The sequence below is a fragment of the Amblyomma maculatum genome, chromosome 5 (assembly GCF_055883805.1).
Source record: "Amblyomma maculatum isolate TAMU_Amacu chromosome 5, ASM5588380v1, whole genome shotgun sequence".
NCBI classification, from domain to species: domain Eukaryota; kingdom Metazoa; phylum Arthropoda; class Arachnida; order Ixodida; family Ixodidae; genus Amblyomma; species Amblyomma maculatum.
Genome location: NC_139348.1, coordinates 116,989,785 through 117,133,963, shown reverse-complemented (window position 1 = coordinate 117,133,963; position 144,179 = coordinate 116,989,785). Strand labels below are relative to the sequence as shown.

At 44.6% G+C, this 144,179-nt stretch overlaps 1 protein-coding gene across 1 annotated transcript; it reads right to left on the bottom strand.

Moving 5' to 3' along the window:
• Positions 1-37,634: 37,634 nt before the first annotated feature.
• LOC146189305 (fatty acid synthase-like) lies at positions 37,635-89,080 on the bottom strand. Its single transcript, XM_084605231.1, has 14 exons — positions 89,000-89,080; positions 88,149-88,334; positions 68,717-68,855; positions 67,468-67,752; positions 66,929-67,129; positions 57,660-57,893; positions 56,009-56,310; positions 51,211-51,597; positions 47,528-47,717; positions 45,628-45,857; positions 44,523-44,726; positions 42,783-43,055; positions 41,544-41,646; positions 37,635-37,888 (listed from the first exon to the last, which is right to left on the bottom strand). Exons 1-14 carry the CDS (start codon positions 89,078-89,080, stop codon positions 37,635-37,637), a joined length of 3,069 nt encoding a protein of 1,022 aa, XP_084461357.1.
• Between the last annotated feature and the right edge of the window lie 55,099 nt (positions 89,081-144,179).

Genomic DNA, 144,179 nt, shown 5'->3' with positions numbered 1-144,179 from the left:
TATTGACGGGGCTGGAAAGCTAGACCACAACTAATATCGTGGAATCTCGCGGAATATGGCCGATCTTGCCGACAACTCTCGCGCATGGTATTTCTTTCTTTGAGCATAGAGAGGTTTTTCACTTAAAATTAACAGCGGTCTTGCTGCGGTAGCGCAGAGGTTAAAATTCCCAACTGCTAAGCTGTTGTTTTGCGACTGTAGGAGAGATTCCACTTTTAGCCTCCTCGAGCGCGGACACACATTTTATACGCTCAGATCCTTTTCTCATGGTGACTTTTTTCTCACAGCCCACCATCCAAATTTGTTTGTCCTAGCCGCCCTGAAGGATCTAGCCACCGTCTGAAACAATCTCGTCAATGAGGCTCCGAAGGCTCTCTGCTCGCATATGCGATGCTGTAGTGGCTTTCGCATGCCAAATGACGTTGTCAGTCGTGGTGGCGCATCTGGGCGTCCATCGTCTTCTCGATGGTGAGCACTTATGTTTCGAATACCGTCATGCTTTGTGGTGGATTTCGGATAAGTCCGGCCAAAATCGACTCATTATTGCCTCTCATCAAGAAATTCATTTAATCTGCTTCGGTCATGTTACTGCCGGCGCGGCGAAAAAGGAGCATAATTTCTTCAACGTAAGTAGCGACCGGCTGATTAGAATGTTGCATCCTTTATTGGAGCACTCGCTGCACATTTTCTTTTCTAAAGACAACAGTGAATGTCTTCAAAAGCTCTAGCCTTAATGTGTCCAATTCCTTCAAGTGCTCAGATGATTTTCAACCCGATTTTTGCAGAACGAAGAAGTGCAAATTGGACTTGCTTAAAATTCGCAGCGTCGTACCAAGCATTGAGTCTCGACACGCGGTCATAGAACTGAAGTCATACTTCGGCGTCTTCAATGAGAAGCTCTTGGAAGGGACCGGGGGGGGGGGGGGGGCGGTGCTGCATCAAAATTATCAAGGTGGATTTTCGGGCGAGTTGGTTCATCTTCAAAGAAACGCAGCGCATTTCGGACAAGGGAAAACAAGAATGTACAGCCCCGGCCGCTCGATGGAAGCGCACTGGGTACAGCACTTGCGCTTTCAACTCAGTTTTATTCAATGCAATACAGGATTTTGTACACTCTAGGAGCAAAGACAAAACATAATACCCGCATGCTTTCCATGACGCACGTCACCACAAAACGCACAACCCAACATGTTTCTATCGCCTTCCTCAAGAGTGATGCCGATGGATCGCTTACACCCTCTTTCATATCTTTCATTTTTCTTTGTATGATCTCGTGTTTCAGTTGTTCTTTATTTCGGCTTATGATTTTGCAGTCTTTAAAAATGAGATGTCGTCCAGATAGCTAGCATTTCAAACAGGACTCGACAATATTGACGAAATCATTCATTTAGGCACCTCCCGGTCTGTCCTACATACACCTTGCCAGAGGACAACGGTGAGGAATTCACAACACAATAAACAAAATGAGACCAATCCTTCTTGATCACGCTCCTGAAACAAGGCACCAGTGTATATGCGACATGAAGGGCAGCGCACAAACTTCGCATTATCGGATTTGTTTGGTTTAGGTTTCCCGAGCAGTGAGGTTATTATAGCCACCAATATTCCTTCTGAGAAGCCACACCACTTGCCCGTCATATACCAGGTGTTTCGTCTGCAGTTGTTAGTTTGTTAAAGCCAATGCGTATCTAAGTAAGCAGCTCGAGAGATGAATGTTGTACACCTATAGCTGGCGCAATCGCATCTGCCAGTTGCGCTGTTAAATCGGGTTCAGGCACTATACCTAAATTGGTAAGCTCGTAATTAGGCGCACTGAATATGAAAACGAAAACGGCTTCCAGTTCGCGACATAACAGAGTGCGGCAAAAAATTATTTCATTTACTGTAAGCACAGGACAGCAAGCCGCCAATCGCGACGTTTCTACTCGGCACGATTCATCATTTTATGTATAAATTATAAGGTACATTAGACGCAGCATGCTTTACCGATGGTGCCAGTTGAGCCCTGACACGATACAGTGAGTGCTTCTATTTTTCACAGAAAGGCTGCACATATTTTTTTGTCCCTGATTTGCTCATTGATTATAGACACCGAGAAATAGCTACGAGATGTGTTTCTTCAAAACTAATGCATCTCTGGATATTGCATAAGATATCCAACGCAAATTGTAAGGCAAGGTACCCCAATGGTCAAGATAGCATTTATTTCAGCTTTCACGAGGTACTTTAGCTATTTTATTTTGATGCGAGTGATTACATAGGAAGCCTTCGTACGATGCATCGTACGTAATTCGCATAAATAATTTAAAAAACACCCTTGGTGGGATAACGTCTCACGATCAATGTGATTATTCCCTTTTATCTGCGTATTCTTAATGGCAGAAAAGGTAACGCCCCCTCTACACCGCTCGGCGTGTTGCACCACATCAGATGCGCAATTCATATTCCTCGGGCCATTGAGCAGAGCTAGGGATCATCAACATATGCGCCGCGGGCCTCACGATTTCATATCAGAAAAGCGGAGTGTAGCTCTAATGTCCCCTGCTAACACGGAAGGTTCCTCGGTAGAACTGCTGCCATTATTTTCTGGGATACATCCTGCGCAAAATAATAATCTCTTCTTTGCGAGAAAGTGATCGCATATACTTTGAGACCACCATACGGCTTATGAAAAGCAAGAAGCAATATCATTTCCAGCTCGCATCCTCTTGCACTGTGTTACGACTCCGCAAAATCTAATGAGGAAGAAACTAATTTGTGTTAAATTGGTGTCCTTGTTTGCGCAATATTTCCGTACCCGAGCTGATACCAATGAAATGCTGTTAAATGTCATCGCAGCTTGAAACACAGGATTGTTTGATCCAATTGTAATTTATGCTTCATTTCACACGAAACAGCTTTATGCCCAAATCAACAAATTCCAGATTTCTGTAAAATTTCTCAACCTAAAGAAGCCAGGAATAGAGTGCGAGTTCCTCTTGTGATATGGACACAAATGTAATGAATATGACTTCTGAAAGGCTGCATTTCTAGCTGACGGAAATTATTGATTCTACCTTACTTATCATATTGAACAGAAATTATAGGAAAGGAAGCGAAAAATTCGGCTTATTACCGAAATACCAATTTTCTGAGTCGATACACGAGAAACTCCTGCGTTCTTTCAGGTCAGAGCTTTGACAGGTCGCAGTTGTCAACTCTACAGTAAGCAATGCTCCGGCCGATCGATTTCAAAATTGTGGAAAGAGAAAGCCTATTTCCGCTGCTTCGCTTTTCGAACATGTTCGAGTCTCTGGGGAAATATTCAGACTTGGAATGGGAGCAGTAAGAGGTAAGGGTGGATGGAGATTACCTCAGTAATCTGCGATTCCCTGGTAATGTTGCCTTGCCAAGTAACATAAGGAATGAATTTCAAAGAATGATTGATGACCTTGAAATTAAAAACACAAATGTAGGCCTAAATGAATATGCAGAAGATTAAGATGGCTTTCAACAGCCTGGATAGGAAAAGAAGTTTGCTATAGGGAGAGCAGCACTCAAAGCCGTAGGTAAATATATCTACTTAGGGCAGGCAGTAACCGCAGATATGGACCATGAAGGGAAATGAAAAGGAGGATAAGATTGGGATGGAGTGCCTTTGGGAAATAGTCGCAGAATATTACTAGCAGCTCACCGCTATTGCTCAACACAAAAGTATATAACAGTTACATCTTGCCTGTACTCACCTTTGGGGCTGAAGTGTGGAGGCTAACGAAAAGAGTCCTACTTACGTTGAGGGCAACGAAGAGGGCTATGGAGCGCAAAATGCTAGGTGTGACGTTAACAAATAGGAAGCGCGCAGAGTAGGTCAGAGAATTAAATAACTCTAGGTAATATATTATATTGGAAATCAAGAAGAAATAGGCATGGACTGGGCATGTAGTGTGAAGAGAGGGCAAGCGATGGTCGCTGTGAGTAAAAAATTGGATTCCTAGAGAACGAAAGGATCGCAGGGGGCGACAGAACGTTATGTGGGCGCATGAGGGAAAGAAGTTAGCAGGGGTCGAGTGGATGCAACTAGCAAAGGCAAATTGGAAACCTACGGGTAAGGCCTTCGCCCTGCAGTGTATATCTTACGACTAATGATAGCGATAACTATGATAAAGTTGATGAGTGGATGTGACTCTAGTAGGAGTGCCTTTGAAATGCACGCGCGTTTGTGCGGACTGGGTAGAAAGCCTTGCTTCTTGCTTTAAAAACAAGCGAAGTTTTGAAAGCACGTTTTCTTGGGCAAAACCGACTGGATGTGTCGAGGAAGAACGCCGCATGACGTCTGCAAGCACTGCTAGCTGGTCCAGACATCAATCAGCCGTGAAGCTGATTGAGAACAGCAATTATGCGAGCATTCTCAAAGCAAAACTTGAGGAACTACTCACGATGACCGCCTCACCATTGCGTGGTGTGTAAGGTCATTGTGTGTAAGCCTTGCCCCCCATACTATTTGGCGAAAACTCTTCTCCCTAGAACTTCTATGCTATGTTAGGTTATTATAAAAAATTCGTAATTTTTTTATTTCAGTGGTCTAGATGGGACAGCAGGGCATTCAATAGTGTCACCTGTCTTTCATAAACTAGGTCCAAAAACATCACGTCGTCGCTCTGGCTCTCCAAACCGACAAACAACAATCTAAATTGCACAGATCTATAGTTTAAGAGTCAGGAAAAAGATATAAAAAACTGAACATGTCCATCCTTCGCACCGTTACCAGGCTTCCAAAGCACATGAGAAACGAAAAGCTGCAGCACTGCCCTGAGATATTTGTGGACAAACACATTCTTCCAGTGACAGGGACTTTATCAGATTGAAGTCAAAGATAATACTTCTTGCCCCCAGGGCAGGAGAGGGCGTTCCTGCGGAGCGAGCGGACGCGTTTCACCTGGGCTCCGTGTTTTTTGCATTGAACTGCCAGATTTTTTGAGTCGCACCTTAATGAAAGTGTGTCGACCGGATGCATGAAGTTGTGTGGACCACCGGGAACTCGAATTCCGAGGTAGGGGACCGCTTTTGCCAAATTTAAAGGACTTTTGTGTGCCGAGAGGAGCGCCCGCAGCTGGGCCTAACGTCGACTCCGGCCTTGGCCGGAGGAGCGGTAGGCCCAGCCCGAGCCTCGGTGAGGCCGCCAGCGGAACATCGAATCATCGGTGATTACGCAAGTGAGCATTGACCTAAGATAACTACAGCTATGCGAGTAGAGGTGGACGGCGTCGAAATTCCGCCGGACCAGTGCACAAGATCGCAAGGCTGGAAAACTGCCGGCGAGAGGGTCAGGCACAAAGGCATGGGCAAGTTAGGCCTAAATGCCGTACTTCAAACGAACCAAGATGGCGCCAAGGCCATGGCTGCCACTGGCAGCGATACACGTCACTCAAGGGCGAAACGTATAAACAAGGGCAAATTGTTGAAGGGCGCGCGCATGCCAGACTTGTCGCGCGGCGACATAAAGATCGTATTACGACCACGAGGCGGGCTCCACGTGAGCGACGTGACCCGCGTTGAACTAAGTCGTGCAATTGTGGCGGCGGCACAGATCCCCGGCAATGAAGCAAGTGAAGATGTCGTGTGCCCCAACCTCCAGCAGAATATCGTTGTGGTGAGCACCTCCAAGAGAGAGAACGCTGACCTATACACTGCAGTCGGAAGTATCGACATACGCGGCACGGCACACGAAGTAAGTACCTACGAAACGGCCCCCCACGGCACGGTGAAGGGCGTCATAAGGGGCATCCCGCTCGAGGATACGGCCCAGGATATTCAGGACAATGTTGTGCACAAGCATAACCCAACGGCGCTACAGGCAAACCGGATCGGTAAGACCCGATCAGTCGTCATTGCTTTCGAAGGGCATAAAGTACCCAAATACGTGAGATACGGCAACCTGCTCATGGAGTGCACGTTACATAGAAAACAAATCGACGTATGCTATGCGTGCGGAAGAGTGGGCCACAGAATGGACGTGTGCCCGGATGTTTCGAACAAGATCTGCCGAGGGTGCGGAATCTCCAACCCCGCCGAAGATCACGAATGTGTCCCGAACTGTGGCCTGTACGGAGGCAAACACCTGACAGCGGACAAGGCCTGCAAAGCCCGCTTCAAGACACCCTACGTCTTCCGCCGGCGGCGCTGGGAACGGCGCCGAGCAGAGGAAGAAGACATCGGGAGAAGGAACCAAGACAAGAGAGGTCCTGCAGGCGGACCCCACCGCAGCGCCTCCAAACAACGGGGCCGGTCACACACGCCGGGCCGCAACAGCAACAACAGTGGCTGTCAACAACAGTCGCCAGAGTCAACCGGACACCGAGGGATCGCCGAGAAAAAGGTGGGCCGGACCAACAGGTCTCCCGTCGCTCTAACCAGCGACACCGAATTCCCACCCCTCACCCCCTCCCAACCCCTTAACTCACAAGCGAATCCGCAAAAGGACAGTAGCGAAGTGATAGAGCTTAAGAGGATCATAGAGCGCCAAAACGCTCAGATCCAGGAACAGAACGCCCAAATACAGGCGCTTATGAATAAGATCGAAACGCTAGCGAGTAACGGCAGCTTGGCAAATTCAGGACCCCAAGACAACACGGCGACAAGCAACGCCGCAGGCTTGCGCAAGGTGCCGCGGAGGGCCCCCCCCCCTCGCCCCGCCAAGGGCGGACAGCTGGAGAGGCTGAGGCCATGCAACGTGCAGCAAATAACCTAGAGGCGATGGACGCCGAAGAGAGCCCCGCGAGCGGAGAGGAAACTGCGAACGCAGAGACCGCGACCACGGTAACGACACAGATCCCGCGAGAAGGAGAGCTTATGGCCATTTTGGCCGCAATTTCCCAAATTAACGAAAGGCTCAGCAAAATAGACGACCGACTTAAAGCTGTCGAGAGTCAGCCTCAGACGCCATCGGCGAAGCACAAACGTCAAGCGCTAAAAGTAGCCTCAACATCGGTGAGGAACCACTTCGCGTCCCTGAAAAAGGAGCGGGCCGAAAAAATAAAAAACGCGATCGCGAAAAGGCGCAATCGACTCGAGACAGCCGGAAAGGATGATGCAGAAGCCAAGTAAGAAGCACAAGAAGACCGGGGGGGAAACCACCGTGATTTACCAATGGAACTGCCGTGGGATTCGCAACAAAGAAGCGGAACTAATGTTATACATTGACGGGCAAGACAACAAGCCTGATGTAATTGCTCTACAGGAGACGAACGGGAAACCAAGACTTCCGGGGTACGTCACTTACACGGACCCCACGGAGAACGGAACGGCGGTTCTCGTTCGCAGCAACGTGGCGGCAACTCAACATGTTACGGCGCAGGGCGGGTGCGAGCACACGCTGGTCGAAATTCATGCAAGAGAAATTGGCAGCGCGGGCAATTTATTTGTAATGAGCGCGTACTGTCGGCCGTCACAACGGCAGTACGAATTTGACCGCATCGTGAGTCAGGCGAAAGGGTTGGCGGGGACCAGGCTGCTCCTGATCCTCGGCGACTTTAACGCCCCTCACACAACATGGGGCTATAAGTTCCAGTCAAAAAGAGGAAAAGCATTGGCCAAAGCAATGGAGGATCACGAGATTGCCCTCCTGAACGAGCCTGACGTAACTACCAGAAGAGGCAACAGTGCCGCGAGGGACACTACGCCAGACCTTTCGTGGTTATCGGGAACGCTAGACGTCTCCTGGAGAAGCGAAGAAGTGGACCTGGGTTCTGACCACAGCGTGATCGGCATCACGATCCGAGGTTCCCGATATCGGGCTGTGTTGGGGACAGCGCGGATCACGGATTGGGACAAGATGAGAAAGTTCACCCAGGAACAAGAAGAGGCGTCTGAGGAAGAATCGGGACGAGCTGAAACACAACAGACCTACACCGAATGGTCGAGGGACCAGAAGAAGACCCTCCAAAAATTTACCCAAGAAATCGCAACGACTTCGCAGACACCGTACGTGGACGCCAGACTGACCCACATGTGGGCGGCCCGGCACTCGTTAACGCGGCGATGGAAACGTCAGCGGCACAACAGAAAGCTGGCCAAGCGCATAGCAGCCTTGAACAAGCAGATCGCCGAGCACGCGGCCAAACTATGCAGGGAGAATTGGCTGAAGACCTGCGACGGCCTGCAGGGCAAGCTCTCGACGTGGAAGACGTGGTGCCTCTTGAGGCATCTGATCGACCCGCTGAGTAGCAAAACTGCGACCAATCGCAACCTTACCAAAGTATTGAACATGTACAAGGGAGACGGCCGCAGGCTCCTGGAAGACCTGAAGGCGAAGTACCTAAAGACAGAGAAGGGACAGTACCCGGAGCCAGAGAGGTACGAAGGACCCGACAACGAAGACCTGGACCGGCCGTTTTCCATGATGGAATTGTGGACAGCGATAGATCAAAGTAACAAGAAAAGTGCACCCGGCAGGGATGCCATAACATACAAACTACTCAGTAACATGAGCAGTAAAGCGGCCCGCGGCCTCCTAGGGCACATCAACGAAGCCTGGGAGAGCTCGCGGTTGCCGAAGGAATGGAAGGACGCCGAGGTCTGCTTCATTCCAAAGCCCGGCAAGGCCCTCACGATAGACAACATGCGGCCCATCTCCCTCACGTCCTGCGCGGGGAAGGTGATGGAGCGTATGGTCCTTCGCCGGCTGCAGAAGCACCTCGAAGAAACAGATCAGATGCCGGAGACGATGTACGGCTTCAGGCAACATCTCAGCACCCAAGACGTGATGATCCAACTTCACGAACTGGTCGTCAAGCCGGCAACGAGGCACACGCCGCGCGGGATACTCGCCCTCGACCTGAAGGGAGCGTTTGATAACGTGTCCCACGCGAGCGTGTTGCGGAATCTGAATATGACCAGGTGTGGCCGAAAGACATTCGACTACATCAAAGAATTTCTGTCAAACCGAACAGCGACCATCAGAATAGGGGAGGAGAAGTCAGACCCTGTCGAGCTGGGTGATAGGGGCACCCCACAGGGATCGGTCTTGTCGCCCCTGCTCTTCAATCTGGCCCTCCTGCCCCTGCCCGGTCTACTCAAGCAAATCGAAGGCGTGGACCATGCGTTCTACGCCGACGATATTACGGTGTGGACAGCTCGAGCCGGTTGTGATGCCTGGATGGAGGAAGCCTTGCAGAAGGCGGCAACAACCGTGCACGAGTACGCAAAGTCATGCGGACTGAGCTGCGCTCCCCAGAAATCAGAGTTGCTTATTATCCAACCGGGAAAATCCAAGAAAGAGCTGCCGCCGAACGTGATCGTCACCATCGACGGAACGGCTATCAAGCCAACACAGCAGATTAGGATCCTCGGCCTACTACTTCAGGCCGACGGGAAGGCACACGCCGCCGTCACAAAGATCAAAACTACAGCCGAACAGATACTCAGTATGATCAGAAGGGTATCTAATAGAAACCGAGGCCTCAAAGAGGACAATGTCATGCGCCTGATACGCGCATTCGTCGTGTCACGGGTTACCTACTCCGCCCCCTATCTCCAGCTGACGAAGGCGAATAGGGACACCCTAAACACGATGCTTCGTAAGGCAACGAAGCAAGCACTGGGCATTCCCATATACTCGTCCACACAAAGACTGCTGGACATGGGCGCCCACAACACGGTGGAGGAGCTCATTGAAGCCCACCTCTCTAATCAGAGAATCCGGCTCAGTCATACGAAACACGGACGAGCCGTCTTACGCAAGATAGGATGGCAGATTGAGCCAGTACCCCTCAAGGAAGCCCTTCCTGAAGACTGGAAGACGGCCATTCAGACCAAACCCCTTCCCCGGAATATGACGCCGGGCAAGGACGACGAGAGGCGCACCGCGCGGGCCAAAGCCATAGCCCGGAAGCTGGAAGAGAACCCCAGGGTCCTCTACGCGGACGCCTCGCTCCGAAAACACAGTGACCGTGCAGCAGTGGTGGTTACGTCAAAAGACAGGCTGATCGTCAGCGCGTCCATAAAGACAGCAGACGCCGCAGTTGCAGAAGAAGCGGCCATGGCCCTCGCACTCGCACAGCCGAGCGTGGACACCGTGGTCACTGACTCAAAGACAGCCTACAGAAGCTTCCGCAGAGGGGTAATATCCTCCGCGGCCCGAGCCATTCTATCCAAGTGCAAGCCTCCGGGAAGAGCTATAGAGCTCGTGTGGGTCCCAGCTCACTCGCAGGTAGCAGGCAACATCATCGCAGACTACCATGCCCGAGAAATGTCAATCCGGGGCGAGAACGAGCCGGAAGAGCTACCGCATCCGGTTACCAGCTTTCAGGAAATTACAAGTATGTACCGAGAGGAAAGGTGCAGACTGCCAGAACCGCACCCCAAGCTCACCAGGCAAAAACTGACGATCCTGCGCCGAGCGCAGGCGGGATCGCTTGCGCATCCCGTATTGATGAGCCGCATGTACCCTGCGGAACACGACATGCTCTGTCCTTTTTGTAAAAAAGAAAAGGGCACCCTGCCGCACGTTTTGGCAGAATGCAAACAACTCAAAACCCCCCTCCTCCCCTTCCCGCCAACACCCCCAATCCCCAACCCCTTGAGCGATGGGAGACCTTGTTGTCCAGCCCCGCCCTATCGATCCAGCTCGCACTGACAGACAGGGGCCAGGAGCTGCTGGAAACATATGGGTCCCGCAACTAGGGAACCACCCCGTCTGGTGCAAGCATGCACCACCGAATTATTTCGGGCTTAATAAATGTTGATTCCTCCTCCTTCCAGTGACAGGCACCAATAACCGCTTTATGGCGTCAGCCACCTATCAGTAGGCGAAATCCGGTGGCTTTGTAGGTTTTGAAAGAGAGAGAAGAGCTCTCCCAAGACCGTCCAACACAGGACATCTCCACTGACGTTATAATTGGAAATGAGACGATGAGACTTTCAATGTAGCAATGACCAGTGTACAGGGTTCCAAAGCAATGAAAAGCGCACATGCCACCTACCTGAACGATCACATCTACACGCCGTGTTGTTTGCAACATGGGCAGCCACTAACACCTTTACGACTGCTACAGCCACAAGTAATGTAAACAATTAACAACTAAGCGATAAACAACGACTGCAGAGCTCATAAATGACGCTAACGAGAGAAGATGCTCTGGCCAGCAAGATCAAAAAGAGATTTAGGCAAACGCAGATATTTCAAAGAAAATTTTTAATTATTCAGGTACCACGCATACTGGAACGGAAGGGCTAATCGAATCCTTGAACGCAGCAACCTCTTAAGCGGGTCAGGTGGGCATCCTTCCAGGTACATTATACCCTTGCGTGTAAAGGGAAATGTTCCTTTACGTGCAGGCTTATACAGCTCATTCGGAAAAAATCGCCCTGACCCAGAGCTCTGAAAAGAGTGTGGAAAAAATGCCCATGTAATTTTCTAGAAACATTTCTGACCCAGCCGTTCACTGTTCCATGTTTAGGGTATCATTTGCCTTCCCACTTTTCCACCTGGCCATTCATTGTAAGTGATCGTGTGTACCGAGAAGAGGGGCCTATGCTGACCTTCCGTTTTCCCAAAAACCAATCAAATAAGAAATATATTTAGCAGTTTTCCAAGGTCTATTTTAATCTGTCAACATGAACAATTTGCTGTGTTAAAGGTGCGACCATGTCCACTCATTAAAAATACTTAGGCGTCCTCTTATTTTTTTATTATCAAAAGGCGCTGAAGAGTATCCCAGTGAAAGATGTCTCCAGTAAGCGATAACTGCCCTTTCCACCAGTCAGGGTTTCTCGCAAACTAAGCATTTATTGGTACATTGTTCGGATATTCGTTTCTTTTTAAACCAGGTCTTTAGCGAAACTGTGTTAGAACCCACCTGGATGAAAACGCTACTTCTCGTTGCTTCTACACCGTATTCGGTGTTGAGCCATATACACATTTAGATTCAGCGCTTTTAATTTCTTTCCCGTTCATTCCATTAAATCTTTCCGATTCACCACTAGCTTCCGATACACAACCTAAGCTGGGGAAATCGTGCAATTCAAAAATTTCAAACATTTCTGTCAAAAATGTTTCAGCGATGCTGCTAGGCATGGATAACTGTGAGTTGTGTAACTCTTCTATTCCCAGAACGCATTTATGCTGCTAGATAAAGCCCCTCCATTATGATGCAGTGCTTAGAGCTCTAAACTTCTTTGCCCATCGAAGCGGGATAGAATGCCAGCCGTGCCGGTCGTTTTCCCATGGAGGCGACGAGCAAGACGCCTGTGTGCTGTGTCATTTCAGTGTACGTTAAAAAAACCCAAGGAATCGACACTTCCAGTGCCCACCACTACGGCGTCTTTCATAACCGAAATCTCACTGTGAAGTTAAACCTCAATAAACTATACCAAACAAAACCTTATCGATCAGGGCGTAGAAAAAAGACAGTTTATTTGACATGTAGTGCTACGGTCAAGGTTCACGTTATCAGTGCACGTAAAGCATGTTGGTACGATCTGCGGTATTCATATGCGAGGTTATCACTACTACTAAGAATCCTTCACAGAGAATGCACTGCTTGGCAGTTTGTATACTAAGCATTTGCCCTGCAGCACTTATTTTGCTAATGCATAGGCACATGGAGTAGGTCGAGAGAGGAAAAGAAGTACATTTATACCTCGTGCAGTTGCCTCTGCTAATCGCACTGTAAAGTTGGTCTCAGATATAGGAATAAATTGATAAGCTCATAACCAGACTTCCTGAGCCTAAAAAACAATCTGTTTGCAGTTATGAAACTAAACACAGTGCGGCCAATATTCTTTTCATTTTGGTGAGATCAGAAACGTAAGCAGCCAATCACGACGTTTCTCTTTAGCACGATGCAAGCTTTTATGTGATTAAGGCACATCGAACGCATCATGTTTTGCCGATCCCGCCAGCGGAGCCCTGGCACGACACTCTGAGTGCTTCCAACTCCACAGAAAGAGAGCGACTTGCTTTTCGCACGTCATTTGTGTATTGATTTGAGATACCTGTAAACAGCTACGAGATGTGTTCCTTCAAAATTTATGCATCGCTAAATGCCGCGTAAAGAATACAACATAAACTAGGAGCTAGGTCACATTTTTTTCTGCTTTCAAGAGAGCTTCAGCTTTTTTATTATATTGCTAATGATTACTAAAGGCGTCCGTCAACTGTACATTGTGTTCAAAGCGCATACATTAATTTGAGAAACACCCTTGATAAGGTCATTTCTCGTGATCAATATGCTTAGCATTCATTTTGCTCTAAAATATGTTGTCCTGAATGCAGGATAGCTGGCGCCCTTTCTACTCCATTAGGCGCTTGGCACCAACAAGATTCGCAATTCATATTCCTCCGGCGGTTCAGCAGAAGTAGACGTAATCAATATACCTATATGCTGTGCTCCTCACAACTCTATATTAGATAAACAGATTTTAGCTGTAATAACACTCTTTTTGATTATGGAAGGTTCAACGCTAGGAATGTTACCAATGTTTCGTGGGTTAATTGCGTAAAAATATTCTTATTTCTGTCAGGCAAGTTATTACATTTACGTTGTGGTGAATGAGCGCTCTTTAAACCTCAATAAATGATTTTACTTAAAAGAATAATCCCAGTATTACTTGCAGCATTCATACGTCCGCCATTTTTGTTATAGCCCCACAAATCGTAATTACGAAGAGTCTAATTTATGTTGAACTGGAGCTAGTGTTTGCTCTATAGTTCCCTACCTTGGCTAATACCAACGAAATGCTGCTGAATGTCATGGCTTCCTCAAGCACACGGTCGTTTCATCGAACTGTGATTTACTCTGCATTTGGCAAGGAGCAGCGTTTTGACGAAATAAAGGAATTCAAGATTTTAGTAAACTTTCTCCAACTAAACAAGCCTGGAATAGTGTGCGAGTTCCTATTGCGGCATGAACACAAATGCGATGGGTATCAATTCCAAAAGGCTCCTTTTCGAGCCAGTCAAAAATTATTATTGGTACCTTATTTCTGAAGCAAAGCATATGGAAAACGTAACCAAAAATTAGCATTATTGCCAAAATACCAATTTATCATTTTTTTCTGAGTCACGGCACAAAGACATCCTTCGTTTTTGTAGGTCATCGCTTTATCAGCTTGTAGTTTTTAGCTCCATAAGCATCAATCCTCCGGCCGATCGTATTCAAAATTGCAGAAAGCGGCGGACAATTTCCGCTTCGAGGCTTTTCAGCCCCTACCGAATGGAATAATGTAGCTTAGAACGTATAAAAAATACCCCGAATCATTAGCACTGCTTGACACATGCAGAGCCTCATTAAATACCTGTTGAGAGTTATGAAAAGGAATACTAGCTACGTTATAGTTGCGGCGAAGACAATAGATACGGTCGTTATGCCTATTCACAGTAGCCGTCCAAAATGCGGCTAATTTTCGATTACGCCAAGTTCTTGCCTTCACGCTCGCGTTTCTTCACAAGACAACGAACAACCGTTCAAGTATATTTTATTGACTCCTGGCTGTCCCTCGTACTTTTACTGCTCTGTTTAATGGCTTGTGGAAGTGCGGCGGCCCTTTTCTTAAACGTTCGCTGCCACATCAACTTGCGCCACGAAGTCAGGCGCGGCTGTCCTTGATTCTATAGCTGATGTCCACGATTCTTGGAAAAAGCCCTTTCATATGCTCGAGGAAAACGCCTGCCTACTGTAGCTTCTCCACAGCTTATCGGCGACTGGCAATAATGTTCCTTGAGTACTAAGTCCAGACAAGCATCACTGCTATTCGATCAATGCCAAGCATATCACGGCACCTTAAATGTTTGGGGGACCTTGAACCTTACTTGAATTAGTGTGTCCTAACCTCTGCACCCACCTGGAGAGGTCATTTCGTTTGCTGTTTAGTGAAGCGGATGAAGATGTATTAGGTTACTTTCGCTCTATTAAAAAATCTACAGGAGGCTGGGCAGCAACTTCCGATTTGGTCGAACCACAATTTAAGTGCTTCGAAAAAGCGCGAAAACAAATCCATGTGGCTTTTTCAGCAGCATGCACTGAAGAAGAGGTAGCCTTATCCCTCCCCAATCCCCCGAAGGCGCTGTCTGTCCATCGGCTGTGTAGCAATTTCGATTCGAAAAAAAAAAAAAAACTAGTTGGTTGGTTTGTGGGGTTTAACGTCCCAAAGCGATTCAGGCTATAAGAGACGCCGTAGTAGAGGACTCCGGAAATTTCGACCACCTGGGGTTCTTTAACGTGCACTGATATCGCACAGCACACGGGCGCCTTGCTTGTCGCCTCCATCGAAAAGCGGCCGCCGAGGCCTGGATTCGATCCCGCGTCCTAGGGAGCAGTAGTCGAGCGCCGTAACCACTGCGCCACCCCAGCGGGGTAAAAAAGTAACTAGTGGCGCTACATTGAGGTCCGTTGTGGGTAACTATGACCATATATCAGGCCAAACAAGAAGGCAGGTCGTCTCCCTTCTGCATTGGTATCTGCTATACATTTTTCTACCTACCCTTATGGTGGCTAGACAAAGGCTGTATAAAAGCTCTGTTAAATTGAAAAGATTGACTGGTAAATTTTATCGAAAAGTAGGAAAGGTTATATTCTGTCCAATTACAGAGAAAGCACAAACAGAAAATATTGGCAAAACTACTTAGAACTTAAAAACAGAAAGCAAATGAGAACACAACGGTTGTGTCACTAAAAGTTTCCAGGCAATTGTTGTTTTTTTCCAAAACCATTTTAAAGTGTAGTGTTATCCCTTGGCGTTGTTTCCAGCTGCGGCTAGCCAATGTGTATGCAGCTGTGATTAACCTGTTTTAGTTTGGATGGTTTCTAGTATGGCTGCCACACCAAAATGTTATTCAACACGTTTACTACTTGCTGTATACGCAAGCGTTGCTGGTGTACTGTATGCAGGCATCTCATCATGTAAACTAATCAATTGTAGCGCCATATTTGCCATAACTGGTTTCCTTGGGAAAAAGTTTCATTTTGTGCTGCCAGGAGTGCAACTTATTGTTCGTTGTCATCCTGCATAAATGTGCTTTATTCCAGGTCATAAAACGCATCTGGCAAGACTGTCAGCAGTGCCTTTTAGCCTGTCCAGTCCAGTGTTACAGCAGAGGGCGAATTTTGATGTACACAAGCGGATGGTACTACAGCAGTCGTGCTATCAGGCAATCATTGCGGCAGCACAGCTAACGTCTTCTGCACTGCTGACAGCGTTGTTCGATCCCGTCGCCCATTTCTTGCTTAAAGCATTTGTGGGTCCATCGGATACTTATAAAAAGTCATTCTGTGATGCAGTGAATTGCACTGCCAGCTTCTGTTTACGCCTCCCTGATTCTGTAAAGCAATTGAGGTTTACTTCATTTGGGCGAAGTGATTGAACATGCATCTAACTGTACCCTCTGCAGCATTGAACTAGACTATCCTTGCAATGTATAGGGCTTGCTATGATCCCGTTACAACAAACACTCTCGGGAGCAGATCTCGTCCCTGTAAGGAAATGAGAAAGCTTCATATCCTTCACATGTGACCTGGCATCGATAGCGTGTGTTTCGCGTCCACCCATTCTCTCCGAGGAATCAATTAGGTCCATGTACAGATTCTATAGTGCGACACTTCCTCTAAAACAATCACAGCGCAACCTTTGGGTAGCACTTTGGGTTTTGATGAAGCGAAGAGAAACGAGCCAACACACAAAGCTCTGCGAAGCCTTATTTATTTCGGCTCTGCCCGTTGGGTTAAGGCTGAGTTTGCACTCACCGATTGGTTCTTTCCAGGAATCGGTTAGGTCAACGTGCTTTGCTTTCGTCAGGTGCGGTGGCGTTCGTCGACGCTGATGCGGGAGCAGTGCTTGACGCGATTACTTCGTTTCCCTGGGGCGTAACGCGATAGTCGACGTAGCGGGTCGGGGATTCCGGCTACTCGGACGTATTGGCTGACGGTCAGTTTACAAAGGCTCTGGGACTGTCCAGCATCGCTGACTTGACCAGTGCTATCGTGCGTCTTTCTTCGTCGCCCGTCTCTTCTAAACTCACCTTTACGTCTTCTCCCGCCCTTCGGAGGCGGCCGCGTCGTCCCTCTCCCCAAAATTCGTCTCCACCCCCCGCTGCGGAGCTGTGGTATCGTGTTCCCAGGGCTCATCTCTGGTCAACCCGTCGTGCGCGCCGCCGTCCTCTTTAGCGTCTTGCGCACAGTGTTGTTTTCTTGCAAACAGAATAGGCACAACGACTGCTCCATTTTCCTGACGGCCAGTCCGCTCCAGCGGCACCGTCGAAGACGTAACCGAGACCTAGCTCTCAAAACCCGGCGGGCCTCGTCGCCACACGTCGGCAGAAGAAGACGTTCTTGGAAACCGAATGGGAACAACGGTGTACTGAAGTGCGTTCAGGCAGGGGAGATAGGTTTCAGGCCTAGACTATTATTAACCAGCATACACAGTCATGATACCGTTTATTTGAAAAGGTACCCAAGACTTGAAGCCGTTATAGACTAAAGTGTCTGCGGGACGTGTGGTAACTTGCCTTACTCTAGGTTCACATGTGTTTGTTCAACTTTCATTCCACTCTCAAATCTCAAACGAAATATTCAGTACAGAAGCTTCTGTAAGCTCGGTCGTGCCAAGGCACCTGTCAAGAATCACGTGCCAGGAGCATACCCCAAAAAAAAATTTTGAGGCGGGACTTTTAATGTGAACGAGTCACCGCATACTTGCGTATCAGACACAACAACGCGTTAAAGTACGAGTTAAAATTGTGAAGCTTTAAAGTTGTTAACTGAGAATGAAGAGAGCGAGGCTTTGCACACATAATACACTTGATGAAATGACTTCATCCAATGCACAGCGTTTGACAGTGTTGAAGGTTTAGCCAAGATAAAATGAAAAATGTGCTGGCGAAGAGGATTCGTACTCGCTCCCACAAGGGATTCCAGCATTGAAATCCATTGTTCTCCGATGGCTTTTTCCCCTGGATGCCGATCTTGCACGCAAGAAATTTCTGTTGCTATGGGAACCAATCTGGCCAATAGGATCGATGACAACTTCTTACGGTAGGCAGGATAGCTGAATGAGTGGAGTAATACATTGGTAGCAACAGCAGTATACCCTTTGAGGGCTCTTTCGAACGGACCAAAATAGTTGTTCGCAAGGCCTCATGTCTCCCTACATTTATGGCAGATTTTTCACGTTGGATTATTACTAACTTTTTCCACGTGAAAGCGTCATTGCTACACTGACCTAGTGAGATGACAATTGTCACACTGTGGCACTGTGGCATCTCGTTGAAACTGTTCGTGTTCGAACAAAGGACTTTGGCCTTATGTGAAGAGCGAAAACTATTTGTACCAAAACGTAACCGCTAGAAGCAACGACTAAATATCGAAACTCCGAAATATGTGCGGGTGGTGTTTGCAAACGGCAAGAATAATGGCGGTGACGGCATTTGCGGCTAAAATAAAGCGAATAGTAAAAATAATGCGAACTAGTGTGACCTTATATTTTATAATGAAAATGCTAAGCGACCTTTACAAGTAGGCGGTAGTTATCAATATTAAACTAACCTCCTTGAGTGTCAAGATCAACATGAAATGAATTCAGTGAAGCATTATCTGGCAAAGTTTAAACTTTTTTGACAACGCACTCCTCTGCAAGCAGCACTGATTATGTTAGGGCTGCTCAGTTAGTTGCATATTGCTTCTCCCTCGCATTGTAGCTATTTCTGTTCTAACATGCAAATACGGCAAATGTTGGCGACATGTTAAGCGTCCTAACCGGCCTTGCTATGATAGTGCTGATTTCTTGGGTACAATTCGTACTGTGTTCTGCTTGTATTTTGGCTTTCTTCTTGTCTAATTAGTGGGCCCTGAAAGCACTAAGCAGTGTAAGGAAAGTTGACCGAATGGCACCACCTTATAGGTGCGCGTACGAGATAAGTGGAGGTGTGCTGCCCAGTTTGCAGAATACAAGTTTCTGAAATGGGAGCGGGTGAGCTCCCAATTAACAAGGCGGCCACCATTCAAGGCGTGTCACAGATTGCGCAACCCTTCGGAGAAATCCGTTTAATTGGCCCTCGCAATTCCGACAAAATGTTTTACTCCGAACACCTTTAAGCGTGTACATATGTTTACATTCGCCATGGAATGAAAAATTACTGAGATAGATTTTTTCACTTTTTATTGCAGATGCGCAGCCGACGTCATTAGGCTGAAATTAGGTCAATAATATTTACGTTTGCCCTTTTAAAGGAGATGGAAGCATTACAAACTATTCTATCTATAAATATTGCCCACCTTTATCAAATTAGATTAAATGATCCCAATTTAAGAGGGCGCTGAAAATTCCGTGGACTGCGCTCGGTAGCACACAAATTAGGTCAGAGCCACCTAAGATTTTCGCTAGATCATTCAAAAATTTACTAACATAAATGCACAGAGTGAACTATGGTTTTGTAGGAGTCAGCGGGGTAACCACTTCAAAATTGTTTGATTTTTAATAATATAAATTTCATGCCCAGCTTATTACATATTATTTCACATTCAAAATTGTGGCCATATGATAATACATCGGTACAATGAAGATGTTGCATTTATATTTCTTGCAATTATTTTAACAAAACGTCCAATCCCTCGTGCGAGTACCAGTCCTACTTCATGGTAACTTCTGTGCCGCGCCTTCAATAACCCCTTCTTGAGAAATTATAAGGTGTTGCTCAAGACTGAGAATTTGCTTATGCGTTATCTGCAGTCATAGTCATTCATAAATGAGGATTCACTTTGGCGTATTAAAAATCCCTACTGAACGAAGAGCACTTTCAGAATAATATTCACACGCTGAGCGTGCACTAGTTTCGGCATGACAAAGAACCTCTCATGTCGTCCAGAACTGTAAAGACATATGTACCTAAATGGTAAGCTTGTAATTAGGCTTACCAGGATATTTTGTTGGGCGAGTGGTAAACATGCATTGTTAATTTAAACAGCGCGAACATGAAGACACAGGACAAGATTTTTATCTGGGCCTTGGACTAAAGGTTTAGGCTGAGTTGTGAGTCAGCGCTTATACTGTGGCTTCTTTTTATCTTGTCCTGTGTCTTCCTGTTCGCGCTGTTCGCGCTGTTTAAATTAACAATGTAATTAGGCTTACTGAGTATGAAAAACAAAACGGCTTGCTGTTCTTGACATAACAGAGCGCGGCAGAAATTGATTTCGCTTTTGGCGAGCACAGGACAAGAAGCCGCCAATCGCTACGTGTCTCCTACGCACGACGCGTCATTTTATGTAGGTATTATTATATGGCACATCAAAAGCACCATGCTTTACCGATTGTGCCAGCTCAGCCCTGGCACGAACACCGTGAGTGCTGCTATTTTTCACAGAAAGGCTGCGTATTGTTTGTTGTCCCTCATTTGCTTATTAGATTATAGATACCGCGAAACAGCTAAGAGATGTGGTTCTTCGGAACTAATGCATCTCTGAATATTGCATAGGAAATCCAAGACAAATTTTAGGGCAGGGCACCGCAGCGGTCAACATAACATTTATTTCAGTTTTCAGGATGTACATCAGTTATTTTATTTTGATGCGAGTGATTACAAAGGGAGCCATTGTTCGATGGATCGCAGGCAAAGCGCATAAACTATTTGAAAACATCCTTGGTGGACAACCTCTCGCGATCGATGTGTTTTCAAAACATTGCGTCTTATCGGCCTAGGCCTAACGGCAGAAAAGGTGCCGCCCCCTCTACACCGCTCGGCGCGTTGCACCAACTCAGATGCGAAATTCATATTCCTCAGACCGTTGAGCAGCGCTAGGGATCATCAACATGTGCGCCGCGGGCCTCGCGATTTCCGATCAGAAAAGCGGAATATAGCTCTAATAATGTCCCCTGTTAACACGGAAGGTTCCTCAGTAGAACTGCTACCATTGTTTTGTGATATACTTGCTGCGTAAAATGATTTTCTAATTTCTGCCAGAAAGTGATCATATATACTTTGAAGTCACCAGCCAGTTTTTTAAAAGCAAGAAGCATTATCATCTGCAGCTCGAATCCTTCTGCACTTTGTTATGACTCCACAAAAATTATTGGGGAAGACATTAATTCGTTTTAAATTGGTGCTCATGTTTGCTATACTTCCGCACCCTAGCTGATACCAATGAGATGCTATTGGATGTCATGGCTGCATCAACCAGAGGATTGTTTGATCCAATTGTAATATATACTTCATTTCCCGAGCAATGGCATTTTGGCCAAATAAACAAGTTCCCGATTTCTGTAAAATTTCTCAACCTAAAGAAGCCAGGAATAGAGTGCCAGTTCCTCTTGTGGTATGGACGCAAATGCAATGGATATGACTTCCGAAAGGCTCCATTTCTAGCGGATAAGAAATTATTGATTATACCTTATTTCTCTAGTATGAACATTAAATATAGGAAGCAAATCGAGAAATTAGGCCTTTTACCGAAATATCAATTGATCATTTTTTCTGACTTGAGGCATGATACAATCTTGCGTTCTTTCAGGTCAGCGATTTGTCAGGTCGTAGTTGTCAACTCTACAGTAATCAATGCTCCAGCCGATAGGTTTAGGATTTGTCGAGAGTAGAAGGCGATTTCTGCCGCTTCGCTCTTCGATCATGGTCAGATCAATGAGGGTTTTTGGTCTCGTGGACATACGTATCGCGCATCTGTCAGCCCCTACCCAACGAAGGATTTTAGTTTAGAAAATCTGAACAAATACCCCGAATCGTTAGCGCTGATTGACGCCTACAGAGCTTTGAATAACACTGTTGAGTTTCATGAAAGGGAACACTACGTAGGAGTTATCCTGAAGAGAGTAGATATGCTCCTTATGCCTATTCACAGCAGCCAACTAAAGAGCGGAGAACTCTTCGAATACGCGTACTTTTCGTCTTCGCACTTGTGTTTCTTCACTAGGCGACGAAGATCCGTTGATATCAATTATACCGACTCCTCCCTAGTGAAGAAAGCCATATGAGTCACAATAACCTCATACAAAGTTCCCATACTAAACTCATACAAATGTCATACAATCTCATATATTTGTCATGCTTTGAATGAGATTTGTATGATATGATATGAGATTTGTATGAGCTTAGTATGAGAATTTATATGAGGTTATTGTGAATCATATAGATTTTTTCACTAGGGCTGGCAGTCACTTGCGTTGTTCTTTCTCTGTCTAACGGTGTCTGGAATTATTGTGGTGCTGTACTTGCATGTTCGCAGTCTCGTTAAATTTCCGCAACGGAGTCGTTCAACGCCGTCTGTGACTCTATTTTTAATTTCCGCATTTCTTGGGAGAAGCCCTTTCATATGCTCGAGGGATGCTTCGGCGTACCGCAGCCTGTCAACAGCTTTTTGGGGCCTGGGTCTAATATTCCTTGGGTATTACGTCCAGACAAGCATCTCCGCTATTAGATGTAATCCAAGCACCTTACGCCACGCTAAAAGTTTCGAGGAACTTGAACATTATTTCAGAACATGTGCCCTTGTCCCCTGCATCCATAAGGATTACTCATTTCTTTTGCTTTTTAGTGAAGCGGATGGAGATGTTTTAAAATACCTACACTTTATTGCAAACTCTACAGTACGCTGCTCAACAGATTCCGATTTGGCACAGCAGCAATTTCAGTGCTACGCAAAAGCACAAAAAGGTACCCACGTGGCGCTTTCAGAGGCCTGTACTGACGAAGAGGTGGCATCAGCCTCAGAGTTGGATCTCGTTGCCAGCGATAGCATCTCCGGCATTGCCCAAGTAGCTGCATTCCATAGTTCACACCCACTAAGGTGAGCATACCTATTGCCATTTCTGTAGAAGAAGCTTCTGGGCACGTTGGATCTAGCCTTGTGATCTTTTAGTATTTTCTTTCTTAATAGTTCACGTTTTGGTACTCCTGGGAGCACATTTCTCAATTGTGATCGGTGCCCTATATTCAATTGATATTACTTAAATTTACTCTTCGTCGCCCTCAACCTGCTTTCTTTTGCCAGCGATAACCTTTGTTTCGGTGCGGGCTTTCTGTCACATATAAATATTCTATCTTGCTTAGATATTAAGTGTTTCACAATAAGTTGCCAGTAGGATTGAGCTCTGCTGTGCTGTCCAAGAAGCCCTGAGTTTTGCGTTTGCCTGAGCTTAATCTGAGTTTTCACGATGGGAGTCACTGAAAGCAAAACGTGCGGAAAGCGCTAAAGCAGCAAACAATAATTTGCCAAGATAAAGCCACACGTTTGAAACAAGGCAGATTGAGCGATACAACAGCGCCAGCGCCGCTTACTACTATCAGCTTTGCAACCAATTTTACTATATCATGACATACCGGCTTATCTGTCTAAACGCTCGCTGTAAGCAGCTTCTAATGAGAATTTCTTGCTAAATGAGGTCGTGTCCCCTCTTTCGGTAGTCATCTCTCTATCGACTGTCGGATGCAAAAACGCACAAGAGGTGCAGCGAATATTTTATTTAGATAGTCGTGTGGTTTCAGCTGGCAATACACTTAAGCTTTGCAGAAAAGTAAAGCTTGAAGCGAAGGCAAAGGAATGTGGCACATTTTGCTATGAGGAGCCCCAGCTCGTTCTCATTAATTGATCAAAGGCATGAAGTTGCCTGTAACGAACTTTTCTCATTAGACCGTCACTGCATTTCGATCTGTTCTCACAATCTTGTCCGTTTCGAAATGTTTATATATATATATATATATATATATATATATATATATATATATATATATATATATATATATATATATATATATATATATATATATATATATAGGTGTTTCAGAGAAAGTGATTAGTAATGTATAAAAATCGGGGTGTTGAGATAACGAAAAGCGTTTTGCGAAATAAAAATGTCAGCGTTGGCGAACGTCAAAAAACAGGCGAATCATGTTTACTAGCAAAGCTTTTAGCTAACTTCTGATAGTTAACTTTTTAACCGTTGCAGATAGGTGCACCTATCTTCAACAGTCAACAATTAGTTGTTTGTAGCCGGCTGGTAGTAATTGCCGTATCAGCTCTTTGAATTTCGAAAACGCGGTTACCTTCGTCACTGTGGCTTAACGATTTGGCGCCATTTCTGGCACCACTCAAAAACCGCGTGGTGGCGTGAGAGCTAAACCCGACGTCAATCAAATCGCGTCACTTTTTCACGGGGTGTGAATTGTCTCTATCAGGCTGGAACAGTGTAACAAGGCGCGCGTTGCCTTCGGATCTGCCGATGAAAAGAGCTAAGGTGCTCACACTGCACCTGTGTCGAGCTTATGCTTTGTTGTTGCATGGTGAGTGTCGTAACTTAGAAACGCCGACAGCAAGTTAAGGCAGCATCAAGCGACGGAAAGTATCCAGAAATAAAAAAAAAACAATAAAAGCAGTGGAGACAGCTTAAGAACTGGCTTGGAGCGGTCACCACGAAAGTGTTCGCATCAGTAGAGCGCTGACATGAACGCAACTTTTGGAGGCCACTACCACTGAAAATGTTAACATTGTTACCGTGTACGCGCGCGCACTGAAGACTCACACTTTAGCGGCACGTTTGTACGAAGATGCGCATCCTGATTAACGTGTGCCCTCTCGCTGCACATTCATTACAGTTTTCAGTCGTTCTGCGAGAACATGGTCTGTGCATCCTAAACATTAGAGACGTGGAAGAGTTGTGAGTCAAGAATTTGAAACTGGCGTCTTGGCATATGTGAGCATCAATCCACAGGCCAGCGTGAGAGAAATCGCCTTAGCATTGGGATGTAGTTTCCCGTTTGTTTGGAGAGTTCGCAAAAAGTACTACATGTAACCTTACAAGGTATGCGTGCACCAAGCAGTTGGAGGGTCTGATTTTGAGAGTGTGTTGTCCTAAACTTGGTACGTAAATTAAAATTTATCTTGCAAATCCATTGCAACTGGAACTATATCTTCAAGGATTTCGCAGTGCTCTTTCAAGGCGCATTACCCTGTAAACAAAATATGGAAAGGCAATGTTGGTTTCAAATGCTTGTGGTGTGTAACGCACGCGGAAGCTCTTTATGCTTGGTACTATATATATATATAAATATAGTGTGTGTGTGTGTGTGTGTGTTAGTGTGTGTGTGTGTGTGTGTGTGTGTGTGTGTGTGTGTGTGTGTGTGTGTGTGTGTGTGTGTGTGTGTGTGTGTGTGTGTGTGTGTGTGTGTGTGTGTGTGTGTGTGTGTGTGTGTGTGTGTGTGTGTGTGTGTGTGTGTGTGTGTGTGTGTGTGTGTGTGTGTGTGTGTGTGTGTGTGTGTGTGTGTGTGTGTGTGTGTGTGTGTGTGTGTGTGTGTGTGTGTGTGTGTGTGTGTGTGTGTGTGTGTGTGTGTGTGTGTGTGTGTGTGTGTGTGTGTGTGTGTGTGTGTGTGTGTGTGTGTGTGTGTGTGTGTGTGTGTGTGTGTGTGTGTGTGTGTGTGTGTGTGTTTATGAGTAGCCTTAGCAGCCGACGCACCTCAGACTTCTACAAATCGTATTCTGGTTACAAATTTGGAAATAATCTTTGTTCCTAACAAACAAAGGCACTGCAACACAGTAAAAAAACTTGTCCTCAACTAAAACGACAAAGTGCTCTAACTTTTTTGCTGTATCTTTTGCTTCTGGCACAGTACAAACTTGCAGTAGTCGGCTGCACTACGTTTCGTATCCCCGGCAGTAGGTTAAAGATGAAAATCATCTGAATTTCTCTCGTACAGACAAGACATGTTATTTGTAACAACCCGCACATGAATATAAATCATCTTAAGGGATTGAGATGCAAGTATTCAATCTGTTCCCAGTTCGAAACAATGTGAAATTCGGCTATGCCTTCAGTATCCCAATGTTTCTAAACATTGTGTATTGCTAAGGTATTCTACAGGTATTTCTCAAGGGCTTGTGGCGTAATGAATATAACACTTTATATAAGACAATGGCGTGGCTACTTTTCAAAAGCAGTACCTACTAAGCGAGGGCTACAATTCAGGGCTAAGGACTTCTTGCTACAATAGTGGTGCCCTCCACTTTTACCCTCTCGAATTTCGCTTAATGAGGTGTGGTGTACAGATGGTGTGTACTAGCAATGTATTGAATTGTTGGTGTGCACGCCAAATATGTACCGAAGCCTGAAAGTACGTTGAAAAGTGGAGCCGGTAGAAAGACGTTTGTATTTCAAAGCATTTTGTACAAAGCAAAATCCCAGCGGGGATGGGAACTTTGTGGCTTAGGAGCCCCTCAATATTCGTGCCTTAAAAAAAAAACAGGAACGTGTTTTCCTGTAGGAAACCGCAATGCATGATCACGAAGGTTAACCATTAAAACCTGAAAACTTTTATCACAAATAGCTGGTGCTGACATTCACCGCATCAGCCGATGAGCGCGGCCTGTGTCTGAATACTATCACAAAAACCAATTTCGTGGGTAGTTTTCGAACTATTTATACCATTACCTTCGAGGATAGCACGTCTTATATCAAATTTTTCAACACATTACAATAAAGAATGGAATTTTCAGCCTCCATTACGAAAAATGAATCTTCCTAATTACTTCTTCAGTCATTCCTACGCAGGTACCAGCACCGGCGCATTTTGGTGGCCATCGCAGAGCATGGCCTGACTGCCCACCACGTCCGCAGAAGAAAAGCGGTTCATCCTAGCGTGGGTGAAAGCGAGGGAACTGAAGCCTTTCAACTCTACTTCGTAATTTACCTTATTGGCTGCACCATATCCATCGCAGCTCTTTTAGGGGAGCTGCTGAAACAACTGTACACGGAGCGGCGAAGAAGAGTGCAATGTCAGCCATATTGTGATGTCCAACTTCATACACAGCCTCGGTATGCTTATCCGCGTTGAAATGCATACTGATGCATAATAATTAAACACGCACTGAAGACCCTAACTCGATAACTAGTGTCCGAACTGGAACCTTTGTTACACAAGATAGAGTAAGCATGTTTTCACAAAGCCCTCTTCTCTCTTATATGTATGAAATTCCACGTTACACTTGAGGTAACAAAAGACTTTCTATATCGGTCTCTGGATGACAAATACCTTCCCACTAAATTCTGGAGCGAGTTATGTAGCACAGACCTTTGTTGCACTCACAATACACAATATTTACACGAGAACAATGAGCCGTAGTTGACTCTGGGTAACATGACTAACATTATTTCAATTATTTTAATGTTCCGTCGTGCTGCAGCCGGTTAGGTGCTGGATCCACAGTATTGATATTTTCGCAATGCCTCACACTGGCTTCCATAAGGTATTCTCTAACTGTTCCCTGAGTCAATATCTTTGTGATAAACCGCCATCCTAATTCTCGATGCACAATGGAGGCCCCACACCATTGCGAGATTATAAGGAATACAGGTTAAAGCAGGTTAAAGTTTTTTTCAATACATAGGGACTTCACAAGTGATGTGTTGTGGATGGACATGTCCTACTGTACATGTGTGGTGGTGGTTAGTAGTGTGTGACTATGTGACTATGTGGTGAGCTTTGTAACTCCAGCGTGGTATGAATTTCTGGGCAAAGCAGAGGTGTGGAGAAACAAGACAGTGTAGAATTGATGACTGCCATGCTTGGACGATGTTTATGTTCTGCGAGGAAGGAAGTGCCAATATCCCCTTGGCAAAGAAGAGGAAGATGAGAAAATGTGCTTGAGTGTAGAAGAAGAGGAGTGGTGAAGAGGAAGTGTTTTCAGATCCTTATTACAGTTGGTAGTGTGCGCGTGTGGTATATCTCTTCTCGTGTGTTTGTGTTTGTTGCGCCACATTTCTGAATATTCGCAAAATAGGTGATAGCGACTTTTCTAATATTGTCACACAGATTCATATCAATGCTAAGAAGGGCTCAGTAGATGTTGTTGCAATTTCACACAGCCGTGATGGGCTTGGCAATAGTAGCGTGCTCTTGCGCCTGGGCCTGGAAAGGAGATCTTTTCGTTCCATCGCCGTTACGACACCCAGTCGTGGTTGCGGATCGGAAAAACAGTCATTTCAACCGTCTCATATGTACATTCTATTTTTGTGTTGGTGTGTTCATTGCTGTGTTTTCGTTTGGACAATGTGATGTGTGTGAGACTGCACTTCTGTTTATACTGTGTTGGATGTGCGTTCTGCACGTGGCATAATTTCTGAGCGGTTCAGTGCTGTGTACTCGTGGAGAGTGGGGGTGAAACTTTTTTGGAAACCAGCACCGGGGTAAAACTGCAATTAGCGTGTTCAGAAATGTTTTTTCACTCACTCTGTCCAAGCAAATGTGCAGTTTTCGCACAAAGAGCTACACAAGCACATAAAAAATGTTGAACCGCACATTCTTCAAACACATCAAGTTGTAAATGTTAACTTTTTCATTCTGTACACTGCTTGGACAATTATATATGAATAATGGCATGACCTTGTTTTTCTGTGTGTCTAGCTTTGGAACTTATGCGCGTGTTATTGCAGCAATAAATGTTGATAATCTGTGAAAGAAGTCGTCGTTGTCTCTTTATGATGTACTATCGCATTAGCGCTCAGTTCATTTGCGTTCTTTTGCTTTATTTGGTAGCCCTAAAAAGAAACTAAAACCATTAGCGTTCAATCATTAGCGAAATGTGAGCGTCTGACGGCGAATTACAGGCCTTTAATTCACTGACATATGTAACAAAATATGCTCTAACCCCGCTTGCTTCGTTTGATGAGCCAGCATCTGATATCTGCTGTCAGAAAATCTCTAACCACTTTCATATCATAAGATTCTAGAGGACGACAAGGATGATATATGTATATAATTGTTTCTGTACATTTGTGATGCTGTATTAGACAATAAATGCCTTTAACAATGGGTCATGGGACTAGGCGAACTGACGAGACATCTTTAAGCCCTTGGTTCCTTTTCGGGTTGTTTTGTTCCTTGGAAAATAAGAAATTGAATTGAAGTGATTTGAATTGATTGGGACAGGCCCTTGTTTTTTGAACAAAGTAGCTCAAGATTGGTTCCTTTTCGGGATGTTTTGCTTCTGAGAAAATAAGGAATTGAATTGAAGCGAGTTGAATTGATTGGACAGGCCCTTGTTTTTTGAAAAATGCAGCTCAAGAAGTTTGAAACAAGGAACGCAGTAACGTACGACAGCTCCTGTCCTCTTAATTCGAAAGCTTTAATGACTCATAGGTGCACGCAGAAGCTGGTCAGCAGAGGTGTCGCGCTTTCGAGAGCGAGAGTTAAAAATAAATTAATGAGCCTGTCTCCACCGGGTATCGAACTCCATTCTTTGGATTTCAGCGACGCTTTACCCAATGCGCCACTCCTCGGATTTTTTTTCCTTATTGCCTGGCTTGGAACAAGGCATAACAACAAAGGAAACTTCGATAAAAACATGAAAAAAGTCACGCAAGGCAATTTACATGAATGAACGTCATGATCACCCAGATAAATGAAGGGGAAATGAGGGTGCTCGTTATAATACATAAAGGAAAGAAGCCAACAGTCGGCGTGGCTAAGGAAAGCATTGGGAATTGTACTTTATGTGTGTGTGTTTTTTTACTTCGGTAATCACATAAAATATTAATGTAATCTGTATAGAATAAAGATAATTAAACACAAAGTAGAAGGAAAAACAACGTGCCCATGGTGGCAACCGAACCCACGACCACCAAATATCGCGTTTGTTGCTCATCCAACTGAGCTACATCGGCCGCTGTCCCACCTGCTACTTTCCTGGGTATTAATGTTGCCTGTATGCGAACCGTGAGACTGTTCACCAGCGCCACCCTCAACCATAGCGGCACCGCTATGGGTTCGGTGGCTTCGGGAACGTGGGATCGATTCGCACCATCGGCACGTTGTTTTTCCTTCTACTTTGTGTTTAATTATCTTTCAGCTAAACAGATCACATTACAAATTTATATCATTACTCAAGTAAAAAAATCACACATAAAGTACTATCCCCAATGCTTTCCTTGGCCTCGCCGACTGTTGGCTTCTTTCCTTCATGTATTATAACGAGCACCCTCATTTCCCCTTCATTTATCTGCTTGTAGCTTACGGGGGTCTCGGTTCTGGCAGTCTTGAAGCCATAGGTAGCGTAAGAGGGTTCTAGCACAGCTTTCGCCCTCGCTCTTGATCACGTTCTACGTGACGCTGGCGGTAAGACAGGACGTTCCACGTCCACCGCTATGGTTGAGGGTTGCGGTGGTGAACACTCTCAAGGTTCGTATACCGACAACGTTAATACCCAAGAAAGTATCAGGTGGGACAGCGGCCGATATAGGTCACATACTTCGAACATCATCAATCAAAGGGGTTGCGAGCTTCAAGTTGCTGAAACGCAGGTACTCTAAATTAGAGGGAACTTTCTTCGTGGGAGTGTAGGACGTATCTGGGTAATTTCTAAGGTGGACCAGAGGCATGCGGTCATGCAAAATTCAGTTTGGGACTGGAATATTGCAGTTGTGTAAGATTGTGAGCGTCATGACAGCTTCACATCCTTGTATGTGGGGCCATAGTGCGATGTGAGCCTCCAAGGTCCTAAAACAATGAGTATGGGCTTTCCATAAATGGTTTTTTTTATGTAGGAAATCACCAGGGTTTGAGAGAAATTAGGGTGTACTTGCCGCCGCCAGAGCGTTGCTACCCTAGGGTTCCTTCTTCTCACTCCCTGATGTGTCGAACTTTCCAAGCAATTTTAAATCCATCCAGGCAGTCGTTCTACAGAACATGCGCATATGACGATAAAAGTTGTTCGGTCGGGTCAAGGCAATCGATAAAGCAGAATATTGCAATATACGATGATTAAAAGATGTCATTTAATCATTCAGTAAATCTTCACGTCAGCGAGGCAGATCACTTCTAATCCGAATTTGAATTTAGTGGCCACAAAGCACATTTCTTTTATTTTTTTATATATTGATCATATGCTGATGAATAAATTTGATCCAATCAGGAAGGGTGCGTTATAAAAGAAACTACAAAAAACTGCGACTCTAGACAGCATTGATATTGAAAAAGCAAGCACTAAAAGAAATAAAAGGAACAATGAATACTTACACGAAACTAAATGGGGTGTATTCACTTATCAAAAGACAGTAGACGAAGAGATAGAATACGGAAAGTCAGCAACATGCCATATTACAGATAGTCTCGACTAAGGACGCAGTCAGTAATAGGGAACGAGCAGTTGGGAATTATGAGGCAGTGCATTTAAATACATATGGTGTGGTCTGCCAGGATATTAATGTTTCAGTCACTGTAAAATAGCCAACGTGAAAAGAGTGCGAGGCAATCCTGAGCAGCTTGAACCTGGAGGAGCAGCGAACCCTTTTGAAAGAGGGAAAGCAATGACATCAGCTGGCGGAATTAGGGAATAACGATGTGATTAATCTTCCCACTAACTCCCCCTTTTGTTCCCTTGTCAATAAAGACATCATTCTCGTCTTCATAAAATCTAGAGGCGCAAGCTGTGCACTATAGAAGGTGAGGGGGTAGGCGTGGAGACGACAGAAGAGTGCTCGCTAAAAAACGAAAACGAAAAAGGCTCTGCGCTCTTGAGGGATTCTTAGTAGTAATTCTAACGATTTAAAGTAGCATGAAAAACGCTGACTTTCACTAACGAAAACCCCAGTCCTAAACATTTTATGTATTTAGATACACATCTCAAATTAGGTAGGAACTTTGTACGTTAGACCAACGCCCCAAGTGTTATCTTGGGCCTTATTATTCAGTACTATAAAAATAATGAAAACAGGCATCGTGAACATGATATCCTGCGAATGTGAAATTCTACATTATCAGTGAGAACAATCGTTTAAACCGCTCAGCATATGACACCGCGCTAAAAAGGAAATACCCTTCTCTCTCGGAGTGCGATGCGCATAGATACAAAACGAAAACAATTTCTCGCTACACAGCGAATGAAAAAAATGATACGGGGATTCTAGCCTGCATTGAATTTATATGTATCCTTCTGGTTGACTATTTGCAGCACTTTCGAGCTATTGCGTACGCAAGTACCGTACGAACCGGAAACTAGAGTGCAGTCTATTGCTAAGTAGGGGATTGTAGTCTATTGCTCGCATGATTAAGGAAATAAAAAGATCCACTCCTCTTGTTTTCCGGCGCGGATACGAAAGATTGCCATTGCATTGTTTCCGCTGGGTTCCATATGAGGTGGGCTCGGGTGTACGGGCACCACCTTATGCGAAATCCACTGTAGATCGTAGGAACGCATGTGCTCGTTTCGCTAAAGAAAAAGAAACTTTAAATCTACTCCAGGACACCGTCTCTCTGCACGGGACCCTATCATACAGGAGGACGTTTCATGTATTCATTTATCTTCCTCCAGGACTCATAGCTAGACTCCGGATGGCGACAACAGGTGTAGCTATTAAGTGTTAGTGGGGATTATATGGACACTTAGTTCTTTAAAAGAATTAAGTACCACTACAGTGGAGCATAGCAGAAAAATTTCGCGAGGTTAAAGCCACCTTTACCTAACAACGACAACAACAATGACAACACTATGTACCGATTTTTGCCGCATAAAAGAGCCATTCTGGGCTTTCTTTATCGACTCTTCAAAGTCTTGTTTCTTGTTTTCTAATTTTCTTTTTCGAGGTGAGTGTGATGATCACAATATTTGAATAAACAGTTAGAACACAGATGTGCGCAATCGTTTCACCATAGCCACAGTCCTCACTTTGTGACTGCCTACAGTTTGAGCATGAGCATGCTTTCCTGGCCTCTACTCTCCGCCGCTAGGAAGCTCGTCCTCTTACAGATGGTAAGGTTCTGGGCCCTTGGACGACACCTCTATTAGATAGGAAAGCAGCGCAGGCGCTCCTTGTGAATTCTAATGGACTCGGGATTGAGTTCTACACTTTTGAATTGCGCCCTCTACCCACTTCTACTGCAGATCTCTGCAGATGTGACAGATTCCTTGGCCTCCTTCTTTCCTTTTTCTTCTTTTGTTCTCTTCACCACGAGCAGGGCATCCTACAGGGAATCAATCGCCTAGTTAACCTCTCTGCATTTTTATTTTTTCCCTCTCTCTCTCTTTACAACGCATATACAGTATATTACGTTCATTTTAGCTATGAAAAATGCTCTTCTGTAGGAAAAAATTATGAGCGGTGTTTTCTTGACATGCTAAGTGGTTTCATATAATTGCTTTGCAGTATTGGAATATTAGCTGCCCTTGATTGCTTCCGGCAAATGTAAGTGCAATTTTATATTACAGAAATTATCACGGTTCTGTGGAGTGATCGAACGAATGCTAATACATAAACAGCTGCACTGTCCATATACAGTTTTTTTTTTATATATTTTCGTGCGTGCACGGCTTCATTTGGCTGCATTGTATAGAGTGTTGCACAATCAGAGGCGCGATGTAGACTGCTTCTCCCAGCTAACCTGCGGAATCCTCGCAGTTCAAATTTTACACAGAAATGGTATTTTGTTGCTGGGTAATTTTTAATACCAAATTTGTTTGGGCTACTTGCCTGATTCGATCAAAAGAAGTCAGATGTTCTCATCTTATGTGGCGGCGACGACGCCAGACGAGCCGCTGCCCCAGCGATGGTACTGGTGGCGCCACCTCATGCTGCTTATAACAACTCAAACCTTCTGCCAGAAACGTTCGCCCCCTCTTTTCCTGCTACAGAGTTGTTGTAGCAGCATGAGGTGGCGCCACCAGTACCATCGCTGGGGCAGCGGCTCGTCTGGCGTCGTCGCCGCCGCATAAGATGGGAACATTTGACTTCTTTTGATCGAATCAGGCAAGTACCCCCAACAAATTTCGTATTAAAAAATACTAGCGACAAAATGCCCCGTCTGTGCAAAAGTTTAACTGCGAGGATTCCATGGTTTAGCTGGGAGAAGCATTCTACATTGCGCCTCTAATTGTGCAATGCGCTGTATATGGGCATTCTCACGTCTGCAGAGACCTGTCTCTGTATGAGTTTAATAATTGCAACAGAAAGACAATATTGAGTGATAATGCTGCAGAATTTATGTCAGCTGTACAGGACGTTGGAGCTAAAATTGTACTCGAGTGCTCTTTTGCTTATTTTATATCTGTTTGGTCCTCAAAAATCAGATCTAGTATCTAAATGTCATGGCTGAAAATACTCAAAAAGAGATTTCAGGCACCGGTACCTTTCGGGTGTGTTGCGGCGCAAGTACTTAGGAACACCTAGATTAGTACAAGTGTTCTTTGATCATCATTGTAACGCAAAGAATCAATCTTGTGGCGCGCTATAGCTGAAGGCAAAAAAAAACGAAATTCCAAGGATATTTTTGTTTCTGATATCACGTTTTTTATCTTCGTTTCGAATAATAAACGTGTAGGATAATTTTTCTAGGAATCAATTGATCTCGTTTTTTTCTTTGGTTTCCCGAGTTCAAGTGAAGAGCGCTTTGTTGACATTACCAACAATCAATATTTCGGGGAAATGTTTTGCAGCGAAAGCCACCTAGCCATTTGAGGTCAAGGTTATCGTGGGCTGCTATTAGACCTTCAAAAAGCGTGAACACCAACTCATATATGCTATGTATGTGTGTGTATCCCTTATTTTGTCCTAGTCTTCTTTGCGCTCCGTTTTCTAAAATGCAAACGCACCAACTCGCCCGATTCAGCATTCATATATGCGGGTGGGGTATTCACAGATTAGTGTGACAGATACTGTGTTTTTCCTTTCCTATAAACCAACACACAATTTCAACGGATGCTTGCCATTGATCTTCAATGGGCAGGTGGACAAAGTGTGCCTATAAATATACCGTGCCTTCCGTTGCCATGAACAGCCGGCCAATTGACGGTCAAACAAGTGCTGTGACCTTCACCTAAATAAGTGCAGTTGTAGATGAGGTGCCATAACCTTCCATTAGGCAGCGTTTTCTCCCTCTTTCCACTTTCACTACCATCTTCCTCCCTGTCCTTACAGCGCACTTCTGATACCCCCAGAAAAAGCGTCACAGATTCTGACGCTTTCCTGTCCAGTATTACATAGAAAAAGTGCAGAGAGCCGGTATTGGTGGACACATTTTTTTTATTCAAGATGTTTGTCATCAGGCATAGTGAAAAAGGGAGGAGCTGCACACAGCGGTAACTTCCACAGTGCTGTGTGGGATGCATCGGTGTATTTTATGCACCATTGAGGTAAATGCGCGGCGACGGCGAAGCAGTGGAGAGATTGTCGGAGTCGACAGTAAGACCAAGTAGAAATAGTCTGTAAATGATGGAGCTGAAGCACCAGTTTGCGTTCTCTGCTTGTCTCATGCTGGTCAATGAGTTAATATATGAAGCTGAACATACTCTTGCAGGACGGATATGGGTGTAACACGAGGGAGTAGGTTATGGAACGCATAGCCTTACGATTGATAGATTCAAAGGAGTCCAACTGTCGATTGGTGAGGCTGTAAAATTATGTCTGGTAGGCTACCCATGGCTGATGGATGGAGTGCACAAGATGACGAGAAGTATCAGATTGCGGTCCACCTAAGCGCATTGCTATGCGACGAATCAGACCTAGTGTAGCCTGAGTAGATTTACATTATCGTTTAGCCAAGGAGTTTTAGTCCCTGATGTATGAAGAAGAACTATACTACGAGCACTTTTCACTTGATGAATTGGAACATTACCTACCGTAAAAGTAAAATGGGCCTCTTTCCGTAAGCCAGGTTGTTTTCGATAAGTGGGAAAATATTTTACACGATAGGGTCAGACCCAAATTGGGGAGTCGAGATGTGAGCCACCCTAAGTTTGCGGGAGCGCCGTCTTTTGTACCGACATATCTGGATGAAAGGACCACAAGGCTGTGTCCTCGGTTTACGCGAGGCATACGCATACGAGACCAAACGGCAAGAAAAATTATTGAGCCAGTAAACATCGCAAATGGTAAAGAAACATGTGTAAGCAGCACTTCCCTAATACTTCATGCTAACACAAGGGCCTTTTTGGAAGGAAGAGGGTGACATTTTATGTCACACGATGGATCTGGTGGTCCACATGCTATGACTCTCTGTGTATATAAAGATATGCTTCATGACTAAAGTCTCAGTTGTCAGTTCAGCGCAATGTGTGTTTTTCTTTATATCTCTCCGTGTTTCTATCATTGTTTCAGACTATAAACTCTTCGCTACTCCATATACCAGACGAATAGTTTGTGCCTCACTGAAAGCTGTGAAATAATTTGTGCCTCACCCTTTCCTAGATTGCATATTGTCGCCGTCTGCAAAGTCGGATTAAATCGCACATGCCACGGTAGGTTGGAGCTGAATAACCTCCAGCTAACGCTGCTAGCAGACTGCAGAGTCGAGATATGCAAGTCATCTTCCTGCATCCATGGAGAAGGAAGGAAAGGGGAGAGAGGAGGAGACAGGTGGCTTACTTGCTCGGGAAGTTGCAATGGAGCCCAGTGCCTCTAATTGGCAGTGCCTGTATTTCTTGTTTATTCATTATTGTGAACGCTCTTTGCCTTTCGGTCCTCGTTGCTTTTCCTCGCTGTCCTATATGCCTTTGCGCACCACGTACCCAGATATATTTGTATTCCTCCTTCTTTGTTATCTTTTCGATTTGCAGGGGGAGATCCGTAATCAGTGGCTAACAACTTAAAACATTATCAGGCTTTTCATAAATCCGATGAAAGCAAAGCAGGTTGCGCATCCTTGGTCTCCACGAGCAATAAAAATTGCAAGACACTGCGTAAGAGCAGTAATGGCGAAAGCCACTCTACAGGACTCTTTTACGAGCTGCATTGTCATCGCAACTATCATATTTATCACTACTTACATGGCCATTCTCACCACTGATTCAGTACCACGAACATCATTGTCGCTGCCCCGAGCATCAGTATAATTGTCAACGAAGGGCACCATCATTGTCATCAACACTATCATCGTTATCATCATCGCTAACTACATCGCCATTGTCATCGCTACTGTCATCGCCATGCTAGGCAGGGGGAATAACGATCATTTTCTTAGAAGCCCGGCGCGGAGTAGTTGTCCGCGCGCTCTTCTGGGGATTGGACGGCTAGTAATTCGATTCCCGTATTAGGCAAAATTTTTTTAAAGTGTGAGGGCATGCGGATACTTTGGTCGATACACGCTCCTGACACACTTGGCGGGCACTGTCGTCCACATCACATCACTCAATATCGTTTACTTGCACAATACCGTCAGCTTTCAACCGAGATTTGCAGCGCTGCACTACAAGCCCTCCACCTATCATGAGCATGAGGAGATTATATACTGCCATTTTGTATTGTATTTGCCATATTTATTAAAGGAATAATGATGAATAACCGTGCAAATGGACAGCCTTGTCTAAGTGCACCTTCTTTAGCCATTATATTAACCGAGACCTTTTCACGATGAGACAGGCTGTGAATCAAAAGAGCTTATGTTTGTAATTACAGCCCCCTTGCTCTTAAAAGCTTTTTGGCCGGCGTTTACAGTGGACATTTTTACTGTAAATGAGACGTGACCTAGGTATTTATTCTACCAAACATGTTTGTATCTCGCGCTTCAAATTAAACGATAAACTTCAATTGTTTTTTCTCTATTATTTTGCTGCTTTGCAAAGTGTACTTTTGACGGCAAGAGAGGTTATTACATATGCAGTGCATGTACGGCTAAAAATTACCCGCTCTCGAAAGGCGTCCGAGTGCGTCGCTATGAAGGCTACCAAGATATGATGCACACTCTCTCAAGCGAAGCGCCATGCCGGGCGATGTTCTTGGGACCAGAACTGGTCCCACCATTTTCGGGCAGTCTGGCGGATGCCACAGCGGCTGCTGATCTCAAGTGAAGCGCCGATGGTGCAGTGCCGAACTTCTTGCATGCAAAGAACGACCCCGCAGAATCGCTCAATGGCATGCGAAACTTCGACACCCATCCCTGAGTCCATGCCGAGGTCGAAGAGACTTGTGGTGGGGTTTATTGTGGACGGGTCCTCGAAACCTGCGGTACATTGAGTGATAAGGTTCATTTACTAAATTTTATTTATTTATTTATTTATTTAGTAATACTGCAGGCCAATTTTTTGGTCCGAGCAAGAGGGGCTACTCACATTCACAAACAAAAAAAGGCACAGAAAAGCGTATAAAATGTAACAAGAAATGCATATAATGCACAAAAAAGAACTGCAAATGAAACTTCAACATCGCTAACTTGCACAAAAATGATTTTGCAATGAAATTCCGCAAAATCATCTTTTGCTCTGGATTTAAGCAAACGTATATACGCGCTAGACAAAATCCTTATCAGTGTAGCGGACATCCTAACTGCCAGTAAGTCTGTTTTTGTGGAATATCCTTTTCTTAGCGAGACCATTTAATGAAAATTCAAGTGCAAGCCTGATATCCAGTGCAATATTTATGTCTTTTATATAGTTATTTCAGCATCTACAAATTTATTTTATTGAAAAACGCCACTTTAAGGTCAGGTGAAAGGTAGCAGACAGTAAACAGGAAGTATCAGCATCTGAGCACATTATACAGGCTCTTAACCTTTTACATCCATGTTAGGAGGACGACCTGTCAATAGCTTCTGTCTGTACATTAGTGTACAAAGGGAAGCACGTTGACCATTCAGTTCTTTTATTTCCTCAGAGTGTTTGATAGGTTAGTAGACCCGATTCTCCAGACATTCTGCAGTCGGCGTTATCAGTCAAACCGTGAGCGCTGATAATATGAGGTAAAATTCACGAGCATACTTATAGCAGTTGTTTGCCCGCAAGTGATAGAGCCTGGTGCTGACTGCTTGACTGCTTCGGTTACTTCACAACATCGCCTAATATAACTGATTTCGGATGAGCTGCCAACTCGATTACGTTTTTGAGACGGAAAGGTGCGATCGAAGAAAGTCTTCGAGATGGTGTGACTACGTGTCAGAGAGGATACTTCAGGGTGTTACAGACAGCATTGTCGGGTTGGTTAAACCTGTCTGTTTTTCTGTTTTGCGGTATAACAAATAATGTAGTCGTATAGAACTTTATGGTCTTAGTTTGAGCGAGTTGTTAGAGGCACGATTTTTTGAATTATCGGTTAAGAGAACACTAAACTGACCGCATGGTAATGATACTGAGGGAGATTCGCGGACGGCAGTCATCGACGTGTACGAATTGTACTCAAAACTTTTATCCTAAATATCTATGGTTTTTGCTCATTGTCCACATGTTTTCTTTCACTTATCCCAAAAAATATCTGGTTCTTCTTTTTTCTTTGTTCCGTTGCGTCTTTTTTGGCCCTTTAGGGATGGCACAAAGCATTTGAAGATTGTGGCAGTGACCAGCTTAACAAATCAGTGAACGAACTTTGGTGATTCCTAGCAATTTTTTCCTATTTTCACCGCCTTGTTTCCGGACTGGCTGATGTCGCCTACCCTGTGTCATGTATTTTCCTCAAGGTCGTAGCTTTCAAGTTGACCGCTCAGTGTGATTCTTCATTTCGCAATCTAAAATTTCTTATTACGTCGGGACCTATACTGCGCCTCTCTGTTCTTTTCTCCACAAAACCAACACCAAAGCTGGTGCCTCAGCACTGGAGCTGTGCTCTTACTGCGCCATGTCTGCGATCAGCATGTGATAGCTTATGCCAGTCGTAGGTTAGGAGAGTCTGAACGGAACTACACAGTCGCTGAACAAGAGTGCCTTTCAGTCGTTTTTGCAGTGTAGCGATTTCGTTGGTACATGTATGGAAATACTTTTACTATTGTTATGGACCATAATTCGCTGTGTTGGCTAGTAAACCACCGGGACCCATTACGCCGGATTGACATGACCCATGACGCGGCATTGCGCCTACAAGAGTCTAACTTGAATGTGGAGTACAAAAGCGGCCGTGAACGCCCGACTCTCCCAACAACATGGTTGCTATGGCAAGACTTTTAGGCCCCTGTTTGATGCCGATAGTGCTTCACCATATGCCTGTTTTTGTGCTCGGTCGGCCTTCTTTAAGAAAGGAATGTCACCCTAGGAGTTGCACGCTTTCTTCTCGTCGTGCCGGAGAATCTCCGCATTTGTTCATGCAATCATGCACGACGACGCTGCTCTGGTAAGTTGTATGTTGCTCACACACTTTACAGCAGACAAATTTTATTGACCAAAGATGCGCCAAGAAATTATGCCTTATGTGGCCGGTTTGCAGAGTGCCAGCGGCAGACCTCCCTATAACTTCGGCCAACACAGCTGAACTCTGTAGCACTTCCTAACAAATCCTTTCAGGAAGTGGGCATCGACCTCTCGAACTTCTTCCCATGGTCTTCCAGTGGTAACCGATGGATAGTCGTTTGTGTTTAACACCTCACCTAATATTCTAAATCAGCTGCAATGCGTTCAGCAACTGCTTCCGATCTGTCGCTATTCCTTTTGCGATTTCTCGTTCTCTGGTACAGCCCTCCTCGCGTCCTTAACTGTGACTGTGGACGCCAATTTTCAGCTGCTGCCAATGACGAACAAATAGTTTTTGACATCAACATCACACCTTTCTCAGACAAAAGGGCTCATAAAACGCACCAAACCGCAATCTTACCCCTGTGTTGGATATGTGCGTTTATTCTGATCATAAGAACTAGGATTACATCCTCCCTTCCATTAGATGGGAGTCAATGGTGGGGAGCATGCAGCCCTAGGCTGCAGCTTGTTTTCCCTCATTTAGTTTTCCATGCACCATTGCTGCCTTGATATCATCCTTCCTTACTCCCTCGACGATAAGCCGTCTATCAACGCCACTCTTTGTCGAGCTGGTGAAGCTCCGCCGTCTTGCCCGCTTACGCATACTGGACTCCAAGACGGGCTTCAAGGAACGTTACGACAACTGAAGCTGGCATGTCGGTAATGTATCCGGTGATGTATTGAGGACGTCGACGTCGCTACGCAAGTGTGGCTTATACCTGAAACTCCTGTCCTACTATAGCAGCAATTTTGTTATTCTAGACTGCCTAAGTGACGTAAACTGTTTGATATCATGCTGCAGTGAAAAAGGCCGATGCTCCCCCGAGACTGGGGTGGTACATGTCGCTCGGCTAAAACCATCCCATTCTAAAAGCCTATTTAGTTCCCTGAGTGCTTCATCCTGCGAAGATGGAAGTGTTACGTACTTTGGGTCCTCTCAAAGGGACTGAAGAAGAAGCAGGAAATCAAAAGAATAAGCAGCAGTTGACGAGCCTTGGTGAACCTATTTTTTCCTTTCTCTCTAACTAAAGTCTCATCTACGTACTCAGTACGTTACAGCATCTATAATATAATTTTCATCACTCTGTTTGAACCTATGAAATAGAGTAGGAAGAGTAATTCGTAGTATACATCAAAATCACTATAGCTATATCTAGTCTGGTTCATTATGCAGCAACTAAAGAGACGCCAGATTTCTGTAGGCGTCTGATTAAAGTGAATGGGGACGCCACTACTAATAAACGATCTTCCTTATATTTGATAAAATGTCCTTTTTGGTAACAGTGTTCTCAGTGTCATGAAGGGGTGGCGATCCTTCGATACACACACTCTTTGTAGTCATGCTGCCTTTAAACTCTACCAAGTTTTCTAAAAAGAAGGATGTAGACTCTTCTCCTTTTTTATGAATTTATCAGCGCTGAAGCTGCAAGAAAAAGTACTGACCAAGAATGCGTGCCACTGTATAGACGAGGACGTCCTGGTGATTGCGTTCCGAGGAAGAATCGTCTTCTTCTTCTTGCAATACTGTATGGATTGCCGTGTCATTCTGATAGAAAAAAAGAACATTACATGTAACAACTAAAATGTGTTTACAAAAAGCTTCGTTTGAATTACCATGATGGTTAGAACACTTACTTGAGATTCAACACTGTCGCGTTCATAAAAGGCTGGACAAGCTAAACCGATGCATGCCACATTGATGAAGCATCATTATATCGTTATTTTGTGCACATACGACGCAGAAATCATTCGCAGGGTTTGAAAAGTATTTCGAGTGACTAGATTTTTAACATGTGCTTAAGCCCTCTATCAACCACACTAACACGAAATATTTGCGTGTCTCGAAGGAAACGACATTAATTTATATCATCTATGTATTTAATATTTTCCTCCATTAGTAATTCTTTGTGCGCCTGTAGACAGTTCTTCTTTTCTTTTGTATCTTCACCCTTTCGGATGTCTACATTCGATGAGTATGATATAAACGTTCTCTTGCGAGAAAGCGCTTGTGTTGTCGCCTTCTCAGCAGTTTGAGCTCTTTGAGATCGTTTGCAATCAGGGGCAAATTTTCCGAGCAGAGTTGGTCATCGGGTTACATGATGAAAACAGATGAAACAAAAACATGATTCTCTAAGGCAAACTTCGGCAATCACTTGTTCTTATCTTTGACTTCTTATTCGTTGCGCTGTCATGTAGCTCATTTACTTGACAATAACTACTTTCTTCGTTTTATACGTACACATACACATACAAATACGTAAACTCTTTGCTTAGGCGCGCAGGTCACACTGAAGGGACTTTTCGGTATTGTGGTACCAAAAGAATGCAAGCACAGGGGTTGAGTAGAAAAGCTCTCATCATTTGTTCAGCAAATAAACTAATCGCGACAGGCAGTGTTTACCAGACGAGAAGAGTAACAGAATATGCTGAAAAAAGCCACTAAAAATGCAGTTTATTTATCTCAATTTAAAATGTATTGAAATGACAATTGCAATTGTTTTCGTTTTGAAATTCTTTAGCTTCCATTTCATAACCTATCTGCTAAGCACCAACTCAATGCCACGTCTCGCCCCGGAAGTCAAAATGATCAGGACGAAAAAATATCTTATTAGAAAACCGTCGAATTCTATTTTTAATTGCGTTCTTAAAAGGCCCAGCTTTATATGTGTCGGCAATTCTTACAAAAAGGTCGCGTCCCTCCGCCAAGGTTATGCATTCTTTCCACGCAACGACGTTCCAGCTCTGTGTGTGGTCCCAGGCGACCAGGTGTCCGATGCTGGGCGTCCCTCGAGGCACGGGCCACGGGACTTGCGGGTAAAGAGGTGATATATCCATCTGAACACCCAGGGTGTGCAGCTTCCCCAGTGAGCTCAGGAAGAAGGAGAGGTTGTCCGTACTTCGCTTCATGAGACCGACGAAACTAGCCTTAGGGCCAACACCACGCCGTAGGACAGACTGCAAAGAGCGAGGTGTAATATTTAACACTTCAGGTAAGATGCGTGATCATAAGCAATAATAAATGATCAATCCCTTCAATTTTTTGCATCACTTTATTATAACTCTCCGCCTTTATAAAGAACCGAAAGCCGACTATCAATATTTATCATCAGCAGCGCCAATCACATCATGAGTGACCGGCACAGCTTTTTCAAGAGCGGATACGACGTGCCTTCTTACGAGTTGAGTGGAAAATGCTATAGCAGCTTAATGGACCCAGCCAGATGCCAAACACATTTGTCTAAGAAGGCTCGATCATACATGGAAATTTTATTTTCCGCGTAATATAATGCGCCATCAGGCATGCTTGCTACATAGACTTCGTTTAAACGTGGCTTTCACGCGCAAGTACTTAAAATTATTTGGACAGATGAACTCGCCGGATTGTTCAACTTGTGGCAACCATGAGACTGTGGACCATATATTATTGGTGTGCCCAGCATATGTGTGCGAACGAAGTGTGCTAGCCGCTTCCTTGAAGCGTTTGGACAAAGGGCCTCTGTCGGAGGAACTGCTGCGGGGCACTTGGCAGGACAAGGGGAAGGGCGTCAAGGCAGTGTGTGCTCTTTGCCGTTTTTTTGTGCGCCAGTGGACGTGATTCGCGCTTGTAAAGCAAGGTACTGTGTCTGTAATATATTTCATATGCCTTCTCCCACATCGTCACCCATCATGATCTTCTTTGTTCTGCCTTCCCCTTCCCCAATGTAGAGTAGCAGGCCAGATTTGAATTATTCCAGCCAACCTCTCTGCCTTTTCCTTTCGATAAATATATCTATCTATGAGTGACTAGTGATATGAAGGTAGAAGAACGAAAGGGGCAAAATGTTGGTTAAGACTTTGGATTTTTCGCGCGAATATTTCAGATGACTAGCATTGTCGCCTCATGCATGTTATGTCTATGTTCGTGGCGTACCATCAGCAGCGCCTACCAATCGTTGCGGTGATAGCAATTTCAAAACAGTTTTAACATTGATTAAGCCTATGGCGTAAACAAATGGAAGCTTCATATGTACTGAAACAATAAAATAGCGCAGAATAATGTATGTGTAAAATAAATTTTAAAACGTGCTCTACCACAAATTGATATATATAGAATTTTGTTACGTGTAAATGTATTTTGCTTTAGAGATTTACTGCAAACCTTGATTTTGTGTTAAAAGCTACTTTATACCAGAAATAGCTTAACATATATTTCTGAATTGCTCTGCTCCTCAATATCCGACGTGCGATGAATCACTAAACTTATTTACAGGAATATCACAATTAATACTAATAAGACGCCATTTACACATTACTGTCGATGTGGTTAACAAAATGTTAGGTGCATTCGTGACTAAAACAAGGTATACGACAGGCATGCTTATACAATCTGTCTGAACTCGAATGAATCACTCGAATCTCGTCTCATATTCAAGTGGCTCCTACCTGTAGAAGGCAGTGGGGCGAAATTTCAACTACGATTGCGTCACGTGGCACATGTTGCAGTGCCTCAAAGAATAGCACTGGATTCAGGAAGTTGTTGACGAAGTAGTCCACTGAGCACTGTTGCGCGGTAGGCTCATTCCACCGACTCTCCGGCACCGATGAGCTGATCCATCGCTTGCTGCGATGCTTCACCTCTGGAAGCACCTGCGGCACGGTTACAAAAGAATTGTGCATTTGGAGCAGGTACCGATAACGCACTGCTTATGGGCTTGCATTATATCCCCAAATTCCTACTTCCACGTGATTGTTGCTGTGCGTGGGTTAGAAATTATTCCATGTAATTAAACAAGCCATACTTTCTTATTTTGAGCACGAAGCTGTATTATTTCCCCCGTAGCCGCACTCGAAGGTTTGCACAAATGAATCTTAAGTCGTATTTATCTCTTGCTTGCGACTGAACTTATTCTAAGCGGTGATTTTTCGTGTAAGTTACAAGCGTAAAATGAACCGCAAGTTCAACACACAGGGGGACGCGAATGCATATTAAACAAATTTGATTTCCAGAATATTCTGGTCGTGCACTTTATCATCGTGGAAGGACTTCGTGCTACCAAAAGGATGCTAGCTACCGCCACTCTTCGTCCTGGCACTCCAGTCATGCCATAGCCTTTGTGGGCGAAGAGCATTTCTCTAGCGAAAATTAAGCAGCCTGGGCGTACGCGGCCGCTTAGCTATTCCAGGGGCTAATAAAAATATTTTGAAAACCTTCTACAGTTGTCGCATGCACTCGTAATGCCCAATCGACGCAATCATTCTGGAAATAGTTACTCAAGCAAGTATGTGGCATTTTCGATTCTGAGAGCTAACAATTTATTCCAGATATTACATAATTTCATTTGGAGACCATTCCTCGTTGTAGCATGATGTGCTTTTTGAGATATAGGATGAAGAAATCTGCATCTCAATCCAGTTAAACAAAGGCAGTCATGAAAACACCAGCCTTTGAATGCGTTCAAGCATAAGGCTGCCGATCTCAAGGTATATACAACTGTTTCCATAGTTGCGTATTCAGATGGGCAGAGCCCAGATATTTAGGTTTAAATACCTTTTCGTACTCTTCCCTTAAAGCTTGTGCCACGCTGCTTATCTGCGTGCTGTGGAATGTAATGTTCATGCTGTCCACCTTCCGGGCGAACAAGTTCTCAGCTGTGAGCTCATTCACCAGCTTGTTGACGGCCTGGGCTGCTCCGGAGACCGTGACCGAGTCTACTGAGTTGTGACATGCAGGTTGCACGCCTGGGGAACAACGTTTGTGAGCTTCTTCCCATGTGAGCCCTGTAATAAAGCCATCATGTTTAGGCGTACGTAGGTTAAAGACAAGGCCGCGTATCGCGCCCTAAGACATACGCTGCAGTTGAGCATTTTTATGTGGCGATAAATAATTTCCGGTATGCACATAAATCTGCTGAGGGGAACTAAAGTGAAAGCACTGGTGTTTATTTCAGGCCGCTGGGTGGATTCGCCTGACATTAGGTTAGCGAACCTCTGCCGCACTCATCGAAATGGCTTGTTTATTGGCTAATCACCTAGGTAATTGAAACGAGCAGCGCACATAGCCTTTTTTGAAGACAATGTTAACTGCACAGCTCGACAGTGTGTTGCAGCGAGAGCGGGATCAATACGAGAATGTTTACTATACAGCGTGCGTGTGGGTTGCAGTTTTACACGAGCTGTGATCGACTGCAGCGATTGCCTGCTTGCCCTGGTGCGTACGGCTTCGAAACCCAGTCCGGCAATGTTTTTTTTTTTTGCGGCTCAGCTGTGGCGACGCACAAATTTTAGAGTTGCACGAGCAGTCCCTAGGTCCTGCACGCTCCGTCCACTTGCCAACGCCCCTCATAAACAAAGAACTGCTGTTGCCCCCCATTAATAAATTTCCTCACTAGACTAAGGAAAGTGCGTAGTTGGCCGAAATGATGATTCGGACCTGCTTGATTAAATAAAGGGGTGCGTTCCAGTTGCCGTGTGTTATTTAGCTACTCCAACGTTAAATATCTTTAATTTTAACAATAGTGCGAAGTTTCAGACACATATGTATGTTGAGCAAAACATTTGCACAAATAATGTGCATATAATCTGAAATTTTAAAGAAGGAAAAAGTTTTTTTCATTCAGCAGCACCACGTCTTGCATACATGTCAATGTCCGTGACTTCATGTGGATATCACTGTTTCATAATCTGCGACGAAGCAATGTGGTCCGGTGTCGTTTCGTGGGATTTAATGTCCCAAAACAACTCAGGCTGTGATAGATGCCGTATTGGAGGGCTGCGAAAATTCAACCACCTGGCGTTCTTAACATGCTCTGGCATCACACATTAGACAGGCTCTTTGCTTTCCATCTTTAACAAAAACGGCTCCTGGCCGCTGTTCGATCCCTTGCCCTCCGCTATAGAAACCGAGTGCCGTAAGCACTGACCCAGCCTTGCAGCACGTGATTGATGATGATGGTAAGCTCTTTATTTAGTCCCAAAATAGGGAAGCCAGCTGAAAGACTGGCTGCACTGCTTAGAGGAGGTCAGCAGGTTTGCATTGGGACTATGCGGCTTCCAATGCACGCAAAATGAGCTGGCGCTGTTGGGCGAGCTCGGTGGTACGCAGAAGCGACATCCACGCATCCACTTTAGCTGAACTGTCTGCGTTGTGTCGTGTGCATCTCCACATCATGTGAATGTATGTGGCCGGTTGTGAGCAGGGTTTGCACGTAGGCGCAATATGATGTGGCAAAATCTCGTTATATAGCCATCAGTATATATTGCCCCCATGAACGGCCGGGATAGTTCCCGGTCTACAGGGGGGCATAGACAGCGTTCAAGCCGATAATTAACGTGATCGAGCGATTAGCATTGGAGCGGTCAAATGACAAAGCTTACTGTAACCTGCTATTTCTCGTTTGACTTGGTGCGACCGCGCAATAAAGAACAAAACCTAAAAGAAGCGAACTCACCAACAGCGGCCATAGCCCCCTCGGGAAGGGTAACGAGCTCCAAACAGCGACCTCGCCAGTAAGCAAGCAATACTGTCTGCTCGGCGGTGAGGCAACCATCGGCGTATGCGCAGCCGATCTCCCCGAACGAGTGGCCGACGAATCCATCAGGCTGGACGCCCATAGCTTGGAGTACTTCAACCAATGCAATCTGCAAGCATGGGAAAAAAACTGGTTGAGTTAAGCTTCGCGCATTAGCACGTCGTGAACTAACACCTATTTGCCACCAAAAAGTCTAGATCGTCAGAAGACCGCGGCCCTGCCTTCGTGGGTGCCTACATTTAAGAAGAAAATGGAGGCAGCTGCTGTGAATTCTCTATCCCTCTGTTTCCCACAACAACAATGCAGCGTATCCAGCAGTGGCATGTTACCGCGACGCGGCTCCTCAAGTGGCTCGAGTACGGGTTCAACCCACGGACTTATAGACATGGGTGCGAACGAATGCCCCCTTTCTCGCACATTCATGGCTTGTATTGCGTCTCCATTCTCTCGATGCCACGCTGGTGACAACAGGCCCCCAGTAACGAGCAAGAAAGCGTGCACCGACGTGCGGCAACATGGTTGCTGAGAGATGGGTCCGTTCGAGACGTTTTTGATTAAACAAACAGTTTCAAAAATAAGAAACCAGAAGCCAGGTGCACGCACGGGCATCGAAATGGGTGTTTTGCTGCTATGCTATGTAGGTTATATTCGCCGGGCTTGTTACTTTCGGCCGGTCACTACAGAAACACTGTGTCGTTGTACGAGTACACAGAAATAGGTTGGAGTTTAGCTAAGTTGTGCACGTGTCCTCGTCCTGTGTTTTCGTCTACAGAGGCGAACGCCAGCACATCATCATCATCATCATCATCATCAGCCTGACTATACCCACTGCAGGGTGAAGGCCTCTCCCATATTTCTCCCCTTAACCCGGTTCTGTGCTAGCTGCATCCACTTGACCCCTGCGAACTTCTTAACCTCATCCGCCCACCTAGATTTCTGCTGCCCCATGCTGCGCTTTCCTTCCCTTGGAGTCCAGTTTGTTACCCTAAGCGACCATCGGTTATTTTCTCTTCGCACTACATGTCCTGCCCATGTCCATTTCTTCTTCTTAATTTCGGCTAGAATGTCGGTAACGTGAGATATTTCTATGACCCACTCTGCACGCTTCCTATCTCTTAATGTTACCCCTACCATTTTTCGTTCCATAGCCCTCTGAGTTGTCCTCAACTTAAGTAGAACCCTCTTGGTTAGCCTCCATGTTTCAGCCTCTTAGGTGAGTACAGGTAAGACGCAACTGTTGTACGCTTTCTTCTTGAGCGATACCGGTAAGCTGCAAGTCATAATCTGCGAGTGCTTGCCAAATGCGCTCCATCCCATCCCGCCGGCACAATGTATAGGTAAACAAAGTTCTAAAAGCTGCTAGGTGGTATAGCCGCTGCCAGGAAGTCATCAATCTGTCCAGGGAATACCGGACTTAGTAGGGACGACGCGAGATGGGGCGGGGGGAACACACTGCGTGTACATCTCCAAAACTCTCCCCCTTGTCTTTGTTGCGGCTGTATGTTGACGGTAGAAGTACACTTGGCAATTGGGTGATGGCTCCGTGCTTTTTCTGTAGCCTTCCGAATCATGGAGTGGTACAGGGGTTGAGAGGTTGACTGTTAAGCCTGACAAGTGCCTGGGGCGGACCTTTGGCGTAACGGAACCGATATACTTTCCCCTGAAACGCTATTTCGATAGGCGGGGTGGTGTATGTTATATTTTGGCACACGTTAAAGGCCCCCACTGCTTGTTCAAGGTGACTCTCTTAAAACTAAAGTGATTCGGGTTCGCGCTGAATCAAATGCTTTTATCTTTGCGTCGGTGGTCACCCTTTCTTCTCTCTGCTTCATATATATCGTTTTAGAATACAATGTAGCCTTGCGGCTATTGTCAAATCCAGATTTTATCATTTTATATCTGCTGCTGCCACGAAAGTGGCAATTATTAGAGTAAGGTTTTAAGATTGCTGTGTTGACATTGCTGTGTGTGTTATTGTTGGAATTTTCAACTATTATTCTGAAAATTTAGGCTCGTGCAAATATGAACAAATAGCTACTCTCCATTATACAAAAAGTACCCACCTTGATAATTATTTTAGAGAAACGCTTCGTACACTTCCTCCTCTGGATAAATCCCTCAATACCGCAAATATAGGCCTTATTCTGCACATACACCTTAATACACTCCTTATTCCTTCACGATCTTTTCTTTATCGTATCAAATATTTCCCTGCATGCCCAATTTTGGCTGTGCTTTATGCTAACATTGAACATTGCACATTTTCCTGCCTCCTCTTGAGTTTACTATTAGCCACACAATCCATCCCGGATACTGAACTCAAAAGCGCTCGCTAATGTTTTAACATATGGGTAATTTGACATATAAACTATGCCAAGAAGTGAGCTCCTGTGTAATAAGGAAGCATCCAGGCACTTAAACCTAGGACATGTTTCCAGCCGTGATGTCCTGCACGCCGGCGTACTAGCAGCAGCCTTTCGGCTCGGGCGCGATACCCCCACTCTTCCGCACGCCTGGCGTATCCCGCGCCGTGCGCAACAATAATCGGAGAGCACCCCCAGGTGCCGCTTCGTGCACATAAGCACATGCTCTACATATCTGGCAAATACAATTTGGAGGATGTAAGGTCACGAGGCTCGTATATAGCGCCCGTGCGCATGGCTCATGGCGCATATGTGGCCATGGGGTTTAGTTCATATTAGGTTGCTGCGGAAAGTGCTTTCGGAAACACAACTGTTCACCATGAGAGCTTTGATTCTGCTACTGGCGCAGTATGAACAATATAATAACTCATTTAAAACAAGATATACTTCATTTCTTAAATTTCTTTAACGGAGAAGTAGGCTGGGCGAGCAGTGCCACAACACTTCTTGTACCAGGTTGGATAAGGACCCAAGAAAAAGGGCATTGAACTTCCGTTTTCCAATGTGACAGCAAGGGTGCGTTTAAAACAAACTCGCCAGACGGAAGGCGACTCTCCAGCAGACGCGACGTTCAACTCAACGAGGGTTTCACAGCTTTAGCTGTACCAGCAGGTGTCCGTGGTTCAGCAGCCGGCCCGGCTCCACGCGCAAAATGATTGTAGGGATGTCATTACTATAAGAGCACCTTTCAGTAGAGGACCTAGTAGTTCGATATCTCTTATGTTTCACTGACTGGGAGTTCGATAAACACGAACACGACTCCTATACTTTTTCATGACATGATCAACAGAATATTCTGAGCGAACGATATAAGCAGTAAATAAATATATCTCGGTTTGTATCCGAGATCGGCTGTACGCTTAAAGTGAACACAACTGTAATGCTTTGTTATTGTGTTTACCGAATAATAATAAAGGCGGTAATAAATTGCACACAAGAAACCTTCAGCAAAGAGGCATTCGCACCTTGAACTTGTACTTTAGTTTCCCAAAAAATTAAGCGACGAAATCGAATGTAGTATAAAAAACCTCAATTACATCGAAAGAGTATTGACTACACAGTTCAAAGGCTTTGGTCAGTATAGCAATGATAAACCAACATTAGGTACACGAATCTCTACATTTCTCTCCCATTAAACTGCTCTTGCATGCTGTTGGGCGAGATTCAAGAATTGCATACCTGTATCGCCCCGATGCTCACAAAAATGGATGATATAGTCAGAGGGCAGGCTTCCTCGCTGGTCAGGAGTTTTACCAGGTCAATACCGAGCTCTTTAACAACTTCGTGGCTTTTTCGGATTGAGCTTGCGAATAAGTCGAACTGCATCATTTGCTGAGCCATGGCGTTCCACTGGCAGCCAATCCCTGTGAAGGCAAACCACAGCGGCTTCTTCCCGGGTGAAATTTGTGCCGTCATTTTAACCGCTTCCCTCTCAGAACTGTCCACTGTTACAAGGGTATAACCTCGGTGGGGGAAGTCCTTTATGCTTGGCTGTCCCACTTTGTTGAGAAGTGCGTAGGCTGAGTCGGGGTACGGCCCTTCGGCAACCAAGCGGTCGAGCGATCTCTGCAAAACATTTGAAATTATTCCTTTTTCAAGTATTTTGTTGACTCAAAACATTAGGCACATTATTTCCCATAAGCTTCCACGCACAAATAAGGAGACATAAAAATCCGGCTCCGCAAGCTGACGCAGCCACCGACACCGGCGCCGACACTGTATTTTCGGGGACAGGGACCTTTAACGTGATATCCATAAGCACAGCCGATTTTTGAGATGTGCGTGTAAATCATGAGCAGCTGCGTAGGTGTAAATTTTTTTGCAGCTTCGCTCTAGAAACGGCACTCTTCACGAAGTATGTACTCAAAGAGGTGGAGGTTTTAAATCGAAAACAGCTACTAAATACGATGTGGCCGAGACTACACTGCTAATTGTGACTTATATATTCAGTTATCAGCATTAGTGGTTAATGGGATTCTGTAATTTCATGGCAGACGTATTTACAAAGTCGCAAAGACATTAAAGAGAAAATCCAGCCTGAGTTTCTTATTTCGTGATTCAGCACCGTACATGAGGCTTCCAGAGTTTTGCAAAAGTTAGCACGATCGTATTGGCTGGAACGGTGCGGCCGCACTCCTATTAACATTTTACTGCTTGATGTGAAACGACTCAAAGCAAAGAGAACCTAGTTAAAAGTTCCTTGTGACTATATAAGGCATCTACATATACAAAGCAACTAAATTCGTTCATGATACTTGCAGAAATTTCTGAAATAAGATAATTACTTTTTTTTACACTTTAGGCTAGTTTAAAACGTGAACCTAGTAAATAAAGAAGAACATTATAGTTTCAACGTGATGTATATCTTTAGACGACTAAAATGAGATAGGGTATGAATTTTCTTCCCTCTTTTCCTTTCTGTCCTTCGTCTAAAGAAATGCCCCCGTGCAGCAGCGGATAAGCAAACGTTGTGCGGAGCTCACTATGCGAGCGCACATCGACGCTTGGTCATTTCTTGTCACGGTCGTACGGCGCACCTCTGTTTCCTGTGTAATACACCTGCCCATTATAAACTCCGACCATCTAAAATCCACATTAGGCTTGCCTTTGAATGCAATGTTATCTCATCCAGCCATTAGTTTGTAAGCAATTGTAATTTGCTTAAAAATGCACAATGGCGCACCATTTTATGAACTATGAAGAAATATTTGGTTTCCAAACTGGTTTATGAAGCAAAGGATATGAATGACCAAATTTATGGCTACATAAAATCAAGCAATAAATGAAGGCATTGCCTGGACACCCTAAGTTAAAATAGATTCATCGCACCATCTTTGCCAAAAGAAACCAGGCTGCTTGTTTCACTTCTCGCTTGTATTCTAAAGACCACATTGATGCCCAAAGAATCACAACTGGTTAAGAAGTGAGGACAGGAGCTCGCTTCTAATTTGCACAAATTGACAGCTTTAGACATCGTGCGAATTCTCTACTACCTGACTAAGAAGCGGAACCTGCAGCCTGGTTACTATTGGCAAAGACGGTGCATCCAAGCAAGATACTATGCCTTACGTATTGTGACCAATAGGTAGAATGGAGCATATAATGTCCAGAATGAACAGTATTTAGTCGAGTGGAAGCATTTTTTAGCATTGCTTGAAATGCACTTGAGAAGAAACACAACCGACCAGCGCTATTCTTCTTCTTTTTTAGTTATTGGTTGCGGCCGCGATGTCCTGCAAGTGACTGAAGCAATTCAGCAAGGACGCATTTGGCACAAACAGAAGGTACAGATGGCCTGATTGTTTCATTTGCTTATGAACGAACCTGGAGCAAGTATCACATAATCATCGAAATGATGCTTCCTCTTCTCCATGGGCACATATTCTGTGAGTTTTATCAAGGATTTAAGGGAGATACACCAGACATCTTGATCGTTCTTGTTTTCAAGACGCTCTCTTCATCTAGAGTGTTGCCAGCGCTTTGAAAGAGAGGCTGAAGAAAGCAGCCTTCGGTCGTTGGGACGGGCAGCATTGTTGTTTTTTTTTGCTAATTTAGTTAAGCCAATGAAGGAAACTAAAAGCGTTTCTGAGGCTACTGTTGCTCGCGGAAGATGCGCGCTAAACACAAACAATATTGTTACAGTTTTGATGAATGGTTTGGCAACAAGATTTTAATTAAACGATTACCGAGCAAGGTCTAAGATGTGCAAGATTATTTTGTTGGGTGTATACAAATCTGTATTTTAGTCACCATGAGGAACATGCTTGCAAGGTTTTCGTGCAGGTGGGGTTTGCAGTAAGTGTGGTATGGTACTGACAACCAGATGATGGTTTAATTTATACTGGCGATATGTTACCATTGTAGAGCAAAAACCGCGTTTACCGAACATCCCGCATCGCCGTTGCAAGCGAAAAATACCGAGCATGGAGCTGGCAGGCGGTAACTGCAACTGACATGTCAACACACATACTGGCTTTATAATTACTGTCGTTATGTATGGTAGGAACTGCTAAGTGGGGACTCTGCTTTCATGCGCGAGGTTGGTATCAGAAGCCAACATTTCAATTCGCATTACTCCTAGACCAAGCAGGCACATTTATAGGGCTTGGTTAAAGCATCTATAAATTTCGTTTTTCGATTTTTGATTTTAGGGGGAAGAATATTTAGCGAAATTCAAGACTGTCATAATATAAGGTTAACCGGGCTTTTACTAGTTCCTGACTCACTTATGATCCATATGAGGCTAATTTTAAAACGCATTTTAGCTTTCTATTTGAAAATGTGGGTCGAAATACTGAAAATCGAAATTTTGCATTAAAAACCTGTGCTATAGCGTTCTTGTATTTTACATTAGTAATAAACCGTCTACTTTACTTCTCTAGCAACAATTACGAACGTTGTTTATTTCGTTTGTTGAAGAATTTAACATTGTTTTGTACAATTATAGCGCATAACTACGTCATTATAATGTTTGGCGCATGATAGCTCCGTTGCTTATGTGTCATAAAACCATATATAACTAACAATATTTTTTTGACCTCAGAAAGGTATTTAACTATAATTAATACTTCTGAAATTCTTTAGTTTCATGCACCATCCATATTATGATAATCTTAAAGCGCATTTTATATTTCGGTTTGGAAATGTGACCCCCCTTTATGAAGGATTTGGTGAGAATTGCTTTAAATTTTGCTATGTAGTATTGCCCCTAGATGCACATATAAACTTGATAGGTTTATACCATCTGGCATACCCTTGAAAACGTCCTACCGAGCGTAATGTTCGCTCTCATATGCGCATACCTCCCAGACCTAAATCGTCTCTTCAGTTTAGAATACAAGTTTCTAAAGAGCGCGAAAAAGTATCTCAGTATGTAGTAACATTACAATTTTGCACGGTTGCTACTTCTTACCACTTTTCAGTGCATCCTTATATTCGAAGCAAGAATTTCGAAGTCTAGATAAATCCCACACTGATTTCCTATTACTGACCGAAGTATCTCAATGTCGCCAATAGGAGCGCTAATAGGCTTGCTGCTGCGTCCATAACAAATAGCGGGCTGCAATATTCGCCATGCTAGAGTTTAATTTAGGGGATACTGTGCAAACAACAGCCGCCCCAAGCGGCGAAGTGGTAGATATGTCGACAAATATCCCATTTTGCCTCCAATTGTTCGGTAAATCTGCACTTTTGTCAAAATTACACGCCTAAAATAAACCCGTTGAGGTACATATAATTCAAAACTAGCACCGACAGACGACGCCACGAAAGCTGATGATAAAATTACGAGCGAACATTTACAGCACACGGATCTGCAGAAGGAACCTATCTCTCACTTCCTTTCCATACAGTTAATAGAGTTTGCATATCCCATCACCGTTACATGCGTTTCATTACACTGTCTACAAGAAAGAACGGCCTCTTTTCTGGCGATATCTGCAGCGCAGAAGACGCTGACTAGACTGCATATAAATATATTATAGTTGAGCCCTTGCTCTCAAAGATGTGATCTCAAATGGCTGACTCTTCATGTACTATGTAACAAGGTTAGGAATGAGGTTATGGAAAGAAACGTTTTTGCAATAAAAACTTCTATCAGGGCATGACTTTGAAATGCGCTCACTATTGTTAGCCTCTTACCTTATTGAGTGAACACTTCTAGGTGTTCAATAAAAATTTTATTGTATTCCTTCCAAACATAGCTAAGTGAAACACTTGAAATTTAAACGCCTCCGATCGAATTCCCGGTTTTCTAGGTTATGGTATTTACACCATAATGAGGATGAACAAAACTTCCTCCTACATACTGATTTTGGGACGTCAGAAAACTGCTTTACATATTCACATTGCATCGCTTGGAACGTTAGCTGCTAAAGAGATGGCGCGCGTTCTTGTCAGGTAATAATCGGCCACATCCTATGCATTCACATTTCATGAAGCCTGTACAGCGGTTTGGATAACAAAATAAGGAACAAACCATCAGAGACTTCTTGCTCCTTCCGCTCATTAGCACAAGCCTGGGAAGTCCTGCTTTCTCCCGAGGAAGATCCTCCGCACGAGGCCCAGGGCTGCTCTCCAAGATTGCGTGAACGTTGCTTCCACCTCTGCCAAACGAGTTGATACTGGCGAGACGACCATGAAAAGGTGTGGCCTTCGTGACGACTTCAACGCTGCCATCAAACAGCGCAGGGATATTCGGGTTAGGCACGTTGAAGTGCAAGTTACTAGCTATTAGGCCGGCCTCCATGGCGAAGATTACTTTGGCTACTGAGCTGATTCCTGCAAATAGTAAAGAGGAAGTGTTCACGTGTGCTACGGCGTTTCAATACTGCGTTCCGAGAACAACAATATTGTTCTTTCGCAGGCGCAAAAAGATTTAGAAAAATGGTTTTATATAGAGCCCGCACAGTCACGTTTAACGGTAAAATCACAAAGAGATCATTATTTATGAACATTCAAGCGTAAGCCTTGACCACACAAGCACCTATGTCCAGGCAGCTACGGGTGTTATTATTTTTGTTCTCGTTAATATAAATGTCTCTATACCACTTGAGATGTGGAAAAATAAATTATTCTGAACTTGAAACTTCTCTGCAGTGATACTATTTACAACTTTGCGAATGCGTACGGCGCGCACAACTGTAAGCCGTACCCATTCTTCCTACACCTGCGTCCCTGAAAACGACTCACAACCGCTCCTCTCTTTTGAAAACGAAACATAGACTCAGACATTTAGCCTAAACCATGGTTCCAATAAAGTAAGGCATTTTTCCTGCGAAGTTTCATTTCTCCGAGCGGTCATTCACAGAAATCAACTTTTTAAGTACATGTGGTATATTTCCTCAGTTTAACTTGATTTCCGCTGTTTACGATGGGTTTTCGAATGCCTGCGTGCTTTCTGCCTTCAAACTTGCTTATTGTCAAAAATTGTTAGAGTGACAGTAATAGGCAAAGAAGTTGATGATATTGTCACCGACAAATGTGGAAAGCTGCAAAACACCCCAGTTGGTTTTTTAATGAGGCGAAGCTCGTGAGAGAAATTAAGACGCTTAGAAACGTGTCAAGATATGGTGCGGCCACAAGATGTCCCCAAAAAAAAGACAGCGGTGTGGCAGCGTCCCTTCCCTTCTAAGAGGCATCAATCCGATGCCGCATACGTAGGAAGTCGATGTTGTATAAGTAGGGCGAAGTTATATTGGTGAGAGCAAGGGTCTGAATTGGACGCTAGAAAGAGTTGAACGGTTATAATATGGCTACATTCTGTCCATGTGAAATACTTCAGACTTCTGCTGTCGAGAGGAACGGACCTCTCACCATACCCCGTATCTGGGCTATGAACACCTGCTTACGCGCATTAAGGTTATAACAAACACTGCTGTTGAGCTTCGTGACGTACTAGATGAAAACATGCTTCGCAGAAAATTTGTCAAAATATCGTTCAAAGTGACAGTTAGGACAGAAGCATTCTAGCAGTGAATTATTCACTGAGCTTGTTGTTAATGGGCGTTCAAATGGTCCTGAACTCCCCTTTGTTATGAATGGCCACTCGGGGTTCAGGCTTCGTATAGCCACACTTCATTATTTGTGTTCGCATTTCATAATTGACTCTCAAGGATAAACTTGCATACCGGCAGCGCCTTCGGAGTGACCCATGTTGGTTTTGACGGACCCCACCAAGATCGGCTTTTCTCGTCCGGGCTGGTGGAATACGGTTCTGATAGCGGCCATCTCATAACGGTCGCCTGACTGTGTGCCCGTGCCGTGCGACTCGATGTAAGATACATCCCGAACATCGACTTCGGCCTCAGCATACACATCTTGCATGAGTTCCACCTGTGCCTCACAAGACGGAAACGTAGGGCCTGGAAGGGGAGGGAAAATGATTGGTGTGCATTCAAGTTGAGGGTGTACAAACAGCTAGGAGGACACAGTGATGAAAGTCAGCAAATATGTGGTTTGCATGGAAGGTCACGGTGCAAAACAAGAGCAGAGCAAACAGTGATGCAATCATCAAGATATGTAGTGTGCATACAAGTTGAGGGTGTATCAATCGCGCAAAGTACGCATTGATGAAAATTGGAGCATTGGCAACATATTGTTGCAGAAATTTTATTGTTTTGATTGTTAAATTCACGCTCTTCGTCAACTGTTCAAAAGCCAACTTAAATTACAACATACATTCCTCAACAGGCTAAGATGTATGACGTATATGCTGTAAATTAGGTGTCACCAAAAATGTCTTGAAATTTTATCAAATAAATAATGTAGTTTATGATTTATTTATTCCAGACGGGCAATGCGATGAGTTACGCTTAAATTCAACATTGTAGTTTTTGAAACGTGATAGAGCTTAGCTATGGCTACACCAGGCTCCTAGATGACGCGGATGTATATATTGTTGGACCATGCGAAACTTGCAATATTATACAGTGAGTTGTGGTGATTCGGGTCCGTGTCGGGTATCAAGACTCCGAGTCCATAAGATATAGTGCACAAAAGGTGCCTTTAAACATTATTTGCAGTCATGTTGTGAAGACGAAATTGGCCTGGGGGCCGAAAGCTATGGCTACATGCGACTACGGCTTTGCACAGTGAAGGCCAGGGAGAATCCGCCACGCCTCCTCCTTGAGAGCCCTACAGAACTTGTGGGATGCTCCGATGGCCTCTATCGACAAGAAGCAATATGCTTTCTTTTATCTCATAATATCCTATTGTATTAATGATAAGGCTTTTGTCATCGTCTTGGAACAAACGAAATTTTTGCTGCGTACAGTGATATCCGATGGAACAATGGTCTCTGTATTGCATCTTTCAACTTCATATGCTTCCATCGGAGCAGGGACGGCGATGAATGCACTTCTGACTAAGCGTTTTCCACATGTAAACACTGCAACAAACGTCGCCCGGTATGAGACTATCTGTACACAATTCGATGGTCAGCGAAGTGTTTAATTAAGGCCCGAATATATTTTGTCCTCGTAGCGAAACGCTACGTTTTTTTTTTTGCCTTTTCAAATTTAAGACACCTTCGGCCGTAGATATTAAGATACACCAGGAAAGTCGTGGAGCTGCAGGACTGTTGCGCGCGCAAAAGCGATGCCATGCACGTATGGAGCGCTCTGCCAATGGCTTCGCCGAGCGGCTAGCAAACCTCGGCGACGACATATACTCCAGTAGGGGAGACGTAGAAAGTACGCACTTCCACTTGACACACTAACCCGAGATCAGGCCACTACATGCCTGCATACACGTATCCAAACAGAACCTGTATCAGCAGATATGGCCCACATGAAGCAAAAGCGTAAGTGTCTGATGCGGATATACTACTACTACTTTACACTACACACCATGGGGATGTAGGGCTGGCCTCACAATGCTTAAAATAGATAGCCCTAGTCCTGAGCAGTGGGAGCACCTTCTGGTGGACTCGCACTTTCGCACTTTCACTCTGTGTGTTTCAAATTCGCAAAGGAGTTTGAGACACTCCAGAGTGGTTTGTCCAGTTCGACCTGCATTCCAGATATAGTCTGTTCAGCTTAAGCTCCATAGCGGAGTGGTTTTTCCTATTCGAGCGTTATATATGTCCATATAAACCCGTTTAAACAACGTAGAAGACTGGTCACACCTGTATGAGATTTATATCTGATAGTGCACGATTGGTAAAAACGTGCTTGGCGCGATACGGTGTTTTTAACTGTGGTAGTTACTGGCTACTTTCTGACAGGTCTCGGCTTCCGTTCTGAAATAAAATAGTGCGATGATACATGGCCTTGCAAGCTGTCTTGAAAGTTCAGGTTTAGCACACGATTCCAACCATCAGTTATTGCGACTCAGTTCCTTCGCGCCGGCGCCACACACATGTTTATTATTTTGCGTAGCTGTGATTCTGACAATAGATAACACAGGCGGGAAGCAACCAGAGCATTCCACAAGCGGAGTATGACATGCTGAGCTTTTTACAGAATTAAGTTCGGTAGTGTTTGTCTGCCAATGTTGCTCGCAAAGTTTTTTAATAGGTCCAGATAACAATGCTCAAAAGCAGAATAAAGCGTGTGCAAAAAAATTTACAAGTGTTAGCTGCTTTAGCATACAGCGGTTCGCTAGCCAAGCTTTCAGACCTGAGCTGAAAGATGGCGAAACAGGTGAACAACGTCTCGACAGCGCGAACACACTATCTATGCCCGAGGCTCTGGATGCTCTCCTGTAAAGTGAAATTCAGGAAAAGAAACGAAGATACCAATTTAAACGTCTTACAGCTGCTAAGAGACTGGCTGCGGAGCTTGCGTCCTTTTTTACCGCACGATATGGTTTGCAGTAGCAGAAAATACTCAGAGTGCGCTCTTAGTCTTACTCAATAAGACTGCCTGCTCAGAAGCTGTACGCACCGGTGGGCCGAGGTTCTGGCAGCGCGAACAAATTTGAACGCCGGGCACCTTCCAGCAATTATTTCAGGATGCCCGAGATTGAACATCGAATGTATCGACTCAAACCACGGTTGGGAGCACCACAAACGGTGCATACGAATGCGCTGGTCACGTGAGATTTTTGTCTTTTGCGGACTTTCTTCAGAGCTCGAAGAAAACATAGAGTTGAGACTTTATTGATAGGAAATAAGTGAAATTGGGGTTTGGAAACATCCCCTCAATTTGCAAATCACGGTTATTGCCTTATGCATGTGATAGCTGGTGAATTAGAAATATTATCTTTATTATTAATTAGCGGTTTTCAACATCAAAATAGCCTATGGTGCTTCAGACAACTGGAGGCTCTATGCAAATGATTTGCTTGGCCTACGTCAAAATTGTTGTTTTTGAATTTTCAGTTAAGTGCGCTTCGACATCCTGTATGCAAGTCGCCAAATTCATCTTCATAGCGTTACACTTGACTGCCGCAAGCATTGGCAGTTGGCTACGGACGTCAATGCTCTAGTGATGGTTCCTTGTGCGGATATACTCTTCTCCAACACTCACCCTGCTAAAAGAACTTATCGTTCTCTTATGAATTCTGAAAATGGAAACGAGATATTCTACATGAATTTTCAGAATTCGGGCATATAGAAAAACCTGGTGTGGTCCAGGGCTAACTCAAGAATATATATTCTTCGAGAAAACAAAGCAACTACGTATTTCTTAATTAGGCTCTCAGAAACGTTGGCAAGAACACGCCATGATGTAAAAACTAACTTGTTGCGCTATTTGCGACGGATTTAGAGAAGATCGAAACGTTGCAATTACGCGGGGCATCCACAAAATTTCTCACTTTGCCTTTTCGTGTGCAAAACCCCAATAGTCGCAGAAATTCCGTCCACATGGACGAGTGTACAGGGCAATCTCAGTTCAGTTCAGTCGTTCAGTCGTGTCCGACTCTTCGTGACCCTATGGACCATATCACGCCACGCTTTCCGGTCACTCACTATCTTCCTAACATCACATAACTTCATCTGCAGCGCCTCGAGGATGCCATCTAACCATCGCGTTCGCTGCCTACCCCTTCTCCGGTGACCCTCAACCTTTCCCAACATCAAATCTTTCTCCAGTGACTCCTCTCTTTTCATCAGGTGACCAAAGTAGCTGAGCTTTAACTTTAGAATGTGACCCTCCAGTGAGTAGTCAGTGTTTATGATGGACAATATCGACGGATTTGATCTTCTGGCTGTCCAAGGAACTCCCAACATTCTCCGCCAGCACCACAATTCAAACGCGTCAATTCTTTGGCGGTCAGCCTTCTTCACAGTCCAACTCTCGCATCCATACATCACAACTAGAAATACCGTAGCACGAGTTATACGAATCTTGGTTGGCAGACTAATGTCTGTGCTCTTTACTAGGCGGTCAAGGCTAGCCATGGCTCTCTTTCCCAGAAGTAGGCGTCTCCTAATTTCATGGCTGCAGTCTCCTTCCGGGGTTATCTTGGAGCCCAAGATGAGAAAATCTGTCACGGCTTCTACTTCTTGCCCCTTGATGCTCCAGGACTTGATGGGGCAAGACGCCATGATCTTAGTCTTTTTAATGTTCATTTTAAACCCAAAATGCTCACTCTCTTCTTGTACGCGCATCAGAAGTTTCTTGAGTTCCACTTCACTTTCTGCCATTAAAGTGGTATCATCCGCGTACCTAAGGTTGTTGATACGTTTCCCAGCAACCTTCACTCCAGCTGAAGACTCGTCCAGACCGGCCTTCCTCATGAGGCACTTAGCATATAGGTTAAATAGGCAGGGCGACAGTATGCAGCCTTGTCTCACTCCTTTCTCAATCGGAAACCAATCAGTAAGACCATGCCCAGTTCTGACTGTGGCCTCTTGCCCTTCATACAGGTTCCTGGGGAGATAGATGAGGTGATTTGGAACTCCCATCTCTTGGTGAGCTTGCCACAATCTGCTGTGATCTACGCAGTCAAACGCTTTCGCATAATCAATAAAGCAGAATCAGATGGGGTTTTTGAACCCTTGCTTTTTCCATGATCCAGCGAAGGTTGGCAATCTGGTCTCTAGTTCATCTGCCCTTGCGAAACCCAGCTTGCACGTCCGGAAGCTCCCGATCCACATACTGCTGCAGCCTACCTAGGAGGAATTTCAACATCACCTTGCTAGCATGCGAAATAAGCGCAATCGTGCGGTAGTTGGAACAATCTTTGGCATTGCCTTTCTTTGGAATAGGGATGTAAACTGACCTCCTCCAATCCTGTGGCCACTGCAGCGTTGTCCAAATTTGCTGACATAATGTATACAAAACGTTAACAGCGTCGTCATGGTTGAGGTTTTGAAGCAACTCAGCTGGAATGCCATCAATTCCGCTAGCTTTGTTCTTAGCAGGGCTGGCTAAGGCCCATTCAACTTCTCTCTTCAGGACGCCCGGCTCGAGATCAGTAATCACAACCGTCTTATGTTAGGTTTGCACATCTTTGGCCTTCTTGTACAGTTCTTCTGTGTATTCCTGCCACCTTTTATTTATCTCTGAGGCTTCCGTGAGGTCCCTGCCTCGTTTGTCCTTTATCACGCCCAGCTTAGCACAGAAGCTTCCTTTGATATCTTTGATTGTCTTATACAGAGCTCTTGTGTTCCTCAATTGGCTGTTGCCCTCAACTGCTTGGCACTGTATGTTAAGGAAGGCATTCTTATCTCTTCTTGCGATTTTCTGAAAATCCGCATTGAGAGCCTTGTATCTTTCTTTTTCCCCCATAACTTTTGTCATCCTCCTTTTCTCAGCTATTTGCAAAGCCTCTTCAGATAACCAATTTGCTTTCTTGCATTTCTTTTGCTTTGGAACTACCTTAGTAGCAACTTCTTGTATTATATCACGAACATCAGTCCACATCTCTTCGGGCTCTCTGCCTTCTAGATCTAATTCTTGAAATCGATTCCTCACTTCAGCAGCATATTCTGATGGAATTTGATCCAGATCATACCTGAAAGGCCTTCTAGTTCTCTGCGTTTTCCTCAATCGAAGCTTAAATTTGGCAACAAGAAGCTGATGATCGGTGCCACAATCGTCCCCAGGCCTTGTTTTTACTGCTTGTATAGCGCTTCTCCATCTCTCCCGGCAAAGAATATAATCAATCTGATTCCTGTGCAGACCATCCGGTGAAGTCCATGTGTACAGGCGCCTCTTGTGCTGTTGAAAATGAGTATTCACTATGGTCAGGTTATTTTTTTGACAAAACTCGACTAGCCTCTGCCCAGCTTCATTTGCCTCACCGAAACCGAACTTGCCTGTAATTCCGGATATTTCTTCACTCCCCATCTTAGCATTTCAGTCCCCAATGAGAAAAAGGACGTCTGATGAGGGAGTGCGGTCTAACAGGCATTGCAAGTCAGCATAAAATCTCTCAACGTCAGCTTCTTCAGCAGTAGTGGTTAATGCATAGACTTGGATAACTGTTATGTTGAAAGGCTGACCTTGGATCCGAAGTGAAATCATTCGGTTGTTTTTGGGGCGGTACCCAAGCACTGCTTCGCCCATTTTTCTGTTTACTACGAGAGCGACCCCATTCCTTCTACTGGATTCGCGCCCACAATAAAAGACATAATGGTCGCCGGAATTAAATTCCCCCATTTCGGTCCACTTGAGCTCGCTGATACCCAAAATATCAATGTTCAATCTATCCATTTCTCGCTTGACGATATCCAGTTTAACTTGCGTCATAGATCTTACATTCCATGTTGCTATGTGATATATTTCCTTGCAACATCGGACTTTCCGGTTGCTTCCCGACACATCCACAACTGAGCGTCCTTTTGGCTTTAGCCCAGCCGCTTCATTCGTCCTGGAGCTACTAGGAATCGCCCTTTGTTCATCCCCAGTAACATGTGGGACGCCTTCCAACCTGGGGGGCCCATCTTCCGGCGCCATATCATTAATGCTATTGTGACTGGTCATAGGGTTTTCTTGGCAGGAAATACTGGAGTGGGTTGCCATAAGCTTCTCCAGTGAATCACATTTTGTCAGAACTCTCTGCCATGACCTGTCTACCTTGGGTGGCCCTACACAGCAGAGCTCACGACTTCATCGAGTTTCGCAAGCCCCTCCGCCACAAGGCAGTAATCCATGAAGGGTACAGGGCAATCTAAACCCCTCTAAATTGCATGCCGGTGTGTGCTGATCAGGTGCAGTATTGAAGGGCGTTCGATAAACGCGTCTCGGAGACGCTTCGAGATTGCTTCATCTGTTTTAAACGAGTAATGTTAGTGGAAAATTTCTGGTGTCAAATATAACAGCATGTTGACCGGCCTTGCCTCAAAAGGAGTCAGCAGTATGCGATTGAGTGATTACTTGGCAGGTCCATGTAGTTGCATTGTGATGTACAGCCCTGATCAAAAGTCCTGAATCCAAAATATTTTCTTCTTGGCCGCAAAATGAAGCCGTCACGACGTCAATAAAATCTCAAGGGCAGTGAAATATTGTGAGATCGTTTCTTACTGTGATAAGAAATCATTTCGAATCATTTGAAATGCTCTTTAACCTTTAATGATATCGTGAAGGCTTTATTTTGCGGCACAGACGAGAATACTTTGGTCTTAGGACATTTGGCCAAGACTTACATCATATCAGACACTATTTAAAAAGTAGGCCAGGACACGCAATTGCTACAAAATTGTTTATCTAGGGCAAAGGCTTCCAGTGGAGCGATTCTAACATGCAATGAAAAAAAACCATACGTTGTCTTATATAGACGTATGGTCCAACTCTGGCTATGCCAGCGACGGTGTTTGAAGCGGGAGCGCTGCCTGGACGACACAATACCTGGTGCCAAGAGTATGCCAGGTGACAATGCATGTACTGTCTTTACCAAAAGTAACAAGGGTGCATGTTTTGCTTCTTGCTTTTGTTCTAAAGCCAACATGGATTCCGAGAGAACCACAACTTGTTGAAAAATGTGGAAAGGAGCTCGCCTTTACTTTACACAGATTTGCAGCTTCAGAACTGGTAGGATTTCTCTGCAACCCGACTGAGAGGCAGAACACGCAGCCTGGTTACTTTTGCCAAAGATGGTAATTGTGATTGGTTTGCTCCTGTAGTGTTCTTGACTAGAGAATGTTTGTTTACTAATATATACCAATAACGGCAGTCCAACTACACTGATACATAAAATCCTCCACCCTTCCTAAAGAAATTGCTTGAATATTGTTATTTCTTGCACATCAAGCCTCTGCTACTTTTGCTGGCATGTGTTGTAAGCACTGGCAGCGACAAACCAGTGAATATAAGCCCCACCTTCGACTTAGTAGCCATCCTGGTTGGTCTTGATATGAAGCAACCTTGCATAGATGCGGCGGGCTTCGGATACCCTTTGTAGAAACTGAGCTCCAATGAGATCGCTCCGTGCATATTCATCGGCTGCGTTCAAAAACGTGAAATGCGTCATTATAAGGACTTCTTATTTTTAAGTCGCACATTGATTGCGGTTCTGTAGTAAATATTGAAACGACTTTAAAGAGTTGCTGACACTATTGAACCATTTTTCACGAGTCGACGCTTTAAAGATGAAACGTATATCAATGATCTGGGTCTATATCACAAACACATATTTAAATATCAGAATATTTTCTTGCTTCTTAAACTCAGGAAAGCTTCATTTGTTATTTTACTCTTTGATTTATTTAAATATTGCCGTCTATCTTACAATTGCATACTTGTTATCCGCTTTGAGAGCTCACCCCATATATCACCATATGGGGTGAGCTCCATATCTGTCGGATATCTCACCCCATATCTGACTCATATCTCATACTCCTTTAGAGGAAGGTCTTCAAGAGTTCAGAAATTCTAGGGTGCAATGTTGTCACTATATACATACTTAAACCATTAAAATCTCTTCTTTATGCTTTCTAGAACACCCTATACACTTGATGGGGGAAATGCATTGAGATATAAAAGTAGTCAAACGCTTATGTTTCGCCCTAAATGCAGACCTGACACCGTATTTCATTCATCACATTTTTTGGGCAATCAGGACCGACAAATTTTTTAGCAGAGTGTGAAACGTCTTTAAGCAAACATACTATCTTTCATACAGTCCTGTGTGAAAGGCAACCCAGCGTCAATAACGCGCGCCATTGTAAGATATCCGTACGAACGTGAGTCCGTGACCCAGGGATATCATGTCTGACTCAGAATACGAGGGGCATAATTATCTCACCCCCCATCTAAACGTAGAGGTCCAAGTTTGCAGCATGTGCCAGATCGGACATATCATCTGGTCGCATGATGTAAGGCAACCATGCGCCCATTCAGTGCTTGGACATGCCAGTCGACATGTAGCTATCACCACCAGCCAGTGCCATTCCGGTCACTATGCGTTTACAACGTCAACGTCGTCATTGCCGATGCCAGATTTTCATTAAAATTAGAACTTTAGTCTGTTTCGTTAACACCGAAATACAAAAAAAGAAAAGAAATACCTTCGGCGTCAAAGGTTCTACATTTCCCTCTTGTTGATACTGTGCCAAGGCGCACACACATCAGTGTTGATGTGGGGTTGACGAGGAGGTTCGCGCCGCCTACGATAGCAGCCTTGCACTGCCCCGTACGCATTGCCAGAACGGCTTGGTTCAGTGCCATCATACTCGACGAACAAGCGCTGGTGATGGTGAAGCTAGGACCTACGCAATGAAAAAGAAATTTCAATTGAAAACACCCATACGATGGTCCCAGTTAACTTCTTTATTATGACTCATTGGCTCCCATAACAAATATGACGCTACCGTTCTTGCGAAATGTTCATTGTTTTCACCAAAGTGTACGATGCAAAGTGAAAACTGCTTCTGCTAATGAACACTGAAGGCCACCCGGTATTAAAAGCTTCAGAGAATGAATGCCTAAAGTTTTAAAGCATAAATGTGTTTTAGACAATTCGGAAGTAACTGAGTAATTCTAATTTGACAAATAGCTTACATACCACGAAAATTGAAGCAGTATGAGAGGCGGTTCGAAAACGAACATAGCGTTGTTCCGAGTCGCGTGTAGCCGTCGGCTTTAGCAGGGTCCGCATAGAGAGCACTGCCCATTTCGTTCCCGGTGCTACCAACGAAGACTCCGACCTTCTGCCCTCGTAACACGGCGGGGTCATAGCCAGCGTCGACGATCGCTTCGTAGGTTGTCTCCAGCAGCAACCGTAACTGGGGGTCCATCACGTCCGCTTGCCGTGGTGGTGTCGTAAAAAACTGGGCGTCGAAGCGTGTCACATCTCGAATGGTACCCATATACGCTGGAAGGCCTAGGAGACCTGAGAGAAAAGAAGGATATGCGCTTAGCACCGAAACATACATGCTATGCTCGATCTTGACCTGCGTGAAGACTTTTTTTGTTATTTGCTGAACGCTTCGCCCAACAGTCAAAGGTCAAGACTGTCCGCTTTCTAAGCCTGCTACCTGAGCACAATAAAGATGCGAAAAGCTGGATGTGTTGATATCAGCTTAAGTGCTTTCTTCACTAGCTGCAGGACCAGATTTGCGATAAGTAAACTGAATAGTTGCATTTATTTTGCCTGAAGTAATAAATCCGAGTGTAAAATATTCGTGCGCATGCAGCCACGGGTGCTTTCGAATCTATATGTGTGCACTAAGTTTGGTGGTATGAAGGTACGGATGATAATACCAAATCAAATAAAGTGTATAAGATCTTGCCATGACCGAACGCAGTATACTACTACAAAGAATATATCTCGATTATGCCTAAGCAGAATGTTGTCCACATCATAATCAATGTTACCTATTAAGGCGCTGATCACGTGCTAGTGCACCCTCTATGCAATTGAGGGATCAAGCCAGAAATAGGCAGTCTTCCACAATGCAGTTGAAAGAAGGATAGGTGCAGAAAACATTGAAGTGCCCTGCAGACCAGTCTTGTAATACAATGACGGCATTCACGTTTCATAGGCAGAAAAGACAGTGCTTTCTGAAAGATGAAGGCAAATATGCCATTATTTCTCGTTTTTTTTCTATAGTTGCATACAGTTTTGTGCCCTTGATGTATCAACGCCATCGTTTTCATCACTGGACTGCGCACCAATGGCGTCTCCAACAATGCGTAGTCAGTAAAAGCGCACGTTCTCGACTCTTTCTTAAATTTTGTTTCAGATATTGCTTCTTCCGGCACCGGTATTGTCCTCGTACGTGTGAATAGAAAGATCGCAGAAAATCTTTAGAAAGGCTTGCTTTGAAAATATCAACTTTTTCCAACGCCCTCACCTCGTGGCCAACGTGCTTCATCGTCTGTCACCATGTCCTCTCCCGCATACAGCTTCTTCTTAAACTCAACCACGTCATCCACGTGAGGGAAACGTCCAGACATCCCGGAGATAACGATGTCATCATCGGCCATGGTTTCCTGAAGAGAAGCAAAGGTAACAAGGCGCGACGATTGTACACGCAAGGAAGCACAGGGATTAATTCCTATTGAAAGATTAGTGGTGGAAAGTTAAAAGATGAGCACTTTTGCAAACAGAAGTGGAGTCATAACTAAGCTAAAGATGTACAATGTAACAGGCCATGTGAAGAGAAGTCAATGCTAAGAACGCAGCACATCTATGACATAATGGCGAGGAAAAACGTTGCGAGAAATATGTCGTCAGTACAGCGTAAGTAACACTCAAAATATTCAATGATATAGAGGGCTAAGTCGAAGGTTTAACAACTTGTATTTTAAACCCGAGGACTGATACTCTGGGCGCCTTCTGCAGGTTTATATCAAGGAAAACATACGCAAGTCATATATGATTGGACAGTTATTAACTACGAATGTATTTTCTTTCTTTATGTAAACTATCAAAGTGCGAAACCAAAGACCGTGGACAATAAATGTGCGGTATATGTTTGGATTTATACATCTTTTGCGTAGATAGAAATTGCGAATGCAAAACTGCTCATTTGAAAGCATGTTCAGCTGTCATTCCTGCAGCGTAAGCCAAATATTGCAGTTGTTAAACGTGGTAACTTCGCAACACAATGATAGCACCTTCAACGTAAACACAAACAACAAAACACCTTGATTGCTGGCGTAATATGTTTAATAAGCATAATATTATAAGCTTGCAAAATCAGATATCCAACTGAAGGGATTTTACGATGCGCATCTGAGCCTTCAATATTATGAGCGACACATTCGATCAGCATAGGCATAAAACGGGGCTTACGTTTTCTGCTGACGGTCGTCCATTTCATAGTATAAATTGGCCACTAACTAAATATTAAAATATATCGCATACCTCCAGGAAATGCATTTTCTAATCATTAAGTTATATTGCGTACAGCATGCGCAAATTGCTCTAGAAACTCTCCGCACAGACTGCTCAGACGTTTTCCTCGTACGTTTTAAAACACAGTTTTGAAAGCCTTCAAGATGTGACTATATATGAACCGGTCTACGAAAATCGGCAGCAGCAAACTAAACCGAAATGGATGCTGCTTTGATGAATAACATACGATGTTTACGGGAGAGTGTGAGTTTTATTAGCATTCTTACAGCCTGCTGCTTTGGGACGTTAAACCCTAAAAACCAAACGTAGTTTGCGCTGTTATATTTTTGTGGAAGGCTTTTTAAACGCGACAATTGACTTAACTTGATGGACACTCTGTACTACGAAGTAGAACAGTTAGAATAGAGGTAGCAAGAATCCTACTCATTCTGAGTTTAGGACCTCGGCTTGATGCCTAGGTTCTTATCGAGAATTTGCACATTTTTTAGAACAGTGTGAAGACTTAAACGCCCTTGTCACGTGTATATGTTATAAGTTAAGCAAGCACTTGATTTCAGATATGCCTGATGGTTTCTGTACATAAGATCCTTCATGTGTTGACAGCAAACTGGAGCAACTGTGTGATCTCTTTCATCAGAAAACTGTTCGGCCGAACATTGGACGCCGTCATGTACCCAAATCCGCGCTGGGCCTGAGGCTTGCTTCATGAGCAATGTGCATTAAACGTTCACTGACGCTCTGATGTCGAAGGCCCTACATGAAAATCTTGCACTCGCTCAAGTGCAATTCATAGGAGGAAGAGATTCAAGACGTTTTTTGCGGGACACTGTTACGGATTGAAACGTTTGCGAACGTCTCCTAAACATAGATAGAGGCTGCGAATGACCGAAAGGTGGTAAACAAGCCGTCCATGCGAAGGCCGGCATCCCGTGCCGACTCTACTGCGTCGCTGACTCAAGGAGTCATCTACTCAACAATGACTACCTCTACAGTGCCTATGGACATATCACAAGACATCTACGAATGTCGCTATGCGTGCGCCCACACACGCCGACATTATGATGCCTCAGAATCTCCCACGTGTCTTCTCCTCATTGTGTGCACAAACTTACCATTGCTTTGCAGACCTTGAAAATGACCTTCCGAATATGGCGAAGAAATGCTTGGTAGGCAACCCGATGCTCAAAGCGGTTTAGCGTTTTGAGCTAACCTCGCCCAATTTAGCGCTATTAGTTCAGATGCAGGCTGAATGGCAGGTCACACTGGCTACCCAGACTACCAGTATACTGTACGCAGACGTAGACGTTGGTTCACTGAGATGCCGACCATGAACTCCACCGTGCTCTAATCGTACTGTTAGAACGAAATGGCCCTCCCTTGCCCTGACATCGCGTATTTCACCGTATGAAGCGTAAAGTGCGAATTCCCTGGACACTGCGGCGCAAATGAAATCATTTGTTTTGTGTGATAGAAGACATACGAGAGGATGCTGTCCGTTGCCTGTCAAGTAAATACTTCTAGCAGAGTCACTTAGGTCTCTTGGGCAGTAATTTTCACTTTTGATGTGTTCTACGCTGGCGCCACGCAGAGTTTAATGATTGTACGAGTTCTGCAGGAAAGCTAAAAGTGATACGAACAAAGTTGGTAAAAAAGAAGACCGGCTTACGTGCAGATTGACGCCAGCTAAGGCTCATTCTGCCCCCCAGGTTAAATGAAAAAGCTGAGAGTGAAATCATAATAGTGTCAAGCATTTCAAATGTCCAAAATCGTTCACTCTTCAGAAGAGATGTTGTGGGGTGCAGGTGCTATAGGTTAAGAGTGCGGAATAAGCTAGCTAAAGAGGTAGCGTCTGAGACAAATTATGTAATCCACTGCATGTGGTGTTCCGCCACAACGTTCGTACCTGGCGCGCCGATTCTTCTCGTACTCCTTAATGAGTTTTCATGTCATTGTTGAGTTGTTTCTATCGAAAGCTTCACTATGTCAGATAGTTCGGGCAGTCGGGTATACACGATTTTCACCTTGAAAACGTTTAAAGGTCAAACTTCTGTTTTAAGCCTGGTGATTGCCATGTGATTTGGGGGCATGGTTCCATATTCCACAATGTGGCTTATGACTACAGTCAAGGTTAAGGTCACGTGACATGACGTCAGTGTGACGTGGAAGTAGAGAGCGTTAGACGGCCGATACTATCAAGGTCAAGTTCACGTGAGGTGACGTTAATGGGATGTGTGCGGCATAGTGGCCCGTGACCACTGTCAAGGCTAAGGTTACGTGAGGCGAGGTTACTGTGACATGGATGTGGAAAGCGCTAAGAGAAAGATACTGTAAAGGTCAAGGTCACGTACGTGAGGTAACATCAGTGTGCCGTGGAAGCAGAGGGCGCTATAGGGGCGATACGTTTATAAATAGGGGCCCCCGGGTTCCTGCATGCGCTACAATGCTGCGCAAGATGGACGAGGACGAACACCCTCCCACAGTTGCCCGCCGGAACGCGAAGGCACATCGGAATCCGGCACTGAAAAAGCGGCGTGCTGAAGAGACCGATGAAGAACGGGCTTTACATTTGAAGAAACGCACAACCTGTTTAATCCAAGCTTGTGAATTAGCGTAGGCTTGTGCATGAAACTTTCGCTTTCCTCCAGGGTTGACCAAAGTTAAACCAGCAGCTAATGTTTGGTCGGTCATGTAGACCTTATGCACACAAAAGACGTCTCTAATCGTATCTATTTGTCAGAACCTTTGGTTAAGTTTCTACGGGTAGGTGATTCTGTTCAAACAAAAGTTTCAGAGTCAATCTTGCCCACCCCCATTCGAGGATAAAGCAGACTTAGGCGACAAACCTTTCTCGGCACAATCTTTGTGTCAGTTCAGTTCAGGCGTTCAGTCGTGTCCGACTCTTCGTGACCCTATGGACCATGTCACGCCACGCTTTCCGGTCTCTCACTATCTTCTTAACATCACATATCTTCATCTGCAATGCCTCGAGAATGCCATCTAACCATCGCGTTCGCTGCCTACCCCTTCTCCGGCGACCCTCAACCTTTCTCAACATCAAATCTTTCTCCAGCGACTCCTCTCTTCTCATCAGATGACCAAAGTAGCTGAGCTTTAACTTTAGAATTTGACCCTCCAATGAGCAGTCAGGGTTTATGGTCGACAATATCGACTGATTTGATCTTCTGGCAGTCCAAGGAACTCTTAAGAGTCTTCGCCAGCACCACAATTCAAACGCGTCAATTCTTCGGCGGTCAGCCTTTTTCACAGTCCAACTCTCGCATCCATACATCACAACTGGAAAGACCATAGCACGGGTTATACGGATCTTGGTTGGCAGACTAAAGTCTCTGCTCTTTACTAGGCGGTCAAGGCTAACCATTGCTCTCTTTCCCAGAAGCAGGCATCTCCTAATTTCATGGCTGCAGCCTCCTTCCGAGGTAATCTTGGCGCCCAAGAACAGAAAATCTGTCACAGCTTCCACTTCTTGTCCATTGATGCTCCAGGACTTGATAGGGCAAGACGCCATGATCTTCGTCTTTTTAATGTTCAGTTTAAGCCCAAACTTCTCACTCTCTTCTTGTACGCGCATCAGAAGTCTCTTGAGATCCACTTCACTTTCTGCCATTAAAGTGGTATCATCCGCATATCTAAGGTTGTTGATGCGTTTTCCAGCGATCTTCACTCCAGCTGAAGACTCGTCCAGACCGGCCTTCCTCATGATGCACTCTGCATATAGGTTAAATAGGCAGGGCGACAGTATGCAGCCTTGCCTCACCCCTTTCTCAATAGGAAACTAATCAGTAAGACCATGCCCAGTTCTGACTGTGGCCTCTTGCCCTTCATAAAGGTTCCTGAGGAGACAGATGAGGTGAATTGGAACTCCCATCTCTTGGAGAGCTTTCCACAATCTGCTGTGATCTACGCAGTCAAACGCTTTCCCATAATCAATAAAGCAATCTTTGTGCACGACGGAATAAAAAGGACATTCTGTCAGACTTACTCAGAACATACTTCAGACGGCAACAGAAATAATTATCGTCATCCCCATGTTTGTACCCACTGGAAAGCAAGCCACTCTCCCGTATCACTCCATGTTCCCTGGTTCCCTGCCCGCTACATCAAATTCATCCTTGCAAACATTATAATTCTGTCCGACCCCCTAACTTACTAGTTGCCACTCCCAATCTCGCCTTCGTTTACAATAATTTCTGTATTTGAATTATCAGCTTAATATAACGAGGCATTAAATTTGATATTCAATGCCAGATGTTTTCCAATACAACATGGTTAGTTACCATAAAGATCGAGGAAGAATTGCGTTTTGTAATCCCTGCTTTCCCTGATCTCCATTAATATGGAATGAAGGCTGCGAAAAAGTAATATATTACAAATATCTCGCTCTTAATTTACGAAATATAAAATGAGTGAGTACGCTCAGGAGTAATTGACAGGTGTGAAATTTCTGTATTAGCGTCATTGTGAAGCAAAAAGAGCTGCAAACACGAACACAACTGGGAGCACACAATCACCAAGATGGACCAGCAGGCGAGCTAATGTAACTTTTTTAGAGCGTTAGCTCCAATGCTGCCATTCCTGGAGGTCAAATCAAGCCTGTATTTGACCTCTGATAAAGGCATGTAGTCGCTATTCACGCACGCCATCGCTGCGCCAGAGGTGGCAACCTTGTCTGTCGCCACGTATATAAAATATCGATGTCTAGCATTATTCGGCTATTGTAAAAGCGATGCTGACTACCGAATTTGGCTTATAGCGGCCTCACATTTGGCTCGGGCCACTCTAGAAATTCGGCCTTAGCCGATTTAGGTTAAAATCGATGTCGGGTAAAATTTTATTATGACTAGTACGATGCCGAATTCCAAATTGGACTCGAACCAAAAACAAATTTCCTCTCGACCTATTTGACTTAAAATCGTGCTACGTCATGTGTGAAAATCGTCATTATAGATACTTTACGCAACAATGCAACCTACCCGTCTTCCTGTATCACTAATTATCTCGGAACTAACGCTAAATCTTCAGTTTCGGCAGCGGCTGACTACTACCAATTTTTTTTTTTATAAAAATATTAGAATTAATGTGTTAGCGATCAGTTGATTAACATTAATGGAAGGAATACAGAGGTCTTAGGTAACACGACCAAATATTAGACGGCAACGATGTCTTGCGTAAACGCTGACACGGGACTGAACTAGGCTGATGCTGGTGTACGTATATATTTAAGCGTGTTAATAAACGTTTTCTGTTGAATGTAGGCAATGTGTTACCCGTTTTGTATGTAGCGCTTTGCTTTTGTTGTTTCATAAGTATTGTTCATCAATTTATTCGATTATTTGGAATCGTTATAGCTTAGAGCCAGGAAACATTGTTGACAGTAGGAACGTAAATAAAATTGAGTGGTTGCATTCTACAAGAGTACTGATCAAGTGTTTACAATATAGAGGAGAAACCAAGACTAGCGGTTTATTATTCGCTTAGGGCGTGCGTGGATAAACGAATTACAGGTACGCATGCAAAACAACGAGGCAGTATACTTTGGGCAAAGGGGTGAAGAGATGCTGCGATGAGGAGAAAAGGGATCTAATTGGTATAAAATAATGAGACATCTGGGAAGAAAGAATAATGTCAGTGCTTACCGTCGGAAATAGAGCTTTCTGCTTAACGACAGACGTCCAGTCGGTATTAGAAATAAATTGATGAACTTCGGGAAAGTTACACTCAAATTTCCGAAGCAAAAACTACAAGCTATTAGATGTGAAAGGGCATCGGCTGGGCGTCTTTCAAATCACAAGAGGCTGAGAGTGAAATATTGCATGACGAATACCTGGTTAACTGATCTGTGATAGGTGGGCAGCTATGGTATTTAAATACTTCTACGGTAGAGCGTTGAATCATGGTGCTGGATAACGATCAGAAAACTTACTAAAAGGAGTAGGAGGAGGAGAAAGATGAGAATAAAAGGCAGGGAGGTTAACCCGTAACGGCAACTGGTTTGCTACTCTGCTCTGGGGGAAGGGGGTGAGTGTACGTAAAAGTTGTGAGAGAGGGATGGCTGAAGTTAGTACAGTCACATCACATCACCCGTCACAGTCATATCACTCAACATAAAAGCAAAATCACAGTCTTTCGATTAGGCGTGTGCTTTTCATAAAGCACACTAGAACGTATGTGAGAACCGTCTACGGAACATTACACATCAGACATGTTTTATGTAAAAACTGTAGAAACCAAATTGTGACAGCAACATTCTACAGAAAATACAAAGGACACGACGTTCTATATGAGACTAGTTATAGGCTTTGTTGAAACACTATGCAACAAGAACAAATTACTAAGGCGGTGGAAGCAGGGCTCTGCGTGGCAGATCCTTTGAAACCATTGAACTTCTTCACTAGAAGGCAGCATTGTAAATCGTGATGCCGATGCAGGTGCACTCATTTTCGCTATGAACTTGGTTTTTCTATACAAAAAAAAAGGAAAGCGAATGAATCCTAACTGAAGGTAATAAAAACCATAATAAACCTGGTGGATAAATAGCCAGGTAATGATGTAAAGAAATGAAATCAGGAGAAGAAAATAACATCTTTAAGCCTATATTCAGCATATAGCTTGGGTGAATGTAGTTGAAGAAGACGACAAGCCGCTAAGTAGTCCTTGGTCTAAAGTTCTCGCTTAATGTCCTTGTACGTTTTTGCTTAAAGGCGACACCGCTACAATTCTAGATGAGAGGATCGCATCATTTACTTCGTAATAATGTTAAAGGCTTCACTACAAACAATTTGTACTATAGGCTCTTCTGAGCGAGAAGGGGCGGTGGGTATCAACCTTCCATGATCCTTAGGTTCTGAATTAGACACACTGCTCCAAGCTCAGGTGAGCACGTTCGAACGGCTCGATTTGGGTGGGACCGTACATTTACTCGTACGTTGGGGTTCATATATCGCAGAGAATGTCAACTGTATACTAATAATTAATATTTGCAGGTTACCAGAGACTCAAAAAAAGTTACTAAATAAGTGGGTAGTAATGCAACTAAGCAAAAGAAGCAGCAAGGCAGAGGCAAACTGGAGGCATTAAAACTTTAGCATCAAGACAACAAAGGTAAAGTTTAATTGTGTCAAATTTTTAGGAACAAATTGGAAATATTGGCGCTAAAAATAGAGGCCATTTTTAATTTATAAAAATATTCGGCTGCCAATATTTTCACCTGTAGGATATGTAATTTCAGAAACTGTAGAGCAGAACACCTGGTTGACTATACCTTAAAGTAAAAAGGTGAAATGAATATTAAGGTTAAAATCATATTCTTGCCTCCATTACCAAATTTCCACGTCATTTTCAATTTCCATATCATATTGAAGGTCGAATAAGGCGGACGTTGATTAAGGCCAAATGCCCAACCATTGACCAAGAGCGCACAAAAAACTGCACTACATTATATTTTTCCTCCTTGCCAGTTTAGCCTCAATACATTTAAACCCAAAAACGTTCACAGGAGCGTGCCAAATTACATTTTCACACCATATATTTCCATGCGTACCGCAAACATTTTCATCGACGTGAGTGACTTGCACTTCTGTGCTCTAAAGATTATGAAGGCTGAGAAGAGTAATCATTTCGTATGTCACGCCACCTACATCTATGACTTATAAAGAGCGAATGCCAAAAGCAGTGACTGCAAATCTTTTTCTAAGATTCTAGAGGAACATCCCACTAAGTGCGTATATGCACTAGTATATGCTCATATGCCGTTTTTTTTTTCAATCCACAAAATCAGGGATGCGCATTATCTCACATTCTTATCATTAGCCGAAACCTTTCAAGAATGAAACGCAAAAGCACATGCGTATAGAGTTGAACCTATACTTTTAACGGCCAAAATGCTCAGCTATATTTAGGTGTTCTTCCGCCCACTCTCGCTCACTGGTTCTTTTCACAAGCGGGCAGCTGAAGAACGGCAGCGAATGTTTTGCTTGAAAGTGAACAACATACTTTTTTATACCAGCTGATGGCATTATGTTCAGTGGACAAGAGTTTCAAAATAAATAGAAGATGACAGCATCGTTTTGATTCCTAGCCACAAGATAAGGATATTTACGAAGAAAAGTTGTTTTAAATTAAATATGAACGCACACCACCCGTCACTGATGGATATGGTGAGGAGGTAAATGAATCTTTATTCATGAATGTTGTACAAGCTCTCTCTCCCTTCACACAGTTTATAGGAGAGTTAGCTACCAAGCACATATACTATTTGATGTACGAAGCTCTAGATGACATGTTTCGACAGAAATAAACATGTTGCTTCAGAAGCGAACTAATGACCATTATGTGCATGAAAACAACGAGGACGCATCGTTAAAGGCGTCATGGATAATTATGAAGCATGAGAGGCTGAACTAAGTCAAGTGAATTAAGAGCCGAAATGACAGAAAAAATGTGAGGAGGCCTCCTTGTATAAAAATGTTTTTCAAATGTTACAGACGGAAATACTCCACCTGTTGTGCTACATGCAGTTTTGAACATTAACTATACTATCCCCTTGAAAATGCAACGGTCATACAGTCTACACGCGAAAATACACAGTAATTTGACAGAATGTGTTCATATAAGTAGTTAGCCCTTTCTTGGGTAATTCGATTCTTAAGATGCTAGCCGGTTGTAGGCAAAATGTTTTCCTTAGTGCCCCATTTTCCACAGCCTTTTAAAAGGTCGCGCCGCTAATTTCGGGCGATATTATTTTACAGGTGCGATGACATTCGAATATTGCGCGCAAAAATACCATCAGTCATATCACGGCTCAAATGCGTGCAATTACTCGCTGTCAACTCATGCAGTTTCACTGTGTCACTCATTGCAGTTTGGGATGAGTGCCAGTGCTTGTGACATCTTTCGTAGCTTTTTACACTGCTCATAGCACATCTGCGCTCTGTAGAGAAACATCGAAAACCACTTCCAACGCTTGAAAATTTCTATTTGATGTATGACCTTTGGAAAATAGACCTCGCGCACTGTTTGTGACAATGCGAAGAGGAAATGTCCTTAACTGCGATAACAGACATCTGCCATCCTTTTCGCTGTGTTCCACACGACGGGAGCATGGCGACATGTACATTAACTTATATTCTGTCCACGGTACTCCACGAGAAGATGTGTGTTCGCTTCCTTAAAGGAAACAGGAGTCCGTCACAGATTATTTCAAGGTTTATTCTTGCGGTGCGGAAACCGATTGTGCAGCAAGGACGTTGCAAGCCTTGACTCATTCTTTCTCCAGAACTTGGATCTGGACTAATAACTATAATGGGTGATTGTAGGGATTCACAAAAGTATAAAATTTAGGTGTAACTGCACCGTAAAAATTACAGGAAGATCCTGCAAGGCCACCTTTAGCTACCAACAACAATATAGGCACAATTTTGTGGCATAAGTTAGCCAATCAGGGGATTCTATGTCCACTCTTAGTCTTATTCCGTATTCTCCAATTTTTTCATTATACAAGGGGAATTTGAAGACCCCATTCTTTCACTAAACCACAGCTACAACACAGGTGCAGCATATTATGTGGAATGCAGTAATAAAATTAAAGCGCTTCTGTTGGAAACAATTGTGAGCACCCTTTACATGACTTACTAAGCGTTTCCATGTGTTTATTTCCGAAATCGGAATACTAGCTGCCCTTGTTTGTTTCCGGCAACTACAATTTCAGTTTTGTTTCCGAATAATTATTAAGGCTTTGAGTACCGATCACAAGTATGTTAATAAATTTAGCATATTATAGATAATAAGGGAGCAGTTACTAATTGACATCGACCCTGAGCAGCCGAACGCCCACAACAGATTATTAGCCACATGGCATTGCTTGGGTGGATGTCAATTAGTAACTACTCCATTTTGCAAATCTGCTCCAGCTTAGGGATTTTCCCTAAATTTTCTATCATGGACTGTTTGATTCTTAAAAACTATTGGGTTCATCGGGTCGCTAATATTAGCGGTAGATAAGTATGCTCAATGAAGGCCTTCCTGAAAACGCTCTTCTTCATAAAGAGATTTTTTTTAGGGCAGGATGTATATACCACCAGGGTATGACCTGCCAGAAAGAACACCCTAAGAAGATTCCACGGCGTAATCCTGGCATGTGTTCGTGAAAGATGACGCAGTAATCTTTTTAGGAAGCACACATACCATTTTCGATTTTTGTTATCTCACAGAAACATCCCAAAACTACCAGGATTAAAGATAGATTATAAACGCAGCCAAAGGCTAGGAAAAAGCAGCCATATAACCAAATTACTATTCTTCATGTTAGCTTCTACGACCTGTAACCTTCCTTATCTCTTACACTATAATTATGCTCATTAATACTTAAGGACAGCGTAGGCTACATTGTTCGGTAAGGTTTGAAAAACACATGAAGCGAAATTTTTTTGCCACGGCATACGCTCGGTGCACTTCTAAAATAATACAATCAGACTCATCGGGCTGTATTGATCCAGCAGTTCATTTATTTCGTAGCCTCTGTCTGCCAGCTCTCGTTGCCAAATGTCAGGCTGGATGCCCTTTGAGATATATTTTCTATCTGTCATTTCAGTTGACGGGAATGTGTTTTGCTTGGTTTTCTACGCCGTTGCACCTCGCGTCGGGCTCTTCAAATTGTATATTGGCCATTGGTGTATTAAAGTTGCAAAATGTGTCTATTAAGCATTCACCATTTTGCAATCATTATGTTTATTCTCAAGAGCATCTCCGAGAGCAATATCGAATGACGCTTCAAAGGTGGGTTAAAACTTTCAGGTACCACCGAAATGACAATGAAATACGTATCTCGGAATCGGCCTACGTGGCTCAACATCCCTTATATCTCGCTTTCTTTAAATAGTATATCGTGGTACGAGCTTATATGTTAAACCTAGCTGTCATAATATATGTTATAAAGAAGACTGCAAAATGTATAGTGATTATGCAATGGCTGCAGCAAAAAAAAAAATATGGGACACTTATGCGCTGTCAATAAAGGTATGGCGTGATAGCCTATGTTACCAGCCGCCATATAGTGTCCCGATTTAACAAATCTATATAAACGTCTCTGAGCGACAAAACGTAGCGTTAATGCAGTGGTACTCGCAGGCTGATTCCGATCTCACCCTCCTATTACAAAGGAGAGGTCCAAATTAGCAGATCGCGCCAAATGTAGCATCAGATAACCCTACGTCCACGCAGTGCGTAGTCCTATCACCAGCCAGCTAACGCATGCGATCGCTATGCTCATGATTTTGCGATGTCAACGTCAACAGCGATGTAAGATTAACCGTTAAAGGGGCCCTTTAACTTTACCGGGTAATGAAAATAATGTCTCAGAGCGCGGTCATTTGCTTTTAGTTTGCTACTTTTAGTTGAGCTTGGTCCCGGCCGAACTTCGTGCGATTCTTAGTACTAAACTTAACTGGTGGGTGTGCCACCGAGAACAAATACATTATAGAAGCGTTATCGTTAACCGACCCCAGTTTATACTTCTGTGGCTCAGTACCACGCTCATGACCAGTCTGGCAAACACATATGACCGGGCATAAACTATTGAATCAGGTTCCTTTCACACTTTCACGAGTGTGCAAAAACCGCCCTTCACATATACCTAATGTTATTGTAGCGTATTACACAAACATTTCAGTGTTTTTGACATGAAACGCGTCTTTTAAAAATTTATGTAATCATCTTCATCATAAGCCTGACTATGCCCAATGAAGGGAGAAGGCCTCTCCCATATTTCTCCAATTAACCGGGTTATGTGCTAGCTGCATCCTCTTGACCCTTGCGAACTTCTTAACCTCATCCACCCACCTAACCTTCTCCGCCACCTGCAACGCTTTCCTTCCCTTGAAGTCCAATTTGTTACCCTAAGCGTCCATCGGTTGTCCTTTCTACGCACTACATGCCCCGTCCATGCCCATTTTTTCTTGATTTCCAAATGAATGTCATTGACTCGAGTTATTTCACTGCCCAACTCTGAGCGCTTCCTATCTAAGAACGTTATACCTACCAATTGTACCAGCCGGTGCAACAAACCGATAAACCGAATCCGGTACGAAATTGATACAGGATTTTTCAGTAGGGACTACATTGACTGCAAGCCGAAGCGGTAGCCATATTTTGTATCCTGCTTATCCGTGCTAGGTGTGCAAGGCTCCGCGTATGGTGAAGAGCGGAGCTTTATTCTCGATAAAAAGGCACATATAAATGTTGTGCGGACGCAACGCGTCATGCGCAGATTGGGCTGGGCTGAGTGATGTCAGGTTCGCTGAGATCTGCTAAATGTTCCCTCTTTGGACAAACCGAGTTCAGCGTCGCTTGGTTAGAGAATACAGACATGGTTCGCGTCGCACTCTTGTGATCTGACGTCGCCCCACGGCGGGCTCTTAGCAAGGGTCTTCTTGAGGGGCGGGACTGCAGCTTCAGGTGGCTGTCCTATCACTCGTAAATTTTGTAGTGCGTGTCGAATTTCCTTGCTGTCTTCAGTTTTGACGATCGCTGAGCGAGGTTGGCTAGATGGCCTGAAGACGATAGCTGGAGACTAGGTCTGGTTGATCGTGTCGTACGTGGTGACCTCCTGCCACAATCGTAGAAAGTCCTTTGGCGTTGGCGTATCTCACTAAGCCGGCTGTGCACCATGTTGCTGGGTATCACCTGTGGTTCTAAGTGGCTTGTCGGTGCCGAAAGTGGTGTACCTTATTGGCGTCCCACCAGCCTCTGCACAGGGGACTGTAGCACATCACCGCTCGGAGTATTGCGCCACTCTAGCAAAGCTATTTGAAAAGCATACAGTTTAAAGGAGCACTTTTTTAGATGCATCTTGGCTTCCTTCGCCGGTCTTTTCATTATGCCGTCAGACCGCGGTTGGCAAGGACCTGAGGTTATGGCATTGATACCTAGGCTGTTCAGGAAATTGTTAAACTCATGTCTGTTAAAAGGTGGGCCATTATCACTACACAACCTCACACATAAGCCATTAACAAAAAAGATTTCAGAACACCAGGTGCTCAGCGACTTTGCTGTGGCGCTACGAAGTTGGCGGATCTCGAAAAAAACTAGTAAGAGTCGACAATGGGGAGGAGGTGGAGGCTGACGAGGATTTCGAAGGAGTATATCGTAAGAAGGGTCTAGAAACGTGATAAACACAGAAAAGAGAGAATAGGAACTTGCCCACACAATTGGGAGCACTGAGCAAGGATATTGAAGAGTACGCGCTGGTTTTAACGAAGCAAACACAGGGCAACATTTGCATCAAACTGGATAGGAACATAAGGAAGGCAAGTACGTGTCATTTACTTCGGCACCTTCTAGATCCCGACAAGTCTCAACTGGAGGCTAGGCAGTAACTTCACAGGCTAATGCATATCATTTGACGGGAACGCGGCTACTGTCATATCCCAAGTCCGAGACCGTTATATGAGCTGTGAAAACGGTACAGGTTAAAGAATGCCGGATAACGAGGGCCAGGAAAACGCAGAGCTAGACAGCTTGATAACGGCTGCCGGTGTCCGGGCAGAAATAGGTATACTGAGAACAAAAATGGCTGCAGGTCCGGACAGGGTCAGTAAACGAATGCTAAGAATCTGGAACGACGCATAGACACGACTGCTCGCCGCCTTAATGAAGGAGTGTTAGGATGCCGGTCGGTCAGCTACCGGCGACATGGACAACCGCTAAACTCGTGTTCCTTCCGGAGCCGGGAAAACGACCGGGTTTCGAACACTTGCCTTCCATCTCGCTCACATCATGCGTGTGCAAACTAATGTAACGTGTAGTTCAGGTCCGGCTGAACCGGCTTAAGGAGGACAACAATATCTATCATAATATCATGTTCGTATTTAGACCGCATTTAGCCGCATGCGATGTGGTGTAGGAGCTAAAAAAGCACATCATATACACTTCAACAGTAGACACCAAGGGGATCGTTGGTTTAGACGTGTCAAAAGCTTTTGATAAAGTTAGGCACCCAGCAATTCTGAAGAATCTCAGATGTATAGGAGTTCGCACATAAAACTACATACGCGATATTGTCAGCGATAGAACGGCAACTATCAATGTGGGAGGACACACAGTGGAAGGTATCTGTCTGGGAAAGAAGGCCACATCGCAGTGATTGGTGCTATTCCCGACCCTGTGAATTATCGTCATGCTCTGCCTCCCCGCAAAACTGGTGAAATTCCCAGGGCTGAACCGTATATAATACGCAGATTACCTGACTTCGTGGATATGCAGTGGCAGTTATGATCAAATTGAAGAGACACTCCAGCGAGCAATCTATGGTCATAGAAAGATGCTTAGAACCAATCGGGCTCAGGTGTTCTGCCAATAAATGGGAAGTTTTGTCAGTGCACGCCAGCAGTTTTTGAGCCTGCAACAAACTTGTTTTGAATCCCAATATTGTCTCTCAGCGTCTGAAATGCGTCGGATGCAGCCAGTATTTATTTAAACACCATAAACACGATCTCTAATGCTGCGCCTTGGTCTGCCAGGGTGCCTACAGGGTACCGCAAACCTAACATTCTATTTCAGCTTTATCACGAACATTGAAAAATCCCTGTCTGCATACCTTCAGTGTCAATTTACAATTTCGCTCAAATTTTTCTTACGACAACAAAACAATATAGGAATCATAATTCACAAAAACGCTTATTATTCCCAACTGCTATCGCACTTTAAATCGTTTGCCTGCCCTAGCGGTGATTTGTGCTGCTGTTGACGCATTTGTGAGCTGTGTGAGGAACCATGAGTTTCGAAACCGATCTGACAAATGCATTTTTCATCTTTAATAATTGCACTCTTATTTCCTGTCACCTTTACATATAGAAGTCCCTTGCATTCAGAGCTGTTTTCTAAGTTACCATAAAAATTAATGGCGTTGTGAATTTTATTGTAAACACTCCTGCTTGGATCTGATGAGGCTTTCCATATTTCATTTCATTTTAGTTCATTTCATCTTTATTTTTCTGTAAAACACAGAGTGGAGTATGGGGCGGATAAAGAGCAAGGTATGCGGCAGACAAAAAAAAAGCATTTTTGTGGCTGGAAAAAGAAATACGCAGACCATATGGTAACCCCGTGTAAGTTTGATTCACTTGGTTTTTCCAGTGCACGCCAGAATCAAGGTATGGAGTACATGGAGTACAAAGCAACATTATCGTGTTTACTTTTAACCCGCACGCTTCCGACAACGTATTTAGTTTTCTGAATGTCAACGGAGAGTTTGTATCGAGTAAATGTGTTGAAAATATTTATTACGTCTTCATTTATTGTGTTCCCTACAAATAATAGTTTCCGTCGGCATATATTTATGGCTGGGAATATTGTGTTATGAATGGAATGTCATTTGCAAATAACGAGAACAGAACGAGTTCCAGGACTGCTCCCTGCGAATACCAGTTAGCATGACCTGCACTCAGAGAAGTTGCTGTTCATTACTACATGCTCTACGGGATTACGAAGGTAACTATTTAATAAGTCATATTTTCCATGGACGCCCATAAATAAATCGTTCATGTGAAAGGATTGCATATTAACCGTACGGAATGCCTTTTTACCATCTAGGGGTATATCTATGGCAGTTTTGCTGTTTTACATGGCTCTATTGATAGTTTGCGTTAGGAAAAGGGCAGTGGATCGTGCTCACCTAAGCTCTATAAAAAATCCTGACATGGGTATTTGTTATTGTGCTCGGCTTTAGAGATCTTTATATGTAACTTCACGTTCTTCGCCGACACGTGAATGTCTTGATATCATCTGCCAAGGTCATGGACGTGATTTACTTACGTCACTGACAATCGATAAGAACAATAATGCATGAGGTTTGTAGTAGCATGCCGTTGCCTATTCTTGTTATTAATATACACTGTAAACAGGACACGTTTTGATTAACAATGCACGACCGTAATGGCCTAAAGCTAAGGGTAGATTTTAATTACTCAAGTCATTTTTTTTCCGCTATAGCACCTGTACTGAATTTGTCACCTGCTTTTTTGCCTTTAGGTGCCTGACGTCTAAAAATATTGGCCAAGTGGACGTTTAACCGCTTAACAGCCCTAAGCCCTCAAAAAATGAAATATGAACTCACCTCAGCGGGTGTGAAATGTGGATGGCAGCTACTTGGGCAATGCTGCAGATGCTATCACTGGCAACGAGATCCCACTGTAAGGCGGCTGAGGCCATCTCTTCTTCAGTGCAGGCGGCTGAAAAAGCCACGTGGGTCCCCCTTTGTGCTTTATCGTAGCACTGCGACGGTTGTTCAACCAATTTTAATTCGCATAAGCATTGTTCTACGGTGTTCTCAAGCAAGCGAAAGTAATTCAAAACAGCTCCGTCCGTTTGCGTAAAGAGCAGTATAAATGAGGTATCGCTTGGGACGCACGGAAACAGGGCACAATTTTTCAAGAAAGGCTGCAGTTCCTCAAAGCTCTTAACCTGGTTTGAGATGCCAGGCATAGATCGAATAGCGGTGATGCTTGTCTGGATATAGTAGAGAGATTTAGCTTACCGTGATCCGCGACCCTCTACCGCGCGTGGGCGGGCGCACAAGCTGATTGGTCCCCACGCGGCAGGTCTATGTGCACTCTCTCTTCCCAGCAGTGCTTGGGACGAACGACCACAGGCACAGGTGAAATAGTTCATCAGCAACGCAGACCTGATTACGATTCGCGCCCTGATGAAGTCTTTACGCACTTTAACGCTGTCCAGTGGCGGCCGCCACCTGTAATGCTACAGCTTTCGAATGACCGGACATATATCTTGCTACTGTCGTCGACGGGGCGTGCGGCCGCAAGAGTACCACCCCTGACCTAACGCTTTTCATCCGCTTGACACTGAAATTAATCGCCAAGCGCATCCATCAACTTGATATGGCTACACTTACGACGCAGCACAGTTGCGCAGCACCTCGCCACTTTCTGACCGCAGTATGACACCACCAGCCCAGCGACAGAGACGCTCACCATCTCCTCAGCGCCGTTCTCCAACCCCGGAAAACAAGGCGACGCCGCCGATGGAGGTGAGGCCGCCGGAAAGTTAGATTTCTCAATAACCCTGCCTATGTTTATGTTGAAGAACAGACTTCTAGTGCTCATTGATGACATTCGTAATATGGTGATGGCAATACAGGGCGCCGTGTATGTTATGACCTTAGCTTTAAGTAATCGTCTGGGACGCACAGTGCGCTTCAGTGTGAATCAAGCGGCCGTGTTTCGTTGCGTTGGCGGTGAATATTTGGTACCACTTGATGTGTTCCGTTCGAGCGTTGTTGCTGGTGGTCAAGCGTTTAGATCAAAATTCAGCGTTTTCTCGTTTTGTACTTGTGGTTATTGTTGGTATACACTTTTTGCAACAGTGTGGTGCAACTTTAGATTCCCGAACGGGTCAAATTTGATGTCAGCTCTGGTGAAGGGCTTGTCTTCTGATTTGGGAACGTTTCGGTATCGGAGGACACAGTTGTGCCTATGATGTCTGTTGAGTTCATCCCGTCGTATCACCTAGATACCCGTGTGACAATTTTGACGTAATAGTGGAACCTAAAGCCATCACCTGCGCAAAGAAGAGTGTCTTGGTTCTCTATTACATCGTTTCAGTGAATAGAGGTCACACCTTGCTGTGGACAGTGAACTGTTCAAAAGAGCTAGTCGTGTTACCGCATGGAAAGAAAATCGCCCATTTTGAGGAAGGTTTGTTCATATATGTGGCTACGTTAAGTAGCCGTGCTCATGAAGAGAAGGCAGTTCCCAGTGCAGAGTCCTGAGTTCAGGCCATGGTGAGCCCGTCTCTGTCAACAACCGAGCGCCGAATTTTGATTGGTCTACTTCTCAAGCATGTGTCTATTTTAGATTTCGCCCGGGGCCGGTCGCCACAGATTCGAACTTCTCGTGTTCAGCCGGATCCGCCCAATATTGAGGCTGTACCTAGCTTCAAATCACCGAAATCAGTGAAGGAGCGTCGGAGTTTTTTAGCAACCGTTCTTATTTTCGCCGTTTTATCTCCAGGCTCGCTGACATCACCAATTATCTCAAATATATTTTGCACAAAAATGCAGCATTCAACTGGACTGCTGACAGTCACTCTCCCTTCCACCATATGAAATTTCGTCTGGCATCGGGTTCTGTGATATGTGACTTCTTTCCTTCTGCTACAATTGAAGTTCATACCGACGGTAGTGGTATCGGCGTTGCGCAGTGCTCATACAGCATCACAGTGACGCTCAGCATGTAATAACTTCTACCCGTCGTTCGCTATGCAAGTCGGAACGCAATTACACAGTGAATGAACAACAGTGCCTAAGTTGTTTATGCCGTGAAAATACTTCGTTCTAACCTCAATGGAAATTATTTTACTATCATCATTTACACCACTCGCTGCGTTGGCTTTCAAACCTTCGTGATCTTTGCCGCCGTTTCCCGCGATGAGCTTTGCGTCTCCATAATTTCAACTTCACTGGGATGCACAAGAGCGGCTATCAACACGCCTACGCTGACTGCCTGACTGGCTTGCCGCTCAAGACTACTGGTTGCGATGGCGACCACTTCGAATATCACCACAGTCTCCCGATTTCTCCATTGCTGCAAGAAACCGCTCAACGACATGACCTCGGGAACACTCTTCGAAGTGGTTTGATTTCACCGGATGGGGGGGGGGGGGGGGGTTGGTCTTTGTGTTTGTGATGGCTTACTTTATAGGCGGAATTTCACCCTCGAAGGGGCGCGCTTTTTTATCTTTGTTTCCGAAAAGTTCCAAATTCCAATTCTTGAAACGATGTATGACGACGCTACGTCTGGCCACTTGGGTTTCGCCCTGACCCTTCACAGGAGACAGGAAGGATTTTACAGGCCAAAAAGGCGTCAAGCCATTCAGCGCTATGTAACCAGTTCCGTGCTGTACCAGCGTTACAAGCTGCCTACATCACGCCTGTCGAGGCCGCTATAACCTGTCGCACTTCCAACTTTGGGCCTTTTCCACCGTCTCCCAGCGGTAACCGATAGGTCATTGTGTGTATCGACCACCTCACCCGATACATTGAGACAGCTGCAATACCGTCAGCCACTGCTACCGACGTGTCCAAATGTCTGCTGCGGTTTCTCCTTCGAGACGGTCCACCTCGAGTTCTATTCAGTGACCATGGACTGCAGTTTACTGCTGATGTTATTAATGAACTTCGCCTCTGTGCAGTCGATTTCCGTCATTCAACACCGTACCATCCTCTAACGAACGGCCTCGTGTAACGCACCATCCGCACTTTCACCACTATGTTGGCAATGTACTTCGATTCCCACCATAAGACCTGGGATGAGGCCCTCCCTTTTATCATGTACGCATAAATACCGTGAAACATGCGAACACTGGCTACAGTCCGTTCTACCTCCTCTACGCTCGCGTTCACCGCAGCTGTCTGGACCCCCTCCTACCTTTCATACTCAAAGCTGACCCATCTATGGTCGCTACTCTCTGTCAAACTGAAGAAGCCTTGCTCGTCTTCACATTATTAACACATACGCTCGCTCCAAAGAACATTACGACAGCCGTTGCCCGCGTGTCTGCTATGCAATTGGCCATGAAGTGTTGCTGTGGACGCCGGTGCGCAAGCTTGGTTATCTCAGAAGCTCCTGTTCCTCTAAACCGTCCCTTTTGTTATCTTCTGCATTTGAGTTACTTGAACTGCCTCATATCAGGCCGCACTCAAAGCGGGCGATACTCACGAAAGACACAAGTTGTCCATGTTGCTCGCTTAAAGCATTGTTTCCCAGACAGCCCGTCTCACTCACCCTGGGGGCTTCGTCAGCGAGGGTTGATGTGTAACGTGCTAAGGTATCGAAGCGAAGAGGAGGAGAAATAGGGGAAAGAAAAGAGGAAGAAGCGTGAGCTGGCGAGCCTTGGGCTCCCCAGCTTAGATTAAGAGCCTGGTCACGTACTCAGTACGTAATAATATTTTTGCCTCTGTACCTGTTTTGGTTTCTATTTTCAAATACTGCCACCATAGCAGTACTGCCTCGTCCTCAACTGCGTCGATGTAGACAACATCTGCACGGCCAGCATAGCGCTATTTAGTGCATCAGGCCTGTTGATTCTTCTATTCTTATGATGTTCGGAATGCATGTGTTTTCGGATTGGGGATATTTTTAGCCTCTTCCTGATGTCCATTGCTATGTCTTGTTTTCGTTCCGCTTTGACCGTCACAGGATATATTAAAGTTTGTATGATGTTGCCCTTGTTTGTTTTCGGTTTAGTGTTGTGGGGACCGCGCCAGCCACATTTAAAGTTCCCGCGGCTGCCGATGCGCCGCCGCATTACCCCTTCCCTCTCCCTGCTCGTTCCCAGTTTAACCGGTCCCGCGCGAGGGTGAATAAAAAGGCTCACGCCGTCGCCTCGGTCTTTTTGCTCTTGGGTTTGTTGCTGCCCGCTCGCTGCCTGCCCTCCCAGACGACGACCCCGCTGACCTCCCGCACCGCCATGGACGGACCCCTTCTAAAGTGAGATAAAAGATGATTTTTACACGGCCCGCTGTGTGTGTGTGTGTGTGTCTTGAGTGTCACTTGGGCAGGGGAATCGCCCACAGTCTTTCGAATTGTAAGATCCTGTTGGCTCCAATTAATTCTATAAATGTGCTTGCTATGCCTTTCTTCTGTGGGTGTGCAGTGGGTAAGTCCCAGCGACTTGATACGCCTGGCTTTGGAATATATTATTATGTGAACTATTTTCCATATTTTAGGGGTTTTCCTCCTTCCAGCATTGCTGCATATAATTTGTGAGCAAGATGATTGACTTATGGTCCAACATTCGTAGAATCTTTTTGGTTATGCCATCTGGACCAAATGTATCAATCTTGCCCTGACACCTGACTCTTCGACTGTGTTGTGTAGCTCAGGATTTTCTTCGACTTAATATTCCGGCAGCATAGCGATGGTTCTGTCTCCTATATAGCGCATATTTTTCTATTCTAATATTTGTTTTCGTGTTCAGTTATAGGTGTGAATAATTTTTGTAGATTTTGTCTTTTGGTCTGAATGTTGTCTTCCGGTTCTAGCAGATAACGCAACAGCTGCCATGTCTCAACTGGACAAGCGGAGCCTTCCATATCATTGCATACGGATTCCAAATGCTGTTTCGCTAGCAGTAACGCGTTCTATCGACCTCTCTCGCTAGCCTCCTTCTAACTGTCTTCTTCCATATGTGCTGTTTATTTTCCTCTCCAGGCCTGCTTTGGTTTAACAGAGGTGTAGAAGTCAGCAGTCTGCGACCTGCACCTCTGCCTATACGGGTACTTCATTAGTTGCTTCCTCTGTATCAGCGCGTAGTTTTGCCGTACATACCTCGATGTCTGTAATACCTCTTTCTTTAGTTTGCTTTTGTATTTCTCTGAAGGTATTCCGTTCAGTTATTGTGATCTTTTTCTGATTTGACCTTTTTGGACCCCCTTTCACCATATATTCAATGATGTAGTGGTCGCTTCCTAAATTTTCATTAGTATTGCACACCATGGCGTGTCGTACCCCACTCATAGAAGTTAGGTCCGGCGTGGTGTCTCCAATAACGCTGTGTCCCAATCTTGTGCGTGTGGAGGGGTCTGCGATTACGGTAAGCCATGTCTGTTGCACTTTCTTCCACAGGGTTCTTGCCTACATATTCTTTACTACTATGCTGGGTGAAGGGGATTAAAATCCCTCAAGATCTCTAACGACTGCTTATTTGCAATTTTTGGGCTGCCTGATGAGAGTACCAATTTTGATTTATCTTTGCTTATGTGAGCTGTATATGTTAAATATCAACAAACTGCCTTCCTTTCTCTTGCTTGATATTAGTTCGATTAAGATGTGGTCTACGTCCTTAATTTCTGTTTCATGTTGTGTTGTAGCAATTTCTCGTTTAAGACTGGCCACTTTTGTCTTTGCTTCTGCATTGCAGGAGGTTCGGCAACCTGTCAATTTCGATTGCGCCCTACTTCTTGAAATGCTGACACATCGGCTCTATCTCTAGTTTTTGACAACTGTTGCAGAATAACCCATTCTGGCAATAACGTCGACACCTGCACTGGATATATATCTGGATATATATCTATTAGTTTTGACCGCCATGATCGATTTGCACCTCATCTTTCTGCCCCTTTCTTTTTCGATGGTTGCTTGTTGTGTGTCTATCTCTCCCAGTTTGATAGTCACTCCGTACATTTGTGCTGTTATAGCTGTGAAATCTGTCTACTTTTTTTCATGAATTTGTGCAGTTTCGTTTCTGACCTCTGGTTGTCTACCTTGCATACATTGTCAGTGGATAGACTTTGCAATTTTGGTTCTTTTCTTCTTTTTAGTGCTGGGCGGGGGACACCCTCTCTTACATCTTTGTGAGTTTTGAGGTTAACGTTAGCGATTATTTTCGCTGAGTTTGCACTTTCTAAGGTTTCAATTTCCTTCTTTAAACAGTCCTTAGGTAGTCTGTCAAATATTTGTAATTTTTGATATTTCTTCTGTGTATTGTTTCGTCTACTGGCAGGTTCATTTTTCCAGCTGACCTCCTTTTAGCCAGCTTTGCTGGTGCCGTTTTCTTGTTCCCAGTCCTGGATCTGGACAGGGTCTGCGATGAGTTCCTTCTCAATCTCGGGAATGAATTCGAGCAGGAGCGGCTGTTGCTCCACCCCTGGATACCTTCAATTAAGTTCACTGGTTTGGTTGATGACGCTTCGACATATCATGTTAAATGTATTGAAAGCCTGCCTGCCACGTGTCAGTTGTCACTTTTAATTCCTCGTGATTTTATACCGAGTGTTTCCTGCATTATTCTATCCAAACATATCACCGGTAATTCTCAATTTGTCAAAACAAAACAGCTTAACTTTGGCTCCCTTGCTCATTTCCTGAGATGCGCTTTCTCATACTTTTTTTTCTGACGTCACCAATTGGTTCCTCGAAGTCTTCCCTAACTGAAAATCTGCCTTTAAAATTCGGGCATGCCTTCATTATCGAAACCTTTTATCGGTAGTCGCCCGATTTTATAATGACAGGAAGTTGCATTTCTGATTTCAAACCTATTCTATGACACCTTTCAATGCTATTTAGTGCCAATCTTAACATCACACTAAAGATTTCTTTTGTTATTTTATCCGTAATTTCTGCTGCTGATTCTTAATTCCCTTCTTTTATTCCTTAATTAGAGGAGTTCATACGGCTCCTGTTTTTCAAGTCGTCGGTTGTATTTAACAGGTATAAAACGGTGGCTTCCAAATCAATTACTGTCGACATCAAGTCCTGCACTTCAGTTTTTGTACAATTGTTTGTTGCTATCTTGTTTTCAAGACTTTTAATTCTATTTGTCAAGTTACCTACATTTTCTTTGAAAAAACTCTGTTTCATCAGAATGGCATTGACAGACGTAGTCAGAGTGTTTTGACCTAATAGTAGCTGTTGCAGCATTTTTTTTCTGTAGGGCTTAGATTTGATTCTATATAACCACATCTTAAAAAAACATCTTTGGAAGAATAAGCATGCGGTAAAGCATTCTTCATACACAGTGGGTAGGGGAGCAGCAAAAATAAGCGATCGTCGTAACGATAGTAACGGGATAGCAATTGTGCAATAAATCGGAAAGGGTTCCTGAGCATTGTGCTCAATGTGCTTTTGCCGACCCCAGCAGATTCAGACGGCGATTTGGACCTTCTTATATAGGCGCCGATGTCTCCGTGATGTTACGTCCCTAGTGAAGGCACAGTCGCAGCAACGGCGATCATTGGCACGCTGGGCTCTTTAATCAAGAAGAGATCGGCCCGTGCTGGAGTCTCGAAGGAAACGTCAGCTGCTTGATATCAGGTCAGTGGGAAGAACTAAAACTGATGGAAGATGGCTGTGCGGGAGAAAACGGCAAAATCTGCGCAATAAAGCAAAACGGATTCCTGAGCATTGTGCTTGATGTGCAGCTACAGAGTGCACTTTATATTGCTTTATGAATACTTTTTTCGGTATTGCTTTAGAAATACCTTCAGAGTTGATAAGTATACAAGGAATGGTTGAAGATTCAAATAAACCATAAGGTGAACTAGAGACACATACAGGATTTGCGTATTCAAAAACGCTACAACAAAAAGAGTTGAACAGCTCTAAAATTTCAGTTTTATCCGAGCGCTCACCGGCCCCAACCTCGGGCAGCTGTTTTTTTTTTACCAAGAGAAATCACTTTATAAAAATATTTCCGAATAAACTGAAAAAATGGGGCAAATTGAGGTTGAAGTATTTTTCTTTTGTATCCTTGATTTTTCTCTTGCAAGATCTCCAGAACATCCGGTACTCTGTCCAAGCCCTTTTCGTATTTTCGCGCGTGGCATTCGCGTACAGCCATTTTTTCTTGATGAGGAAACGTGTTGTCTCCTTCCTAAACCAATGGTTACCGCTTTTTTCATTGACCAATATTTATGCAATGTATCTTTCCTGCAGCCTTTTGAGGTTGACAAGAAATTGTTCGCAGGTGGCAGATGCCACTCCATCATGGAAAACTGTCACAAACAGCGCGTCAAATTCGCCGAGGTCAACATCATAAAATCTTTTTGCCTGGAAAGGCTGCTTTGGGGTAAAGATATTCAACAGACATTGGAATTGCGTAATGCCACATTGCCGCAAGTAAGGATTCAATGCTTAGGTCGATCGCTTGCGCAGTTCACAGAGTCGAGGCGTCGGACAACTCAGGCACGACGGAGGCGGTGTAGTGATCGACGTCGGCGGAGTCACATTTGCTCATGGGAAGCGAAAGGCGTGAATGACGGCCTGCATAGGCGTGTTAGTGGCCACTCTTGTACGGAACAATGAAGTCGTACTCCTGCAGACGGAGAACCCAGCTTGGCAAACATCCAGATTGATCACAAAGGTGACGAGCCAACACAGGACATGATGGTTCGTCACAAACGTGAAATGGTTCATTGAGGTGGCACGGAAACCAACAAACGGCGGAGACTACAACGAGGCATTTCGGTTGCGTAAGTATGGTTACTCTCGGGTTTGCTGAGTGAACGGCTAGCATACGTAGTTATATGCTGGCCGCTTTATTAACATTGTACAAACACAGCAACGACACCAATCGACTTGCAAATTTTGGACTTCCATTCGAGCGGAGAGTATGAAGTACCGAAGTATGGTGTGTGATGTCAGTAGGAACTTCAACTGAATTAGAGACGCATCACTTTCTGAGGTCCAGTCGAATGGGATATCCATTCGGAGAAAGGATGTCAGATAGTAGGAGACGTCAGCGATTCGCAAGATGAATCGTCGAAATTAAGAACACTACCCCCCAAAAATGTGGCCCACTTTTTGAGTCTGTGGTAGTTGGCATTCCAGCAACTACTTTAGTCTTCTGTTGATCAGACTTAATGCCGTCGTGGTCGACAAGGTGGCCGAGTACGAGCGCTGGACGTTCGCCAAAACAGCCTTCTTTAGACTTCAGGACAAGCCCAGCCTTCTCCAGGCAATCTAGAACGGCAGCGTGTCGCGTGTTATGCTCAGTAAATGCCTGGCTAAAAATAACATCGCCAAAGTACCACATGCATATTTGCTACTTGAGGTCATGGTATCCATAAATCTTTAAAATGTGGCTGGCAGGTTTCAAAGTCCCAAGGGCATCATATTATATTTAAATAGGCCGTCATTCGTAATGAACATAGTTGTTTCTTGTACGCAGGGTTAACTTTAATCTGCAAATACCCCGGTCGGAAATGAACACAAGAGCAATAGGATGCGGAAAAAAGGCAATCCATGGCATCCTCAATGCGTGGCGAAGTATACGCGTCCTTTTTAGGGACGGAAGCGATGATAGTCGATGCACAAATTCCATGTTCCGTCTTTTTTACCAATATTACTTGAGCAGCCCAAGGAACGGAGGACTCCAGTTTACGCTCCCATACAACATGTCTTGGGCTTGGTCGGTGATGACATTGCGCCTTGAAGGGGACATGCGGCACGGCTTTTTGCGTATTGGGAGGCCAGAGCCGTGTCGATCCTATGGCGTGATCGAGACAGCGGAAAACGTTGCGAGCCGTCGGACTGCGCGAAATCGAACACGGAGGCGTGCTGGGACAAGAGATTCTTCAAGATCAGGTGTTGTGACGTGTTACAATGTGCTGCTCACCGGAAGAAGCTTTCATTTAGGAGGCGAGTGAGTAGTGGGATTGTCAGCGGAAGCACTAACGAGGGTCGCAATTTTATATAACTGGACTACATGAAGCGAGTTTCGAGCCTGCCAAAAAAACAGCCTGTTCCTGTGCATAATTTAGTCCACACCCGTATGGCCTTATTTCACATAAACCAAGCAATGCGGCACTAACAATTTCTTTTTGGATTGAGAGGCGCCGCGGTAGCTTTAAAGGAGTTGTTATTGACACGGGAGTAGGACACCTGGACGTACCCTGCCAATGAGGTGGTACGACGACTTCATCACACACACACAAAACATGTTTATAATTTGACGGATCTTCCAAACGTTCAAGAGTAAGAGAACCACTAACATTAAGTGCTCCCGTCCGACAATCCGGATTCGTGGCAGAGCGTCACCCGTCCGACAATCGACTTAAGTACTGCACATACGCAGAAAGTGAATTGCCATGATTACATCGTATACCTCTGGAAAGCACAGGCTCTCACTACTCTTGTAAGAGATTTATTGAGTGTGACTGCTGGGACTTTTTTCATCATTACTTATCCACAATTCTCTCAATAGCACTCTCCGTGTGACAGGTTTATGCGATACAGCGGATAGCGATTGCATTTGGCGAAATTCTTCATTCATCAAATACAGAGCGCTCTGAGAAGAGGTAATCTCGAGAACCATAGCCAAACTTCGTATACTTTCGAAGAGCATGTGCGCTCACTCTATGATTCTCACTCCCCCTTTAAACCATATTATCTAAACCTGCAGCACAGTAACATTAGCAAAGGCCTTTTTGTCTCACCAGACTCTTTCCAAGCATCTTTTTTTCTGTCTTCCTAGGTTTTTGAATGGCAAAAGAATATGAAGAGCAGCCGAACGAGTAATCCCAGCACTGACTCCTGAGGAAGCATGTCGCACTCAGGGATGCACACATATGCCTGTAACAGGCTACACTAGGAGCTGTTCACTAACGAGCCAGGTCCATGAGCGTATGGTTGCCAGAGGAGGGAAAATGTTTCATCACCTGCACGATAATCTCCTCTTGGCAGCGAGAACTACAGCATGGCGAACCGAGTCTCGTCGCTCGATGTGTGCCAGGCAATAATTATTCTCGACTGGATTTAGAGAACGCCTGCATCGCTATAACCTCGCATAATCTGACGGCATCGCTACACCACTGAGGCCTCCCGTCGATCTCATAGCCACGGATATGTGCCGGTGGGGTCTGCCTTCAATTCAGCAGTTTCGGGAGTCACTAACGTTGCGATAACATGAAGCCATCTCGATGAAAGCGCGGAAGGATGTGATTATTTGCCGGCTCTGGGTGAGAAAAAGAAATATCTCGCTGTTTGACGCTCTCCGCCTTTGTGTGCAAAACTTTGGTTATTGGTGGATTTCGATGTTAAGATCTTTATTGTGCCCTTTTGGAATCTAAACTTCCGACAAAATTATATAAAGAAATGGAACCTTCCCTCCCAGGTTCCGCAACTTGTAACCTCATTGATAACATTCGCGTTCCAATAGAAGGTAGATCAATCTTTCGAGAACGGCGGGAGGCAGGGAATATCTTCAATGTCCAGCGCCTGAAGAAACAGTCTCTCGTTTCACAACACACTGCGATTTACGGCTGAGTAGCATTCGCTTTGAATGGGGAAATGTGATTAGTGTAATTGTTTCGCCCCCGATTTTGAAGAGCAACATAAAAAAATCAAAGCAGGAGTCGCGCCCATATTTATTTTACTAAGGAGGAGGTGGTTCACAACAAAGAGCCACTGAATTTTTATTGGCCTACGATTGCTGCAATGGAGACGAGATATACTTCTGTATATTCACACTAAGTGATACTGCTTCTAGGCCATCGCCTAGGGATTTTAAATGTGTGGTATTGCACCCTTCATTTAAGCACAAACAAGGAGTGCCTTAAATGTATCATCTTTCTTTTGTACCACAGGAGTCTATCTTTGCGCTCCACGTCTAAGGCTTAAGATGCTAAATCTCATGTCAGCCAAATTGGTCAGCCGGAGAGCCATCGATCTCGGCTGAATCCAGTTTTTCCTCCCCTCAATCACAAAAACGCATATGTATATTACACGTAATCGGTCTTTCATAAGCGTTGACAGTTGTGAATTCATCGTGCATGTAACTCAACATTGGCTTTATATCTGTCTAGGGGTATGTTGCGTGGTAAACATAATAGGAAATTCCGTGCGCAATTGTCAGGGGTGAGTTCTGCCATTTATTTATCCAACATTACACTCGGTTAACTAGGCTGGCAGCGAGCACACGAAATCTCCTGTTATTCAGGGCCGTTCGTGCGTTATTTTGAAGCCCTCGCCACCTTGCTACGCCACTTCAGCGTCTTCCAAGCCTAGAAAACTGTCTTTCTCATCTTCACAATGTATGCATGTTCTAGGTGCTTCTTGAGCAAAGTATTTCATTTTAGTCAGCATGTCCCTAACATTGTGCTTTAATGAACAACTAATCACAATTTAAGAAGTACAAGCGGATGATTGAAGAACGGCATGTGTCAACGAACGGGTCCCTTATTTGAGTCTTCCGTGCGCATTTGATGCCTGTACCTGCCTTAAAGATATCTTCTCGGCCATTGACAAGTAACTAAGTTTCCGCCCTTGTGCAAACTTCATACCATTGCCTCGTGTTTTGCACACACTAAAACTAATGATACCATAAGCCACACTACATTGGCGCGCTTAATAAATGTTCAAACCTGCGAACAAAATCAGGGAAAAGCATTGAGATGAAATAAAGTATTTCAGATAACGGTAGTTCAGTGCAGTATTTATTGAACATTGAAATTCAAAAGCCCTTTCTTATGCCATTGAGAAACACAGCATCTGAAGCAATTCCACACATGTTGCTCTTGTTTCTAGCCAGTTTAAAATGTCCTTTTTGACCCCACCTGGTGCCGAAGCTGCAAAAAAGCAGAGAGGAAGGCATTATCAGTCTACAGACGTTCGTTAAAATTTTGTATTATGGTCGTCGAACATGGTTATCGCTTTGTGCCTATCATTCTGGACACCAAATGAAGGTTTTCCCAGAGAAACTCTACCTTCATAAGCTGTCTGAAAGAGCACAGTAAAAATTATTTCCTTCAATGGCTGTTTAACTAACGCAATTGCGGCGTTCCAAGCAATCTTATATCCAGAGATCGTTCATACGAGAATAGCAAGTAGACAAAGGGCATAACGCAGAAATTTCTGCAATGATGCAATTACAATAGCTCAACCAAAAAATATTAATGGCCAAACAAACCAGAGTATCGTAAATAAATGTTGTGCGTCCTGTATTACATCTGGCAGTAACGAGATGCGTTAAAGCAGATTTTGAGACATATAACGCATATACAAGTTTCATCCTCTGTTCAAAACCGTCTAGATATATTTACGGTGACTTATAGTGTGCATATTAGCCGCAACTGAGGAACAAACTGTAAATAGCCTCGGTTAAATCTCGACACTGTAGTATGCCCGGTATAATCAAGAATAATATGGTAAACTTCGCGGTTCTCTCCTTCTGTTGAACACGTTCTTTATTTGGCTGTTTTATACGAAATGGCCCTATTCACGCAGTGAGGGCGACGCCGCGGCACGAGCTTGAAAATATATGCTCTTTTTATTAACTATATTACAGAGCATTATATTTAGCTCGTTCCACCAAGCTGAATAAAATCTGAATAAACCAGCAGTCAGTCACGCCAAGGCAAGTACAACGTTATGTTCTCAGCAGCTTTGGCACGCCTTCTGTGCGAAGTCTAAATGTTGTATGCTGCCCCAATTGATTCTTGTTGATTGACCACGTAAGCAGGCATAAGATCTAGAATCTCGTTTCAATGCATACAGAACTTTAATACGTGTGCACACTCAGTACTGGTTCTATATCAATTTTTAATAAGTAAACTTCACCTGTAGGCCAGGCCAATTCCTGTTACTGAATAATATAATTCGTTATGATGCCTCCACTTCGAAGCAAATGGCAGACCTGGTAAAATTGCAGACCTTGGTGGTTTGCTGCTGTCATTCCTCTGGCTTCGTAACTTCCAACAATGAAACTACTTTTCCACTCTTTCTCATATTTCACACTGCGACTTCATTTCACTTGTGAACGAGGCCTGACTGTGCATCATTCTAAATATATTGGCAATGCCACTGCCTAGGAAGGCTCCTGTATTCCACTGTTTCCCCCATAAGAGCAGAGCCACTCCATTGCCGCAGCAGAATAACAGTCCCTAATAACTGCTTTGGAAATTTGCGCGCTCACATTTTCTATCCTATGTCGATGCAGTATGATAACTGCCCCTAGCTCCCTCGAATTTTTGTGAATCTCGTTGAGCCAATTTTTAGCTGCATACCTTCTCGTTCTACAACATACACTATTTCCATCCCCTCAAAAATTATCACACACTTCAACACCGTGGCGGGGACGCTGTCTCTATGACTCACAACCACCTCGAAGAAGAAGCTTGCGCTTGATATTGAGCCGTTCGTAAACTGCGGCAGTTACAGCAAAATCATATAAGTGATAAGAAGCTAAGACTGACCTTTAAGAGATTGTATTTATGAATACCACCCCTCATGTTCCTATGCGATTCGTATGATGTGGGTATGGATTCTATACTGCTTTATTTATTTCGGCAAGAAGTGGGAAAGGCGAACCACCTTTCTTTTTAAGAATCGTAATAGCGAAATATCAAGCCTGATGCTTTGAGCAGTGCAATGACAACCGACGGGTACAATTTTATTATATGTTGCCCATTAAGAGGAGAAATAGGAGCGCGTGTTCTTTTACAGCTGCATGCCTCTTATCCAGTTGAACACAAACAATATAGCGATTTCTTTCACAGGCGCTAACTTGCGATGAAACTTGTATTTGTTTGGAACGTCGTCGCTCTTAGCGCTTGATAAACCGCATTCGCACGCAGCAGTTTTTTGCGAAGCTGCGGCAAAAATAGCTGAAATTTTGCGATTGCTTCTGAAACATTTTAAATGCTTTTGACTTGTAAGTCACAGTCCTCATAAAAAGGGCAACATGCGTTATTTTTACTTATAGATACCCCGTAGCTTTCTAGTCCAATATTATCAAGATACGCATATTTAATTTTGTTATGCACTGAATTTTCACGCTCTTTATTTTCTGCTCCGTTTCATTTTTTTATCGTTGCATAAATAAATGTTTACCACAATCCTTTTGCTTGCTTCAATACATATCTGCTGAAGAACATATCCAATGACAATTTGGTTTGCCGTTTGCAAGTGAAAACACATTGCGTCAAATTTCTGCAGTAATAACAGCAAATTACAATAGACAGCAATAACTTCACTACGTTTAAAACAAGATCGGACCTCAGACTGCATTCAGTGTTTTCCCATTTGTGTTTTAAAGCCAACACCAATTGTTTGCAATATTGGATATGCCGGAAGGTAGGCAGAATATGCCAATGAGTGTAAAACCCCTGGAAACCCATACCGACAGTGCACTCACGCTGACAATATGGGGCAGATCACCGGTCCTTTATTCGCGTGAATCTTAGATGCGGGATAAAAAAAGCAGCGCTTCGCCCAAATGGCAAGGTGGAACCAATGTTTCCGCCAATTGTTGCCACTGTTTCGCCACTATAGGTGCCTTATTGCCAAGTTCCTTCCGCGTTCTAGTCTTAGACGTCTCAGTTCAGGATGACCATTCAGGATAGCCATCATGGCTGAAGGCCAAGGAGACTATTGCGGCCCGGGTAGGTCAGCGTCAATTGTTTGTGCACGTATTGGGCTCCAACGCTACAATTCTCCTAACCATCAGATCTATCAGCGTTCACCAAGACACTTGTGGGAGGCTGTGAAGAATCTTGCGTCCTAATGTTTCCCAACCAGCTGTAATAGGGTGGCCGCATGAGCTTCCTAAAACAGTTGGCATGTTCCGACTTTCTGGAACACTCTATAGGTGCCTCGCGCTGAAATTTTGAATAGAGTGGCACCGCCGCCTCATGGCGGTCAAGAAAAACCTGACTGGTTAGTACAACGGGTGCTCTGGCTATGCTGCTGCGCGTATCTCGCAAGCTTTCTACGTCGACTTATGCTTCTTTCTGCCCCATCGTGACTGTGAAAGGACAAGTTATGTATCATGGACAACATTGTTAACCATTAGCAGCCTAACATTAAAACAAGACGCGTTGTGGCAGTTTTCCAGGGAAATATTCAAAGCCTGCGGCGTCGGTGTTATCCTGTACCCCTCCGTCTCGAAACGCTGTCACCACCGCTAGCCGTAGGGTGCCACGGGCAAGATAACAATTTAATTCTTGGAATCTAATGCTGCCTTTCATTGCCGCAAGGAACAGAGCTATGATCGAATTGGTGCGGGCGATCAGGTGCATGCATTCTCAGGTTAAAAAGAAACAAACGCTTTTCGCCTTACAATAGCCGCAACACGGGATCAAAGCTGAAATATATATAGTACAGCCAGCTACGTACGCGTCATTATTTGTGATCGCTAGCGAAGCCGTCCGTTATGCTACTGTTTTCAGCAGCTGCACATGTATAAAAACTGCACATACTTCAAGCAACAAAAGGTAAGGACGGTGAACTAGTTCTCACTCCAAACGTTTGCTACCTCAATGAAAACGGCCATTCAAGAAGAGACGGTATTTGGCGACGATTTATAATCACTAAGTAGCCGAAAATAGCGTTTCCATTATTATGCACAACGCGTACTTGAGCTGACAGTCTAATTTGCGATGTCCCCCACTGCGACAACAGACAAAGCTTTAGCTTTAGAGCTGCAAGCATATAATTTAAAGGTGACTGACAGTTGAGCAGTGGAATGAGGTCATCATGCTTTCGCTGATATCGGTACCGATGAACACCGAAACTCGTGCCGTGGCATAATTCTAAATTTTCAGCGGTCCTAGCTTCATCCTTCTGTGCGACTTTCCAGTATATTAAGTCTGTATGTCCAACATTACGAACGCAACTTATAAGCTAAACCCGGCATAAAAATCAAAAACCAGCGCAGGACAAGTTTAGAGACAAACCTGCATTGCACGCATTCCCCAGCGGCTCAAGCACGGCCCGCGCAAGGTGCCCATGATAAGATTATTTGCGCCCCAGAAGGGTTACTTACGCTGCCTATCACTGTTGCGGTTTCGTGTATTTGCATGCTTAAGCATAGTTGCATGTAAAGCTTTCATAGATTTCCATGCATTCGCACATTACTTGTTTGCTATATCACCTTGCAGTGCGCCGAGACTTCGTCTCCGATTTCTCCACGTCGCATAATGCCTAAAATTGATTTATTTATTACCTGTTTCACAACGTGAAAAATCGGAAAGCATTTCCAGCGCCTGAAGTTCTTTATAATTAGTATATAACACAAATTAAAGCGGTGGATTTGTACCGACTGCAAGTGTTTGGATGCAGACGCGGGGATTCGTGCTACCCAGCAGACGCCCATAATGACGCTTTTTGTCAACGTCTTTGTGGCGCTCTCTGAGAAGCGAAACATGCCTAAAGCTGGCCAACGCTGGCAAAGACGCCGCTAAAATATAAACTGGTATTTAAAACCTGCGATATAACAGAATTGATAGCTTGAAATAACTAATACGCCCATTAGTACCACCCGGCATTCTCTACCTTCTTCACCCGGAGTTAGTACCAACCGGAATTCCCTCTACATCATATATCACCGCACAAATGGCATCATAGAGGCATGCACCTACAGTTCAACCCAGTCGGAAAAACTACAGGAAATTTTCTGATGTTACGACAGAATTTCTGTTCGGTTTTGACGGGAAACCTGTTGTGACAACCGAACATTCTGTAGTAACATCATAAATTTCTGTAGTTAAAACAGGAAAGTGCAACAGAACTACGGACAACAGAAATATACTACAGAAAAACTACAGAACTACAGAAAAGCACTACAGAATTACAGAAAAATGTGATGGTTACGACAGAACTACAGGATATTTTGTCGTATTTTTGACACAATTCTGTAGTTTTTTTCCACTGGCATGTATTGCATGCATGTATTGAAATCGGAGAGAATTTCAATATTCCAATGTTCAAACACGTTTTCCTTTTTTGTATAAAGGAGGCAACGGTACGGAATGACACGGCGAAGAAAAGCACTCGCAGGTGCACACAATGATATCAAGTTGTGATGTATTCTTTTAAGTTTACGCTGCGACGTATAGAGATTTCTATGTCATATACTGAAAGAATGAAAAAACAGCAGAGGCATTAAGGGCTGGTACATGTTAGAATAAGCATTGCGCCTTGCAGCCTGGTTTTACAATTTTAAGCCGGATTAGGTTTTTCTGACGTTTTTGAGTGAGCATAATCGAAGAGCTCTACACGGGTGATATGTAAGCTTTCTAGCTTTACATCGACAAAGGTTTTCCAGCTTACGCAGCGTTGTACCCGGACACTGATGAAGATTTTACAATTGCTGATTTTTTTTTCAAGTGATCAGGTATTGATATCTGAATGGAAGATCATCTTTCGTATGACCAATTCTTCTGCATATGTAGCAATATCTTTATATTCGCAGAGGTATGGGCTTCGTGTAACCATAATGACCCCCTGTCAGAGTCGAACATGTCATTTGGACACATGGAGACACAGACAGAGAGGGGCAGCGGCCGACCAAACGAATTTCTGGTTAATGAGCTCGTACCGAGTATTTACCTTAAGTCCGTACCAGCGGCTAATTGCGATCGGGCAGAAGCTCGCTGTAGTAGTGAATTCTAGTGTATGTTGCCGTCTCAGAAGCGACTGAGATATCATACCCTAATTTAACTAAGCCGCATGAACTTGAACTTCATTACTAAGGAATAGCAGGTCTCAACCGGGAATCAAAGATCCCATCACAGATGTGCAAATATATACTGAGAACTCCCGGGATTTGTGTCAATCAATGCTCGACCATATCAACTGCCAACTTAAAATTCTGGTAAATATTTAGCGTTATCCACATGGCAGAAACCTCCAAGAGTGCTTAAGCGTATGGACAGGAAGAAGGTCGCAACTTTTAGCGAAGATTTGCCTACACGTGTTTCAGCGTGCTCTTTGATTTCTACAAATACCCATATTTGTCGCGCACCAGCCAAAGCATTCTCTTCTGTGTCCGCCTCCGACACTCGTTTTCGTTTTTTTTTTTTTTTGTCGTGAAAAAACTTTCACCGCCTCACTTGTTTGTCCAACTCGGCCTCTAGACTCGCCCGTCGCGTCTAGTTTTATAGATGCCTAGTGAGGTCACATAAACCGCCGAACGATATTTGTCCGAGCATGACTCCTGCCCCTTTAGTCAAGCAGAGGAATTGTGTTTTTACCGCCTAGACGGGCAGATAAGCAGAGAGAGAATAAAATTAAGCCAGCCACAAACGAGGAATTTAGGCAGGATCAGCCATACGCAAACGCAAGGTGAACTCTCAGTGCATTGCTCTCTCACATATGGATGATTGAAGTTAATTTCTACTCAGACTACAAACCATAAGGCGAGCGGAAGCTGCGATGCGTGTTGTAGTATTTACGAAAAGCCACTAGGGTCGTGTCGCTTACTTGCTGTTCGCCGTTGTCTGCCACTTTGAGGAATGGCATTCGCCACTCGCTTTAACATACATCCACAACGATGGCGGCAATCTTTTCTATCATCGTTACTGCAGAGACCATGCAAGCATACGACATTCATTCAAATTGTAGACTGTTCGTCGAGGTAAGCTCATGAAACGATGAAGATAGCCTAAGGAGCAAAACCGTTGTCATCTTGATGTCAAAGTTGCATTTTGAGAAGCCTGCACCTAGAAATGTAAAATTCTCAACCGAAGACAACAAACACGGACACGGGAGAAGTGGACCCTTCAAGGTGCTCTAGGTGCGATGCTAACTTCAAGTAGACCCAAATATTCGGCGTTTCCTTGCGATACCTCGTGTCCGGCTCTTTTCGATAAGCCCCCCTTGCAACTTCCAGCACATACTCCAATCGAGTGTAAATTTGCGATTTCCCGAATTGAGTGCCCACCGTGGTAATCAGCAGGGCTTGTCTCGAAGGCATGCCACTCAGATTGATTGATGCTATCATTTAGCAAGTAAATGCTAGGTGTAGATTCCAGTTGTAATCTACCGATGGTTTAAATAGCGGAAAGGTAATTTGTTTTTTCCATGTAGAGTAAAATTTCTCTTTCATCGCAATAGTTTTCGGCTGGCAAGCGCAATATCTGGTCTTGAATTGCCTTTTTATTGCTTTGCAAAAATCACAAATAGGGCGTTTGTGATGTGATTATGTTTAAGACCTTTTATGAAAACGCATTGTTGATAGGTCGACTTTTGGAAGAGCCTACGTTGTTCCTTGAGGGAATTATTTTTTTTTTCTAATGCTGGATGCGATCTGTATCGTGCGCTGATAACCGTGCGCCAGTTATTCTTTCACAAAGCACTAATAGTAGGAGTGATAACAGAAAAATATGGACAGACATCCTTAGGCACTTGAATTAATACGAGATTGCAGCAGCAATTTCGAAGAATAGGAGAGTGCCTCGCGCAGTACTGCTGCCCAGAATGCGATTATTCTGGAAGTAGAAATGACTTTCTCAATACTTCTTTCGTCGGGCTTATTCTAGGACTCCGTCTACAATAATAATGGCTCGAAGTATTCATCGAATATAACCGTAAGAAATTTGAACTCCCTTGTACATAAGGCACACCGGCTACTACTTTCAACTCGTAGCAACTTTCAGGACCAGTAGCCATCTGTTTCACTCTCATCTTTTTCAATTTACATTGACTTGTGTTTATTCAGAGGTAGGCTTGAAAGCTTAACATCCAGAAGACTAATGTAATGTTTAACAGCCTCGGGAAGAAACAACTGGTTACGATTGAAGACGAAGCACTGGAAGTACTAAAAGAATATGCTTACGTAGAACAGGTATAAACTGCAAATCCGGACCATGAAGAGGAAGTAATCAGGAGAATAAGATAGGAATGAAGCGCATTTGGCAAATACTCACAAAATAATAATGGCAGCTTGCCGGTATCTGTCAAAGGAAAGTATGCGACAGTTGCATCTCTACTTTACTCACATATGGGACTGAAACGTGGAGGCTAACGAAAAGCGTTCTAATTGAGTGGAGAACAACGCAGAAAGCAATGGAATGAAAAATGGTAGGGGTAACGGTAAAATACAACGAAACGTTCAGAATAGGTCCCAGAAATAACTCAAGTCACTGACAATCCAGTGGAGATCAAGAAGAAGAAATGGGCATGGGCAGGACATGTAGGGCAAAAAGAGGATAAACGGTGGTTACTAAGAATAAGAAACTTGGTTGCAAGGAATGAAAACGTAGCAGGGGGTGGCAGAACGTTTGTTGGGCGGATAAGGTTACGAAGTTCGCAGAGGTCAAGTGGATGTAGCTAGCACAGGACTGTGTTAATTTGAGGAATCTGGGAGAGGGCTTTTCCCTGCAGTGGGTAGTGTCCGCCTGACGATGATGATGATGATGATGATGATGATGATGATGATGATGATGATGATGATGATGATGATGATATTAACGATGAATAGTGCCATAATGAAGAAAAATGTTTACCATATGCAATAAAATATTGCGGGTCGTGCGAAGATCCAGTAAGTTTCTCATCCTATACGTTAGCAACTAATTATGGCTACAGGGATGCAATCTTCAAATTTTGCTCATATCTATCTAAGAGATATGTGCTTGAAATAGTTCACCAGCGCTATTTAGTATATGGTGGCGTACATATATTTCCGCTGTTACTGCGAGTGTTATATGCTTTAAGAGAGATGGTGAGAGCCTTGTGGAAACCTCTGGTACGCATCCTATGCCCTGCATCTTTTTTATTTGCGGCCATCTTTGGTACTGAAGAGATTAAGAGAAGCGGTGGGATAGGCATGGAGTTTAATAGAAAGGGAAACATCAGCGGCCGAAAAGAAAGAAAGCTACAGAACTTTTTTTGCTAATGAACGCAATATAGAATGTCAGTATGTAGATAATTGTGAAAAGTAAATGAAAGCAATTACACTGAATCATGAAGACATGAACTCAGGGGCGGACGCGAAGTTTTAATTTCTTCATTTCAGCTGGTTCCGCTGTGGCATGTGTTTTGTGAGCTTGTAATAAAGAGCTGCCTTGTAGCGAGAGCTAATTTGGCCACAGTCTCGCCATTTTCCCATACATGTTCGAAGAAAAAAAAGAACACAGATAACTCAATAGTTGGTAATGGCGAATGACTACAGTGCGTTGCTAGGACAGAATCTTCGTTCGAACGCAAGGCGAAGGTGTGCACCGAAGTTCGATATAAAGACGATGTCATAACACTAGTAATCTTCTACATCAGAATAGAATGGTCAACAACGATAGGCAAGAGGTGCTCATATGTGAAGGGATTCCCCTATGGCATGAATAAAGTTGTAACCATAAAGTACTGTGTGCAAAAGCCATGCCTTAACTTTCAAGCCGGACTTCAGTGTAGCCATGCAGATTGCTCTGGAGTAACTCCAGGTTTTACCACTTGCCAAACTCCGGCTAATGTTTTATCTATATTCGTTTGGTAATTTGAATGACACTAGATTTTTATTTCTGGATGCGCTGATAGCTTGTGTTTGGAGGATATTTGGATGTCATTGCTTACCATTTTCAATTCGCTTAGTTTCACATCATAGATAGCGTTTCCGCGGTTGGATTTTGTGTTCAGCTCCCTGAAATTCCCCGGCTGCCTCCATGGCCCCCGCCGTAGCCACCTCCTCGTAGAATTGCTTCGACAGGATAACTAATTACACGTTTGTTCCCATGACATGGGGCGTTACTAACGCCATTGTGCTCTTCCAGACTCTATATATCTAATTATTGCAAACATATCACCCTCACGATTGATCCCTAGAAGTAAATTGTATATGTTGATTGTGCATCATCATAAATCCTTGAATGCTGCCCATAACTAGTCCTTGGTCCATCCGACGTCACAATAACTTCGCGCATTCAACCGACTTTTGAATAATTGACTCTTTTATTTAGTATACATCGGGCATACCAGCTAAAAATCTGACAATCTTAAATATTTCCCATCATATTTGCAAGGAGCACATTATAACTTTCATTCTCATAGTTTACAAATGAAAAGAAAAAAACACTCCGATGTTCATTTGAAGCACCGAGCCAAACCACTGAAATAATGAAAAAATTCCCGTAATGTATGCCTTTAAAGTTGCCAACGGTTTTTGATATACCACTGTTAAAAGCCACGAAAGGGGGCGCTCTTCAAAGGAAACACTGCAGACAAATACTCACCTGTTTCTAATAAGCCAGTAATCTTCCCCTCTAAATGTCCCGTATCCGACGACAACGACAGCGTGGTTCAATGTACCTAAAGAACATTTCTTTTCCCTGTAAAGTCCTGTACATAAGTAGATTACAGTTTCAGTATCTTTAAAGGTCACACCAAACAAAGAAGCCTGCAGCGCATGTGAAAAACATATATATTTGGTCCAGAGTCATAAATCTTTCGTGACATCAAATTCCCAGCCAGTTGGCAATTTGCACTCAGCAATGTGATGGGAACATGGGTATCAAAATCTCTCGTCAAATCGTCAGTAATAATCACCCAGTGTGCCTGGGAGGTTGCTTTGCGGACAGCTCAACCCGCCGGTCAGAAATGGCTGGTAGATCGGGCTCTATGTGAAGCAAAAGCCCGCGGACTCCTGGACTAGTAGGGGACCACCCTGGAAGACTTTTTTTTTATTAAATAAAGTTGTTTCCATCCATCCACCCAGTGTGAGGCCGCGGTGGTGTATTTTCAAATATTTCAGCGGGCACACAGGAGAAAGCGAAGCAGATGGAAATGCTGAGTAGTCTGAAGAAGCATGCGCAGCCGATTGCGCAATCCCGACCACCGCGCTGTGCGTTCTCGCCCCCGTGAACGTGGGGGACAAGGCACGCTGGCCCACGCATACATCCGATCACATGGATCCGGTCCTCCTCACTTCGTATCCATGAGAACGCTGAGCGGGCAACCCATGTCTTCCACAGAATTCTGGGCTTCTCTAGCGAGCCGGACGAGAAGCGCATAGCTTTGAGAGCGCTGCACTTTTTGCCCTCCTTTTCCACATCTTGAACTTTTGATGGTTAGCATTTGAGAACGCGCCGCGGGCTGGCCGCCGACCGTTACGCCTTCATTGAAACGCAGCCGCCTGAGGTCGGGATGGACAGCGGGTACTCCGGCACCGTAGTCGGGCGTCTAAACACGGCAACCCCGACGTTTTTCCTTTAGTACTCTGTTTTGCTGTGAATGCACCGACACGGCGGAACACAAAGGTTTAAGGCGAAACCGCTTCTATGCTCATTTAACGAAATCCCGCGCTCAGGAGTTTTGCGCGAGATCTGTGAGCGCCTCCTTTCAGGACGCATTGAATCTCCGCGCGAATTTCCGTCAGATGTATTTTCTTTTTCTAGCATTGTTCCCATTTACAATCCAACACCTGAACACACGCCAAGGAACACCATGCAACCTATGGTGTACCATTCAAACTCACACTTGCAGGAGGAAGTATGACAGATAGTGCGCCATTCTTTTCCTGTAAACCAATAATAACTACATGGTTAACTAACGTACCATGCTTGCATTCAGCGAGTGAAAGACAAAATTTCGGGGTCGGGTGATGGAGGCGACGCGGAGTGTGGAGGGTTAAGCGCTGCCCATTGGGCTTGGACTAGTGTTACACGCTACTGTGTGGTTTTCCACCCTTAACGTCTATGGTGGAGGTGAACTATTCGATCCCGTGCCAAAGGCGACATGTCAGCAGTGGCCGCCACCATGTCCAAAGACGCTGCCACCTCTACGGCACCGACCCCAGCTGTCATGGCTCAAACCCGGGACCTACGCATCTTCTGCGGGACCGACGATGTTGATGTACACTACTGGCTTGTCCTATGGGAGAATCAAGAAGCACAACCTGTGGGATGCAGCGGTCAGCTCTAAAGTGTCATCTTTGGTTTGACCGGCACCACGCAGGATTGGTTTGAAACTCACGAAGACGAGCTGACTTCTTAGGTCGTGTGCAAGCAAAACCGACACGACCTCTTCGGCAAAACCATTGGCCATCACCTGGCCGCCAAGAACGATGAAGCATCTCATTCTCAAACCTCGTCCGAGTCATATCTAGCTTAATATATAGCTTCCATACGAGACGTCCTCTCTCTGTACCGAAACGTAGACTCAGCCATGACTAAGGCCGACAAAGTGGGCCACATACTGAAGGATTTTGCCGACGAGACTTTCTACCTTCTACTGTGTGTGTACTGTTCTACGGTTCTACGGTAGACTTAGTTCTTCAGGTGTGCCGGCTCTTCGATCAGGCGAAACAAAAAGCATATGTCATCGTTTCGACTGCTTGCCGAATACAGCTGCAAGCTCGGCCTGCACTGACTTGCCTACTCTCCGTCAGCCTTCTAAACAGAATAAGTTAACCCGTGTCGTCCGCCGCAAACTAGAGGCCATGGTTCCCGTTGTTTCCACATCGCAGCTGACAGACAACACCCTGCCTACAATATCCTTCATCCAATATGCGGTTCGCCAGGAGGTTGCTAATACAGACATCCCTATTGGCCGCATGGCTGACATTTCGACTCCAACTGAGCCCCTCCTATGAATGCATTTTCCTCTAACCCCATCTTCATGTCTTGGCACCGCTACCGCAATTGTAACGAGTGGCGTACTCCTGACAATCGCCCAGTTTGCTTCACTTGTTTCCGTTTTGGTCATACCTGCGTCATGTCACTGCAGAAAACGCTGGTATTCCCCATCACACCCATTCTCCTGACAATCGTAGTGTAGTCTCGGCACCGCGCTGTTCCTTGCTTCAATCCGACCCGCCCTGTGCTGAACTTGTTCCACCTGTTCGTGTTTCCAACCGGTCGCCTTCCCCACAAACTCGAGATTCACGATCTCTTCTTCCTCCTCGCAGTTCTTCACCCTCCATGCCGGACGCTTCTCAAAAACTAGCCAATACAGCTTCCGGTGGTGGCGCTGCGTTCCTGATCCGAGCTGAAAAATCATCGCTGTCGGTGTGGGTGATGTTCCTGTTTCTGCCCTTGTTGACACCGACACCCAAATCTATTTTCTCTGTTCTTCATTTTGTCGTCGCCTCAAGAAAAGTGCTGATGCTATCAGTTTCGTGTATCGTTCTCGTCGCTAAAGGCAACCATGCCGCCGTGCTTGGCCTGTGTATCGCCCGCGTAACCATCGCTGGTCGTCACACAGCAATGTCATTCACTTTATTCCAAGAATGCCCTCATGACGTGATCTGTGGCCTTGACTTCTTGATCGCTCACAAAGCGATTATTGACAGTTAACAGGCATTCTTTCCTTGGAACTTCCCTCTGAAGACTTCCCTATACGACCTCGACTTCGCTCAGGTAAATTTTCCAGCCTCCCTGCTGAGGCTGTTGTTTGCGTTTCTATGTGTCGTTTCCAGCCCGTGCTCGAATGAGACTATCTCACAGGTAGTCGTCCTGCATTACAGACGTCATCCTGCAGCATTACGACATCATTCTTCAACTCATCATACAGGTATCTTAAACCACACCACTCTCCCAGTCCTCAACCTAAGTCTATCGAGCTACGTGCTACCCAACAAAACTTCTCTTGCTAAATTGTACCCGCTGACCAACTGTGATATTTCAGCTCTAAATCGCGACCCTCCCTGTGCAGCCTCTACTCCATCTTCCACTCATAAATTGTCCGCTGTACTGTTTCTAGCACTACTGCGGTTGATTTAAAACAGACGTTTGTAAACCTGCTGTACAAGCTGTTGCTTTCTTACAGCAACATGTTTTACTTTGGGATCCCACCTCTGGGCCAAACCTATGTTGTAACCGATCGCATCGACAACGGGGAGGCTACTCCTGTTCACAAACGACCGTACCTTGTCTCTATTTCCGAGCACGAAGTGATTCATCATGAAGTCGACAAGATGCTGGCCGACGACATTATTGAGCCTTCTTACAGTCTTTAGGCATCACCTGTTATGCTGGCGGAGAAGAAACATTAGAGCTGGAGATTCCGAGTCGACTGTCGCCATCTCAACAAGTTGACCAGGAAAGACGTCTACGCTCTACCGCGCATCGACGATGCACTTTATTGCTTACATGAAGCCAACTACTATTCCTCCATCGACCTTCACTCCAACTACTGGCAAATCTCCACCGATGAATGAGTCAGCCAAAAGATACCATTCATTATTGTTGACGGCCTCAACCAATTTAATATCATGCATTTTCGTCTTTGTAGCGCCCTTGCCACTTTCAAACGAATAGACTCGTTGCTACGAGGCTTCAAGTGGACGACATATTTGTGTTACTTAGACGACGTCATTTTATTTTCCTCCATTTTTGACTGCCACCTCTCACGCCTTTCTACCATTCTCGATAAATTCCGCCGTGCATTCTTTCAGCTATAATCCAAGGAATGCAGCTTCGGCCACCGGGAAATAAAAGTTTCTGGCCACTTGTTGAATTCTGCCGGTTTTGAGCCTGACCCCGATAAGGTTTGCGCCTTCCGTAATTATCTCACGTATTGTTCATCTAGTAACGTTCGAAGTTTTCTCAGGTTGTGTTCTTATCTTCGAAGCTTCACTCAGCACTTCGCAGCCTATGCTCGTCCTCTCACCGCCTTGCCGAAGAGAAATGCACCTTTCTCTTGGGGAACGCATCAACCTGCTGCTATCTCGGAGCTTATTGCTGCCCTCACCAATCTCCGTCTTGGCCAATTTTAACCATTCAGCCTCAGTCGAAATCCGCGTGATTTCATATGTCAGCCACAGGGATTGCATATGCCAGCCGCTTACTACCTACAGCTGAGCAAAGTTACTCTATCACATAGAGGAAATGCCTGGCGCTTGTATGGGCTATTACAAAGTTCTACGCTTATTCTTTTGGGCGAACCTTTACTGTTTTCACGGACCATCATGCTTTGTGCTTGCTGTCTGCCCTCAAAGACCTCATGGACATTTGGGATGCTGGGCGTCGTGGTTTACAAGAATTCCACCTATTCTTTCATTGGCAAACGAAGAGAGGCATATGATAGGAGAAGAATGGTAGGCTTTCACCATTCTTATCTCAAGAGACATCTAAGAGGCACTCTAGTTTGATAATAATAATAATTATAATATTAATAATATTAATTGGTTCACGGTAAAGCAAACTGCATTATCTCTCACACTTGCTCTCTGGACACCTGATCCGGGCAGTAAGGGGATGGAGGAAGATGGGAGTAAAATTGAAAGGGATTGCCTTAGTGGAGGTCTCCGGAGTAACTTCGACCACCTAAAGATCTTTAACGTGCACTGACATCGGCATTATATTGCAATACTGAGCCAGGTTTCGAACCGTCGCGTGGTCCCGGTGCAGGCCAAGCTGGACCTTGAACAGCCAGGGGGAGGATCAGAAGAAGACGAACAAGAAGTAAGAAAAGAAAGAAGGAGGAGGACGAAGAAGAAGACTGGTAACTTATGCTCTCGCATCATACTCCTAAAGGATAGCTTAAGTGTCCCAAATAATTTAGCACCTTTCACTGATAGGCCGTGATAAGGGATTAATGTAGCAGGCAAAAGAAGCTTCCGCAGTAGCTATCGCAAATTAACTAGAGTTAACCGTTGTTAAACCACAAAAAAAAAATGTTTGTTTTTTAGAGACATGACTCACCCTTTGTTATGCACCGCATGCCAAGTCACACTGAGGCGGATGCTCACCGAGTACGTTGTTTCAACTGAACACTTTTCCGCGCGGATTGAGGGTTTTTATAGAGAAGTCTTAGCAAGTGCGCGGTTTCTTTCAGCACGGTTTTCAAGCGAATAGTTTTCAACAGTAAGACGAAAAAACTTTGTACTTTGCATTGTACGACATTATGTTCCCAGCGCATTTGACCAAGCTCCGTAAGGCCAGGAGCAGCGACTTCCCTGCAATTATACAGTAAGGGGGCTGTTGCTGACCCTACCGGGCTGAGATTGGTACGTCCCTGCCGCTTGCGGCGGGGGCTAGCCTGCCCCCACATTTTTTTGTGTTGTAGGCCGTCATTGCATCCGGTATCGTTTCGGTTGTGGACGACGGCTGTAGCGACGCGCGGCTTTCTCTCCCTCTTGTTTTCCTCTCTCTTCTATTTTCACTTCAGTCCGCACGAGACAGCGGCGGTCGCTCAGCTACAGAGCCAAGTAGCAGGCCCTTGCATTTTCTTTTCCTTCTTCCTTGAGTCGCAACAGCAACGAAAACATTTGGAGTGGAGGGCCAGGTGCAGATGTGTTAAAGAGAGTAAAAAGAATGCAGGTGATGCCAAGAGCAAAAACATTCTTTTATAAATTTGACACCGGAACCTTGCCGGTAAAAACATTTTTGGAGGATATATATCCCGGGATCACTGTTTAATATGCAAGAAGTCAGGAACAATACACCATATTTCTTACATTATTGGGAAGGAGTATATTTTTCATATGCTTTGCAAAGAGTGCTAATGAAATATTTTCTGCAGGACCCGCATGGCATCTGGTAGTTATGCATAGAAAGTGAGGATGGGGTACCTTTTGATTTATTTATGCCACATAGACCTTCACTGTATATGGAGCTTAAGAATGGCTGATTACCATTGTGATAAAGACGCACGGCTTATGGGTTCGTATGAGTTCCAGCTCACGCGCGTAACTCCGGAAAAGAAGGGGTAGACAGTCTACCCCCAAGCTTAACCAACCGGGAGATGGGAGATCTTTCGGGCCGCATAATAAACTTTTATCGCGAGCTAAGATGCACGTACCCCGTTCCTCACCCCGATCTGGACCGGCTGCAAGCCACGACACTCAGACGCCTACAAAGGCCATTCTTAGTCCCTACCGATTATCTTTAATTACGAACGGAGAATATAACCCTGCATGCCGGCACTGCGGTGGCGGGACGCAGGCCAACCAAGACCATATACTATGGGAATGCGCCAGCAATCCCCCTCCAAAGACACTCCTGCCAGCTCCCTCAGCGGAGGAATGAGACAAGCTGTTGGCTAGCCCAAGAAAAGCTACGTAACTGTCCCTCGTCCGGAGAGCTCTAGAGGTCTCCCCCGACTGGAGGCCACCGTGGGCTCGCCCCAGCCCGAAATAATTCCTTGCGTTTTGTGGCAATAGACATTGTTAGCGTCACCATGCTTTCACATTTCTTATGTAAATTGTTTTATAATACAGTAAAGGCGCAATATCTGTCAGACCTCGCGGATACATGGCCGCGCCGTTAGAGAGGGCTGGAAGTTGGTAAAAGCGGAAAGAATAAAAGAGCTGCCGTAGTGGAGGACTGCGAACTACTTTCGGCCATCGAAGGGCCTTTACGTGTACTTGCCTTTAGATGCACTGACATCAGCAGGATGGTGGCTGCTCCTGGCCCTAAGCGAATGGGAGTGGTAGGCCCAGCCGTTTGCGGCAGAAGCCCGCCTGCCGCCTGCTGTTCTACCTGTTGTAAGCCGTCACTGCAGCAGCCACCGCCTCGGTGGACGGCTGTTGCAGATCTCGTCTTTCCCTCTCCCTCTTTCTTTTTTCCTTCTTCTCCAAGTTCTTTTCTGTCGGCACGAGGCATCGGAAGTGGCTCAGCTAAGGAGCCACTACCAGGCCGGGGCATTTTGTTTTCCTTCCTCCTACAGTCACCCCAACAACAGCCCTGATATCTACAACACAGGGCTGCATCTCTGTTTACGTTCTGTGGGGGAAAGCAAGGTGTAGTGTACCTTTGGACACAAGGCTCAACCAAAGGCACTTGAATATCAAATTTAGTGCTATGTGAAGACCATCTTTACCAAGCGCATGGAACTTTGGTATTCAAAATCTCAATTTGGCAATCATAATCTTAAAAATTTGATATAATCTCTCTCTGATATGGTCCAATGTCTTAATTTACTTTCGCATGGTTTGGCTTGTCTTAGGTGGTCTACAGAAACTACTCAGCTCGAGAGTCGCCCTAGTGGAGGACACCGAAACGTTGAGAACCATCTGGGGTTGTTTACTTTCCGTTGACATCGCACAGCACCCGGACGCCTCTCAGTTCTGTCTCAATCGAAACGCACTGGCTGGTGGTCGGATTCGAATCCGGGTACTCCATTAGAATAAAAGGGCGTATTAAGCACTGCACTAGCGCGGTTGGGAATTAATTTCGAATAAGTACTAATTAGCAAATATTTTTTGTTTACATAATAAACAAAAATAATGTGACAGCTGTTGATTAGGAAACAAGTTACGCCACAAAACTTCAATTTCACAGATTTCACCGGTCCGAACAAAAGCATCAAACCTTACAAAAAAGTGGTTCAAAAATTTCATAGGCAGTAAATGCGATTTTATTATTAAACACAGAGAACAGTATTTCTCCACTATTATACATATGTTTTCGCTTATTGAAACAAATATGAGATCACAGATTCTGTCTTATTCAATTAGTATAAGAAAACAATTCGCCTTGGGGAAACTGTACTGAACCGATAATTCACGTCCAACAGCCAACTTTAACATTGAGGTGATTTTCTTTTTTATAGAGCCGAGAATGAAAACATGCAGCGACCATGCACAGCTGGCCTATATGTTTCGGATGCAGGTGAATATTTGGCACCACAACGAAACCAATCTTAAAATGTTCGGATATCTCACACTCTAAACGCGACATGAATACGGGAAAAGACGGTGCCCGGCATTGTTTTAGGGGTGGGAATTGTTACTCCTAATATATGGCGTGCATCGATCAGGTTTGACAACAGTGTAGAACTTCAACGAATAGCCACGACACTTTTCTTCATAATTACTCTCTCTTTGCGCTCCGGATTGGTGCACTTTCGCGAGGCATAATAGTTTAATCGCGCAGAGCGCGTAATGTTGCGCATTCTTTCGAAGACTTAACAATGGACAGGTGTGGATTTTAAAGTGGCTGCGGACACATACGCCTGCATCAGTCTTTTTGTCGTGGCACTAAACGAGAAAGAAGGTACATAATCGCCCAATCTTAAAGTGAACGCGCAAATGCTTGGCTCCTTTATGCGGACAGCCAGTGCCATCGTTCCAGGTGCACACAGAAGAGCAATGACAGCCTGTGCGAAGCACCACTCCCTGATTTCGCAATGCATGCACCACTTTGCATCAGTGTTAGTCGTCGAATACAACGTTACATCGAGGTTACCGAAAATCGTATTGTGTGTTATCATAGAAGTGTGCGATCCTGTGAACACCGATATTCGTAGCTGGAGCCACTATATCGAGAAAGATAGCACTCATTGTTAAAAGTTTATGATGAGATCAAAGGAAACAAAGGCCTTTTATACAGCACTTACCTCTGTCGTAAAATGGATGGAACGTTGTCGGGTCCACATGCATTGCCGCAGCAATTGGTCCATGTTTCTCCAACATTTCTTTCATGTGATCTTCAGAATTTGTACGCACATATCCGTATCTTAAGTATAAACGGACTGCAGTCCAAAGTTTAAATTTACATGGCCCTTTATCCTAAAAACAAAACAGATACTACTGGCAAACATACTGAAAAGTTTGCGCGTAGACAAAAAGAGAAGAGAGAAAAAACTAACACTACTGTCAAAGCAAATCATTACATGCTTTGGATGCTTGGATTCTGCAAATTCACTATTGGTGATTACAACCAAAACCAGGCAAGTCAATACGATGGAAGCGGTCAGCTTGTTACTGGGGGCAAAATTTTTGTTGCATTTAATTTGATAAAGCATTGCTCCAGAGAAGCATTCGATGCACGCATTAAGCGAGGACGAAGAGCTGAGGGATTTGGAAACAGTTTTAACGCAATCTGAAGCAATTTTGAATATTGTTTCAGTCGTGTGTATTGAATACCTTCTCCATCGATCAAGTGAGCCTCAAATAATGACAATGATGGTGTAAACATGGTAAAGCAGCTAATACCGTAGTTCATACCATGTTCATGTATTATGAAATGCAAATACTCTTTCTTTAGTCGGCCGTTGGCAAAAAAAGGCGACACGCTTAAGGTCAGCCCAACCAATGCTGCTCAATAAATATCTAGTACTGTTAATACGTTAGCCAGTTGTCGAGCCATGGTTTTGGCCAATTGCAAGTGATCTAATGTGCATCATAGACTATTATGGTGCCTGTATTGCAGTTTCATTGTTATTAGGGCGCCTATGTAACAAAGCGCAAGCTAAAATAAATATTGTTACGAATGGAATGCGTTTATTTACAGGTTAGCGGAGAAGAGCTCGAGGCAAAACAGGCAGCCAGGCTAACGTCCTTCGTACTTGTTCAGCCTCCTTTTCTAAACACACAGTCACTTCCACTTCCTTCACACCAGTCGCTGCGTAGAGCGTGATAATTTTTTCCGTTGCAAATCAAGCTCATCCTCAAGTACGTCAGGCTGTACAACGCACGAAGCGCTTCAGACGAGTGACATGGGCTACTGAAGCGTGCGGGAGGGGATTTTGTGGGCGAAACCTTTGGCAATCACATAGTCTAATCACTTAACTAAATGACCGCAACGAAGGGGACAGTTTGCTTGAACAAATATCTCCTGGTAAAAGCGTCGCTTGCGGAAAGATGTCCGAAGCCGCACGAAATCCCCAGGGGTATATGGAGCCTCAAAGTAGCGCTTGTAATAGCGCTCTTTAGAGTTGAGTTGTGAGGACAAAGTGTGGAAGTGTACCTGGCGACGAGCTTCCGCAACACGACATACCGCCTGATTTGTGGTTTAGCTCTGGTTAACCCTCACTAAATTGCGAAAGCAATGGCAGAAGCTTCTTTTGCCTGCTACATTATTCCCCTATCACGCCCAATCAGTATAGGGCCTTACATTATTGGGGACACTTAAGCTCATCTTTTTAGGGTATGACGCGAGAGCGTAAGCTACCAGCGCACATATAAAGTCGCGCCTCGATCTAGCCGCATGGACGTGCCTGCGTGTTGTAGGGGTAACTAGAAAGCAAACGGCAGGCTGATTTTGATATCAACTCTCCCATATGAAAGGAGCGACCCGAGTTGACAGCTCCTGCCGGTGGCATAAGGGTAATGTGAATTGAAATGCCATTGCAGGCTGGTGGAGCAGAGGGGTCCACGGGCCACAGATCACGCGACGAGCGGTTAGACCTGGCATAGTATTCATTTCGCAATAAAACGTGGGGGGATCCTTGCATGGAGTGAATAGAATGGGGAATACCAGAAGATCTCATGCGTCGCTGCGTTATACGCGTACGTCATGAATGCCAAATACGGTCCCATTTCCAGCGGCAGTAGCTGGAGCCGCACATCCAAAGTAATTCCTGTACGACGAAAGTAGAAAATTGCCGTCCGTGGTCGCTGATAACACGGCGAACACCATGACGGAGAACGCTCGTGTGCCGCATAAACCATGATACTGTAGCCTGTAGATTCGGGCAAGAATCTGCAAGAAGAAGGATGAGAAAGATTACGATGTTTGGGGCTGAGCGCGCGCGGCTAGACTCGGCTATATGTTGGCATATCGATAGCCGGACACAACTGGGAATTTAACGTATTCAAATGGGTTCTGGTGCATGCCTTCCTTCTTCTAAAACTTTGGTGGCAAAACTCGGGAAGATACTGTGAGCTCCTCTATTGATTCTTCCTGGAGGTTACAAGAAGAAATCAAAATGGCCTTCCAGGAAGATACCAAGAGCTCCGCGAGCGAAACCCACCGGAGAAAGAAGAGGGCTTCATTGAGGCACCATGGAGCGCATCAAAGGAGGCTCGTCATTTAACGACCTTTTATGACCCGGCTGTGCAATGGGAGAAGTTAACTTGTAAAATCGAACGCAGGAAAAGTTCTTCAATTAAAGCTTTTTCACACCCGACTGAAATCCTGCAGCGATGGCTTACGCTTGCTTAATGAGAAGATGGAGGTCTTTGAAGAGAACGTTTTGGCAGATGATGTCTTATCTATACAAGAATACTAGGAGACTGCCACATGAAAAATGATGCTCTTCTGCTAGCAAATCTAGGCCCTTCAGGCGTCTTCTCCTGCAGCCTACAGCCGTTGGTTTATGAATCAAGCCGTAGACCTCCCAGTAGCATCAGCATCGTCCACGAAAGTACCTTCGCTGGAGCATTTCACAGACATAACTATGGAGGTATCATCCAAAGGAATTGCTTTTATAAGCCTAAAGAGGTAGGAGATTTGCAAAAAGGAGCATATAGCGCTTTGACTGAGAATGACCTCAGTCAAAGCCCCAGAAGCCGTCAACAGCGAATGATAAAGCTTCCTTGAGAAATGACCAAGACAGGAAAGACTGCGAACAGCTTATATGCTCAGCCACCTTCGAAGAGGTCAATACTGAAACTTCTATAAACATTATGCAAGGTCAAGCCGCCTAAACAGTGGTTCAGGCCGCACGGCAACCTATGTAGACCCTACGAAAGCATTTAAGCCTCAAAGCGAATAGATTGTTATCGTTGTTATTACGCAAAAGGAAAAATCTGAGGCATGCTATGCTGCCAGCACTTGTGCAATGCGAAAGGTTCATAAACAGAAAGCGAACCATCGAACAGCCAGCAAAAGTGGCGGTCAACCTTTCACAAGGACAAGAAAACAAATGCCAGTGCACAAGAAACACGGTGGAAACCCAGAATTTTGTGTCCGTGTTGTGTTGCCAGACTGTATGTGGGAGTTGTGTCAGTGTTGATGTCTAGGATGCGTGTCTAGAACTTCGATCCGCGCTACAATTTCCGAGCGCTGTGATCAGTTTTATGCATGGGAAGAAGTTCGATGCCGAATGAGTTTACAGTGAAGTACGACAAAGGAACAAGAACGTCATCCCAGGGAGCAAGCCTCCAACAACCAGGTGGCTTTAAAATCATGCACCTAGTCTGTGGTGTGCCAACTGTTCGACCTTGGACTTACAAAGTGAGCCTCAAGCTAAACGTCTAGCAGAAACTGCACGAAACCATCAGTGCTCTGGGAATCGATACCGCTACTCTTTCTGGCAACGCGGAGCAGCTGAGCGAACCTTTCTCTCAAAGTACCACGCCACTTTTAAGAGCTTCTAAGAGCAAGAGCGAAACTGAAGCATATGATGGACGAGAATAATCAACTTTCGGTGTACTACTCTAGTGACAGCTTATTGGATGCAGCGGCATCCATTAGTCGCATGTAGTTATCAAAACTGGGGCTACTGGCTACGAGAAAACTTGCGATGTGCAGCAGTACTTACTGGACTCCTACATGAGTTATGGCATGGATGTTTAGCGACGTATTGTTGTCACTCAGCGCCGACGAATCTGCGCAGCGTGTCTTTGGGCGTACACCACAAGAATGCTCGGAAAAACAAAGTTTGGACTAGAGAGTGCTATTCGAATCTGTGTTGCAATATCCCTACAGATTTCTTGTTGGTCTGAACCGTTGGTGCCCAATTTGAGAAGTTGGATGCCTGTCTTCGTGGAGTGGCTCATGCTATATATTGACGACATTCACGAGCGAGATAGCAGTACCGTATTCATCATGATGGTCATCACGTATCATTGGTGTGACGCTGTTCAGCTTCGTGTTATGCCTCACCTCAGGGCGCAGAACATGTTGCAGATTCGTGCAAGAATCTGCAGCAAGAATGATGAGAAGAGGGTGACGTTTGGGGCTGAGCGCTCGAAAAGGTGAGATTCGGCGCAATGTTGGCATATTGATAATCAGTAACAGATGGGAAATAAACGCATTCAGAGGAGCCCTGGTACCCGCCCTCCTTCTATAAATACACTTGCCTTGGCGGATGCGCGAACAGCAGCCTCCACATACCTTGTCAGATAATCCAAAGTTTATGACCCAGCGGTAGTCCTTCTAAAGACTTGGTAAATAGACCGAGCAAGTCGATGCAAATGTTTTCAACCGTAGCCGATGGTGGCTTTACTGGTTGCAGAAAACTTGCAGGAATGGTGCCGATGGAGGCACTGACACTGGCCACAGCTGAAAGCGTATTGCTTTGTGGTCCTAAACATTTGCGGCCAATAAACGTGCTGGTCAAGTCACTCCAATATACGGACCAACCAAAGTGACCCGATGCGATGTCACCATGTTGGGTCATACGGCGCATAATTGCGGAAATTTTGCAGAACAATAACACAGATGTACCATTAGGCGAATAATTCTTCTTTTACAGGAGTCTAGCTTGCATGCTGAACGGTGTAGAACGTGCTGATATTTTGGACGCAGCAACAAAAGGTTGCAACGTGAGGTTATTTTGTTTTTTGTTGTTTTTTATCGATATTTATTGCCTCAGGGAATCAGTGGGGTATGAGATTAAGGATGAACAAATGATTAAATGAATGGAAAAAGGTTGGCTGATTTTATAAAGTCGATGAGTGAGCGATGACCTCCCTGCGTTCAAGTGACATATGAGGCAGGATTGGTTGCTGAAAGGCCAGCTATTATCAGGTGCCGAATTCGTGTTGGTTTTAGTGCTGGGCAATCCCACAGCAAGTGGTGGATGTCGGCCTCAACATCTTAGTTTTTACATATCGGGCACCCTGGGCGGCGATATAAGTGTCGGAAGTATGACCACGTCCTAGTGACAGCTGGTGCGAGGCACCACCGACCCGGATCCTCCTAAGCGCAACCTCCTCTGCACGGGTGAGACGCGGGGAATGGATACCGCACACGGAGGGATAAGTGCACGTGTGCGGCGCCGGAGGTGTTCCTTTCATGAGAAAAGGAGGGTAGCGTCGTCGACTTCAAGGAGCCGTGGGATTGATGCGTCTTGGTTCATGAGGCGGGTCATCAATCTGCTTGACTTTGGGAAGGCAGCAGGTCCCGTGGGATTCACTCAGCGCGTACTGACTGTGGAATGCGCGCCGAAAGCTAGGTGATGTCTTGGCAAATTTTAGGGCAGCGGCTGACGCGTCGGAGCAAACGTACTGCTTGAGGTGCGTAAGTGCGGGTGACAGCGTGGGCTGCAGGGAGCATGGTTATAGAAGCCACGGAGCAGACTACTTCCTGAACTGCCGCGAGCTCAGCGCAGAAAGATGTAAGTGGTTCCGAAAGCTAAAACGTAGCGGTCTGATTCAGGCTAGGTCTCCGTGGACAGTAGATTGCTGTTTTGGCTTCACAGCCTTGCAGGCTTCCATCCACGTACACTAAAATGAAATCTTGAAGCAGGTGGATATCCTGCTCTTCAAATCTCTGGCGAAAAGCAACGATGTCGAGTTGGCAGACGTTGGTCTGCGGACATCAGTTGGCTTGTTGTCTCCTAACTGTGCAAATTTCCAGGGAGAGAGAACTGGCGCAGTGGGCTGAAGAATAATGTGCGGCGTTGTATACGCCTTCAGTGCTTTCGTGGAATGTGACAAAGTGGCCTTGAGTCTGTGCGCATCACGGCGCTGCTGCACCAGTTCATCGATGGTGTTGAGCTGCGCATTCTCCTGTAACGCTACGACCGATGTGCGTCGTGGAAGGCATGTTATGGTCCTCATAGCTTTTCGGTTTACGGCTTCAAGGCGATTCTATTGTGCTCTTGTAAGATGCTGGAACTGGGCCTTATAAACAATACGTGGCTGCAGAAACGCCCTCACTAACTGCCTTGCAACAAACGAGCCAGCGCCACCTGTTTTAGGTGCAATTCTTTTTATCAAACTCATATTTTGAAGTGCTTGCTTTTTTGCCTGAGCAAGCGAAGCAGTCGCTGATCCTGATTGGCGAATACTTAAACCCAGAATTTTAAGGCTCGAACTTTCTTGTAGTGGGGGGCCTTATAGATAGAGACAAATTGGATTTGAGGTAAGTTTACTGCGTCCCCTGCGGTTGGCGACTGACGTGTATGTATAGTTTTACACACAGAAAGTTGAAGGCCAAAGGAGGATGCGTAATCAGAGGTTACGTCTAATGCTGACTGAAGGGTGGCCTCTTGAGAGAGAGGATCATGGTGAGTGCTCCATACCGTGATATCATCTGCGTATTGCAAAAACTTGATTCCAGGGATATTATGTAAGCGCCGTGCCAATGGGATGAAAGTAATATTGAACAACGTCGGAGACAATACTGATCCCTAGGGCATGCCACGTAGTGAAATTAAGGAACCAACTGTGTCACCCCTGAGGCGTATTGCAAATTTTCTTCCGTCCAAAAATGATGCGACAAAAGTGCGTACTCTCGAAGGGAGACGAAGCATGTCACTGGCATTCAGTATTGCAGCATGACTGATGTCATACACCTTTTCAACGTCCATTGCTAATATGGTACGTACATTGCCGCTGCGGGTAGATGATAGAACTGTCGATGCCAAGACTGCCATGACCGCCAACCCGTCCTCTGTACCTATGTATGGACGAAATTCAATTTGAGCAGGGTGATAAAAATCGTGCTGTTCAAGCCACCAAGAAAGTCGTGTGGCTAACATTGTCTCTGAAAGCTGCAAAGCGTTGATGTTAAGGAGACTGATCGTAAGTTGGCGAGGTCTGTTGGATGCTTCCCAGGTTTGGGAATAGAAATCACGACAGCGGTTTTTCAGCTCTCGAGTACGACACCATCAGCCACACTTTGTTTGTGGTGTCTAGTAGATGAGGGAGTGCAGCAGAACTGAGGTTCCCGTAAACCTCATACTGAATTTTGTCCAGGCCGGACGCTGTTTTCCGTTTCGCATCCCCAATTGCAGCAAGTAGCTCAGACATCGAAAAGGAACTCGCAACTCTATCTGCGTTGGCAGCAGATGGTAGTTTCCATGCGCCTGCAAGGATACCTGCCAGAATAAAATATGTGGCTGAAGGAGGCAATATATCATATTTTGGGGAAAATTTTCGAGCAGCTTCTTTGCCGAAATCGCCCGGTGACAGATTAGCCGCAAAGCATTCTGTTGCTGCTGCGTCAGTAGAACGACGACCGTGTTCCATTGCACGAAACGTCCGCCAGAGTGAGGCATTCGAGGATTTAGCAGAACATTGTTCACACCATTCATGCCACTGGGGTCGCGAGAGATCGCGTTCATATCTTCGAGCCTTCGCAGTAAGGTAATTCAGTCGTGTACGTGCCTGTCTCGAAGTAGGGCCTCGCGTAGCAGCCAGCTCAGGTCGACAGCGGGCTGCCCACAAGTTAAGCAGGGCGAGATCTGGTGCCGGTCGACCTACATCGTCGTAGCGCTCTTTAGTGCTCGTTGTATATGGTCAACAAGGAGCGACGATGAATCTGAAGACATACTGTCGAGACATGAGCGAAAGCTGTCCCAGTTGATCACAAAACATTTGCGGCGTAAAGGACGGTGACCGGAGGGATGGAAACCGATGATGATAGGTAGGTGATCACTTCCCGAGCAGTCTGGTTTCATGTGCTATGAGGGCGTTCCCGCGCCCAACCACCACGTCAAGTCTGGAGCATAGGCAGCACTGTGTATGTGACGCAGAGGCCGTGTTGCTGTCCCAGGGTGATTAAGCAGAAAAAACAGGGCATCAGTGAAGATGTCCCGCACACGCCTAGCACGAGGGCTTGCAGTCGGACGCCCCCATTGCCGGAGAGGGGCGTTAAAGTCGCCTCCGACTAAAATTGGATACCCGGGGTATTGCCGACGGACACTTAATAACCAGCCAGGATTAATACGAGAAAGGGCGCCTCCAGCTGGTCTAACGTAATATGAAACGAGCACAACGGTTCCTTTCAGACATTTTGTCTCTCGAGGGAAGGTCTCTGTATTTGGAAATAATCTGAAAACAAAGGCCAAATATTCCTCGAAGTCTGTCCTGCCTCTCATATAGTTATTGGCAACAGACAACGCGATAAGCAGTCAGCTTCACTATGGCGATGGCCCTTTTTGTAAATGACAGAAACGTCATTTCTGCAAGTGTAACGCCCAAAGCACCAGACAACCAGATGGATTGTTTAGGCCTATGGGCGAGCTTAAGGAATGATGTTTGGTGACGATCGTAAACAAAGGCCTATATAGGTATGGGCGGAAAATATAGACAGCAGACAACGGCTAGGCATTCCAGTTCAGTTATGGTAAAATTGCTCTCTGACTTCGTTAAGTTGTGGCTGGCGTACCCAATTATATGCTTGACACCGTATGCGTCTAGTATCGCCCCATGGTCGACGCCACTAGCTTCAGTGTGAGTCTCCGTGGCTACGGTAGGATCAAACTAGCGCAAAAAATAGGTGCCAATTAAGACCAAATTTCAGCTTTCAGACAGCAGAATCACAGTCGGCTGTCCAAACAAACTGCGAGTATTTGTGCAGAAGGGCAGCTAGGTGATGTGCAAGGTGATGTGCAAGGTGAGAAAAGCCAGGGATAAAGCGGCGTGAATACAGACAGTCCAAGAAAACTCCCAAAAGGAACTTGCGTGGCTTTTCAAAGGCTCTAGATGCAGCAAGCTTCTGCGAATCTAGTGGAATTTTGTCCATAATCATGAGCAAGTCAAGGGCAAAGGTTTGGTGTTCTCAAAAGCGGAACGTCTCAGAATTTAAGATGAAACCAGCCTTGGTGATACAGTCAAGCACAATTCCAAAGTGTTCCCAATGCGCTATTTCAATGTATTGCCAAAGAAAACAACGTCATCCAAATAGCACATGCAAATATCCCATTTGAAGCAATGAAGAATCGATTCCATGAAATTCTCGGACGTCGCGTCTCATTATACAAGCAGAACGGCATTACGTTAAACTCAGACAGGCCGTTAGGATTCACCAAGGTAGTCTTTTCTCTGTCGCATGGGCGCATCTGTATTTTTCAATACCCGGAGCTGAGGTTCATGCACGAAAGGTACGACGCAGAGAGCAGACAGTCGACACCATTGTTAGTGTATTGCATGGGCACGGGTCTTTTTTTTGACCGTGTTCAAGCAACGATAATGAATTGTTTTTCCTTTTTTACTAGTATTACGGGCGTGGTCCATGGACTGGGAGAGACCAGAATCACTTCGTTTTGAAGCATCGTGAATAATTTTGAGGTTGGCTGGAGAGACTTGAATTCGATGTTCATGCAGAGAAGAAAGAGACCCTGTCCTGGCAAAGTCAAACCCAGAAGCCCATTTCCAAGAATGTCCTGCAGTGCGCATCGATCGGTAGGTGATAGCGACTTGCTGATCATCTTCCTAACTAATCAAATTTGTCCGGCGTTTAAGGGAAGTTCGGGAGCCATCATATATGGCCGGAATAGCTTCGGTAACATAGCATTCAAATCTTTTGAGTTCAGAGCAGACGGAAGACCGGCCGGAAGACGCAGAAGTTCTGCGAATCGGCTCAAGTCCCACACGTGCGTGCCATCGCGTTCTGCGTAGAAAAAAGCACTAGGAACCAACACATTTTTTTACGCACTTTGTCGGTTTTTGGTTGAATTACAAGTTGACAATGCCCCAGTCTCATTCCGGAAGACTGAGCGGGGACAAAAAAGGCTCTCTGAGCAGGCAGGACCACATCTTGCAATCGTCGCGACTCGTGGATGTATCTTCGACTAAGGGATAGCATGCGTCGCCGCACAAACATTTCGCCGGCTACAATGTCGAGTGTTGCTCTACTCTCGAGCAAACGTCGATCCCTAGAATGAAGCATTGCGTGGCAGTTCAGTTCAGTTGAGTTCAGTCGTTCAGTCGTGTCCGACTCTTCGTGATCATATGGACCATGTCACGCCACGCTTTCCGGTCTCTCACTATCTTCCTAACATCACATAACTTCATCTGCAGTGCCTCGAGGATGCCATCTAACCATCGCGTGCGCTGCCTACCCCTTCTTCGGCGACCCTCAACCTTTCCCAACATCAAATCTTTCTCCAGCGACTCCTCTCTTCTCATCAGATGACCAAAGTAGCTGAGCTTTAACTTTAGAATTTGACCCTCCAATGAGCAGTCAGGGTTTATGGTCGACAATATCGACTGATTTGATCTTCTGGCAGTCCAAGGACAGAAGCGTGGCAGAAGGTAACGAAACAAACGTGATCTTCAAACTTGTGCCACCTCATTCAACAGAGGCCGAGCAATGGCCGACAGGAGTTCGCCCCATGCCGCGAAATATCGCTCGGGCTCACCTAGCTTTAAATTTCTGTTCGAGACAATTTGTAAAGGAGATTATCATCACAGACGCAGAGTCACCAGTGTCCCCCAAAGTAACTGTAATAACATTGTTCACACGCGCACACACGTTGTTCCTCAGCATGACATTAGGAAGGGGTATGGGCGATGTTAACCGCCGGCGAACTTAGCTCCATCGGTCGCACCAGCTAGTTTCTCATGGGTGGCAGATTGGACACCAACTCGTCAGCTCTAAAGGCAATGTTCTATTTCGTGATGGGAAATTTGTAGATGTCATCGCCGATTCCGTTCAAGAGGTGGCCTAACTTATCCTCTTCAGATATGTTTTTGTTCTGTTCACTAGCCAGAAAAGTCTGAGCGCCTCCTCGATGTACTTTGTGCATGTTTCTCTTGAAACCCGAGCTCTTTGTGTAAAGATCTGTGCGGCACTTTTTCTTTGCTGAAGTGTCACTGAAGGACTTGGTGATTTCGTCCACACACCATGTCAGCGTGGTAAGTGTGTCCTCGTGATTGTCAAACCGCGGAGGGCGATTCCGGCGAGAGAGGACAAGATTACCAAGTTGGGCAGTCGGATACCAACGATTGTAAATTTTGAGACGTTTGTAACGAGCCAGACAGTCTTCAATGCCGTCATCAGATTCACTTGCAATAGTGCTGGGTTCGAAACGGGGCGACCAAGACCTGCGTTATTCAGAAGCTTGCGGTTGGGTTTCCTGAAATCACATAACATTGGGTTCCGACTGGAAAGGTGGTAAAGAAGCTAAGTGGCGGCTGCGACGAAAGGCCAGTGGGTCCAGGACGTCATACCCAGCCGACCTCAACCAAATATTGTTCCCAACTTCCCAACTGTTCTGAGAAACGCTGTAGAAGCTGAAATGAAAAAAGGGAAAGGATAGCCTGACTGACACGCCGATTCAGAGCAAGCTTATAACTTGAGACACTTTTTCTTTGATTTGGTGAGGCTCTCCACCTTATGCACTCTGTCTTAAATGATGTCACAAAACTGACTCCCAGTCTTAAAAACACGCACCGCTATCTCTAACAGTGTAAGTTCTGAGGTTTTGGTTGGGTCGTATTGCCTCGATCAAGGAAACGATACCAATGGCCGATTTTGAGTATGGATGGCAGCTCATGTAACAAATCAAGGCTGGACGCACTCTTAGATTACACAGTGTTGACTGTTATCATTAGCAACGGTGACTGCAAGTATACTTCGCGACGTCGTGTATAAGCTGCCATGTTTATGTGCTGCCATTTTCGCCATTTTCCACCTCTCCATGCCCAAATAAACCTTCTATCTGAATTCAAGAACCGTACAATCGCTAACATGCAGCCCTGTGCGCTACTTTTAATACCAAGAACTGAAACGATGTTCTATCGTCCATCACCTGCGCTTTAAACACTGCTGAACAGGAAAGTAATGCCTTCATCCGATTTCTGTTGTAAGCCCTCCCATCCCAATATGCCATGGACACCATCCCCCATTTTCTGGTGGGATGATGACAAATATGCGGTAGCCGGAATATTCTGATTTGTCGAAAAGCCCGCCGGCTGCTGCCTTCGCCTTCTTGATTCTCAAGCTCGCCCCTAGCCATGCTCCGATACCCACCACCATCCAGTTCATTAAAACAATGAAGCGTTATTCCTGCTTCGGTGGCCTTTAGGCTAACTGGGTTTTGTTAAAAAAAGCTGTTGGGTGGCTGCGATGAAGCCTTCCTTGTCAGTGCCCTTCAATTCAAGCGACGCTGTTTATTTCTGTCTGCGGGTTTGGGCTGCGTAGATGAAACTGAACTTTCCAGAGAGAGACGACATTGAAGATGAAGAGAATGACAAAGGGCCGGTTAGTGGCGATTGTCGTCAGCTGTTCTAAGGGTACAACGACAACAATGTTAAACGTCAACTGTCTGTCAATGCTCAGTCTGAGGGAATGAAGCCTACACTATTCATTCAGTTACTCCAATGTCCCCTCTGCACTATGTGTCATGTTTTGAAGATGAAAATTATTGCGACTCTAATTATTGCGACTCTGTGATGATCTCAATTACATTAGACGGGAAGCCTTCAACCACGGCGTCCCGCTAAATTATACGAACATGAGAGATGTAAATCAGCGAAAAATACCTAGGTTCTTAACCTTTTTACACAAGTGATTCTTAGGCAGAACACGAGCTTTATTTTTTCCTGCTGTTCTGTTTTACTAGGGGCTGGTGCAGCCATAAATGTCAATTTAAACTTTTAAAAACTTCTATAACGACCCTTTTTTATTCGTTTACTTCTCTTGTTAGCAAGACAAAGTACTTATACAATGGCCATCTTTGAAGTGTTCGCAGCACGAAAACATTGTTGCTAATGGTGCTGTCTTGCTTCGTGTCATCGTTTTTTTTGTGCTGCGAACACTTAAAAGATGTATTAATAACAACCGGCTCAATAATCATCAGAGTTGCTGCACAATGGCCGTCCCACAGATTACGAACCTCCTTCCTTTCATGTTAATAGAGGTTTTTAACTCCCAAATATCTAGAGAAAAGATAACCTCATTGTAAATAATAGCGGAATGTTACTATAATATTTAGGAAGTGGTGGTTCCACAAATAATTATTCTAACGAATATTTCAAAACATACAACCGTTATATGCAGCTTTCTTTTCTTGCTTGTAAATAGAGGCATTTTGTTCCAAATATGCAAACGCTCAGAGTAAAACCCTATCTTCTGCAGTCATATTTACCGAGATTGTGTCTTGATTTCAATGCACCACACTAATATTCTGGCATTTGACGCCAGTGCTCTAAAGAAAGTTGGCACCATTTTGTGTTTACAAAAGATGTACTTACGTTTCCGGTATAAGGGTATTCGCTCCTATGGCTGATTCCTTCATTCTCAATCAACCAGTCCAACACGCTGCGTGGATAACCACCTCCACATCCGAGGTTTCTACCTTTGGTGCAGTCAACTATCATTTGTTCACTTAGCTCAAAGCGTCTTCCATACTTCTTATAAAGAGCACATTCCAGAACAGCAACCTGCATATGTGCGAAAAAGCATGTGTTTACACAACACCTGCGGTATTGCTCTTGTAATGCGTCGCGATTATAAAAACATTTGCAAGCTTCGGTATTGGTTTTGTTTACTTGGTTTAACGTCCCAAAGCGGGTCAGCTATGAGAGATGCCTTCATTGTTTTGAGTGCTAAGAAAATATATTGTTACAGGCGATGAAGAAGTGGGAACTGGCGTGGACAGGCGAGCTCACGCTAGGTCAGCCATCCTGCATTAAACGTCATCTACCATCGCCATTGGCAATTTTCCGGATTCTTTTTTCATCGGGTTGCCGCCCCGTAACATTTTGGTTGGAGGCGCGGGTTACATCGTCATCACTCATCATCTAGGCCCGGAGTTTCAGCGCACTGTGTGTTCTTGCGCCGTTGGCAGCGGGTTCCTGGGACAAGCTATTGCCTGGTGGTTCCGGAACCAACCGAACCCGATGCGTCGCCGTTCTTCGCCCCCCCCCCCGCCCAGTACCCCGCCCTGATCACAAGACACGAAGAATGAGATGTAGCCCGACGTTAAGACCCCACCAAGTCGAGACGCCACGAATACCCGAGAAAACATCACAAGACACAGCGCATGACAGACCTGACAAAAGGATCCGACCAACCCGAGACGCCTACCAGACGACGAACCCACCGACCCAATTCAACACTACACGTGAAGACATCACCCCCGCCTGGCCATTTCATGCGCGCCTGGGTGTGTCCTGCCTTTTTATGGGATTTCATCCCACACCTCCACTCCACAGCATATCAAGCCGCTGGGTACTTGTACGACTCAAGTCACAGTCCAGGATGCCATCTATGTCATTAGTTTTATTGCGTAAGCAACACTGCGCCAGGTTTCAGCCCGTCGCGTAAACGCGGCCGGTAGCCACGTTTTACCTTTAGAGTGACCGCAGATGGGGCCCCTCGTCAAGCCGTCGGGTAAAACCTGTCGGTAGCCACGCCATGCCGCAGATGGCGCGTCGTAGCCATAGCAACAGGAGCGACCGCTAATCGGCCTTCTCTTCAAGCCGTCGGGTAAAACCGGTCGGTAGCCACGACGCGCCGCAGCTTAAACATATCGCAAAACACTTGGCTACACTACATGCTGAATCTGAGCGTAGCCTTTCAGTATTGCTTACGCAACCTATCGAGTTTAACTAAAGCTAAACCCTAGCTAATTTTGTATTGTGCTTAATGACTGCTCTCACACATTATTTTAGGATAGGACTCCTTGCGCGGCCATCCCGCCATAACGCATTGCGCTCGTGCCGAAGTCTAGCTTTCTCCGCTGTGCAGCACACCGACCTCCGCTAGCGTTTCTGAGGCAGCGATGTCACTGTATGGATGCTATCAATACCCCTTCTTCATCTGCGGCAGTTTTGCTTATAATCTGCGCACCTTCATGATTGTACCATACTCTTCAACCCATCTTTCCTCTTCGTATCACGAAAATATTTCTCCCTCCCTGCGCTATCCTTAGCGTACGAAACGGCCGCACCGAACTAGCCATTAGTAATGATTTTTTACCCAATCTCTAACGGGTGAGTGCGTTAGGGATGCCGGACCTCTTTGTTCCGAACATTTTATTTCAGTCCCGCCGCCTCGGTACCCTGTGCCGATACAATCTCCGACACCCTCAGTGCACTCCCCACACCTCATTCTTCGTCCCTATCATCGTTTCCGGCCGCCGTCGAAGAAGCCGTCGACAGTGTTGTCTCTCCTTATAAGCGCGCCATGCTCTTTGACTTGCTGAACCGATTCCGCGCTTCTTTCGACATCTAGCAGCCATCTTTGCGTAGCACGTCAGCTGTGGCTAATGAAATCTACAATGGTATGCACGCCCCATAAGGCCAACGTACGAATCGTGTCTCAGCTTCGGAGCGCCGCATTATTGATGAGAAGTCGACGAGATGCTCTGTAGAGGTGTCTCTCAACCTTGCAATAGCCCCTGGCGTCTCCGGTCGTTTTACAGAAGACGGCTCTATTTGATTCTGTGTGGACCACAGCCACCTGCATACGCTCACATGAAAAGACGTCTATTCCTCTAATACGCATAGGCGATGCGCTGGACACTACATAGAGCGGAAGTTTTCTCAATTATCTTACAGTCTGGCAAATTTCATGGCTGAGGACGATCGCCCCAAGGCAGCTTTTGTCACTCCGGACGGGCTCTGAGTTCAAGGTAATGGCATTTGTCCTGTATAATGCGCCCGCCACCTTTGAACTTATGATGGACAATATTCCCTACGGTTTGAAGTGGCACACGTCTTTGGTACTCTATGATATTGGCATGTTACCATCCGACTTCGCTACACAACTGACTCGCCTTGAAACTGTCATGAAATGACTTAGCAATACGAGTCTCCCAGTCAATGTGAAGAAGTGCCATAGCGCTGCTTGCCAAATCACTTTTTTATTGAATTTATTATCGAAGGATGGCATTATTTCTGATATATCTAAACTCCGAGCTGACGCTGCGTTCCCCAAGCCAACTTCTATCAATCAACTGCGAAGGTTTAAAGGCTTGTGTTCATATTTTAGGCGTTTCGTTCGGAAATTTGCGACCATCATTGATCCTCTGACGCGAATTCTCAGCGCTCGCAATCATCTTTCTGCCTGGTAGCCCGCTTGTGATTCTGCCTTTATAAAACCGCGCACAATACTTACCTCGCCCCCCGTATTGCGCCATTTTGAACTGGCTGCTCCTATCGAAGTGCACACCGATGCCAGCGATGCCGGCCTTAGCACTGCACTTCCTCAACGAAAACCCGGCGTTCATGAATACGTATCAACCTACGCAAGTCAAACGTCGGCCATGGCCGAAGTCAACTACTCGGTGACAGAAAAGAAATGCTTGGCCACTGTTTGAGCGCTACAGAAATTTCAGCCATACTTGTATGGGCGCCCTTTCGATGTTGGTATGGACAACCACGCTTTGTGTTGGTTGTCTTCACTGAAAGCCCCAACCGGCCGTCTAGTCCGCTAGTCACTTAGACTGCAAGAGTATGATATCCGAGTCATCCATCGTACAGGGCGCAAGCACTTACAGGCCGACGCTTTGTCTCGCTAACTGGTGCTGCCTGTCACGCAATTGTCCCCTGCCTCCAGCTCCACCTTGTTTTCCTTGTCAACCGACGGCATTCCTTCGGAAGAGCGCATGGACCCATGGCTAGCATCTTTCATCGATATTCTAACTTGTCACTTTCGTCCACCCCTCGCTCTCTTCGTCGTCAAGCTCAATTCCATTCGCCCTTCGTGACCGTCTCCTCTATCGACGCAACTATATGCCAGACGGCCTTAAGTGGCTGCTCGTCATACCTCGCCACATCCGTAGTGATACCTACCATCATCTACATCTTACCATAACGATCCTCAGTGTGGCCATGTGGGGTGGGTCAGATAAGCAGCGTCTCTCGTGGTATCCTGACCAAGAAGGACCCTCTTTAATGTTTAGCCATCAAATATATATACAGCCAGAACGGTCACATGATTTCCGTCAGAGCTGAGTTAGGGAAGGAAAGGGAAAGGACGGGCGCGCACAGTGCGTCTCAGGATGACGCCACAGCTTCCCCTGTTTACAAGCACTGTGTGTGCCCAACTTTCTTCTTTTCACGCTGCGGCCCGATACTATTACCTTTAATGAATTTTCGATACTACATTATATATTTCTTTCGGACAAAATAGATACAGTGAATATCTCCGCACCCAATTTCTACTATTTCGAAAATAGGATAGGTTTAAGCACGTTAATCTACGCTAGATATATTTTTCTGTAATATCTGGTACTGCTCGTGACTAGTAAAATTCTGCGCTTGAGATGCATAAAAAATGGGCCTGAAAAAACTGCCAGAACAGAAAGCGAAGAGATGTTTATCTTTATTTATCAATCTCACATATAATTTATTCGGTAAGCAACTGATAACAACGTGAAATTAAAAGAAACTCTCTGCCGAGGGTGCGATACTAGACCTGAAAATTAAAGGCTATGGTTCGAAAGCCGCCAATCGCAAATGGACGACTTTTTTTCTAAGTTCTAATTAATTTTTATCGCAATTATCGTTTTATTTCTGATTGATACACAAAATAAAATTGTTTTTCTTTCTATCAGTTGGCGGTTAGCTACCTTCATAACTACCTCAAACAAATTTTCTTATTTTCCTTAAATTTCTTTCATGATTAGCTCAAAGGTAAAGGTGGCATCAAAAATGGGGGCCACAATGGCACCGACATCTTGAAAGAGTCGTTACGCAACCCGCCCCCCCCCCCCCCCCGCCTTCGATAGATCACGTTCAATGTGACAATTGAATTTTCCCAGGACATTCCCCGCCAGTCACTATCGAGGCAGAAGTACTTTCTGTAGGGATAGTTGGTTCATTCTGACAAATGGAATGGCGAAAGGATACGATCACAGGAATAGAAAAGGTAAAAAAAGAACGTGAACTACAAAGTGAGCATAATGCACATGACACCACCTTTTATACGCCAGTGTACATCAGATATGAACCATTGCGAAAAATATTTAAAAAATGGAATGTTGGGAAAAAAACATCAGAGACGTCATGTTTTAAAGGAATGCATATCGCAGCTAAAACAAGGCACAAAAAACCAAATCGCGATAACATGGCTCCATGTCAGAAATTGCACTTTATCATCAAAGCCAGAACATGGTATTCAAAATGCCCGATAAAATGACATGCTCAGTATGTACACGTGACAGTCTAAAAACCAGTTCCTGGTCACTTACCTTTACTGCCGATGTGCTAATGCATGTGGGCCCAAGTTTCTGTGAATGGGGAGCCTGAATTATTTAATCGCGATTCTATATTTTGTGCCTTGATTTATCTGCGATATGCACTTCCTTTAAGACATCATGTCTGTGGTTGCTGCGATATGCATTTGCTTTAACACATCATGTCTCTGGTTTCTTTTTCACAACATTCTATTTTTAAATATTTCTCCAGTGTTTTATATCTGATGTGCACTAGTGCATGAATGGTGGTGTCTTCTGCTTTAGACTCAGTATCAGGCACTCTTTCTATCCTTTTTCTTTTCTTGTGATTGTTTCCTTGCTCCATTCAGTTGGTCACTATCGAGGCTGGGGCTGTTGACGAACGCGTTCAGGCAGGTTATGGCTCTGTAGTACATACAACAGAGGGTAGAACATTTAGCGGGCGTAGGCGTAGCGCCATGTGTGGAGCATTAATGGTGAACTCGGGGTGTCGTAGAATTGCAGCCACACACGGTGGATGGTTATTTTTCCACGCACCTTGTAATCAATGACCTCCCCAATTACAATATTTTTTTAGATTGATCAACAAAAAAGACTTTTTTCAGTGTCAGTGGCAAATAGCACCATTCATACGTATTTGGGCATTAAACGACACCTCAATAAATGAGGAGAAACTTAAATATGAAGTATATCAAACCAACCTGTGCTTTTTAGATTTTTTTCGCTCTAATAGGCCATAGATTACGGAAGCGATAATTGTGGGTCAGTATTATTGATTTAATTGAAATATCACTAGTAATTTGTGATAACAAGGAATATACTCGTGTGCGCTTTGAATTGTCTGCAATAATATGTCCCTATGACGTTATCTAACAAGCTAATCAGCTGCATATTTTGCATGAATATTGCACCAGCATTAAGAGCATTACACATTTATGTGTTTCCTTTTATTGAGGCTGATTTAAAACGAACAGGCAACTACCGCCGCCTGACAATTTGACCGCCATCGGCTAATGCAGCGTGCAATAAAGCATTTCACTTCACACACTGACAATAGAGCAAATCCCACTAAGACTACCCAGTTGTCTTAAGACTCTTACCAACCATGTTTGGACTTACCGTGGCGAAGGCATAACAGGCTCCACATGTTCCCTGAGCTCTGGGCGGAGATAGACACTCGCGCAGGTCTAAATATGGTTTAGATAGGTCGGGTATGTCGTCTTGTTGAGATTTTATAGCATGCTGGCCTAGGATCAAGGAGTATAACCCTAAACCCAATGCACCTGCACTCAGGATCCGTGGACGCAGTTTTCTTTTCGATCCGCCACCTGAATGCGACCCGTTCTGTGCAGAAAAATGAATGCAACGATATACCGTTATCTCCGCATCTTTTTCTAAAAATGTTTTATTTCATACCACAAATTTATCTCAAAGCATAGACACTTCATGATCACATACAGAGAGGCTAAACATCTTTCATAACTGATTGCATTTCATTTTTGTTTTAACTTAAGAAAGCCGTATGTGAGGAAAACAATATATTTCAAAAGGTCGCAAGTTGTTCGCTAGTGTCCTTTTCATAAAATATCCATTTTCCATTAGCAGTACGATTTGGCGATAGTAAAATACTTGAGTGGAAAATTATTTTTCGATTATGTCGTACAATGTTTATAATTTGCACTAGTTTAAAACATGTCACTAATTCTTATTTTATGATGTCACGGCTCCAGTTTATAATTACCTTGCTTAGTGAGTAGGGAAAGACAAATAAGAGACTTTTGGCGAACATACTTTAGATAAATATTTGAGAAACACTTAACCTCACATATGGCGCAAATAAATTTCATCTTGGTGTCACCTTGTGGACCTAATCTCGCGTACCTGCAACTTTGGACTCTCAACATCAGTAATTCTTTACGTTATGCGTTTATTATCTTATAAGCACTCATATGGACGCGCTCCTGAGCCACCGCTCTGTAGATAAGATCACCCTATATGGATAGTTTTTCATCCCTATTAGCAAAAATGTGTATGAAAAAAGAACTCTTCTGTCTGTAGGGACTACAATATGGAATGAAATTCCTATAGAAATAAAGCAAACTGCCATCTTCTCTGCGCTACTAAAGTCGTACTACTACAATAGGTTGTGACTCTTTTACTCCTTTTGAAATTTTTCCAAATGTCCGTGCTGTCTACTAAATAATTTCTTTTGAACATTTTCTCCATGGATCCCAACTAGCCTGCGAGCTAGGGATCCAGATGCTTGTTGCAATGTTCCTTGTGTTGGCTTTGTTGTGTTTGAAATAAAATTTAAAAAATCCGCTCTTTAATCAAGCGGTATGAATTTATTTTAGTATAGTATGGTATAATGTATTTATATTTCACTCTATATATGACACATATAGCAGCGTCTCGGAGACACGATCGAAGAGTTCTGGTTGATCCGATTCAGAATTGATCCTCTAAGAAAAACGTGATTTCGAAGTTCCTGCGCTATAGTATTGTTTTGGACTAACATGTTTACATATCGGCTCCCCCCCCCCCCTTCCTCCTTGTCTAATCAGATTCCGGCCATTCACAGCGAACTACGACCTGGCGTTAATGTTGAAGCATGACGAAATTTCATTCTCGCATAAATCTCGCGCCGACATAAGGTTTACGGAGCAACAGCCTGATTAACGCAACCACTAAAAAAATTACTTCACATTATCCTAGTGCAAGGAGATCGTATTTTTCAGTCACGCACAACATGAGCGATAAATGGCAAGTCCTGCCATCCAAGATCCGTATAATTCGTGCTATGGTCTTTCCAGTTGTGATGTATGGATGCGAGAGTTGGACTGTGAAAAAGGCTGACCGCCGAAGAATTGACGCGTTTGAATTGTGGTGCTGGCGAAGAGTCTTGAGAGTTCCTTCGACTGCCAGAAGATCAAATCAGTCGATATTGTCGACCATAAACCCTGACTGCTCATTGGAGGGTCAAATTCTAAAGTTAAAGCTCAGCTACTTTGGTCATCTGATTAGAAGAGAAGAGTCGCTGGAGAAAGATTTGATGTTGGGAAAGGTTGAGGGTCGCCGGAGAAAGGGTAGGCAGCGAACGCGATGGTTAGATGGCCTCCTCGAGGCACTGCAGATGAAGTTATGTGATGTTAGGAAGATAGTGAGAGACCGGAAAGCGTGGCGTGACATGGTCCATAGGGTCACGAAGAGTCGGACACGACTGAACGACTGAACTGCCATTTATCCTTCAGGGCAGAAATTGATTCAGTTGACGTCTCGTTGGCGCATATCCATCCATGCAGGAAGCATTGCCGTCTGCACATCGCTCGCAAGCGCCGGCGATAAGCACGCGTGGATGCAACGAACACACTTTAGAGAATACTTGTGCCTCTGGCCTGTGACAACGCATGGCTCCGTGAGGCGCAGATAACGGATAATGGACGCTTTCGTTCAGAATTCTGTGGGCGCGAGCACCTCTCTTTCGTCACAAGTGTGCCCTAAAATTCGAACTTGTGTGTCGTCGCCGATTGCTCTAGTGAAAGTTGCTTCTGTTAGCCCTCAGCACGATCCCGTTGTTCGGCATGCCACTGATTTGGCGGGGGGGGGGGGGGGGGGGGGTGGTACTAGTGTTTGGTACAACCCCGTCGTAACTTCACTGTCAACGTACTATTGCAGTGGCCTTTCAGCAGTGTTGTATTTGTTTCCGTCTCTGTGCTACGGTTGTGTTTTTTGCTAGTTATTTCGCTTTGAATTCCACTGTTTTTATTGTGAACTTTGCTGTTTGTGAAGACTGTATATGCTCTTCCTCTGTTGTGAAATTCCTCTGTATCATCCCGTCGTGTTCACTGTCTCTTTTCATTGCGAGCTAATAACCCTAGGATAATTTCTGGATAGCATCCGGAGCAAGGTGGGCACCAAATAACAAATATTTTTGTTATATAGCAGATGGAATCTCGCTCCTGTCGCGCTGGTCGAGGATCTATCTGCATGTGATGTGAGGGTGTCAGACGTCAGCATAGAAAACCTTTGATAATTTATTGCTATTGGTGTCCAATGAACGTTTAGCAGCGTATATCTGATTCTGGGCATAATAATGTGGTAATAAAGACACTATTTCCTATTAATTTAATCTCGGCGTTAGACGCGCAAAATAACTGGCGTGCATCTGCCAGATGATTGTCGGTAAACGACATGGGCGAGATCTGATTGTTTGTTTTAATTTCTTGTCATCACGATTGCAAATGTAAATGTAGAGATAAAAGGTACTGCGACATTCGCTGAATTGCGAAGTTTCGAAATTTAGAAGGGACGGCAATAGCAACATAGAATCCTCCACGATATCTTTTTCGTAAACTTGAAACCGCTGCCCCTAGGCAAAACGGCACTGTAGTTCTCCATAGTTAAAGCGCGGTTCGTATATATCTTCAGTGATGCTTAACATAATATTATGGCAGATGTTTATTGCATCCTAATGAGTTTATTTTGTTAAGTCGCAGTATATATTGCTACGTTGTTTACAAACAGAGTAAAGCTTGTCCTCGTCCCAATTCACGCGCTTCAACCTCGTCCTTTTCTTCATGCGTAGCGCCGCGCGGCGCAGCGTTAAGTAACGATATGTCCGAGATAAACGAGGACAAAGTTTAGAACTTTTCGATAAAGTTCTTGATGAGGTAATGTCCGGGAACTAAACCTCCCAAGAAAATGAGGAGGCTGGAGCCAATAAAACGGCCAGGTAATCGCTAAATATGCAGGTTACGAGTCATTCTGTTTTCATTTTAAATCGGAACGTTAAGGTTTCTGTTAAAAGTTCAACCATAATTTGCACGAGTATATAATATGATTGGGGTAGCCGGGATGGCTTGCGTTCACCAGATTGAGAACATGCGTGCATGTGAGAATGCGCGTGTTTGGCGGAATGGTCTGCGTTTTTCCCGGCACGGCATAAGCTGTTTCTGGCTTTCGATTTGCGATTTGATATCATTAAATGCCGAACTGTAGACAGAGCGCTATTCTCTACTAGGACCAATAGCTTTTAGTTTAGTGGCATTAGTCAACCAAACACTCTGCAGCTGTAACTGTGCAACAAGGTGACTCAGTGTGACAATGTCCAACATGCGCATCCTAACATTCCCAACTTGCTTTCGTTAAAGTATTGTTTCAGTATTTAGGTAATCAGAAGTTTTTTCAGGTTATTTTTGAGTGCAAAGAATTCGTTTTTTCGTAAGATTACCCAGAAATATATTTTTATTCTGGCACGGAAGAGTAAAGGCATAAAGGTGGAGTAAATCTGTAAACAAGTGACAACATAGCTGCCCCAATTTCTAGTGCTGATCATATAAATTAACCCTGCACAAGAATTTTGCACGTTTATATACATTTTTTTTTCTCTGAGCCACTGACTTCAACCTCGGATAGTTATTCGAGATAGCAGGTTTAGACGGCAATCGAACCGTAGACGTTTTCACGCGCCAATAAAAGCGTTGCGCCTTCGATCTGCCGCTTAACGAAGGCGTTTTTCCTTCTCGTGTGCTCAATGCCATAATCTGGTAGTTTATATAAGACGCTATACCACATATGTGCTTCAAATGCAAGAGAATTTAATTGGCAGACCAATATGGTAGTTTAAGAAACTGCCACACGCACGAGGATCCCCAAGGGTACACGAGGTATAAACTTTAACTACTCAGCGACATATCAATAAACGGGGAGTTCTATCCGCCTAAAATTATACAGGAGCGAAACTCTCCCACATCAGTAACGCCAGAGCGTTATTGATGTGGAAGAGGTAAAAACCAAGGCTGCGGATATCGTGGCGGAATTCATTATAAAAAACAGTCGTTTATGGAAAAGCACTGAGCGCAATATGAAACATAGCTATGGAGAGAAATAAGAGTAAGCTTCAAATGACATGCCTGACACGTCTTTTTCAATTTGTTCTACTTCAGCACACGGCGTAGACATAACTACCTTGAGGTCGCCAGTGGACTTTCGCTTTACGGGACAATTTAATCCGGTGGCCAATTTTTAATAAGAAGGAAGAAATGATTTTCGAAATATTACCTCGTACTGTCAACGAAAGTAACAGCGTATTAACAGACACAGTAGCTTGAACGGCTCAATGCTTGTGGTTTTCATGTTGTGCCTGGTGTTGTGCCTGCAACTAAACTTCAAGTCACTAGTTGACATAGCTTCACTTCGCGGTGGCAAGCAACGCCTCTGTAAAGCTGCTAAGCAATAGGATTGGTGTGGGCATTAAATCTAGTTAATGTTTTATTCACTAAAGGTCACACCTGCGCATTCTCCAATTTAAAGACAGGGTTCATGAAGCTCGCTTTCTGTGTTTGTACACGATGCTTTAAGCTGTTTGCTTCGTTCTCCTCGTAGAGAAGAAGTTCTAGTGACTTGCGCCGGTGTAGAGCATGGACAGCAAACTTCAATGCCGCCAAGTCTTATTTTGACCAAAAACAGAACTCTGCTAACAGTCTTGCAGAACTGAAAAAAAAAAACTTAGCAACAAATTCTTTGATCTAACTGCTCTCCTTTAGGTAGCCTCTCAGTGAATCATTATTCAAAGTCAGTTCAGTCTATGTACAATTCGCCCTTCAAAACTTTCTAATATCAATAATTGCCCTGTGATCTAGAAAGAAAGAATCTCGCCGAAACGCTCATCTATAACCGCTTAAATAGCCTTTCATAGAATCCCTAAACCGGCTTGTGGTGAGCCAATCATCTTGAAATAGTCGAAGTGGCTTTTTTCCCATTAGCTGCGGATATAGAGTGACCTTCCCGCTCTTCGTTCAAATCTTGCTGTTACTTGGTAGTTTTTTCGTGCACTAGAACAATTCAAGACTACAGCTATAAAACAATTTGCGTTGTAAAAACATGTTACCGAAAATAAAGAAAGCATCCGTGAAAGTCTTAAAAGAGATCTTGTCGAACAGGGAGATTTGTTCAATGAATGCCGGCGAAAGAAATAAATCACTGTCTTCGAGAACCAAAAAAAGACTGAATTAAAGATCCAAGACGAACATGAACTACCTCTACAGGTGCGAGCTTTTCAGAAAGTGGGTTTCGCCCATCAGGGGCCTAGCAGGATTTACGAAGCTTCTCCCAAGCGCGCACCCTTAGAAAAGCCGACCGAGCGCCATGCCGGGGGACGCTTGTACCCATTTTTACCTGCAGGTGTCGAGCGATGTGTATCGAACTGACCACATCGCACAGTCGAGGCCTGAGTGCAGTGTAAATCAAAAAGCGTTTTCTTACGACAAGGCACTTCGTACCCCTTTCTCATTTGGCTCCATTTCTCAGCTTAATCCTTTGTGACGCTAAAGGCTTTGAAATTCAAAACGATGTAGAATTGCACATGGCTAAGACGCAACGCAGGCCTTAATAGAATAGAACAGAATGAATAGAACAGCAGCGCGTTCTGTTGCTCTCTAATGATGCATACATATGCCTACAAAGGCAGGAAATGCCATTACCTGATGCGACTGCTGAGTGACAAGCCAGCATTATCAGTTTGTTGTTCCG

Bases quoted from the DNA above. Each gene is read 5' to 3' on its own strand.
- LOC146189305 (XM_084605231.1), bottom strand. From the start codon at position 89,080: ATGATAAAAGGGAGGGCCTCATCCCAGGTCTTATGGTGGGAATCGAAG. The intron at 45,858-47,527 runs GTGAGTTCGCTT...GCTTTATTACAG, and splicing joins GGGGGCTATGGCCGCTGTTG to GGCTCACATGGGAAGAAGCT. The intron at 43,056-44,522 runs GTAGGAGCCACT...CGCTCTTTGCAG, and splicing joins CGCCCCACTGCCTTCTACAG to TCTGTCCTACGGCGTGGTGT.